General features: G+C 49.2%; 1 protein-coding gene across 9 annotated transcripts; it reads left to right on the forward strand.

The window, feature by feature from the left end:
* The first annotated feature begins 9,387 nt into the window (after positions 1 to 9,387).
* MBNL1 (muscleblind like splicing regulator 1) lies at positions 9,388 to 120,572 on the forward strand. Of its 9 annotated transcripts, none has more exons than XM_067301538.1 (11): positions 9,388 to 10,055; positions 36,822 to 37,760; positions 90,330 to 90,500; positions 95,454 to 95,654; positions 102,531 to 102,788; positions 104,028 to 104,081; positions 104,743 to 104,896; positions 111,029 to 111,064; positions 111,763 to 111,857; positions 115,286 to 115,360; positions 117,184 to 120,572. In XM_067301538.1, exons 2-10 carry the CDS (start codon positions 37,587 to 37,589, stop codon positions 115,340 to 115,342), a joined length of 1,200 nt encoding a protein of 399 aa, XP_067157639.1. In that variant the 5' UTR covers positions 9,388 to 10,055; positions 36,822 to 37,586; the 3' UTR covers positions 115,343 to 115,360; positions 117,184 to 120,572. The 9 variants fall into 9 exon arrangements, with proteins under 9 accessions (XP_067157639.1, XP_067157643.1, XP_067157644.1 ...); XM_067301541.1 differs by lacking the exon at positions 9,388 to 10,055 and adding an exon at positions 12,297 to 12,314; XM_067301539.1 differs by lacking the exon at positions 9,388 to 10,055 and adding an exon at positions 16,094 to 16,123.
* Positions 120,573 to 141,582: the final 21,010 nt, after the last annotated feature.

Genomic DNA, 141,582 nt, shown 5'->3' on the forward strand with positions numbered 1-141,582 from the left:
GTTCCAGACTCACAAGCCCATTTATTTAGAGGGTGAAATAAAGATATTCTCCAGCGTTAAGAATGAAACACTGCCATGCGGCTGGCTTGCCCGTTTTAAATGCCATGCTTACATTGGCGTTTGTTCAAGGAGTAAAGTAGTCTCGAGTATAAATAGACTGGAAGCATTAGCTGCTTGGAGGGCTTCTTAGTCTGTTCTCCAAAGCACTGTCTGGCCCAAATTTCGTGTGCACAGAAGATACTATAGTCACTATTTAAACTGTATATTATTTTATCTCTGGATACATTGATTAAATTAAAAAAAAGAAAAGAAAAAAGAAATCAAGCCTGAAGTCCTTCAAAAGCTAGCAGCATAGTTTAATACCACAAACTGCAGCGTAGTTTGGGTTTAACTTCTAAAAGGCAAAAGGGCAAAGCATAGAAGTCAAATAAGTATCAGCCGTTTTGTCTGATGCATTTTGCATTTATGTTCTTCCCCTCTGAATAGGTAAGAATGTAGAGATTTTCAGGAATTGCATATTCTGCTTATTTGAGCAAACTTCCTCCCACGTGACACGGAGTTTGTGTGCAGGAAGGCGCCGCGGCCGCGGGCCGGCTGTCCCGGACCAGTCGTGCTGCGTGCGCAGCGCGGCGCCCCGTCCCCGCGGACAGGCACGCGCGGAGCCCCGCGCGGCCGATACCCCTCGCCAACGGCAGACGGAAAAGCGGCCTCAGCAAGACAAGCAGCTCTCAAACGGTCTGTCGCAGCCCCCGGTTATTATTATAAACTACACTGGGTTTAATATAAAAGCACCAGGCTCGTGCCGCCGGTTCCCCTGCCAGGAAGGAGCGCTGCGTTCCCGCGCCTGGCGCTGCTGGACATGACACGCAGCAGGAAGACAGGCCCTTATCTCCCAGCGCTGCCGTGAGAACCAACGGAGAGGATGCTTTATCTCTGGACTAGGGAGCAAAGAGGTTGTCCATGTGTTTCCCACGTTTCCTCCGATTCAGATAGCCACTTCCAAATTAATCAAAGCGTCCCTACTCTTTGTAACCAAAACAGAATGCTCCTATCCTGGAAACATTTTAAATCGTTATTTTTCTAAGTAGGGCTAAAGACCTAAGCAAAATCTGGATAAATAGTGAACAGAATCAGTGGTCTGGCCAAAAAAATGTCAGCTTTAATAAGAAAGTGTCGAAGTTATGGATGTATTCAGAACACAAAACTCTAACACAGAAAAATAAAATAATGCTATAGAACCAGTTTTGTTCTCATGAAAATGGCCTGTTTTCCTCCTTTTTCACTGGAGAAAGAGTAGAATTCAGGAAGTTCAAAAATAATTTTTTCTCAGTTTTATATTTTACTAGATCAGCATATGAGCATGTAGCTTCAACTTAATTTATTAACTTCCTTTTTTTTTCTGTTGTCAGTCATCATCATTCCTATCTCAGAGAAAAAAATCAGATTTAATTGTTGGCTTTGCTGCACAGTAGGGGCTTATATATCCTCTCTGTCCTTGCGCTCGGAGCTGCTGCGTGCTGTCAGGGTATGTTTTCCAGATGGGTTCAGCTGGCTTCTTATCGAAACAGATGAAGCATCGGTGTCTATCCTTTATCCTTCACGGGGACCAGCAATTCTTTTTGTGTTTGAAAAGGGTCTTTTTTTTCACTCTCCTGACAGTGCCTATAGACCCAGGGATTAACCGATGGCTTTGGACAACCAGCAGAGCTGTCTGTGCCTTATGCGGCGTTAAGCTCGCGTGCCCGCGCGGGGCTGCCCGCGGGGTCCGTCCTCGCTGGCTGCCTGCAGGCGTCGGGAGCAGAAAGCGGCTCTGGCCGCCGGTGCTGCCGGGGGGCCGCGGGGGCCACCATGGAGCACGGGACGCGCATGGGCAGCAGGAGATGGCACCAGCGAGGCTGCACTGCTGCGAGCGCCCTGTCCGCCTCCTGCCCCTGCTCCCCCGTTATTTTTATTTTTATTTTATTTTTTATTTTTATTTTTAATTTATTTTTATTTTTATTTTTATTTTATTTATTTTTATTTTTTAAGTTTAACCCAAATTCTGCTCATCGCTATCAAGAACCTCCTATGAAATGAGCCCCGCATGAGTTTCGTCTCATTTGGCTAACGAATTTGCGAGGTGCCTGATGTTTCCCAGGTGGTGGTGGGGAACCTCGGCTTTTGTTCTCACCTGAATTTGGAGAAAATGCTCAACACGTGTTAAATCAACATTAGGACTTCAAGCAACACCCAGGTCTGTTCCCGTCTTCTGCAAGGGAAAAATGTTACTGTGGCCTGCTTAAGTTTTAGTGATTGCTGTATGAAAATCATATTATAAATTTTTTTTTCCTTTACAATACAAAGTGTTTTTAATCATGAGTGTATCTCTTCTGTCTCTGTTTTTCTTTTAACTAGAAATACATTAATCTGGGCACTTTGTTTATATGTGCTTCCTAGGTGTACTCTGAAGTTCTTTTCCCTCTGGCAAAAGATCTATTCGGGCTTTACTGTGGCAATAAAACACAGACACAGGAGCGTCGTAAAATGGAAGGGGGCTCTAGGGTAACGGAAATGTTAGTTTAAAAATGTTTGTGGCATGTCATAACCCTTCTCTGCTAACGCTGTGAAATGATAAAGGAAGAAATGAAAATGCAAATTGTTCTACTGCAGTTAACAAATGTTAATGTGTATAAAACTGGAATGAAGTTTGTTTTTCAAAGGATGTTAGCAAGAACATTGCAAGTATCGTGTGGTTAGGATCATGGAAACATTATCATCATATAGATTTTTTTCACTGAGCAATCCAGATTTTTTTTTAACTTTGGATGATATTAGTGATGGAAATGTTGTTATTTGGCAATACGTGTGCTGGTGGAATTGTAAACTGGAATTTTGCTAAGAGCGAGCCTACGCTGTATTTTTTTGTTTCTGATCAGAATGGCCATGTAGGCCGTTAATGAAGTAAAACTAAGGCGTATGCGGAGTTTGTTTATCAAAGAACAAAACAGGTTTTGAAGATGCCGACCAGTTTTATCAGCTCCATCACAAGAGCGCGGTGATATCGTAGCGGGGTTATACGCAGTATAAAGGTCTGCTTTCCTCTCGAGTTCTCTTTGGCCAAGTAATGTGCAGCGATTACGCTGAATTTGGAAGGGGCGTGTTTGACTTGTGCGGACGAGGTTTGGGGCAGGAGCAGCCGGTGCTGCTTTGCAGAGCGCGGGAGCAAGCGGGATGTGGAGCGCGGCGGGGTGCCCCGTGCCCGTGCCCGTGGCCGCTCGCTGCGTCGAGGCAGGTCGCCGCCGCCGGCGCGCGCGGCAGCTTCGGATGCGGTTGGCGAAGGCCGTTGGCTGCTGCGGCTGGGCAGGTTCCCCTGACCTCAGCACACAGCTTGCCTGGAGGATTACTTAGTTCTAGCTCCTGTTACCTCTTGGGTGCGCCGCTCTCTGCCAGCTCTTATTTTGGTTAATATGGAACGTTTTAACTGGGAAATACTGTTTTTCCTGCTTTACGGAAGCGTATCAGCAAGTGACAGCCAGTTTCGTTGTGCATAACGTACCTATGCTACAAAGGACATAGGTGATGTTCCTTACATTTCTATAGCCAACTCAAACATTTTTTTTAATACTGGACAGGTATTAAGAAGAGAGATCCTCACAAAAACAGCAGAAATGCCATGTAGCAAAAGATGCTGATTATAAATTAGGATTCTTTCAAGTTTGTGGAGAGTATTTGGTTTCAGAAGAACTGTTTGCGTTATAAATTTTTCATCTAATGTGCAACCGCTATACACTGCATAACTATGAAATCTCACAATTATGTAATATAGGGCTGTTTACAAACTTTCAGCAATTGCATACCTTGTTTTTGTCAGCAGCTGCCACGACAGCTCTTTAACTGGGCGTTTGTTGGAATCTTTGCCCCCGCAACACGGAGGTGGATGATGATGTTTGGCCTGACCTGCCAGGAATTTGGAAACCAGGCTCTAACGTTATTGATTCAATTCTGATAAGAACGGTTGGTGTGCTGCTTATCTGCTGTTGGTTTACCACCAACCAGTCATTACGAAGAGGTTCTCAGGAGAGCTGCTTTTTTCGAATAAAGTGTATCGTTCAGGCTTTGACCTAAAACCTGCTAGTCCCCCAGCTTCTCAGGATTTAAATGTAAATCGTCAAGTCATATTTCTGCAACATTCAAACACCGACATGCTCTTTAGGAAATGACGTCCCAGATACAGTAATTTAGAATACAATAATGGTCTGTTGCCATAAACAGTACCAGAAACTCCCAAAATTATAATACATGTTCAGCCCCATGATGACAATGTCCAGTTTATTGATCTCCACAGCTTTCACGAAACAATCCTTACCACAGAAACATCAATATTAGACTGAAAGATCTGAAACTCCCAAATGTAGGAGTATTTGTTCACCTGATCTTTTCTCCAGTCTCGCAGAATCTGCATCACCATGTGCTGCGCTCATTCTGAGGCTTTACAAATGACTTTCATCTCCTGCACGTTGATCTTCAAAGCTTTATCAAGTGACTTCTGGATTGAACATCTTGACGTGTGCAGGTTTTCAGGCTGGACGATATCAACGGGCGCAGCAAAATCCTTGAGCGGATGACGGAGGACTCGGCGCAGCATCATGCAGAGCGTTACCGTGCTTTTGCTGTGTCCGACCGGCCAGACATCTGCCTTCCACGTGCCTGTGCTCGTGACTGCACGCACAGCCCTAGGCACGCAACGCGAAGAAAATAAAAAATGCAGGTTCTCTCTCAAGATTTCTTCTCCACAAGGTTATTAATTGCTACTGACATTTGCATGGAAAAGAAGTACTTTTTCTAAGTTCTGCCTTTGCATGTATTTTTGCTCTCTGGCATCATATTCCTGTGGTTGCAATGCAGTTATCTCCACAGCAACAAGTCACAAACAGAGAACGATGACTTCAACTGAGGAACATGTCAAAAGCACTGATGGGCGGCCAAGCAACAAAGATTTTGTTTCAGTATGAATGCAAAAGCCAGATAGTGACATTTTTGCTTGGTTTCAGTCTGTCCTCCTTCTGGAGAATTCCCTCTGAAGGTAATTTAGCCTCAAAGGAGAAGAAAGCCCTTCTGTAGGAACTCAGTATTTTAATAACTGCTGAGTAAGGCCTGAGAAGGACTCCAGGCTTTGGCCAACTCTTTAGAAGTAATAATAACAAAAATTTAAAAAAGCTAAACAGAAAGCATTGTCATCTGACCTATTACCATAAATCTCTCTAAACAGTCTGGTGTTGATGACACTTCAGCTTGATTTTAATAGAAAAAGAAACCCAGTAAAGCAAACAAAAATCTGAGTAAAAATGTGCCTACAAGTTCATCTTTAATTAGTAATTAACAAACTGTATCAGTCATTTGCAGAGCATAAACACTTCTACAGTTCTATATCTGACACTGCAGGAAGAGTGTATTGGCCCCGTTCTAAATATTTTATAAACTCGTATATTAATACCACATTAAAATGAATTACTTGAAGTGACGAGAATGGGTAATGTTTAGTAATATATTATACAAAGCAATGCTAGAACTGTAGGATAAATGAGAAACATCTCTGTCAATTTTTGGTTTTATTTTTCTGACTAGAACATGATTCCTTTCCCAGGGATGCCTTACTTCTGTTTGGGGTTTCCAGGCTGTGTTGGGCCTCCTGCACGGATGCCTGGCACACATGGAGTATGCCTGAAGACTGCACGTGTGCTGTGCCTCTTGTTTGCAACTTCTGGTATCTTGCAGCCTCATCACAGGTTTTACTGTGTCCAGGCTGCTGAACATCTGCAAACCCTGGACAAATGACCAGAGTTCCTGTGTTTTGCTTTTAAAAAAAAAAAAAAAAAAGCGTGGACAGCCTTCACGTATGGCATCCGTGCTGTTGCATAAGTTTACCAAATTCCGTGGTAAAAATAGATATTTCTTTGGAAGGCTGTTCCAAAAATCTTAGCTTCGTGATTTTTTGCAATATTGAAGTTCCCTTCCCACCACTCACCGCTAGAGCATCGTTGTTGCCCTCCGCTCTCCGTTCTGCTAGACCGAGAGGCATGGTCCCCCGCTCGGCTCTTGCGTGTTCCTCCCAGCCTGCAGCGTGATCATCCTGTCACACCTGCTCGGGTCCGAGCCCCTTCTGTCTGAACGTGGACGGGACTCCAGGCGGCGTGCAGAGCAGCGTGCGCGATTTGACGTCCAAAGAGGAGCTCCTTCAGCCGATGCATCCCGCGACCACAACTGCTTTTCTCGCAGCTGTGCCATGCTGACGCCTTGCAGTCCTCCCCGATCATCTCTAGCGGGATCCTTGGGTGTGCATCCGCCCACCGGAGGTCGGCCAGTCCTACGTGGTTTAGCTTCCTTTGAAAATCAGTCACCAAATAATTGCATCAAACCTTCATTAAATAGATCTGAACTTTATTTTATAGATCTTACAGGTCTTAAATTCTAGGATACCAATGACTTATGATAGTACTTCTAAATGAATACTTTTATCTTAGGAATTAAATTATATTGGAACTTTTCAGTGCTTGCGGTGCAATGCTGCAGCACCAGGGTGCTTGCCTAAAAACAGGCCCTGAAATAGACGATAAAGGGAACGTAAACCAAAATTAACACAGCCCTGTTATTAACCCAAATAACATTCAGTCATGTCAGCTTAGCGTTTACATTCTGTAGTTTATGTATATTTTGTTATCAGCAATTGAAATCAAGACTTGAGATTTGGACTCTTTGCACCATTTTGGATCTTGCTGTGTGTTTGAATTCTCCCTTTGGGAAAGGTCGCTTAGTGTGAATTACCAAAGGAAGAAAGGTGCTTTTTACTGGAGAAGGTAACTACCTTTTTCCTGATATATTAATTGCATAAATTAATTAAAATAATGATGCACAGCATATCCCTGTCGGCGCGCGCCCTGGACGCACGGGAAGGAGGAAGAGCCGCGCTCCACCCCAGGCCCGCGAGCACCGAGTCGGGAGAGGCTGAGGCTTCCCGGTGCCGGAGCTAAACCCAGACCGTTGGCGGAATCACGCGAAGTGGGTGATGCTAAAAGCAGCGCACGGCATCCAGCATGAGTTTAATGGCCTGTATTTTCTGCAGCTGGGTTTAATGGCCTGTATTTTTCGCACCGATACTTTTAAAAGATAAATTATGACCTATCTAGTGTAAATTTCTGTAATCTTTTTCAGCCTAAAACCTAAGCGCACATGTGAAATTTGTGGGTGTGGGCTACCTCCTCCCACGCGATGTACGAGTACATCATCATTCACTGCCTAGCGAAGTTAGTACGGTACCTGCGGTATGAATTCTCTTAAATAGTTAACGTATTTTAATGTAATACATTAAAGAGCAGTTAACCCTCAAGGATTAAATGTAGTCCCCGCTGCAGTTGGTGTGGATTAAGAGCGTGTGCATGAACAGTTAGGGCAGCAGTATCTTGTCTCTATTTGCGTATCTCAGTTTGAATATTGTTAATGCAATTTAATAGCACCTATGCCGGGGTTTTGACGACTTAGTTAAATCCCTCTTTAACGGCATTGGAGCTTGTTCCAAGTGGGGAGTATTTCTATCCTATTCTGCCGCGTCTGATGGTGGCTCGGTTTAGCGCGGTAGGACGGGGACGGTGCTTCACATTTCCCAGAACTGGGCATTAAATTACAGCGAACCCATGAAACAGCCCGCTATAAATTGCTAAAAAAAAAATTGCTACAGTCATCTGTATAAAGGTGTTGTTTTCATTTTGGGCTTTAACATGGTTTGTTTTGTGCATCACCTCCTCATTTCCGGGCATGAGTGTGAAACGCGCTGCTTGTGTGAGGTGCCAAAGCACGAAGCCTGGAACATCCCGCTCCCCGGAGTGTTTCGGTTTTGTGCTTCGTCCTGCAGGAACCTGTAGCTAAATCCCTCCACCCGGGAGCGAAGGCGGGCGCCGTGCAGCGACTGCGCTGTGTCTAGTCGTTGCTGCTTCGAAAACTGCGCGTTGCTTCCCGCTAGTCGGTCCCCGAGGCGAGATGCTGCAGAGCTCTGTTTTTCGGGTCAAACCGCTTGCGGTTCAGCCGGGCGGTTTCGGCAGGAAACCTTCCCCACGGCACCTGGCCTCCAGGCAGGCTGCGAGGCGGGAAGGGCTGGGAAGGAGACCCCGACGTTACCGCGGCTTCTCCCTTCCGCAGCGAGCGCAGCTCTTCGACGCCGCCTCCCGCCACGATCCCCGGCCGGGCTCTGCCTGCCCGTGGGCACCTCTGAACGCTGGCAGGGGGGCACGAGAGCCGGAGAAACTCCCCTTCCTCACTGGGCAGGTTTTGCGGCACCGCGGTGAAGAAAGCTCCGAGATGAAGAAAGCTCCCACCGTCTCGGTTCCTGAAATGCTCGGTGCAATGAACTTTGCAATCATCGCGAGCGTTAGGTGCGGTGGCTGAGCAGTTGGGCTGCCAGAGTTGGTGCAAAACTCTGCTGGGAAATGAGATGTTGGTGACTCGTGCGTGTGCCGCTGTGTTGGGAGCGATAGGAAATAGCCCGGTAATTCTATTGCAACTATTGCACCAACTAATGCAACGGCCTTTAAGATTAAATGGTGAACCTTCATGCCTTGAGACCAACTTCTTGATGGTCTGCAAACAGCAGAGGGAGACCCTTGCGGAGGAGCGGAAGGAGACAACAAGAAAGGCTGTTCACAGCTAGCGTTGCTGCTGATTGCAGCGTTTCTTCTCAGCGGTTTCTCGGCTGCCTGCGCAGGAACCGGCGGCTGCGTTTCCAGCATGTCTAGGGGCATGGCCGCTTAAGGAGCAAAACTCCTGCGAAACAGGCAGTTTTGAAAACTGAGGTCTTTTCCATGATATCCTCCAAGCGTGTAGACCTCTTGCATGCGCGTGGAAAACAGCTTAAAAACGAGCAAAGAGCCACACGGGTTCCCCCCGGAGCCATGCCCCCAGCCGCTCCGCCTTGGCTTGTCCCTTCGGCGCTGCCGGCGCCGCGAGGGCAATTCCCGCGCCGCACTCCCTGCGCACGTCGGCCCCTCTGGGACGGGATCCTGGTCCTCGGGGCTGGCTGAAGCCTTACAAATACTCTTGGAGATCAGGGCTTTGGATCTGCGGCTGGTAGTTTCTCTCTTTATGAATTAAATAACAGGCATTTCTGGTCTGTGATGGTTTGGAAAGTTCTTGTTGTGCAAGTGTTTTTGGTGGAAACACTGTCGTTTTTGCAGGAAGCCAGAAGACGACGGTGGCCGTAGCAGAAATAACAAAAACAGGTTTAAACATATCTCGCCTGCAAAGCGTGCCATGGCGAAGCCACTGCACCTGCCTGCGCGCTGGGGCTGGAGCCGGGGGAGACGCGCGCTGCAGATAGCGGCAGTTTCGGTTTTGCAGCCTTTATCGGCTGCTGGCAGACGGCGCTCGGGGAGGAAGGAAGTGCAAGACCGAGGCCAAGGAAGGCGAAACGCGGCGCCGGGGCCAGGGTGGGGGGCACCAGCTCAACCATTACCAATTTCTAGGGACTCGGGATGGTTTTCTTGTCGGTTAGTGCGCGTCTGTCCTGTAGCCCAGATGTCGATGGCCAGATTAAGCCGTCTCATTTGAAACATTTTTAATTGGTAGGTTTTAAAACACGCTTTGGGGACTGGCAGAAGAGAGCTTCACCCGGCAGCGCAAGCTGCAGCCTCTGCAGGCGGAGATGCGGCTTTGGTGCGCAAGCACTTCCCCTAGCATCGCCTTTTTTTTTTAATAGCTGAAAGTAATTTTTGGTTCTTTAAGAAAATATATATGCAAACCACAGCCCGTCGCCATGGTTACTACTGTATGCTACTGAGAATAGCTTATTTCATGTTCTTAGACCTATAGGGTTTGGAAAGCGTAATTCTGGCAGCCTTTCACTGCTTCCCCTCTAGCTAGGCCACCATCCTGCTGTTGCAAAAGTAAAAAAAAAAAAAAAAAAAAAGACGAGGCATGTGCAGCTAGGCCGGCGCGCGGCGGAGCAGAGCAGAGCAGAGCACGGCGGAGGTGGCGGCCGCGCCGGGGCAGCGCTCAGCGCTCAGACGTGACCCGCGCATGAGGCAAACCAGGTAAGAGCCGCGCTTTTTATCCCGCTTCGTAAGCCTCGTCCCGCAGCGCAGGTTTGCTGCAGAGCAGCGTAGCAGTTGTTCTGCAGCTCGCGGTAAGTCGTTCAGGGAGCTGAATTACTTTTTTGGGTCTACGCTGCATTGCACACACTTTGTCAGGTGCGTCTTGGTATCTGGAATTAAGTTAGGAAAACTTTAAATAATACGTTAAAGAAATTAGCACTAAATGTAGAAAGTTTGTTGTGCAAAGTTTAAGTTAAAAAAAAGAAAAGTAATTATTAAGAATATTAAAAGTAGTGGCTAGTCTCTTAGAATTGGGTTTCCAAACTCAGTTTGCAACTTTCTCGTGGCTGTAGTTTGAGGAGAAAGTGCTCCTTGCAGGGCGCAGAGTTGTTCTGGGGCTCTGAACGAGGAACGGGCCATTTCCGTGAGCTCAAGTGACAAACCCGGCGCTGGAGGAGACCGCCAGAGTGCATTTGGGTGGATCTTTGTGTTTTCTTGTGCTTTGCTTACTTGTGTTTTGTAAGCTAATCTTCCCTGGTGCTTTCTCTGCTGGAAGAGTTGAAACTTAGACTTTCGCATGTCTGAAGAGCTGCATCGATCGTTTTGTAGCAGCTTATTTTTGCAATTAGTTGCAATACAGTCCCAGGCTGAAAACGTCGTTGCCTTGCTTGTGCTGCAACAGCGCTGTTGTGTGTTTCCCTAATGGAGGCCAAACCCTGCTTATCCGGCCGCGGTTCCCGTTGATTCCAGGCAAAAGCAGGGACGTGGGTCCCGGTAAAACACCGAGCAGCTGCTTCGGGACCACCATCCTCTCGGCCGGCTCTTTGTTGCAGGGAATTATCTGTAAAGTCTACAGTAAATTAGAATGACATTAATGCCTTGATGCCGAACCCTCGACTTCCTGGTATGAAATATATTGCTGCCAGGGAATGTCCCACCGCTTTTCTATGATTAAATATTATGCTGGATTGAAGCCAGAGTCCACCTGGACTGAGCTTCTGCGCTTCTCGTGAGAGAGGTTAAGCTAAATGGAGGGAGACCCCTGCTCCCGACAGCTGAATCCCAGCACTAATTAAAGAGCAATAAAGAAGTCATCCTTGCAGAGAACTCAAAGGACATAGCATATATCATAATTATTCACTGGGAAATTAATAGTGTGGACTTTACTCCTTTATGTGCCGGTAGACTAGTAGAGATTTGCCTAAACATTTTATTACTTTTAATAAAAATATTAAAGAAATCACTTAACATTTGCACAAGGCTTTAAAATAAAAGCACAATGCAGTGCAAGTTGCCAAGTCCGAAATAGGTACATTAGCTTTGCTAAAATGCACATATGGATCATATCGTTAAAACAACAAGATCTCTCTTGATATCGCAGCGCAAGATAGCTCACCTCCATGTTGCCGCCAAGTAAAAGCGGAAGTTCTTTAGTAGAGAATTTACGCTGTATCACAAGATGTAAGGCTTGCTTTCTTTAAAGGCCACACTGAAATCTAACGTCAGACTTTTGGAGAGTTTTATGAGAGCTGAGCAGACGAGAGCGTAAGGAAGCGACGGCTTCTCCGGGGTCGTCGTAATGTGCTCGGGCCGCGTTTGCAGTGGCTGGTGCTCGCGCCGCTCACGAAATCCGGCACAGAAAAGCACAGAAAGGGAAAACTGGAGCACCGGGCTGGTTGGGTGGTTGTCGCTTTGCAGCCATTTGATACGGCCAAATGAGACCACAGGACGTGCTTCGAGCTGCGCTGATTTGCGCTGCGCTTTGTAGGGGGTCTCGCTGGTGGTGGTGGTGGTTGCAGCCTGGGTTCTCGGGACGAGAGCGAGCCGCCGTCCCGGCCGGTCGCCGGGTGTCAGCGTCCTCTCGGCCCTTGAGCCTGTTCATCCTTCGGGGGCAGGTGGCATAAACGCTGAAGGGGGAAAGTCCTGCTTTCGGGGCGCAGCTGGAGGCGCCAGACGCTGCACGAACCTTTCCTGCCCGTTTCTGCTCCTGCTGCGCTGCCCCGGGGCAGGGGCAGGGGCAGGGGCAGGGGCAGGGGCAGGCGAGCGCCCGGCGCTGCCCTCGCGCGCGGGGAGAATTACGTTTCACCCGCGTCGCGCCTCGAGTGCCCGACCCATCGCTCCGCAGCCCTGGGGCCCTGCCGCTCCTCCGATCTAAACTCGGCTGCGGTTCAGTACTGCTTTTTTCTTTATTTTTTTGCTTCTGCAGAGATAAGGAACCTGGCGGAATAACAGAGACATTCGTAGCTGCAAAGAGAAAACGTAAATGTATTTTCACCCCTAAAGGCAATTGCGTGTTACGGGACGACCCGCTGCTCAGGCTTCTCCCTTTGCCGGCTCGCGCGGTTTTTCGCCCTCCTCGCCTGCGCAGGGCAGCGGGGTTTCGGGGCTGTTTGGCAGGGTTTGGAGGTCAGGCCCTCGCTTCGCTTTCCTGCGGCCCGCGTTGACCCGCCGCTAACGAGTTCCTCTTTTCTGCGGCCTTGCCAGCGGCAATGACGCGCGGCGGCTCCCGAAACAGGACGCACCGCGTCTTTCAAAATACTCTCTGCGTGCTCGACAAGTTTCTTTCCTCCCTTCTCTCCTAATTTAAATCTTTTCGTCTGAACGACATATGAAGCTCGATGTAGCATGAGGTATTTTGTCATCTCTGCCGGGAAGACAATTAGCCCGTTGTTTTGCTCGGGATCCCGGCGGATGATCTGGGAGACCCCAAAATCCGTTGTCTGAGCTTTGCTTGGCCTAATGGTTTCTTTCCTCGTCACCGTGCCCTGCCTGGACATCTTGTTACCGGAGAGCTTGGGCCTGACGTCGGTGTTCCAGAGTTTAATGCGTCGTAACCTGCATAAACTTATATAAAACAGGGCACGCTCAATATAGAATATAGCAAGAAACTACATCCCACATGAATTAGGCGCAGAATCGATGATAAAGCAAACAAGATGTGTGTTCTGTGTAAGGAGGAATGTGTTTTGACCTTAGTTTTCAGTGCACGTCTGCCTCAGAAGGGAGGTCTAGCGGCTGGAAATCCCCGGCCGGAGAGGGGCCGGAGAGCGGTTCTGCAGAGCAGACGCAGCGAACCAGAAACAGCTTCTCGGTTCAGCGTGGGATCACGGGTCAAAACGGACGTGACCGGAGAGTCAGGCTAAATTAATAAATATATCAATGCAAAACTAAGCTAGTAAATGTATCAATGCAACCAGGCCCTGTAAAGCTGGGGCAAGGGGGCAGCAGCTGCCGTAGCCTCGCGGTGCATTTGGGTGTTCAACAGCACACGCTTTGTGTCGCTGCTGGGGCCCTATAAGGAGCCACGTTTGAGGCATCGGTTATCTTTTAAAGCTAAGTGTGTGCATGGAAAAAAGTCATTTGTGCAGACACTGCTCTATTGGAGCTATTTCAGAGAAATGTGGGCAATGAAGAGTTTGTGCAGAAAAATTTGTGACCGGAACAAAGTTTTGCTGTGAGAAAGCCCAGGGAGCTGGTGGAAGCATCGAGCAGGGAAACGGGCTCCCGCGTCTCTCTGCGATAGGACAGGAACAGGAAAAGCAACAGATGATCCGTTGTAATGTGCATTCCCAGGCCATTGAGCCACGTGCAACCAGTGTTGAAGGCATCCGAGCGGCTGCGTCTGTAGCCCCTGAAGGGTGTAATTCTGGGCAATCGCTTGAAATTTCAGAAGTCAACAGATGCTCCGTGTGTATAAATTAATAAAAGTAGCATTCGGCTGCAGTGGAGATGCCACTTGGTACTATTTTTTTTTTTCTGTTTAAGAGTAAAAATAAAGACATTCTGGAACAAGTGATTATGGATAAGAAACAGTGCTCAGAATTATAAACACAAATTAAAAGATTTGGGGGAAAAGGCAAGCGTGAGAGGGAGAAGGCAGAAAGAGGAAGTTCTAGCTGACCGACAACCTTGGTGGAAAAGCAAAGTAGAGACAAGGTGTCTGCATCGACAGAGCTGTTTAACACGAGCAGGTTCCACTCCTGGGGCTGAAATAAGCATTTTTCATCGCTTTCTCCGACGCCCCCGTAGTCTCGCGGGTGCGTCTGCTGCTCACCCGCACTGGTGACCAACACCAGCGTCGCTCGCGGTTTAAAAAAACGCACGGCCCAGGAATCCCAGTTTGGGGAGCCGGGAGAGGCCGAACTGACTGGTGGGAACTGGGAGAGGCTGAATCGGACGGTGGGAGCCGGGAGAGGCCGAACCGGACGGCATCCAGCCCGGCACGTTGCCACGGCTCCGGCGCAGCAGCGGCATCCAAACCAGTAACGATGAACCGGGTCCGAACCGGAGCAAAATCGCCCAGGCGCGCGCGGCAGAGGTGACGCCGCCTGTGTACCGTACTAGCCCCACGGTGACGGTTTTCTAAGTCGTTCCCTGTGGATGGAAGCGGAAATTGAGATTGGAAGCTTAAGGGAAAAAAGAATAGTTGAAAGCGAGTTTTTGAAGGTATATACGAATATCCATTGAAATGTACTCAGTCTTAAACAAGGAACAGTTGTTTCATACAGTGCAATATTTTCAAACAAACTGCTAAGCACAACGTCTCCCGGAATCAGTGCAAGCGTCCGCGGGTTACGGGCTCGAGTTGCCTTGACACCGAAAGAGCGAGTTAAAGGGTTCTGCCGCCGATTTTATTAAAACAGTAAAATACTGCGTAGGGAGCTGAAAAACAGTTACCAAAGGCACGGGCGTCTTCTGTGGGAAATGCCGGAAAAGGTAAGCATTAAAAACACAGGAGGAGGAATGCTGTAAGCCTTGGGCACGATGTGAGAGCGCAGCGCGGGCCAGAAAGAGTAAAACCCCCGGAAAAGAGAGGTGGGAGGGGGAGCGCCGCCCCGGCGGGACCGTCCCGCTGCCGGCCGCCTCCGCGGGCCAGGGCGCTGCACCGGCTCTCCCTCGGCCCTCTCCCCGGCAGCCTTCCCCCGCTTTTCCACCTTTTTGCTCTTCCTAGAAATTACCAGGTTCTGATACCAGCTTGGAAATTTCCTTCCCTGTGTTGAAGAAACCTGAGGGATTTTTAGAGATAAGCTGTGTTTAGCTGTGAGCCGGACCATTAGGTGGCCCTCAGGGATGACACGCTGCGAACGTTTTGGGGAATTTTGGAGATGTTTGGGAGACGCTCTGAGACGGGAGCGGGCGGGCAGCGAGAGCCGCAGGCGGTGCTTGTCCGCTTGTAGACGTCAACCTGTGTTTCTCTCTAGCTGCGGTTCAGTGTGCAAAAAGTAGAAGTTTGCAACGCACTTTTTTCTTTTTTTTTCTCCAAAGATGAAGAAACAGTGAAAAACTGAGCAAAAGGGCAGTCATTTCCCCTGGCTTAGAAACAAGGCAAGAACTCTTCTCTCATCAGAGCATCAGCAGTTCTGGGGGGAGTCTGGAAAAAAATAACATTTGAATCGATAAAAGCAGCTGAAGAATAATTGCCCCAAATTGCCTGAAAGCCCGGAGGCCGGACCGCAGCGAGTGGCAATTTCGGGAAGAGCTTTTTGCGGGCGATGTTCTCCGCTCCCTTCCCCCACCCCATTTTCTCTTTCTTTTGCTCATCTTTGCCTCCAGTGTCCGTCTTCCGCGGGGTTCGTTGGTTTTTGGGGTTTTCTTCTATCGCTTATCCGCAGGGTGCGGCGGGGGGCGTGGTTTGCCGCGGGGGCGTGGCTTGGGGCGGGGGGCGTGGCGCTGGGCGGAGGGGCGTGGCTTGGTGCCGGAGGTGTGGCGTTCGGGCGGAGGGGCGTGGTTTGGAGACGGGGGCGGGGCGCTGGGCGGAGGGGCGGGGCGCTGGGCGGAGGGGCGGGGCTTGTCGGCGGGGCGGGGCGGCAGCCGGGCGCTGGCGCTGCCGCCGCCTCCTCCTTCCCTCCCTCCTTCGCTCGCTCGCTCGCTCGCTGCCCGCCCGCCCGCCGCCGCCCCGCCCGCCCGCTCTCCCCCCCCTCCCTCCTTCGCCGCCGCCGCCCCGCGCCGGCGGCGCTGTCACCATGCTCCCGTGAGCCCCGGCGCGCCCCGCGGCGGCCAGCCCCAGCGTGCCCGGGCCCGGGCCGCAGCCGCCCGCCCGCCCGCCCGCCCCTGAGAACATGTGAGAGGTGAGCGGGGGCCGCGCCGCGCCGCGGGCGGGGGGGGGGGTGAGGGGGGGGCCGGGGCCGGCAGCGAGCGCGGGCGGCGGCGCCCCTCAGGGAAGCGCGCGGCCGCCTCGTCTCGTCTCGCCTCGCCTCGCCTCGCCTCGCCTCGGCGCGGAGGGGCGCGGCGCCGCCGCCGCCGCCACTGGCGCCCCGGTGCAGCGGCCGCGGGGCCCCGAGGGCCGCGGTTCCCGGCGCCGCCGCCGCCGCCGCCCCTCCGCGCCGCGGGGCATCAGCCGCCCGCTGGCAGCGCGGCCGCGGCGGGTGGGTGCGGGCGGGGGACGCGGAGCGCGGGTGTCACCGCCGCCTGCCCGCGTCGAGCCGGCGCCGGGGGTCTCTCGGCTCCGCCCGTGCGCTGCCGCTGGCGCCGCGGGTCGCGGGTGGGTCTCGGGCCCGGCGCGGCCTCTCCGGCGGCTCCTGGTCCGCTGTCCGCGAAGCAGCTTCGGGAAAGCAGCTGCTGTTTTCCATGCTCTTGCGACGGGGGGGGGGGGGAGCAAAAGCTGAGCCGCCCGCGGCGGCTCTTAAAGTAACGCTGAAAAAATCGGGCAGATGCAGGGTTAGAGGCGAAGCGATCGGCAAGAAGGCGCCCGAGGTGGAAACCACGCAAAAGCACGGCAGCTCTGCGGTGGCGAAGGAGCCCGTGCCTTTTCCGGGCTGCCCGCGCCTTTTCCGGGCTGCCCGCGCCTTTTCCGGGCTGCCCGCGCCTTTTCCGGGCTGCCCGCGCCTTGTGTGCGCCCCTGGTGCCGCGCGGGGAGCCAGGGGCCCGCGGAGGATGCGGGTGCTGCGGGCGGCAGCAGCGCTCGGACGGGCCTGGGTGCGCGAGCATCGCAACCCTGAGCGAAACTGCGCCTTGACAGATGCTGCTGCTGGCGTCGCTCACCCCTTCGTGGCGTTTCTGGATTGACCGTTACGGGGAAGGTAGTGGGGATAGAGCTTTTTCCGGAGAAAGCTCTCAGATTCAGCTCTCTGCTTTCACCTGGTTGCCACGAACAAAAACCGCTTCTGTGCAATGAGACAGAAGAACGTAGGAATGTCATATGTGTAAAATGTGAATGTTACTTTTAGAAAAATAAATGCTCTAAAACATATAGTAGTAGCAGAAGGACACAGATGGTAAAGAAATAACTAGAGATAGTGAAAGTCTGTGTGGGAATGGGTTTAATTAATAGAGATGTAATGGGCCTGGGAGAAGTATATAAAATAATGAATAATAAAATATAAAATAGTAAACACCTGGACTATATCCTCTTTAGTACTATGGGGAAAAAGGATCTAATGAAATTACAACACATTCCAAAGTGGCAACAAGGAAATAATTTGCATAATGAATAGTTAACGAACAATACTTATTACTTGAGGGAAAGTTTGAGGGTAAGAGCCGAAGCAACGGGGCATTTCTTGAGATGCACGTGATCAAAGGCTGCCGCAGTCGCCTGCCTTCTCTCTCCTGTCCCGTTCTGGAGGCGCCGGGAGCGGGGCGGTTCGGAGGACGTAGCAGCGCGTCCACGGAGGCGCCTTGCGCCGCTGGCTGGTGCCGACCGCGGCAGACGTGCTGCTGCGCTGCGACGTTGTGACGCTTTCCCCGCAGATAAGGGAGAAGGAAGCCGTGCGCTTGGAAGGTGTTCAGGGTTTCGTTGCGATCGGCTACCAAACTCCCGACTCCAGCGTTTGCAAGGCAGGGACGTAGCGGTGCTAAAAACAAAAACGTCCCGAGTGGCGCTGCTTTCGGGAAGGGCGCGGGTTGGCTCGGGGCGCTGCCGGAGCTCCCCATGACCCAGGCACCGGGCAGAGCTCCCCGCTCTGCGCAGCACGTGCTTTGGCCGTTTAAAGCCTCCGTTACCCTGCTTTTCTCAGCTCGTGACAGATCTAGTGTAAACAAGAACATTGCAAAACGTAGCTGGACTTTCCTGGGTTTAAAGGATAGGGGCTTGTGCAACCAAATTTCTTCTTTAGGCCTAGTTTTAACATAAAGCATATTTAATTTAAAAAGCGATGGTAATGACTGAACATTTCTAACTTTTATCTCTAGACTTGAGAAAATTTTAGAAAAGATGTAATCTCAAATGTGGCATGTACAGTGAATTAATTGTAATTGTGGAGTCTGCCTAGTTTACATGACACCTTAAAAAAAAATATCTATAATTATTATTTACTTTGGCTACTGTGGGAAGATCCCTGGGCAAGAGATTTCTTGGTCTAAGTGATGTATTTTATTTGTTGTCTCGTTTGCCTAACACTGTCACTAGATTAAATTTACTTTCAGTGGCAGGAAAGGAGGTGAGTCCAAGAATGCTTAGTTGTACTGTGAGGCAGATGAGTCAGTGGGCAAAACTGGGACATTATGTGAGTAATTTGCAATTCACTTGAGTCATAAAACAGTGTAAGAGCTGTCCTGTCAATGTCCATCAGCTGCAGCAGAGCCTACGGTCTCCATATATCCCCTTCGCTGTGCTGGTATTTCCCTGCAACAGCTTTGCTTCATAATTATTTTTTTGGCTTACCCCCACACTCCTCCTCTCTGCTCGTTTTCTCAGAAGTACTGTGAAGCACAGCTATATGCCATGAGCTGGGCAGGCGAGGGCTTTGTGCTTTCCGGGTTTGGAAGCTGCCTTGCAAACATGGAAAAACAGTAGCTCGCATGTGTCCAATCGCCTTCCACGGTTCATCTCCTCCTACAGGGATTTGTCCGCATTCCCCACCCTCGTGATAGACAACGTTCAATTTTTTTAATCTGGTAAATTAACAAGTTAGTGAATATCTCAAACAGCATCAACCAACCAATTTAATTAGTAGAAGCAGAGAATTTTAATATCAAATTTCTCAGAAGTCATCATAGTCATTATTCAGTAGTTTTATTCAAAGGTTCCCCTGTAGGTAAACAGGGCCAAAAAAAATACCCTTTTATTGAACCATTGCAATCAGTGCACAGCGTTGCGAGGGCTTTTCAGCGCGATTCATGCTGATGAGCCTTAGGAGATCTTGAAAACATAATTCAAAGAAAAATATTTGAATAGGAATTTGGTAGGCTATTGTGCAATTGCATGAAGCACCTCACCGTGATGCGCAGCCAGTCGCACAACAGGCGCTTTTGCAGTGCCGGTGCGTGGGTAACGTGCAGCGTTGGATTGCGCTGTCAGTTACAGGCATACAGCTCCGGTTGCTTTTTTGGGAGTTTCGCATGCCTAGCGGAGGCAATGGGGAGGTATTAGGTCTTAGATCAGCAGGAGGTACTTGTACTGTCAGATCTGGAAATTGTATGGGAAATTTTTAGTGTTTTTTGCTGATTTTTAGTTAGATTGTAAGTGCTGTCAGTTCACTGTGCTGTGGGAAGTTTAAACAATATAATTAAAAGCAAATGAATGTGAATCAAGCTGTTTCAAGCCTTAAAAAATTTAGGCATTTATTTTCAGTTTTAGACAGAAGTTAATTTTGTTTTGCGTTATTCCATCTCTTGAATTGTAGTACTCTGTTACTTCATTAAGTTTCAGATGTTATTCATCATTTAGTGGTACATACTTAGTAATAATTACTGAGTTTACCGTTTGTTCTGCTTGCTGTAGAGGGACCTCAGATTGAATAAGCCAATGTTTTAGATCCCTCCGTGACGAGCCTCACCTATTGACAAGTGTTTGCAAGGAGCAGGTACTTCTGTTGCTTTCTTTCAAACCCTTTTTTGCATGGAGGATTTGGGGCCTTTCCAGTTTGTGAACACTGAAAATGTTGCTTTCCCAGATTTCCTAAGCAGGGAGGATGCTGTTTGAAAGAGCCGCCAGCGTGGTTCGCTGCAGCCCGTCCTGCGGGGAGGTGCTGGAGGGTGACACGCGTGAGATCCTGCGGCCCGTTCTTGCTTCCTGGCTGCACCGCTTTGCTTCAGGTGCAAGCTTGACTTTCCTGAACTCAAAACCTTTGTAAACTGGGAACCTGGGGAATAAATTTGAACCCCAGGAGACAGGGATGCTCGTTAAATTGATGTTGCATCGAACACTTGAAGCAAACATCAAAGAATCAAAATGGTGTTACTGCACAGGGCATTATTTTGGCAGCCCAGAAGAAACAGACTGCTAGAGACAGATAATTTTTATCTTATTGTCCAGAATGGATTATGTGGCTGGAGTAAAGGTTCTTAAACATGTGGTGTAGGTGAGGGTCTCATAGCCAGTTCGGGTTAAAACATACACTCTCTATTTTTATTTTCTTTTGGTACTTGTTTTATTCTGCTTCTTCAGATTTAATGCAGAGGTGGTAACTACACAGGCATTCCTGTAATTAGGAGGATGAGCCTCAACAGCACTTGATAACCAGAATAGTGCATGATTGCTACTTAGAAAAATGATAGTTGTAGTTTACATACACAGTTCCTGACAGAGCTAGCACTGAGGAAGTAGCATTCATTGGATTATAAAAGACATGTTGCAGTAAATATTCATTACCTTCAAAGGCTTAGTGTCTGTTTTCCTTTGCCTTATGTACATTTTAAATGAAAATGCTATGAAAACGGCTAAAGGAATTTTGCTGTTAACAAAGATCAGTTCATTAAGATAAAATTGCCAAAAAAGTTCTGTTCTCTTTCGCTGTCATAATTTTGTGGGGTTTTTTTGTCCGTGCTGAAGATGACTTCTGTAACTATGAATATTTATCAGAAAATTCTTTCAACTACTCCTATCAAGGAAGAATTTTACTGTGGTTGTATTTTGTATATTTTTATGGCTGTTTGGCAGTATGAGCTAGGGAGGACACTAATGTCAAGGATCAGATCTTGTCTAAATGATCTGGTTTTATAACATCTTTCTCTTGTAAGCAGTGGAGCAATAACCCTACGTGCACAGGTACTGGAAATCTGTTAACAGGAAATCTGTTAAAGCGCCAGCAAAACTCAGATGTGTAAATCCAGTTTTTTTATTAATGTGTTTTATACGCACAACAATTGTAAGGTATGAAATCCGGTCCTAAAACCTGGCAGAGGTTCGGATCTTTTTTTCCCCCAGCCAGTGAGCTGTGTTCAGATCCATGATTTTGCGCCCGTCCTGCGCAGGGACGGGGGGGCAGGCGGAGGCCGGGTGGCTTTTCTGTGGCCGGCTGCACGGGCTTTTGGTCTTCGCTGTTTGTGCTTCTTAGGGACCGGAGCCGCTGCCCGTGGGTTTTATTAACAATTATATATTGTAAACTTAGTCTTCCCAAGTAATGCAGCAAAGTAAACAGCAGTTCCTTCCTACGAGGCCATAACTATTTACCAGAAGAATAAACATGTGCATGCTTTTTTTATCGCTATGCCCTGCGACGTTTGGAGTCTGTCCTGCCGTGAGTACGGTCCGAAATTTCTTCCGTAACTTCCATGGAAGCAAGAAGGCAGTGACAGCAGCAGCTCTGGGGTGGCCACCGCACGAGCTGCTGTCGATCAGCGCACACGGCTTATCTGTGTGTGTTTTGTGAGTCTTTGGGCTGTTTGTGTGACCGTGTAAGGGCTTGGTATATACTGACTTTGCAATGAAAGCCAGCTATGTATCAGGAGAGTTGCTTTTCCTCTGGGATCAATTATTTTTTAAAATGTCTGCATGCTGTCTGCTGCTACCTTGTGAAATATTCCATGTTGCAAATTAGGAGTATACGTTACATTGCAATAAAAGAATATTGTCCTCCAAAATAACTTGATTTTAGATAGCTGGGAAAACTCTTTTTAATGTTCTGTAAAGAAAAAAGTCATGGTTTGCAACAGATGTAATCTGCTAGTTTTCATTAAATCTAAAGCACAAAAAATAGCATTCAGTTTCTAAATGCAGTTTGAATTTTCAGTGGGATGATTGCTATTTGGTATTAATTAGGAATATCAGCAGCAATTTATGAGATAAAAAACATACTTAAGTCACTGAGATGCTAAATAGTTTAGTGTGCTCAGAGATAATGTAAGTTTGAATCTATGGAGTGCACAGAGAAACGAAGAAAGCTGGGACTGAGTGAGCCAAAATTGACTCTAAGTATTATGTACCCAAACACTGATTTTTAATAAGCCAAATAAGCAAGTGGCAGTTGTTGAGTGCGGTGCGTTGGGGATGGTGCTTTCCCTCTTCCCTGCTCCACCAGCAAGGGCTTCTCTGCTGCAAAGAAGTCTTGGCGTAAAGCAAGTTTGAGCCTTTGTGGGCACAGTATGAGGTTATTTCAGAAAGCGCAGAGTTGTGTGTGTTCCTGTTAGGACCTTACATTTTTGGCAAATTTGTCAAAAACTGTTTCCATAAAATAAATTTTGGGACATAAATATGCAAGCTGTATGTATTGGTAGCTGAATCGGAACCAATTGCAGCAGAACAAAAAGAAATAAGTACTTGGGAAGTTAAAATCAGTGTTTTATGGCATTTGACATTTTAGAAAGTGAAATTTGACATAGTACTTGATTGCTACCCCAGCTGCGTTTGACCCATTTTCTTAATTCTTCGTTTGAATTTACAGGTGGCAATTTAAATTTCTGAGTACATTCAAGATTTTTCTATTAGAACTATACCTTGCTGTCTACCACTGAGAGAGGCTTTTGTTGTAAAAGGAATTTTTTTTTCAATTATGTACTTGTCATTAGCATTACATTCAGAGTTGGTTCCTATGTAAAGTGTATCAGTTTTGCTTGCGGTTATATAGAAAAATATTGACAGAGCGCACACTGAATTTTTCCCTTATCTCACTATACCACATTTTATATATCTTGTAGTAAGATGTTTTGTTTCTACAGTTTCAGACTTCGTGTTTCAGAAGATTAATAGACTTAGCAGCCCTGTTTGTTAAGCTTAGTGGTGATAACAATGTAAGAAGTCATGAGACAGTCACAGATCATCTGGCAAAGCAAAATATGCATTTGGGTTGAGTTTAGATCAGGTATTTTTTTAGATGTTGAAAACATTTTAAATAATATTTCCTGACCTCTCTGGCTGTTTGTAAGTTCACATTTGCCTAAAAAGCCCCTATGGGAAGTTCAGTTGATGGCATGTTCACTTATTCTCAGCGAGTACGTACATATTGAGAGAAAGTGCAATACTTTCATATATGTGTGTGTGAGTGTATATATTATATATGTATATAAAAAGTACATGTATATTATTTAATGCAACAAGTATAAAGTATGGAATTATTCCTCTGCTTAAATATACATGAAAATCCCAGCGGTATAAATTGCAGCTCACACTAGCAGAGAACACAGCACTCGATTCGCTTTTTAAACTGAGCCACTTCGTGGGCTCAGGAAGTCGCTGCAGCTCGAGCCTGTAGCCCTGGTCCAGCTCGCGCTGGCTTAAGTAGCTCTGCCTGTTTGTGCTCTGTTACTGGCCTCAGTGCGAGTTCGTCTGACTTTAAAAAGTGAGCAAGAACCCAGTCCATTTTTGGGCTCTGGGCCCAATCCTGCTTCCAGTGAAGTTAATGAGGATTTTTCCTTCTAAAAAAGGGAAAGTAGTCAGATGCCGTAAGCTCAGCTCTGCAGAGCTCTACGCGCTTGTGTCCTGGTGCTCCTTTAACTCCAAATTTCTCCGGACGCGGGATGTCCTGTGGCTCTTCGCGGAGCGGAGCTGCTGCGGTTGCGGCGAAGGCCACTGCCGCCTTCCCCGCCTCCCGCTTCACCTCGGCACCGTCGCTTTGGGAGGTGGCTGCCCGTGCTGAGGGGTCTTGTCGATCGCTTAGCAGAATACGAGGGGAAAAAAGGCCCAAACGAATCTTCCTTGAGAAGGAGATTTTCTTTTATCCGTGAGTACCTTTTTGAAGCTCGTGTCTGAAATGGATTAGGTCTAGACCTAGAAAAGCATGTTTGGGAGTATAGTTTTAAAATCACTTTAGCTTTGAGCATTACAATAACATTATCTTTGTGATGGTGACACCTACACACGCTTTTCAAGGAGATATGCATTTCTTTTAAATGCAAGTAAATTGCTATAGAAGAAAATGAAGTTTGCTGTATTAATTGGGTTGAGATGTATCAGAGTTTTCTAAAGCCTTTAAATTCCATTTTTCCCATGGGTACTGTAGAGCTTTTAAAGCTTTGGAAGCTTGAGGAACCAAGCAGATTTGTCAGGTTTTCCAAGGAGACTGCCAAGCTGAAGGCAACAGTAATTAGGCTGGGATTCACCATAAAAAATACATATGCCTGTATTTGTGTGCGCATGAGAATTAGTATTCTACTGTTTGCTTAACTTTGCTTACACAAATTTGGGTATATTTGCCTACTGCTGTTGAGCTGACTGTGTGAGTATGCATCAAAAAATGCGTGCATACCCTGTTTTCATTGCTGATCTCTGATGATATATGTGCTTCCAGTCTGGACTTACACTTGCTATTTCAGTGCTGCTCGTGCCGTTCAGTTTCCATGGAAGAAAGGTCCTCTCGGCTGTAGCTACTGATAAACACAGCATGGTTTACGTATGAGAAGAAGTAAACTGTAGTATTTTTTCTGTAACCCTCTGAAGCTGAAAAAAAAATCCAAATGAAAAATGCTCCTTCCAGTGTGGTGGAAGACTTTATTAGTGCCTAAACAATATTCTTGACTGTGTGTAATTAGCTTTGTTTTTAAGTGGTCTTTTCTATACATTATTTTATATAGGAATCCTTCAGTGCTTGCTATGTAGGCAAAACTTAAAATGACTTTGGGCCTCTTTTCATAAGCAGTGAAAAATAAAAGGTAGTGAATCAGTGATAATATAATGCTGTGCTTTTCATTTTTTTGATGTGTAACCCTTAAAAATGTTCTTCTGTGTGTGCAGACACTTGCTTTTATGACTCAGCTTTGCAACCTGCTTAGAAGAAATTCCCTGGGAAAATGTAGTCCTTACTACTATCAGCATTTTATTGAGCCCCTATATTTATGTGCAAATATATTCTGCAAATGGATCTTTAATGCTGTGATTTTTTTCTGAAAAATAGTTGCAGTTCTATTCCTTTCTGCTAATTTAATACAGCTAATAGTGGCAACTAAAATACAAGAATTTGAACTTTTTTTACTCATTTTTCTACATGATATTGGCAAAATTGTTTCTTTGGGTTGTTTTTGTTTTTGTTTTTGTTTTCTGTTACTTTTAAGTATTCTGTCTCCCATCACAGTATGTATCAAACTTGCTTTATTTTCATTAAATCTTTTCCAAAGCTGTTCTCAAATATTCTGTGCTTTTTTTGTATAAGAGCTAAAATTTTTAACTTCAGTACTTCTAAGTGAGTTTTCAAAGGTAAGAGTGAGACTATAAGGAAGAAGGTAATCCTCTGAGCTTTTTCCAGGATTCCTTTACTGTGCGGTTCAGTCTTGGTCGCTGGCACGGGTACGTAAAGGAAAAGGCACCGTAGCTAGGAGAATTCCAGCAGAGGACAGGGGATAATCTTCAGGTGAGAAATGCTATGGGGAAGGTGATAAAAAACAGCGGAGGTAGACCGTGCTGACGAATGTTTTGGGTAATAGGCAGGCCTTTCTGAAAGCGTAGTGAGACGGTAAGAACACGACCTGGAACGTTACGGGAGGGCTGGCGAGGCTCGGCGAGAATCCCCGGGTGCCGTCGTCCTCGAAGACGGCGGGTCGCTCGGCTGCCGGCTCGGCCGAGGTCCCGGCGGCTGCTCGGCCCCTGCCTGCTCTGCCCTGGCTCCTCTTAGGAGGAAAATAAATCCGCAGGCACTGCAGCTTCGTGTCTAGCTCCAAGCACGTGAGTGGCGCTGCGGGTATAAACGCGTTTGAGTGCTTTTTTGTATTCGGTGTGTTCATACGGCATCATTCTTAAGGCTGTTCTTTCGGCTAGTTTAAAAATGGTGAAAATTTAAAGTAACTCTAACAACAGGGGAATAGTCTGAGTCTTTTGCCCATTTAAAAGAAGTTCTCTAAAAATTTTGGTCCACATCTGTGGTCCTCTGATCTGTTAAGGCTGGCATTTTCACTCTGTTGTAGCTGGTGTTTTGGGGGAAGTGACCAGTTTGTACCTTGCGTGCATTTACAGAGGGCAGTTCTTCTGCAGGAAGAATCGATGGGACATTGGAGGTTGCGCTTTTGTGATTTGGCACCTGCTGAGCCCAAAAAAGGCTGCCTAAAGAGCAAGCAAAAAGGAGACGGTTCACTTGCTCTTGCCCACCAAAGGGGCAGTGCTGCTGCTGTGGGCCAGCTTGATCCGAACAGGTGGAAGAAAGAACCAGGAAACGTGTTGTCTGAGGGGTAAGGAACCAAGAGGGAGGTACAGCGGTTATTACGGCATACCACCATTAGGGATACAAGGATGTAAGAGGGGAATCTCGTGGTTGCATTGGTTCAGCTTAAGAAAAATTCCTTGATTATTCCGTGAAAGATAGGTGCTCAAAAAATAGTTCGGCTCAGCCCTGCAGCAGCCATAAATAGAAACGTATCAAGATAGTGAGTTACAGCCTGATCCGTAACCTGAGAACAAAAATCGTTGCAGATCCGAATGGCCAAGCTGAAATCTTACTGTAGTTAACATTTACAGGGTTGCAGAAGAGGGTGGTGCTGCTGCCCTCCTCCTTCCCTCCTTCCCTCCTTCCCTCCTTCCCTCCTTCCCTCCTTCCCTCCTTCCCTCCTTCCCTCCTTCCCTCCTTCCCTCCTTCCCTCCTTCCCTCCTTCCCTCCTTCCCTCCTTCCCTCCTTCCCTCCTTCCCTCCTTCCCTCCTTCCCTCCCTGCTTTTCCTTCTGGCTAGTCATAAGCCTCTGTAGCTGCGGAAGAAAGATAGCCTTAAATCTTGTGCATGTTACACCGCTGCTGGAGGTTATTCGGGATTCACTGCAGCTCCGTGTTATCCTGAATGATGGGAATAGAGTCTTATTGAAGCTTAGAAGTCCCTTCACAATTCACTGCGTCAGTCTTGGGCATTTCTTTTGTCTGGCTTTCTGGGCAGGATAAGGTAACGGGAACCACGGCGGTTAGTGAGTTGTTTTTCATGGCTGTTGTTAGTTACGTGAGTCTCGTGCAATTCACCATGAACAAACAGAACAATAAATTATAGCAATTGCTGATTAAAAATGGTCTCAAAGACGTTGTCACTTCTTTCCTAAAATAAAGCGCAGTCTTACAGTTTTTATTATTCCTTTTATTACTGTTTACTAATGTGGAGCTTTTACTTGATGTCTGAATACACTTGTGTATATGTTTTCCCTAGAGGCTGATGAGATTGTTCACATATTCAAAGTTAATCACATCAATAAGCGTTTCTATAGTACTGAGTAGTACATTTGCAATAATCTCTGTTAAATCAAGGAAAACTTCTCCTAAGCTACTCCAGTAATTTACTCCTCCAACTAGTTTTACTGCTTACTCGGGAATGATTTTTGCTCTTGTATGAATGCATAGCAGCTATCTCGGATACCTCAGATGGTGACGGAGCATAGAGGTTAGAAAAAATCTCCAGGGTTTAAATCCTTACATAAATGAAGCAAAGAAAAGATTTCAGATTCATTATATTTTCTGATAACCTTCATATAAAAGTTTTAATGCACTCGAAGGATACGTTTGATAAATATAAATTAAATGCAAGGTCAGAATGTATTCTCAAGTAGAAAATATTCTATTTTGGAATTAAGATTCTTTGAGAAACAGAAAGCTTTGAACTAAAATGCAGGCAGCTTTGTATCTTATCTTACAACAGATGCTGGAGTAGTCTTCCAGCACTATCGCTGCCTTGTGATTCATGCTAATGTTAATAGGAGCCGTACAGCTATATCCTTGTGCTAAACTGCAAATGCTTCCCTACTTCTGGGCATTTCCAGCATGGTAACGTTGTGAATTTTAAAGACCGCAGTAGTTTCAAATAAGCATAGGAACAGCGTAAGTACCGCGGTATTAAGACTCGTTTTGATTATTATTTGGAGCTGCGGCCGGCGGTTGCGAAGGTGAAGTGCAGGAGCGGGCTGGGCGTTAGGCCGAGCACGGTGAGGAGGGGGGGTCGCGCTGCGCCTCGGCGAGGGCACGCCGCAGACGGGGAGCGCGTGCGCGTGCTTGCGCAGGACCCGCCACCGACCGACCGGCCGGCTCAGCCCGAACGCCTCCCTGTTTGCAAGCGTGCAGAGCTTTGCCGTGGATCTGCACAGTCCGGTCAGTTAAATGCGGCTCGCGTTGAGTCTGTGCCAGATTAATGACCAAATTTTTGCCTATTTCCGTGTAATTTTCTCATATTTTGACAGAAGCATGTGACTGTTACAGTATTGCTACAGCTCCTTATTACTGAATAAAAATGACCAGACTGCTGAAATTTGGGTGTAAGTTGCTGTTGAAAGCAGAACTATATATAATATGTTCCTCATTATTTGTATTCAGGTCCTTTTTTTGTTTGCCCTCAAGTCAGGTGCGAAATGAAGCAATCCACATAATTATAACTTCTGATTAGTCTTGCTAGGAGCATGAACAATTTATGCAGCAGACATTTACATGGTAAGATGCTATATGCTAATGTTTTTTTGAAGATACTCTATTCCTTACCTGGGAAGCCCTGCAGACTGAGCTAACGTCGTCTGCTCCCTCTCGAAGAGAAAGCGGTAGTCTGCGTTTGTTCAATGGGAAGTGTGAATGGAGGGTGTAAGCTGCAGTGGAAGTGAAATGACGTACTGGTTTTGAGTAGGTGTCGTGAGTGGCCTCTTCCCTCTCTGCTAATTAAGTTCGCATTTAATCTCACTAATTCATCTGAGGTGTACAAGAATTTGGTGGTTGCATCCAGACTCCCAATTCACAATTATTCACGTGGCAAAATCACCGTCGTGCAAACTGGCAAGGATTTTGAAAACCGGAGTGTGCCGAGAGGCACAAGCAGGGCGGACGTTGCCGGGACTGGGGCGTATTAGCAGAGCTAAGTGGAGAAGGTAGTTGGCTGAAGCACATGCTGTTAGTAATAAATTAATAATACTGTTAGTACTTACCGTTTATAAGCCGTAATACGTCAGGTGATCGTGAGAGTGACTACTCAAGAATCATTTCACCCACTGCTGGACTCCAGGCGTTTCTGGGGTAGAAAAAGCTACCATTTGCAACCAAGGACACACGGCAATTCTTTTAGGAAGGGGAGTGAAAAACAGTATATTTGATTGCAATAAGTGTGAACATTTGTAGAGGTAAAATGTAGATTTAAATTAGAAACTTACCCAGTAATAAGGTGCCAACATATGTTCCCTTGGAGGAAATTAGTAATTAAAGCATCTTGCCCGCAAGAAGCTGGTCTTGGTGTTTGTTGCATCCCATCCAAGTGAAAACACCTCCAGGTCACTTTCCTCCTTGAAACCAACTCTATCAGCTGAATTTGAAGTTAGAGGGAAGCAGTTGTGTCCCTTGCTGAGTCATGGGCATTGCTTTTTTTCCGTAGTTGCTGTTGTCATGGATAATGCTAATAACCACATAAAAACCACAATATATATATTCCTCTCTCTATATATTTATATACATATGTATATGTGTGTGTGCGCACACACACACATATAGAGTTACAAATCACCTGGCAGTATGAGAATATTTTCCAGTGACGTGTAATTATTTGCTGGACACTCTTTATTAAAATTTGGCTGCGTAATTAACAGGGGACTCGGTCCTGGTCCCATCTAAGCAAGCTGGGGAATTAATGATTATTATAGAGTTACTCAAATACTTGTAGGATCCAGGAGCAGCTGTGGCAGGAAACATCGCACACTTAACATGCACCTTTATGGTAGAAGAAGGAAGTGCACTGCAGGCAGTTTGGAGTGTGTAATCTGTGGGAAAAAGATGTATTTGTCCAACCATGGTCATGTACACCCATGTTGTTTGAGAATAGTTACTTGGATTTATAGGCAACTGACCTTTGTGTGATGCAGGCTTCTTGTTTGTCTCATAAATCATCTGGCTTGTGTAAATTTGCAGTTAATCAAACAAGATGTCTTTAATGTGTAAGACTGATTAATAAATAGCTTTTTACTTTTTGAAAGGTTGCATAGTTTTTTGTTATGGCCTCTTAAACATCTTTGTATAGAAACTCCAATTTTTTAATATTAATATTCATTAGAACAAGCACATAAGATTGATTTGTAATAAGAGAGCTTCTGGTTATTTCAGTTATGTTTGTTCTCTGAAAAAGAATTAGTTCTCAGAGTTTTAAGGCAGATCATTAAACTACTGTAGTTATTAAGTATAAACAGCTTCTTTTTAGACTTTTGGGGGAAATGTCACTTATAGTTTAAATTCCACTATGCCAAGATAATACTGAACTTCCTATTTGTAAAGTATATCATATAAATGTTATGGTAAAGGAATTATAACATGGATATGTCTGTAATACTAGAAAAAATATTTGCAACTTTAATATTGTAGATGGCTATGTGAATGCTTAGTAATACATGAATCAATAGCAAAATAGATTAAATGCAGAGTAGTCCTTCCTGCCATTTTGTGTCTCTCTCTTACAAGTCAAAAGAGCAGAATAATAGCTAATATGTACATTTCCCTGTCCTAGGGATACTGACCTTTTCCTATTCCAGTTTATAAATATGTGCCTGTCTAATGCTGTCAGATAAAGTGAACTCTGCATGTGTTTCTGAAGTCCCAAATATTGTAAAGTAGGTTATAAAAGAGCAGCTTTTTTAACAGGCCTGTTTTCTCTTTATTTTGAAGCTTCTTAATTACATTAATAGTGGTTAATTCATAACTATCTATTGTTTAAGGAAAAAAGTGTTTATGGAATTTGCGGTGTAACTTTCTGACTCGAAAATAGCAGTACTCTAAATTAAGAAAGAATTGGGCTACGGGATTTGTGTGTCGGTGCCAGAACGACCATTATGCCGCTGTTAAGAATCAGGTCACCGTCGGATCAGGAATCTAAACCTTAGAGAAGTGATTCCAGGCGAGTATCCCACTTCGGCTTGGTGCAGTAGCGCAAGCACGTCTGAGGTGCGTGCTCTATGGCATGTTGCCTCTTTTTCGGGATTTATCCAAAGTACGCTTGGGTGCTGGAAATTCAGCTGCAGTGTCATAGTTAGGTACTTCTGTTAATCTGTTTTCACCAACTGTGAAATATGCTCCGGAGGAAAACCTGTCTAATCGGGATCTGCCTGAGGAGCCCGCTGAAGGCAGTGGGAGGCTGAATTGCCTTCCCAGGCAACTCTGCCAGAGCTAAAGCGCCACAGAAATAACTTTTTAAATACTACTGCTAGCACTGCGACTGCTACTACTAAAAAAAATGTGTATTATGCAAAATATCTGGGTCATAGAAACAGTGTTGGAAGGTGTTTTTTTAACAAATCTGTTACGGGAATTGCTTAGCAGTTTCAGAATGCGGATATGTGATTGTGGTTTTGCTAAGCGCTGTTTAAGTCCCAAATTGCTGGGTCGTAGGGGGGCTATGAAATATATTTCAAATTGTACAATATCGGGCATTCACACTTCAGAGCTGGCAGTTGTGCTTTGTTGCCTTTGCACTCTACCTTTCCCTAATACATCCAAATGTACAGAATTGAGACAGGGGTCTGTTTGCTTTTTTGTGCTGTCATGTAGTTAGAGTGAGTACAGTCTCTGCAGACTGAGAGTACGAGACAAATTTTGTTTCTTCGGCAGTAGAGTTTACTGAAGAAAATTTCTCTCTTACCAATCCATCACTGTTACATGGCCAAGATGTTAATTAGCCCATTGTTTCTACTTAATTTTGTGACAGCGCTATAATTATATCCCTTGACTGAGCCATGAAGTAATTGCTGTATCTTTTCCAAATTTTCTGTGAGATGTGTTATTGGTAAACTTTACATTTGGCAGAGGTGTTTTGAAAATACTGTAATGCAGTTAGTGATTTCTATATTTCTTTATTTAAAAGACAGCCGTTTGGCAATTTCAAGCTTTGAGACTGTAATGTTAATGCAAAGAGAATATTGATTTTATTCTATTGCCTGTCTCATTAGCGTCACTGTCATGCGGGGAGGTTCACGCTGTGTAATTATCTGCTCTTGCTGACGGTTCTTGTGACATTGAGCCTGGCTTTTTCGGCTTCCACTTTCTCCGAGCATAAAAATAGCGCGCCTCGCTGCCGTGTTCTGCTTCGTGGCTGCGCTCCTTGCTCGTCCGGCTCGCGCACCCTCTTCCCCAGAGGCGCGTGTGCCCCGGGACGGGGAGAGCGGGAGCGTCCAGCCAGGCCGCTTGCAGGAAGAGCAGGGACGACGGCTCTCCGGGACGCGCGCTCGGCGCAGCGAGACGCTTGCGTTCAGATACCCTGCGTTTTTGCCAGCACTGTAATGAGAAGAATTTTTTTAAAAAAAGCATATCGTTAAGCTAGTTGCACAGCGTTTCTCTGCAGCGATAATAGGAAGTAATGAAAATCGGGCATGTTTGAGGAGATCGCACAAACGCGAAGCACGTGGCTCTTCCTGTGTTACTTTCGCTTTCTCGGGCCCCTTCGGACGACTCTTCAGTGGCCTGGGAAGCTGTTTCCTAATCGTTTTCATTGACCCGCTTCAGCAGGCAGCTCACTCGTACCCGTTCCCCTCTTAAGGAATGATTTTCCAGTGTCATTTCTCTCCGCATCTGCTTTTGTCTTTTCTCAGAAATCTTTTTTTATTTGCTTTTAATACTCTTCAGTTTGTATACCTTTAGCTCATCTTAGGTACTTGTATGTATTTTTGTATCCTTTTGCATTGCAAATAATCAGTGAGGAAAAGGTTACTATTTGGCAAAACTAACCTTGCAACAGTCCCAAGACAAGTAGCAATTACTTTCGAATTTCAAAGGGGAACTTCAAAAATGAGCTGGATTAAGTACAGTCTTTAGTACTGAGTGGCTTAATAGGTGGGCTGTGGAGACTGTCACCCCCCCCCCCAAATAAATTTTAATTAAATTAAAAAAAAAAAACCTATCCCTTTCCTGTCCTCTCACGTATGGTTCCTCCCTCTGAATTTACTGCAGTGTTTCCTAGCTAACCAGAGACATTCCAAAAAGAGATATTACATGCATCTGCTGGGATTTTTTTTTGTTTGTTTTGTTTTTTTGCAATCCATGGTATCCTTTAGTGGTTCAGGTTCATTTGCGATTCCTCTGACTTGGAATATCCCAAGAGAATTTCATAGTGATGGGAAAATAGTTTATGCAGATCAAAAATTTTAAGTTTGTGTAATGTTTTTCTTTTGTTTGTTTAGTGGAGATATCCAGCATATATCTCTGGACTTAAGTCGCTCTCTATTTTTGCTAGAAGACTATTTTAAAAGCTGACATTTTGGGCTATGTTTTCAGGTATATGACAAATTCTGACAGAACAAATTTTCTTCAAGTAATTGTGCGGGCAAAATACACATCTGTACTAGCATTTCTTGACATTCAGATTACCTGCCTGAAGCATTCCAGCCCCTTGGAGTAATACTTTGCTTTCTGTATCTGGCAGCCTGCAGAACAGCAGGTGAAATTCAGCCCAGTGACAGAGATGTCGCTGGCCTCAGCAGGATCGTGATTTCACTGCAAATAAGGGGTTAGTGCAACTTCACACAGAAAACTTACTGCAAAGCTAGGAGTAAAACGTATTAACTCCTGAATTTCAGCAGAAATATTACCCCTTTCCTTATTTGTGAGCACAAAAAAGATAGTTTTCTTCTCTTTTACATATAAGCTATTTTCTTATAAGCTGTTGCTTTTGCTTCTTGCGTATCTTGCTACCTCGTTGGGGATGACTACTCATGTTATGAAAGTAAGATTAAGTATCTTGTTTTGAAAATGTGCCTCTAAATTCCCTTTGGCTTTAGCATATAAAATATATTGGTTGCTGCTGTTACTCCTCTCTCAGCATTTGGAAAAATCAGTACTTGTATGGATTGTGCGCGAAACTGAGGAACAGGAGAAAACACACCCCGAGAGCCGTTTCAGGGCTTGGTTGAGATCGCGGCTCACCCGAACCGTCCTGCCACAAGCATCCTGTAGTTTGCTGCTTTGTGGGACGCAGGGATGCACGTTCCTGGCGAAACAGCACCTGCAGGCGTTCCGTGCTGTGCCAGAGGGCTGGCGGGGAGGAAGGGAGTAAACCTGTTGCCCCTACCTGCGGAAGATGGGCTGAGCTGTAACAGGCCTCGCCCGGGTGGTTCATTTTTGGTTTTAGAGGGCTTCCCGGTGCAGTGGGTGTCCGTGCGCAGGACTAGGCGGGGGCGAGGATGCCGCGGCCCGCGCCGCCCTGGAGCGCCCCGGGAAGAAGCCAGCGGGCAGGGCAATGTGGGCAGCCCGAGGGGGCGGCGACGGGCTAGACGGTCTCATGAGGTCCTGATTCATCTGAGGTCCGGATTTTCAAGTCTGTCGCTGCTAATACCGCACGACTGGATAACGTAGCGTAGCGTGAGGGCCAAGCTCGCGTACCGGAACGCTTACGGACCGAGTTCCCGAGAACGTTCACCGAGTGCCCCAAGGATGGGTCGGTTGTCCCTGCTGGTGTGGGCAACTCCTGACTCTGGGAATCCCAGCTGCGGGCAGCTGAAGCAAGCGAACAGCTGGTTGCGTTCGCCTGGAAGACACCCAGCTGCCTGGCTGGCGCTCGCAAGCCCCCGCGCCCCGTGTTGCTTGCTGCCCGGCTGGCGTGCAGAGCACGGCGTGGGCACGGGGGAGCCGGGGGCCGCTGCGATCTCATCGGCTGCATTAGGTGCGCTGGGTTTCCGTGCTGGTTTGCAGCTCTCGTCACCTGATATCCCGGGAAAATGACCTGTTGTCGATTTTCTTTGTGTATTGATTTGCATCCACGCTGCCAAGCATCGCTTCCCGCTGCTGAGGGCGTCAGCGACGCTGCTTTAGAGACAGGAAAATGCATAATAGTACGCAAATTACGGAGCGGTGTCTGCAGCAGCGGAGGAGCGGCGGCTGTGCCGTGCCGCGCCGTGCCGCGCCGCGCCGCGGGGCCTTGCCTGCGGACGCTGCCCCGGGGGGGGGGGGCTCGCCGGGGCGTTCCCCCGCAGCCGGCTCCCTGCCGCGGCCGGCTCTGGGGGCAGAGCTCGCCCCCCTTCGCTGCCGCGTTGCGTTCAGAGCACGGCACCAGACTGCCGCTTCAGAGCGGGGATTTAAACTTGTTGGAAGGAAATATCCTCTGCACCTTGGCCTTTTGAGGGGAAAATATTTACTCTCTTATTTCTAAACTTTAAACATTTAGTTGTTTTTTTTTTTAAACAAAAGCTGTTTATCATGCGGATTTTGGTTCACCTGCAATATATTAATGGAAGAAAACAAACAAACTGCTGACTAATGGCATTGTCCTCTGAAAACTGGCAGTTGCACATGGGCAGTCACATTATTTTCTGAGGTTTTAAATGAATGCAGATTAATATTAGTTTTTGGCACCCTGCGGATAAATTACTACATTAATGACTTTGTTTTTATCTGACTGAGCAGTTGTCTCCAGTAGACAGAGATTTCACCCAGGGGCCTCAGCTGGTCATTTGAGTAAATAGCATTTCGCAGTCAAGTTTATCCTCAAGAAAAAGAAATAATCATACCCAAGGAAACAGAGGCTTTGTTTAAACTGCGGAGATTGTGCCACACTGCTTAACATCAGGAGATAACAAATGAGTCTTAATGCAGCTTTTTAATTGAATTTAAACCAGTGTGTTCTCCCTGCCAAGCAGCAAGGCGTGCTGCAGTTGTTTTGATGGTATGAATAGTAATTATAAAGCCGTCGGGTTTGCTGGGAGAAAACGTCTTTGTGTTTCCCGTACAAACGTAGCCGTTTCCGTGAATAGCCGCCTCGGCGTGCGCCTGCGGGGCTGCGGAGGCAGAGACCTCTCTCCGCCGGGAGCTCGGGTCGGCCGCCGGTTTAACGGGGAGCCGCGTCGCTCCGCGGCGCCTCGTGCCGCCTAAGGCACGCCGCCCGCTCGGCGCTTCGCGTTTCTGGGCTGGGATCGCCCTCCGCCCCGGGGCTCCTGCGCGTCCCGCAGGTGTGCGCCGGCGAGGCGGCAGCCCCGACGCTCCCCGCGCGAGCCGGGCCGCCGCCGGAGGGAGGGAGGCAGGTGGGAATAAAGAGCGCTTTGTTCCCGCGCAGCGGCGGCGCTACCTTGACAGCGTGTCGGCTGCCTGTGAGTGGGAGAGTCCGGCTGTGCGCGGCGAGCTGATTTCTGTGCGGAGGCAGGACTTTCGGGTTCAGAAGGAAGTGAATTGGATAGGTCAGGAGAACGTACCATTTGCAAACACCCCTTTTCCCTTTCCGGCGGCGCGCCGGGCGCAGAGGCTGCAGGCGGCCGCGCTGGCGGCGGTGCGGGAGGCAGAGCCGCGGGAAAGCCAGCCGCAGCCGCGCAAGCTCGCTTTTTCCGCAGGGATTCGCCGGGGGAAGCGCTTTGGAAACTAACATGGTTTAATCCACTCGCTGCATGTTGGGTAAATTCAAAACCCACATGCTCGTCCTCTTGCAGTGGAATAAGTCACATCTGATGGACATTTTCTGTGCTTATAGCATAGTAATGAACGTCTGACAGGCGCGACCTTTCATAAGACAGCCCACACTATTGGCTTTCTGCCCAGAATATTGCTGCAACACTATCTGTGATTGGTTATCTCCCTATCATGCATTGCTTCACAAGGGAAAACGGCCCCTTTTTTAATAAATCTACGATGGCTGGCTGCAATATGCTACACTGTAAGTACGCCGTGCGAGGGAAGCAGGCAGGCTGTAATGCTGCGTAGTACTCTAGGATCACATGGCAAGGCGGTAATGCTGTGGGACACCGGTGAAATGCTGCTCGGTAAATTTTAACGTATCTGTTTTTTCTACAGGTTGGTACTAAGAAGTGCCTTTCCTGACGTCTCTGCTGCTTGGAACCGCTTCTAGAGCAGTCTCTGCTTTTTGCCTTGCTTGCTGCCAGCTAGACTGCGACGACAGCACATCCACCCTCCACCTCTAGCCCAGACACCCCCATTTCTACTTATAATCAAGAGAAAAGCTCTATCAGGCATTGCCGTAGGCTGCTTTAGTCTAAAAATAAAAGTTTGCTGGGAAAGTAAGATATCTTCTGCCAGAAAATCAAGGAGAGGAAAAAAAAATTTCTCGATTGTTGCTCTAAACTGCTGCATCTGTCTATGCCAAACTAATCAATACCGATTGCACCACAAAACCCAATTGCAAATTCAGCTGTGTGGAGATTACCTTTCAGACAACTTTACTGAAAGCAGCTTGGAAATTCTGTGTCAAAGGGTCTGCCACGTTTTCATGCTTGCATTTTGGGCTCCAATTGGCACTCAGAATGGGTTACTGAGAGCACAAGGCTAGTTCCAGGCCACACTTTTTAACGTTCATCTTACTTATAATCCTAGCGTTTCTTGAAATACAAAACCTCTGTCAATTAACAGTTTCATGCTGTGAACTTCTAGTGGCAAATCTTTTCCTTGATATTGTGACCACACGATTTTACATGTACTTTTAAAATAGGGAGTGGGGGAAAAAGCATTCTGGAGGTGACATTTTCATCATTTCCAGTTTCTCAGTTCAGCTCTTTGTCTGTTCGTTTTACTGAAAATTTTAACTACCTGTAAAATCTAAACATGGCTGTTAGTGTCACACCGATTCGGGACACAAAATGGCTCACACTGGAAGTGTGTAGAGAGTTCCAAAGAGGGACTTGCTCCCGGCCAGACACGGAATGTAAATTTGCACATCCATCGAAAAGCTGCCAAGTTGAAAATGGACGCGTAATCGCCTGCTTTGATTCATTGAAAGTGAGTAAATATTATATTATTTTCAAGGATATACAGTTAATGAAAGAAGGAATTATAGCTAGAGAAACCATGGAGTCCAAAACAGAGAAATTGCTATCTGTGCTAGCAGGGAGAGCTTTTATTATTATTATCTTTATTGATGATTGTTTTTTTGTTTTGTTATTTTCCTCAGGGGAAGGGGAAGGATAGAGGGAATAAGAGGAAAATAAGCCTAGCAGAGTTTGAATCATTTGGTACGGCTGCAATTACTGGTTCTTTGACTCCAAATTATTCTGTGTGTGTGGCTAGAATAAAGGGCATTTCACTTAGAAATAGCTAAGTCACTGTAAAGATTCTTTTGTTTTTAATAGCACAAAACACATGCTCTGTGATGATTTGTTTCCATCTTGTAACTACAAGTGGCTTGTTGATGTCTCTGGGCAGCAGACAGTGAATCTTGGAAAAGTGTTTTCCTTCGTAAATTATTTGGATGTTTGTGAAGAGTGTGTTTATGTGTCTGTGTTTGGAACTTCTGTGGTTACCCTCCTTCTGCGAACACGTCTGCGCGAGGAAGGAGAAGGCTCGGCAGAAAGCAAGGTGCTCCGGGCATGCAAGCCGAGCTGTGCAGCAGGGAGGCGACAGCCGCGCTGCGATTCTCGGGAAGTCTGGGCGAGTTAGGCAGGGTGAATGCCAGGCCGTTGTTTTAATACGTCTGTGGTTTCAGCGATCAGTTGTTAAACGCGTGGATTGCCAGCTCCTTCCCTTCACTTTTTTGAATTAAATCATCTCGAAAAGTAAAATACCCATCCCACAAACAATACCTTGATTCGGTAAAGAGTCATGAGGATCAGAAGTTGAGAAACAAGAATATGTCTGTCTGCTTTTCCTCCAGTATCGTTTTGCTCTTCTTGGGCCCAAATCCCGGGGGGGGGAGCACGAGCGTGGGGAGCTTGCCGTGCCCGGCAGGGAGGAAGTGCTGTGGCTGTACCCGGCTGCTGCAGGTTGCACCAGCAGCCGCCTCCGGAGCACGGTTAGAGCTAGGCAGGAAGTGGGTTTGTAGTGGTTTTATATAAATCCTGCAACATTTCTGAGTTTAAAAGTGTGTATTGTCTTGTCTTAGAGCAGGATGGAAGGTGAGCCTTTAAAATGTTTTCACGTCTGAAATACCCAGCCTCACCACCCCGAACTGTTGTAAATTAGGACAACTGAAATATTTTGTTTCAGTGTTGTTTCAGTATTTTATTTCAGAATTACTGTAATTACAATGCATAGGAAAAAAGCAAAAAAGAATTTTTTTTTCATCTTCAAATATGAAAACGAAATGTTTCTAACATTAAAGAAAGTGTTTTGAGCTAACCAAGAAGTCTGAAACCCAGCTGGATTTTGTGAAAAGTTCTGGCTTTGAGGCCTGCCCGTTTGCTGAGGAATTGGCTGGCAGTTCCCGAGGAGCTCGGCCGCGGCGGGCATGGAGGGTGCCGCTGCAGCGCCCGGGGCTGCCGGGGACGGGGAGCTGCCCGCGAGGGCGGCTGCTGCCGGGGCGCTGGAGACGGGGAGGCCTCCGGTGCCCGTCGGGTTGTAACGTCACTGCGTTGCGGCCGAGGCGTCTGAAACTGAGGTTTAGCTCTGGAGCCTTGAAAACGTCTTTCCGTGAACGGACGCAAGAACGATGATGCATCTGCTGGTAAAACAGCATCCAGCAGCATCCTCATGGTTTAATTTCCTGCTCAGTTGCTTTCCCTCATTTGATTGCACGGAGCATCGCGACCGTACCGCCTCACCCAAGCGTCTCTTATTTTTTTTAGAAAGATGATGCAACCAAAAAAGGCTGAAACGATACCAAACTTAATTGAATGTGAATCTTGTTCACCACGGGAAGCACCGTCTGAGAGCACTAGAAATCGGTGTCATCAGCAGAGGTTTCTGGCTTTCATGGTGATTTGAGCTGCTTTAAAAGCTCGGTGCAGAAGGGAGAGGGCAGCGGAGCGGGCTGGCGCCTGGGGTGGGAGACGCAGAAGAGGGGCTCGCGCGGCGTTCCTCTCGCCGGCGGTGCTGCTGCCTCTCGCCGTGTTGCCTCGAGCAAGGTTCTTCAGCTTCCTTCCTTTGGAACGAGGGAGGTAATTGCCACCTCTGCAAAGAGCTGCAACATCTCCGGGTGATATCCCGAGGCGACGTTACGGCGTTGGCCACCCACGGTGTGGTTGAGCGAGTTGCGAGCTGGGGCCGAACTGTGGCCAGCTACGCTGTTCAAAAGCATGCTGCTTAGCAGATACGTTTACTTGCGTTAACGTGAAACGGTTTGCTTTTGGCTCAGCTGCGTCGCCCGTGCGCTCTGTGCTGGAGGGTCCCGCGGGGGTCAGGTGGGATTCCGGCTCTCCGCAGGCTGGAGAGCACCAGGAACAGCCCGGGGCCTTATCGCCGCCCGCGAGACCCGCGGGAGCTCTTTCCTGGGCTGCCGGTAGGGGAGCAGGAACAGGGTAGCGGGACGTACGCTTTGCAAGCGCGTCTGTGAGCGGACTGTGGAGGTCTCTTGGCGGGGGGTTCTTAGGTTGTTTGTGTAACGTAAGAAAATTCCTGTGCTAAACAGAAAATGGCATATATCTCTTCACTGAATTCCCTGTCCGATCCAAGTAGCAGAAAAGCACTTATTCAGCTTTGTTTGTGTTTCAGATTTTTGCAAATTTTTGTGTGTGTGCTGAGCTAAATATGCAGTAGTTACTTTGTTCTGTTTTCTCCAATATCACATATATTATGCAAAAAAAAAAAAAAAAAAGAAAGAAAAAAAAAAGGAAAGTGTTATGCCACATTGCCTGGACTCTCTAAGGTCAGTTAATAGTTTACAAAAATTGAAAGATTTTTGAATAAGGCATTCAAAAACAATTGTTAATATTTCAGAAGTTCAGTGTAGATATAATATCCTTGCTCTTTACTAAAATAGCAGTGCACCTAAAAATTAATATTAAAATCTTGATTCCTTTTAAATGTTTATAATATTAGTATTAAACTAACTGGCTCTTCTTGTGTTGCCTGCTGCGCATAAGACAGATATTTAGTCCCTGTAATATGTATTTTTACAAACTATTAATAAATCTTTCACTCATAAAGCACCCAAAAATCAGTATTAGCGTGTCTTAGCAAAATGTTGCATATCAACTTACATCAGTAAGGTGTTTGTTAGTGCTGCAGGGAGCTGCAACTCCTAATATGAGTACTTGCTCATGAGATGGAAACGGCCTGTGCGCTCTGCTATATTTAGAACATAAACAGGCAAAGCAAATACTTTCTGAGGGGACCCCGTGAAATGGCAGTACCCTTCGGCTCTGCTGTTTCAGGCTTTGGCCCCGGGCCCAGGTGTCTTGCACAGAGCCGCGTGCGGGAGGCAGCGGAGAGGCAGTTCAGGACCAGTCATCTTGTTTGCCTGCAGAAGGGAAAACAGAGTTCAGAAATGGAACTTTTACCTTAGGTGAAAATACTGTATATATTTATATATATATATATATACACACACACACACACAAACACACATATATGTATATATATATACACACACACATATTTAAAGAAATAGAGGCAATAACTGTATATGTAAGTCTAGAGCAAAAAAAAGGAGGAGGCATCTAGTCCTGAGACTATCGCATTAATCTTGTGTTATCCCTCGCAGATAATCATTTTCACCATCTGTAAGGATTGTTTGTGGAAAAGTGGCACTGCCGTACTGATCTCTGGAAACATAGAATTTGTTAGGAAATACTTAGTGTATGTGCATACTGCAGCTCCTTTGTTAATTGTGAGCTGGTAACAAATAGCAATTGTTAGATGTTAATTAGAAAGGTAGAGGGGAATAAGGCTGACACATATATTTCTGTGACATCAGTGAGTTAATGCAAGGAGGAGGTCAGGGCCATGTCAATCAGAGAGAGATTTTATCATTCCTCTGTTGAATAGCCTGCTTCATAATTAGTCTTAATGAAATCTGCACGCCTGTCCTGAGGGTAGTACATTAATCAGGATAAATAAATGTGGGATCATCTTGCCCTTAGATATTAGGAGAATAATTTTAAAATAAAAATGATTAGGCAGTGTATTCAAATTCTGTACTTGACTGGTTCAATCAGCTTTAGCTCTGGCTCTTCATTGTTTAAACACCATCAGATATTTTTCCTAAATGTGGATGCCTAAAAGCCTATTAAACTGTCTAGAGCAAAAATGAGCTCCTGAGCTCCCAAATCAGGCAACTGGTTTGCAACAGAAATTTGATTTTAAACATATTTTTAAAACATTTTTCTTCATTTTTCTGCTTGGAAAAATATGCCTAAGTAGGATTCATTTTTTAAATTATGTTAACTTCATAAGATGTTCCGAAAGATGAGTCATTTGGTGTTGCCTGAAAACGGAGATAAAGATGTCTTCACAATGGGGAGATGGATATAAAATGCAAATCTTGTGGGAGGCTGCAGATGCACCGAGGACACCCAGGCAGCCTGCGAGCAGCGCGCGCGCCCCATCCTTCGCCTGCCGCGCTGGCTTTTCTGGCTGCACGTTTTTGAAATTATAACGCTGAGAGGAAGAGCGGGGAAGAGAGTAACCTGGCTGCAGCCCGAGTTTGCTGCAGCTGCTGCCGCCGACCCGCAGCGCTGCCGTCGGCGGGAGCGTCGCCGTTGTCGTCGGTGGAATTTGACTTTCCACCGGGTGCAGATCGTTAGGACCCCAAACCCACCAGGCTTCAGGTGATCTCGGGGGATTTGGTCTGAAGCACGGTTTGTCCCTCTGAGGGTAACGCTTGCTACGGCACTGTCACTCTCGGATGAGTTTTCGCTCTCTTGCTCATGCCTGCTGCTAAGGCTGCTGCTTCGTGTTCGAGTTGCGCGTCCTGATGAGGCGTAAAATGTTTTTCCTGACCTTGCCTTCAGCAGATGAAGTCTTGGACATTCACATGATCGTGACAGAGTTTGAAACTCTGGTGCCTTGTGTCTAAGATCCGCAGATACATAGTATGTTAATATTTTATCCTCTGTTGCAGAAGTACCTCTTTTTTTAATTGGAACTCCTGAACTCTTTAATGGTGACATTGCACTTGTTATTGAGAAGCCTTAAAAATATATAAATGCATTATTATTCTAGATTAACATGGGGAGAATCTCAGTTTTCCATCACCTCAGAAATTTGGTCTGTGCTCCTTGGTCTCTGCTTCAAAAATTAAAAATAATTTTTTGGCTGTTATTCTTCACTGTGTTATCGTTACACAGGGATGTAGAATAAGGCACTTATTTGTTTTGCTGCAAAGAAAATCACAGTAAATTTATTTCACCTAATAACGTGGGATTGGCAGGCCATTGGCTCTGTCTCTCGTTGGATTAAGGCAGAAGAAGAAATCCCAGAACACAGCTGCAGAACGCTTTCGCACATGCCTGTGCGGTAATTTTGCCCGTCGTGGTGCGCGGCCCCACCGCGGCGCGGGACAAGCGCTGCCCTGTCCGCGGAGGCGAGGTGCAGCTTGGGGCTCAGCCTGCCGAGCACAGGCGCGCGTGAGACGCCAGGGAAACTCGGAAAGCAATAACCCTGAGAAAAAAACGGAGAATATAAGCAACTTCCAAATTCCGAAGTCAGATCTGATTTGCCGCATCGGGTGTAGCTAGACAGTTTTTTCCCTTTTTCAGTCTGTGTGACTGCCAATAGGCTAAGCTCCAGAAAAGGAAGAAAAGGGAAGCGGCAAATACGTTGGGGAAAATGGTACAATTGTTTGACTGAGTGGCAAATAGTCCATTAAAAAAACAAGCAAACCGTACATGTTATTCTGTGGGAACATTAATGGCATTTTGAAATCTTACCAGATATTCTAAACAAGAGAGTTATGGCTCACTAAGGTGTTCAGAGTTTGTGTTACAGCTCAAGCTCTACATCTACAGGAAGAAATTAAAAAAGATTAAAACATTGCATTGAAACATTTGCACTGTCAATTTGTTAGAGCCTGTATGTAATAGAAGCCAGAAGGGGTACAGGATCAGGAGCAAAACTCTGAACTAACTTTATTTGCAGGAAAAACTTGAAGGTGCATAAAATAAGAAAACCTTGTAGCAAAAATATCCAGTCAATTGTGCTAAATCTTCAAATGAGAGATTGGAAGCAGTCTCTGAGGCCTCTGTCTTTTTGGGATGACCCCAAGTCTCTGTTTTTCTATTTTCCTAAATACAGATAACTTGTTGCCAAGCTTCACTCTTAAATCTGCTAGAAGCAACAAATTACATTCAAGACCAAAGGATCACATCTGTTATTTGACTTTGTAGAAGCATTAATGTTTCTTCGTTAGGACTATACAATGATATTAGCCCAACTGGATAACATTTAGGAAATACCGTCGTGTTGTGTTTCTTAGAAGTCTCGGCTTCGGGATTTAAGAGCGGTGGCTGAAGTCTGAGAACTAGATTGCTTCCCTAGAAGACTGGTCAAAACCAAGGCAATTAGTCTGCCATCCTCCTACCAATTTTCTCAGATTCCAAACATCCCGTTAAAAGAAAACATCAGTATTGTTTTGGGGATAATTAGTAATACACACGTTTTTAATCCTCTCTCTGTTTTCTTGCCTTCCTTTGTGTGTTGCATTGTTTTTTCCCTCTGAATCTCAAGTGCCAGAAGCAGTGGCAGGAAGCTTGGGGCTTCCCTTTTAATTTGTGTAAACAGAGGGAAAAGGGTTCTGCTTTTTCTTTTGTTGTAATAGAAATTCTCATATTAAGTAACAGATCTTTGCATAGTTATTCCCCTTCGTCAGGCAGTCCAGGCCCCCAGTCGGAGGGTGCAGACAGCAGTCCCAGCTCTTAAGTTGTCTTAGAGTGGAGAAGGCTTCAGTGAGGAGCAATTAAAATGTATTCCTGTGCATCCTAATTACATGTTTCTTCTGCTTTATGTCATTCAAAATGATCAAAAGGAGGAGAGAATAAAATCAGATGGTAAATGGAGCTTCTTAAGAGGCATGACTGCTCCCTGTTGCTTCAGGTCAGCTCTCTGCTTTTGAGGACTAGGGTCTGAGACCACATGTGATTTTCAGGACCGCTAATTGCTTCACTTGGGCTGAATGGCAGAGCTCAGAGGGTTGTGATCAGCGACGCAGAGTCTAGTTGGAGGCCTGCAGATAGCAGTGTCCCCCAGAGGTCAGTACTGGGTCCAGTCTTGTTCAACTTCTTCATCAATGACCTGGATGAAGGCGCAGAGGGCACCCTCAGCAAGTTTGCTGATGAGACAAAACTGGGAGGCTGGAGAGCTGGGCAGAGAGGAACCTCATGAAGTTCAACAAAGGCAAGTGCAGGGTCCTGCACCTGGGGAGGAATAACCCCATGCACCAGTCCAGGTTGGGGGTTGACCTGCTGGAGAGCAGCTCTGCGGAGAAGGACCTGGGAGTGCTGGTGGACACCAAGTTAAGCATGAGGCAGCAATGTGCCCTTGTGCTTCTCTCCTATGAGGAAAGGCTGAGAGAGCTGGGACCGTTCAGCCTGGAGAAGAGAAGGCTGAGAGGGGATCTTATCAATGTGTATAACTATCTGAAGGGAGGGTGTCAAGAGGATGGGGCCAGACTCTTTTCAGTGGTGCCCAGCGACAGGACGCGAGGCAACGGGCACAAACTGAAACACAGGCAGTTCCATCTGAACATGAGGAAAAACTTCTTTATTGTGAGGGTGACAGAGCACTGGACCAGGTTGCCCAGAGAGGTTGTGGAGTCTCCTTCTCTGGAGATATTCAAAACCCACCTGGACGCGATCCTGTGCAAGGTGCTCTAGGTGACCCTGCTTGAGCAGTGGGGTTGGACTAGATGATCTCCAGAGGTCCCTTCCAACCTCAACCCTTCTGCGATTGTGTGACTTTGCCTACGGATCGTCTCGCTGTGTGTTTCCTCCCACTGGGGCTTTGTCTTTGTCACGCGGCTTAGAGGAAACAAGATGGGGATCTTGCGAGTGGTGAGGATGCGCAGCCGCCGCTCTGATCGGCACGCTTCAATGCAGGCTTCGTAGGGACCCGGCGGCCCGGCTGCTGAAGCCGAATCTGCCCTGACGACGCACCGTGCAGGGCTGCGTTTGTCGGCCTGACCGTGCAGGTCCTCATCTTTGACTGAAGGACTTCCGTCTTTTGATTTCTTGATCCCGAACTTAACAGCAACACTTAAATTAGGCCACGCACAAATTAACAAAAGAGACATTTTTGCTCTGATCCAGAATTCTGTCTTCCTCCTTGATTTGCAAAACGCCATTAGAAAGATTTCTTCTAGTGATGCAACATTTAAGTAAAAATTGAATTGTAACTTACTGAAACACAGGCTTACGCAAATAAGGAAACTTTTGGGTGGCTCATGCTTGGGTTTATTGAAATGCTTATGGCATGCTCTGTTCATCAGGGAAGGTCTGGTTTCCTAACTGATGTTAAATAGCAGTTGATGTAGTTGAAAGCAGACCCAAGGTTTTGATTGCACAGAGGAAAGCGTTAACATCCTGATAAAGACAGGTTTTTAAAGAGGACTAATTGATCTGGACACGTCGTTTACACGGTGCAGCAGTACCGGGCTGCTTCACGGCGGCAGCGGCTCCGCTGAGCTCTTCTAGCTCCTAGCGAGGGGGGGTTTCTCCGCAGGCAGCGCTACGGCAGCCAGGGGGGAATTGCCCCGTGCGTGTCAGCGTGCTGAGCGGGGACCTGCCTGCGGAGAAACGGAGCCACGCGCTGTTAGTGTCGTCTCAAGACCTAGCGTCCTTCGTTAAAAAGTAATCGGAGACGTTCCGGGATGCACCAGGTGTAGTGACGTGATAAAAGGGATCTGCTTTCACCGCTTTTGGTTTTTGTAGCACGGTCCCTGGTGAACTTTCCGGCTGGTAGAAGTGTTGAGCGAAGCAGCCTTTTTTTACTCCTCATGCGTTTTGACTCCCTGCTCTTGGCTCTGGAGATACTGAAGGCCTCTCGCATTTCAGAAATAGTGCGCTGGCTCGCTAGAAGTGCGCGTTCTGCTCCGGTGGGAAAATACCGATAATTTTGGAGTTCACTCAAGGAGTGCTGGAGAGGGGTGGTGCTTTCACACAGGAGTGTGGGCGGCGGGGCAGGCTGGGGTAATGGCTGTGGATCAAGCCTTCTGCGTCTCTAGAGCACTTCAAGCCCTTTGAAGTTCCTGGAAGGACTCTTTTTGACTTCAGCTGCCTCTGGATCCTTCCTGACTCAGTGAAGTAATGCAGAGAGTAAGTAAAAAAGGGAAGAGGTTTCTATTTGAAGAAAGGAGCTTTTTTTTTTTTTTTTTTTTTTTTGAGGAAATCAAGCCATTTACTTTTTGTCAGGTGATTTCACTGAAGTCCTGATTTACAGGCTTAAATATAAACACGTACATAAATAACTGTGAGATCGAGACTTACCTTTGAAGAGGAATGGCAGCGTACTCGAACTGTGCTTTATTTACTTGGTGCGCGTGTGCCTGATGGGGGCGAACACGGTTTGTTCGGGCCGGCTGCACAGAGGTGTGTATGTCTGCGCGTGCCCGCGAGGCCGGGAAACAGCCGGCCTGGGAAGGGCGTTGCGGGGAGTCGCGCGGCGGCCGTGTCCCCTGTGGCCGCAGCTGCTGGCGGAAGCGTTTTGGGGGGCCGGCGGGAGGGTAGCAAACGCTCTGCTGAACCCGGGATGCGAGATGCGGCTTATGGCCGGAGCAGAAGGTCCTAGGCAAGAGTCAGTTCAGGTACGCGGGCTCTACAGCTCACGCGGGGAACGGGATCGTCCGACTGATCAAAACGACTTCAGGACACGCTGAAAAAATCCAGGACCAGCAGTGCAAACCCCGGGTGGGTGCAGGTGCAGCAGGTTGTTCCTGCAAAGTGGTGGTTAAGACAGCTGTTTTCGAGTCTCCCTAAATCTCCTCTGTCATCTCGTCGTTGACTGAGTTGTTGTCAAGGGGAAGCATCCTGGCTGCAGGACTTCAAGGGAATCAGCAGCTCTGTGGCATTTTAGCCCTTAGCAGTATTCCTATCTCTTCAATTTCCAGCTTTTCCAGTGTCATTTTTCCTTTCCCTGTCTTTTTCCCTAGAGGTACCTCCTTTTAAAAATATCCTCAATTTTGAAAGTGTAATTAAAAGCTAGTGATAAGCAATGACTAGGTTAAAACTGCAAAAAGAAACAGAGTGAATTTTACTGAATTTGACTTGTAAATGCCTCATACACGCTAAAGAAAAAGTCTAAGGAATAAGAGCGTGTGAAAGCGTTTAGGTGAGCACGCGCAGCAGCATTTACAGCCTAGACCTGGCAATGCGCTGCCGGAGCGAAGGTCTTTACCTGGGGGGGATTCGGAGGGAGCTCCGGAGCGCCGCCCGTGCCGTCGCCGCGCGGACGCTGCCGGCTCTCCCGGAGCGATGCTCCCGCCTTGGCTGGCCGCTGGAGGGTTTTCGCAGCGGCCTGACCGATTCTGAGCGGTGTGCACAAGCAGTTGCTGGCATAACGATGTCAAGAAAAATGCACGTTTTTCCTTTGGTTGTTAATGTAGGAACAGGAGTAAACACATTTAACTTGAGTCTTTTGAAAGCAACGTGTAGGAGAAAATAGTCATATATCAAATGTATTCTGGGATCTTGGGACTTGCTGTAAGCTGCTATTCTTGAGGCGAATACTTGGACAAAAAAACTGTGCACTTAGCTCTGCCCTTAGAGCGGAATTTAGCCATTACCGTATCAGCAGTTAAGTGTTCAGAGTAGATTATACAAATAGAAACAGGGCGAATTAAAGTTTGGGAAGCTTCTTGGCTTTTTTAATCGCTTTCAATTTTCTACCTAAGTACCAATATAATCAGCATTTAGAAACACCTTTTGATGGATGAATTGCATCTGTAATTCAGCTTTCTTGTGTTAGTGCACATTCAAAAGATCGTTTACATCAATATAGCCTTGCTTGTCCAATACTCTGTTAAAATTTTCCCTGCATTGAAATGAGTTAAGAGAAGGCTCAGTTATGCAGTAATTATAACTGCATAGAAATGTAAGCCAGTTTGGAAAAAAGCTTTGGTTTGGGCAGACTGAATGATTAAATATTTCACATATAAACGAGGCTTTCCTTGGAGGAAACGGGAGAATCATTTCTTTGTATTTATTCTTTGGTTTTTATTCATATTGTTCGCTGAATGCTGAGAGTGTCCCTGGTGTTAGGGGGAGCAGAGCAAGAGGCCTCCTTGGGGCAGGGCCCTTGGGCAATACGCGGGTGGATGCTTTATTTCCAAGTAATGCACCTCAAAATGCAAAGTTCCCCTGCTAGTGGAGCGCGAGGAGTTGTTTCATAGGGAAAAAAATAATCCGTGATGTAAAGATTGCCAGCTGGTGCTCCTGAGGAGTAAAGAGAGGATTGCAAATAAATAGGGAGGAAACGGCGCAGGTGAGAGCGGGAGGCGGAGGGTGCCGGCGGGAGCAGCGCCGTGCCCAGCCGCCCGCAGCGGCCCCGTCTCGACGTTTGCATCCTGTCGCTTGCGTCGGTGACGTTTCTCCCTTTGCTCAGGCCTTGCCGCACAAAAACGCGCGTGCAGGGGGCTGCCGCCTGCTAAAATATACGTGCAGCAGAAGTGTCGGCACGCTGTAACCAGCGCTAAAAGAATATTTTAATCTTTTTACGTGACTGGACTGAACGGGGGAAAAAAAGATCTTCGGACCAGTTGTTCCTGGCAGCTTTAGCTGAAACTCTGACTTTTTAAAAAATGATTTTAAACATAGGTAAATGGTCTCCAGATTGTAGGGAAAACTTTCAGCTTTTCATTGCGTTGAAAGTAAGATTATCTGCACTTTTTTCCTGGTATTGTCAAAATTATATTCATACAGGATTGGGTGATAGTTTAAAATATTGCTGAAAAATGTGAGTAGAAGTATTTAAACTTGTTTTTTTCCAGGAAGGCATTAGCAAGATGTATTTTGTGTTCAAATAAACATTGCCAGTAGTAATTTCATTAATGTGTAAATAGAGCGGTGAACACAGGTGTCATTTCTGCTCTCCCCACTTTGCAAATGCAGAATATATAGAGCAATATTTCTGCCGAGGGGAAATAAATTTCAAGGAAGTTTATTGAACTCTTTAGGAGGAGTAAACTTAAAGGCATGTAAAAATGCAATAATGTCATTGACAAATTTACTTTTCTGCCTGCGAGTATTAAATAATTCTCATGGCTATGAATCAACTGGAATATATGTTAAATATAAGAAAATTGATGCACTAAGCAAGGATCTCCTTCAAAGCCGAGGAAGGGGTGTTGTGAGAGGGCTGCGACGAAGGGGGAGCCCCGGAGCGAAGCGCGGCGCGTGCGGGGCAGCCGGCGGGGGCAGCGGCGGGCGCGGGGTGCGTCAGGTCGCGGATGCTGCTGCGGCTGCGCCTGGCTCCGGGCTGCTCGCGCAATAGCTTTTCAGAAATATCCAGATACGCGCAGGAGGGAGAAAGGCAGTGAGCGCACGTAGAGCAAAACCTAAACATACGCGCGGTGTGATGCAGCTGGCTTTTTCTTTTGCAGTACAGCTACTTGCGTCCCTACCATAAATTAACTGGCGAAGGTAAGGATGCCTCTGCCAGAGTACAGAAGTACCAGCTTTTTGGCAACTGGGTTCGCTTTATTAGACCTTGGATTCCCGTGTTTAAAGCTTTACCGGAACGTTGCTTTCCTCCGGCCTGGGAGTTGACTGCCATGAGCCGAAGTTGTGCCCACAGTCAGAATCTGGTTTATACGCGCCGCTTTCTGCGGGTATATATATATATATATGTATATATATATATATACGCGGCCGCGGCGAGTCCCAGATCAGGCACTGGAGGTGCCGCAGCGGCCGGGCTGGGGCTCGTCGGTTGTTCCCGCGGCCCCGCTTGCGGTTGGCACCGCAAAAGGCATCGGCTAAAGTAGCTGTAAGTAGTTAAGGTTTTTTAAGGGCCCTGGTGACTGTGAATTGTTGAGATGGATGTTCCCGAGCGTGAGTTGTATGTCGGGTTTCTCATTTTACTTTTAAAAGTTTAGAATCGTGCGGATAATTCATACAAATGGCGATTTAAAAAACGCAGAGAAAAACAGACTTGGAATTATTTCTCATTTGGTTTAAAAACTGAAATTGAAGTGCTGTTTAAAAAATCTTTCCACTGCAGATATAAATTGGCATGACTTCTTTATATCACCGTAAACAGTTAATCCTAAGGAGATGTGCCTGTTGCACCACCTAAGGTTCAGAATACCAGATATTCTATAGCTCCTTTTATATCCCCCTTTTTTTATATATATATCACATCTCTCATTTGAACTATGGATGGCTTGATTTTCTACTTAAAACAAAAGAGGGACAAAACAGAAACTTTATTGAGTACAAGCTCAAATAGCTCATAACAAGAAAGATCTGTAACAGACATATCCTAAAATGGTTAATTATAGTTAAAATTCATTTAGCTCTCATCATGTTATTTATCCACTTCAAGGACCTGATCAGAAGCGCTGGATGGCAGCTGTTTATTTTCTGTCCTTACATAGGTTTATCACTGTAACGCCAAGTCAAACTGGGGGTTTTATTGTGCAAATGAAGCAGGGCTGTTCCCAAATAGCCTCCAAACTAACATCCCCAGGTCCTGCCAATACTGAAGGCAGGATGTATGTACACGGCAGAACAGCCTGGAAGCCTGCGTTTAATTAACTCTCGGGGGTTACTTATGTAGAAGTGTTTTTCAAGCACACGAATGTTTACGGAATGGGAGCCACAAATATTTAGGTGAATAAAACGTGTTATGAGCAGTTTCTTTAAAAATACATACAACTCTGCATTGAAGGATGAATAGCATTTTGGTTGCTGCATGCAGGGTTTTGAGTTTACTTACTGCACTGACTCTTTCCTTTTCAAAGTATTGCTTAAGATCAGAATTTATTTTTATATCATTCAGTTAAGTACGTAAGAAATTCAGCTAATTATCTTAGGGTTTTTTTTATTGTTAATACGTTAAAAACATCTTTTTGCATCCTTTGCATAAGGAGTTATTTATTTATTTATTTATTTATTTATTTATTTCAAGACCGGAAGAAGAAAGCTGTTTGGGTGCTAATGTTTTTGTTTAGATGATCTTCTCGCAGCCGGCTAAAGGACATTGTTAATGCCACTTCCCCCATTTTTCAGTATGCTTTAATAGTCAGTCAAAGCGGAGCGCATATAAATAGAGCTGATTCTGGATGAGCGGGCAGAGCGACGGCAGGAGTCGCCGCCGGGGGAGCTGAGTGAGTCAGCCCGAAACCAGCGCAAGCTGCAGCGCCGACAGTTACCAGCTCTTTGCAAATGTATTTTCGCTTCGCGTCTTGAAGGGAAAAAAAATATTCAGACTGAAAGCTGCAACTATCTCAAACCATAAATGGTTTGTCTGGTAGAAACGAGCAGTTTCGGCGTTCTCCACTTTCCTTGGCACGGCACGGGAGAAACGCTCGTCGCTGTTCTCGGAGCTGCGGAGCCGCCGCGCAGGTGCCGCCACGAAACCGCTGCGGTCCGGGCGCAGGCGGCGTCCTGCGAGCTCCGGGACGCTCCTTCCTCCTCCTCCTCCTCTTCCTCCTCCTCCTCCTCCAACGCCGGCTCTGCCGCGCGGCCCGTGTCCGTGGCGGGGGCCGGAGCGCAGCCGCCTCGGGAGCGCGATGGGGCGAGGGGAGACCCGGGCAGGAGCTTGGCAGCGATAAGTCCCTAATTAGAAGAGAAGACAAAGCAAAAGAAATGGAGATTAAAGGGAGACACTGAAAGCAAAGAAAAGATTAAGGGATGAACTCGGAGGGAGATCAGGTGCTGTTACGCGGTTTGAAAGATACTGAAGGAAAAAATAACTTTAGCTTGAAAAAGTCGCCGGATAGAAGGGGAAGAGAAGGGAAAACCGAACCCGGGACTCGCGGCGGGACCTTCCCCGGCGGTTCCTCAGCCGGGTGTGACGTGCAGGCATCATCCTCTTAACCTCCTCGAGAACACGCGTTTCTCCTCGACGCCTGCTTGCTCTGTGCGAGGCGCGTTCTTGTACCTGGCGGCAAGCACAAGAAGTTACTGCTGTGCTGTCGGATATGTCTGGAGAGAAAGCTAATGTGTACTCATAGATTTCTGAACGCTGAGGTGGAGAAAAGCGAGCTTAATTTTGCCTTCTGGCAAACCTTTCACATTTGTCTTAAGAAAGAAACTGAAAGCCTGCGGGGGCGTAGAGATTGCCTCTTTATGTTTCGGACAATTAATTGAAGATTTGGTTATGGCTGTAACAATGCAAAATATTTTTATGTGATGTTTCTTACATATTTGTTGCTTAGATGTGTCTCATATTTTTAGATCTGCAAATACCTAAGCGATTAGTCGTTGAAAAAATGACCACAGTGGAAGTTTAAATTTATTTGATATAAAGCTTTCAGCTCAGCATTTTAATCCACATACACACACACATCCTCTCTCTCTCTCAAATATATATATATATATATATTTTTTAAAAAAAATCATTCTATTAATGATAAAAAAAAAAAGCACAAAGCAGGTGGGCTGGGGCGAGGGGAGCCGCCCGGCGGGACCCTCGCTCCCGGCTGCCCCAGGGCAGTGCCCTTCCTGCCTTTTGGCTTCCAGCCTCACCTAAAAACAAAACTGAAGCCTGAAACCATGGAAATTAAACCGTTAGGTTTCTCCTGGCCCTGCTTACAAAACATGACTGTCTTATGATTTGTGTGGCAGTTTAGGGTTTGCTTTAGATCCGGGCAAACGGTGGTTCAGATTTACTTGAAAGGATCAGGAAATTTAAATAGATCTGTTATCAAAATTGCTCTGAAATTCCATTAATGGGTTTGGCCTTAGATGAAAGCGTTTTGCGTACAAACACTGAGAGATGTTGTCGTTCATAAATTAGTTTTCAGTACACAGGCTTATGGCACTTGGGAGTGAGCGCATGTGTGTGCACAGACATACGGCAGAAATAGTTATTTGTAATATCTGTGTTCTTTATTTGCATAATGTAGATAGCAAGATGTATATCAGCTTGAAATTAATGAAATAGTGATCATTTTACTGCCTCCAGATCTGGATCTTAAAGCTGAATTTCTTACGGCTTTGTGGGTTGTTTTATGATTTACTAGTTGTAGTGTATTGCTTTCTCCCGGGCACATGTGTGTGTGTCACGTATCGCTTCCTAAGTCGCGCAGTTTTTAGAAATTCTTTTGCACTTGCTTTCTTTTTGGTATCAGGTTATTAATGTGCAAACAAAACAAACCAACAGACAGAACTGCCCGCCAGAAGACACGGATAAAAGGCCAGGCAAGTACCGCGGCTGTGTTGGGAAAGAATCAGGACTCTTGGGTAAGGACAGAGGCTTGTTCCCACGGAAGGCAAGAGGGAGACACCAAGTGACTCAAGTAGGACTGGACGCCGGCTCGCTCTATTTTCAGTGGTAAAACTTAGAGTTAGTAAAATACAAGAAAGGTAGTAGACGAACTATTTAACTATTTTCTAAAAATACCTATTTTAAAGCCTATATTGGCAAAATCTGTAAATAAAACTTTTTCAGTGAAGTGTTTGAAACATAACAAAACAGTTTATGAAAAGAAGAAGTACTCACAAATGTTAAGGCTTGGTCACTGTTTTCCTTTCCAAGGGGCGTAAAACCCTTCCAGTGCCGGGCCGGAGGGCAGGGAACGCCGGGACCAGCCCGGCATGGCGCGGGGGCCCTGGCGGAAAGCACAGCTGGGCGTTTCGCGCGGGAAGCTCCCGGCGGAGGCGGCTTCGCCCTCTCCGGGGACGGCGACCGGCAGATTGCAGAGCGCCGATGTGCTGCGAGAGTCGCCACGCGTCTCGGGCTTCTGTGTGCCGGGAGCGAGTCCCCTCCCGAGCTGCGAGCCGAAGCTGCGTCCCGGCTCGTGCTTTGCAGTGTTTTCCTGAGCAAGGATGGCTTTTGCGGAGCGGCTCCCAGGACGGCCACGGCATTACGGCGAGAGCGGTAACCTGCAGCGGCTGCGTGCGTGCTGCATCGCGAGCGGGGCCGGGGCCATCCGGAGCAGGTCGCCACTGGAGGAGAAGGACGTCTTCCGCTTGCCAGGGCCAGGTGATGGGAGCAGTCCTGACAGCCGCGGCTGCCGCTGAGTCCAGGGGCCGGGAGGCGAGCCGTGCCCCCGGTGGGAACCTCGGGGCAAGGCGAACCCGCAGGCAGGAGCATGGATGCAGTTACTGCCATCACATCTCGTTAGTCCTTCTCCTGCCCCCAGAGCGTTATCTCCAGCCAGATAGCTCTTATCAACCTCTCACGCTTCGTTTGGCGCTGGAGAAGTCTCCTCGTCCAGCCCCGGGGCGGGAAGAAATGGAGATAGATAGGCTGTTATCTCCATACCTACAGCTTTGCAGCCCGTCGTTGAAAGCCTCGTTATTGGCTTTTCTTCTCAACGGCACACCTGCGACGTCAGGAGTTAATTGCAATAGCCCGCGTCGCCTGCTCTCTGGCTCCTTTGCACGCTGCCCTGCGTTCGCATCGCGCATGCAAGGAAATGCTCGTGCCCGGGGACGGTCCGTAGTGCCGGGCCGTTTCCGAGGAGCAGCGTCGCTCGTAGAGGCCGACCTGGGGCGGAAGCACAAACAGCAAATCTGCTGCTCCGGGAGCACATCTTGTCCGAGCGTCCTTTCGCCAAAAGCTGCAGAACGGGGTTTGCAAAGCGCAGAGTCTCTGCGTGGGAAACAGCGCCCTGATGTAGGGAGAGAGGAACCGTCCGAGTAACCTCCCGCCTGTTTGCTCCGGGAGCTTGGAAAGGCTGGTGCCCATGTGTCGCGGGGGGTTGCTCTCCTCTTTCCAGGGGGAAAAGGCCCAGTCCTGCTCGCCGAACGCTGCCCGCCGAGGCTGGTGGGGGAGTTGAGTGGGAATGCTAAGGCAAAAGGTGTTTCGCCCTGGGAGCTGGCAAAATAAGCTCTCAGGGTTAAGTGATATAAACCAATATGTTGTTCTAAGCTAATTAAGCTCTCTCCTTGTGAGTCCTTGCGAGTTTTCAGTGGTGTCGGTCTCATCCTAGTTCCCTGAATGAGGAATTTTGTCCCGTAAGAGAGAAGCATTTGGGGAATGTTTTCAACCTGTGTGAGAGCTGAAAGCATGATAATGTTCACCCGGACCGGGTTCCCTCGTGATTTCCAGATCCAAATGTTTAGAGCAAGTTTCAGATGAGGTGCCACGTGTTTACATGCTTATCTGACCTGCACTAGGGGTTTGCAGTTCTTCTTCCAAATTTTGCATCTATGCCTGATATTTTCCTGTTTTGCATTCATTCTAACCTAGATTTAATGTGCGCTTACCCAGCTGTCAAGCATGCAGGCTGTTTCCCGTTTCACCCTGACGTTTAATGCTGTTTGCAATTAGTGGTAAAGCTTAACTTCTTGCGTTTGAAAGGCGAATTGCAGAATGTCGGTCTCGGACCGGAATGCGTTTGGGAAGGGGCAGGCTGTGCATGTGTTTTTGAAAGATCATGAGCGGAGAAAAAATTGTCTTCCTGCTTTCTGAGACACTGGGCGTTCGGGTCAGGCTGCAGGTCACTGTCACAGCAGCTTTCTGATCTCTTGGTGCGTAGCTATTTGGCGTATGGGATCTACTCGGCCACAGGATAATTGTGTTGAACTAGCACAAAGCTGACAATTGCGTTACGGATAGGAGACGCGTGCGTTGACCCCATTGCGCTTCACTGTATTTGGACACTCCAGATAAATCAGGGTAACATCCTGACTATCCGTTATTTTCCTGGTATGAGTGCGGTCAGTCTTACCTGGCAGTCTGTTTCATATACTTACTATTAGCAAATGAAAAAAAAAAAAAAAGACCCTGAAGGTCATTTATTTTAGATTTCTGTAAATGTTCTTTTCCCTTACTAACTGCACTGGTTTGAAAAATAACTGAGCTTGGCATTGATGTATTTTATTTCACATAATTTTTAAAAATTAAACTTTATGTTATAAAATACACTGTCAAAATGATTTTCTCAGTTTTATACTTTACCCACCACTGATTCCAGAAGGTCTCTGGCGCTGTAATGCTCCTTTCCTTTGGGATTTTTTTCTCCTTCTATGTATATGTGTTCTTGATATCGTGATAGAGCCATTGCAGTTTGTTGGTTTTTTTCCTCGATTTGCGCGTGTGGACTAACGTTACTGCTGCATGGATTTTTGCAGTACACTGGTGATTTCTGTTTTATATTAAGAAGATAAGTGCTGTTTTCATAATTTTGTTCCCGATATGCCTTGCTTTAAAATAGAGCAGATTGCCCTCGGTCTGCGAGCCAGGCGTGGCAGCGGCCCCTTCTCGCGCCTGGATGCTGTCCTCCGCGAGCGGCTGCAGTGCGAGCCGGGCCGGGAGATGAGCCGGCCCTGCACCGGGAGGTCTGCACGCCGCGGTAGCTGTGCCCCGGCTCTCTTCGGTTCTCGCCCTTGCTGCTGGTTACTGCAGCGATTGCAGCTGTTGAAGCCAGGTGGCTTCTCCGAGCTTTTTTCTCCGGGCACGTTTCATATAGTGCCTCTGGTTTCGTAGGTGCGAGGAGCCTTCAGAATCACTCCAGTAGCTGGAAGGGTCTTTTGTGAGTTAAGAAACTCTTCTTTATGCTCAGACAAATTGAGAAAATAGCAGTTGCTAAAAATACAACCGTATTTTATTTTTAAGCTTTGGAAAGCACAGCTGGATTTTACTGTTGTCTGCGGAGCAAAGCAAAAGGTCGCTTGTGCAGCACCAGCCGCATCGGCGAGGACTGTTTCAGTCTTTTATCCTCTTCCATTAAAATGACTGTTAATCAAATGCTATGAAGTGACTACTTAAGTTCCGTTCGGATCATCTGACAGAGGGTTCAGTTTAGCTTCTGCTGCTTAGGTTTGCATCAACGATTTCTTGGCACCCTCAGGAGTCGAGAGATGCAGGGATTTTCGGGGGATGAGGTGTTGCTTATTGCTTTAAACACTCTGGTGCTTGCGAGGTGCGTTACCTGCTGGAAGAGGGACCCTGTATCCGCGTGCAGAAATACTTCGTGATGAGCAGTCGGCGAATACTGAGGACCTGATGACGTTTGCTGGCTGCAGGAGCCAAAGTCAAGGGGCGCGTGAAGGCGAGCTGCGTCCCCACGCGCCGTGCCCAGCGCTGGCGCGGCGCCCGGTCCGGGTTGTTCTCCAGCCCTCTTCCCCCTCTCTTTCCCCCTTGGCGTCTGGCCCCGTCTCTCCTCCTCCCTGCTTTGCTCCCGCTGCTGCGGCAGGAGCACGGGAAGCTCCTGTTTGCTGTTCCGGTTCCTGTCTGTCTGGGTGCTTTTGGAGCCAGTCCAGTTGCATTTGAAAAAAAAGGGGAAAGAGGACATTAAATGGTGATTTTATTTGCCTGAGCTGTTGCCTTTCTCACAGACCTGCGTGAAATGTGTTAAAGGAGGTTTTAGGCTCTCGAGGAGCCAACGCTTGTGACGCTGCCCTCCGGCTCGGCCCCCGGCTGCTGGCGCTCTCGTCTCCCCGCTTGATTTTGCCTCCCCCGTGCTGCATGTGGGGAGAAATCGCTTCGAGGCTGAGATCACGATGCGCCGCTCTTTGTTCTGAACGTTACGCTGTGTTTTGGCAGCTCCGCCGGCTCCCGCGCGTGGGAAGCTGTTGATTTCCCGCCGGCGCCGTGGCCGAGCGTTTTCAGCGAGAGCAGCACAAGCCTTCGGGTTACGCTGGAACCGCTCTTCGCCGGCAAGCGGCCGCCTATTAGCTGTGCTTTCCTCCGTGTCGCGCTATGAAGAGATGGCGAAGTTACTAATAACGCAAAACAGTAAAAATGGCATCCAAATGCAGTGTCATTTTATCAGCATCAAAGAGGTTGATGCTTTTTTTGTCTAGTAGTTTTCTTGTTTACGGGGGGGTTTTGAGTCGCTGGTGAATATTTTCAACTGCTGTTTGAAAAACACTAAATAACATTGCTTGTAGATGTTTCAGACATCCTATTGCTCTGCGATATTAATCATGTTGGGAAAAAAAAAAAGCCCTCAGGAGGTTAATTATGGTTTATTAAGCTATATGCTTGTTCACTCGTTACCCAGCCCGGGATAGTCGTCCCCAAACGATGCCGGCTCCGGTCCGTGGAGCGAGCGTGCCGTGCAGCCGGGGCGGCGGGGCGGGAAGGGCCTCGTGGTCCCCACGCAGCCCCCTGGGACCAGGTGCCGGCGCAGCCGTGCCGGCAGCCCCCGGAAACGAGCAGGGAGCTGGAAACACTGGAGAACCGACCTTGAGTCTGAACCGGGCTTCCTCCGCTGCCTGCGCAGCTTGTTTTTGTGGCAGGACGTTGCAATTGTCAGCACCCCTGTTAAAATAAACAATTAAAGGGAGTTCTGACCACAGAGCGGTGCTTTGGCAAATTTCATGGTTGTTTAACTTGAGAAAAATAAATATTTGTGTTCCCCGTAATTCATATCCATTGATCTTTGTTGAGCAACTCAAGCAAAATAGCAGGGAGAGGTTAATTTCCACCTCCTAATTCATTCAAAGCCTGGATATTCCGTAAGTCCTTCCAGATACTGAAGAGTAGTGTCTGCTATTAATATGTACCTTCTACTCCACTTACATGATTGTCATATATTTCATAGCTTTATCGAGCGCTTATTGACTTTTTTCCCCCCCATCCTTAACTTCAACAGAGTTCAGCCGTTCAAGGCTTTGATGCCAGATATTCACAGGGGTCACTTTTCTGAACATACACTCTTTCTACCTAGGCCCTTTCTGAAGAGAACCACGTATGCATCACAAAATTACAGGGTTTTTTTCAATTTGAGCAACAAGTTCGTCCTTGACGCAAACAGGTTTTCCTGTAAGGATGTTTCTGGGGAGGAAGCTCCGCGCTACCTCTGCTGCGTGCTGCGGGGTTTGTTTGCTGCTGAGCCGCTGCAGAAAACGTAACCGAAGGAATCGCTGAAATAAGCAGCTCTTGGGGCAGCACCGCGATTCCTTGCTCCCGTGCGCGCAGCCGCTGTCCCGGCCCCGGCGCTCTGCGGCGTGTTCTTCCCTTCAGGCTGCCTCCCCTGCCGTTCCCCTCCGAAACGCGCGGCCCGTGCTGCTCCCGTCGGCCGGGCGGAGCGAGGAAGCGGAGCGGGGAGCTTCAGAGTTAACTGTTATTGGATCGCTCCATAGCGTGTTGGCGATGGGATCGGATATTGCTCCGAAGGCGCGATAACGGCACCCTTAAACCGCACGTTTACCTCGGGGGGGTGTTTTGCCACGGTATGGTGATGCCAAGCCCCGAATTGGGTGAAATTTCCCTTTATTCCGAAGTAGCTCGAGTACACCACTGGAAGGTCGGTATTTTTTGAAATACGCATGACAAGCGGTTCACGAAACGTCTGCGAAATGGGTCTTTGTGCGAGGCCCCTCCGCCTCCGTGGCCGACTGCCCGACGCCCAGCGATGCCCCCGCGGCCACGGTGGGCCTGGAGGATGTTGCTTGTTCGCTTAGGGAGCTTCTCCGGCGCCTCCGCGTCGGTACGGGCTCGCTGGTCGAAACCGTCCCGAGACGCCCGTCTCCCAGCGCTCGCGCTTCCCGCTCTGCCTTCGGCCTCTCGCCGCTGCGCTCTCCTCCTCCCGCTGCTCGCTCACGCTTTGTCTTTTTTCGTCCAGAAATGACTAAGCTTCCTGTTATTCCACTCCGTCAGTTTTTCCCGATATTCTTTTCATGCTGAGCAACGCTTACTTTCCAGCGGCTTCCCTTGCCCTTTTCCTCCTCTGTCCCCCTGCATTCCCGCGCGCCCTTCGCTGGTGGCTCTCTGTTGCGAGCAGACGTAGGGGACCTCCTTGTTCGCCCTGCGGCGCTAGGAGCCAACGCAAACAGGGTTTATAAAGACAAGTCAACCCAAAAGAGCTCTAATTAGCTGTTGCATGAACGTGCCGCGAATTGTGAGACAACGTCTAGGAAAAAACAACTTTCGGTCTCCTGAAGGGGAAGTTGAACTTTGGTTCTTCACTTAAACTCTTACTGCTTTGTATATGCAGACTGCATTATTGAAGTTGTCGTCGGTGGAACCATTCTGTGTGTAAAATTATTTAGGTTTATAACTGTTTTCTGGATTTTTCTTGTATAGACAAGTCTCCTGTAAGAAAGCAGCTTTTACTGCGTGGTCAGAACTTCAGTTGTCCTTGTCGAGTCCTTAGGAGAAGCCTCTGCCCTGCGTTTGCGCTCCTGTCTTTGCAGTACTGACTTTTCTATGGTTTTTAAATGACACTAAATGTCTGCTTTTTAGGAGAATCCTGTTTACAGTTGTTATAAAATTCAGAAGCAGCTTTCTGAATCAGAGATTCGTTCATCTCATCGTTAGCTAACTCGGTCGCTACAAGCGCGTTTGGAATGGATTTCTCTGAGGTGGACGTAAGATTTGAGTCTGAAATTTCTGAAAACTCACCCAAGGTTCATCCATACTAGACAAGCAGCTGCAGCTGTAGTTTACTTTTGGTACCGATCTGTTGAAGCTGTGTTTGACGCTAAGACTCCCTCACTGCTGAACGTGAAAGGGGCCGTGAAAGACGCACCGGACAAACCAGTAGTCAGGTGGTTTGTCGGACTGGGTCGCCTAATCGGGCAATCTCTGGTGAGCGTCAGCACGCAGGAAAACGGTGAGGAACCGTCACTGCTTAAACCGTGCGCTGCACACCGGGGCTTTCCTTGAGCTGAGTAAGAAGAAAGCTTCACGGAAGTGCATCTGGGTCTCTCTCTTGGTTCGTTTTCGTTCTGTTTGGGTCCTTATAACGGTCGCTCTGAGTTTGCTCCAACTCTTTTCCCAACACAGCTTGGCCATCCGGAGCAAAGGCCATGGTTAGGACGTTTCTGTGCCGGCATGACTGGACCTGGAGAGGCGTGCGTTGGCCTCCCGTGGGACGTGGGCAGGTGCTGGTGCCGTCCCTTAGCCCACGATAAGAGCGCTTCATTTGGTGGTCGGTCAGCTCCTTGCAGCTTGGGTTTGGGGGTGCTGAAGCAAGAAGCAGGAGCTGCCCCGAAGTCCCTAGCCTGCAGGTGTTACGCAGAAAGGGTGAAGGAAATAGGCCAGCCCCTGAGCCTGGAGTTACGGGTAGAAGACCAGCTGTCAGAAGTGGGCTAATGAAACCTAGAGATGAAAAGAACAAAGTGCCCTGGGAAAATAAAGATAAAAAATGTAATTTGGAAAGTACGTAATAGGTGACCAAAGCAAAGAACTATCAGAAAGCTGATAAATAATGTTTTTATGTATGAAAGAATTGTTTCTGCCTCATAGGAAACCTTGGGCTCATTTTGATTTAGGAATGTTTTCCTCCAGAGCATCTGAGAACAAATACTCCTTTCCCATTTTTGGCAGCAGCAGCGCACTTGAAGGCGTTCGCAGGGAAGCTGTCAGATGTGTTTCAAGAGCTAGAATGGAGGAGGGACTGGCTGATGACGGGGTGGAGAACCGTTCGCTTGTAGGTCACCGGCACAGATCTGGCCGAGGCTGGTGGTTAATGAAGGTCGTTGCTCTGTCTCACAGTTCAGTTCATGAGTGAAGAACGCTTCCAGCCCCAGATAATAAAATTATTTATTTTATCCTTAATGCAGCTCTCGGCAAAAGGCAGCAAGTGCTGACCTGGCCGTGGAAATTAGACCTGCGGTGGGATGACTGCCTGACGTGTTTTAGAGGTCACTTATGTTTTGGCATCTTTAATAGGTGCTGAATTCTCCTGTATTTCCTTTCCCTTGCTCCTGCACCCGGCAGCGGTGCCTCGGGGTCGCCCCAAGCGCGGCAGGCCGCAGACGTCCCCGGATCCGGTCTGAATTACTTGATTTTTGCAAGACGTGCTTCTGCTCCATCGTGTCCGCTTTCACTAACAGCAGCGGCAGCAAGCAACCCAAGTTATCCAGAGCCGCCCGGGGTGTAAAAATAACGCACGAGGAGGAATAAACAAGTTATTTTTGTGTATTAGGGGTGACCATGCGTAGATGACTCATGGCCTTGCTTTGCTCCACCGCTTACAACTTATCCAGTCATCCTGAGTGTTTCAAAAATAACTTGAGTTTTTACCCTGATTTTCTGCAAGCCTCGGTGTGCTCTCGGGTGCCTGCCCGAGCAGGGCTAGTGGCTGGCAAGGGGGTGGCGTGGGCAGGGCCGTGCCGTGCCGTGCCGTGCCAGTGTCCCCGGAGCAGCACCAGCCCCGCTCCGGCCCGGCCATCCCGCTTCCCGGCGCAGCAGGAGGTGCTGCCGGCCGGGGTTTGCAGCAAGCTGTTGGAGCAGCCGGTTGTCAGCACGTCGGATAGGGACGCCTCCGTTAGGTGAAATAGAGGTTGTTGGAAAGGAGCAGGAGTGCGAGTCTTTGTATATATAATTATCTATCTATCTAATTATATATCTATATCTATCTATCTATCTCTATATATAAAATTATATAATCTGTTGTTATTTCAGCAAACTACGAGGAATTCTAAGCACTCAACGTTTCTGAGTATTGGCCAGTTTTTGTAGGAAACGAATCTAAAATTTATACCTAAATTCTTTGGCTGATACAGTTTAAAATACCGCTGACCCAGTTAAACGCAAGGAAGAATTCTATTGTGAAAAATTGCTGCAATTTGATGTCAAAATTCCCTCCTTTGTTATTTTAACTAAGCTACAGGACTGTGGAAGGTGTGTATTCTGTGGGCAAGTTTAAAATTTTGCTTTCTTTTACAGAAACGTTTTCTAAAATTTAATAGGGATAAAGCTGGTAGAAATTGAATAGCACTCAGAAAGTCCACGTGACTACAAATGATGTAAAATGTGAGACAGTTTCTTTCACATAGAGTTAAAAACTTTTAACCTACAGAATATAAGAGGTCTGACTGAGCATGGGAGAGAATCTCTTTTTTTTTTTTAAACTACACTGTACCACTTAAAAGTGTTAATTGTCTGTTTTAATTTGTATCTGCTAAACTCTGTGAATTAGTAAGTTATATGGAAAAGAAACTATTCCCAATTAAGTTCTATAGGTTTTATGGTGATAAACAATGACTATATATATATATATACACACACACACACACACACACACACAAAGCACTCTTCATTTTCTATTGACTTTATCCCTATTCAATTCTAGACATTTTCTTCTATAAGAGAAGGCAAGATTTTGTGTCATAACTGCTTACCCCAGAGACCATGTTTAGGTTTAGTTTGCATCCGCGTTTTGCTTGCACAGATGTATGGTTTTTCTCTCCGGTGTTTTCTCCGCGCTGGAGAAGAGCGCTTTGCCGGGCAGCGTGGGACGTGTGCGGGTGCAGGCGGCTCCCGGCTGGGCGTCGGAGCAGCTTCCCATCCGTCTGGGAGCGAACGCCTCCCTTCGCCTCGAGGAGGTCTCCGCCGTTATTTATGCGCGAGCAGGTAACGAGGCGCCGCCGTGCACCCGGGCAGCAGGAGCGCTTTGGCCGGCGCGCGGAGCCAGGGGGATCTAAGGATCGCCGGTGCAGGGAAAACTTAAAACAAAATCGGGCAGCACCGCGCAGACGTTCCTCGAGCGCCTTGAGCGCGAGAAATCCCGGCGGGGTCGCTGGCGCGGGCGTCCGGGGGACGCCGGCCGTAGGAACGACGAGTCCTTCCAGCGGCGGCCAGCGCTGCCCTCCCGCGTGAGCTCCCGGCGCGGGGCTGCCGCGGCCGAGCCTCTCCCCGCGCGGCCGCCTCGGGGTCCCCGGGAATTTCCTGGAGCGCGGCGCCGTGATTTTAGGCAGGACATGTGGAACGGCGTGCAGGATAGCCCATAGTTATCTTTATTTCTTTGCCATGCAAAACCCTTAGTTTCCCCCCGTTTCTGTCCTCCTCCTCCTCCTCCACCCATCTCCTTTGCGCTCGTGCTTTTATATGGCTGTGCTTTTATATGGCAGCTGGGTCGCAGTCGTGTTTTTGCTTTAGATCAGGGAGCATAATAAAATGTTGGTGAGTCTTTGTGGTCTTCCGAGTTACTCCGCGTTTCCTCTGCGTGCCAGAATTGGGGAATGCTTTCCGCAGGGGTGTGCTATTATCGTTACTGTTGTTGTTGTTGTTGTTCTCTGCATTGCGGTGCGGACCCGGGGGCCCCAGGGTGAGCGGGTGCCCTGCGCGTGCGTGTGAAAAAGTCCTTTCCCAGAGGGTTTATGATATCGAAGTGGCTTAGCCTTACAGACTTGGTCAAAAATATTTAAATATATGCTCTGTGAAGAACAGAAAAGTATCAACTGCTTGTGATAGATGGGTAGTGTTTTTCTTTTCCTTCCTTTCTTTTAATCTGAGAAGCTTCCTTGGCTCTTCTATGTCATATATAGGTAGCCCTTCTTCAGTTTGCTTTGAAGTGCATTTATTGTTGCTTTACATAAAACTTAAACATGATTTCTAGTAATTGGGCTAACTCTAGGAGAAAGATTTCACTGTTTTGTGGAATATAAAATTCAGATAGCATATTCACATGCATCTACACATGCAAAAATAAAGAAAAGAGGCCAAAGCTAACAATTTTACTTATGTTATAATTAACATGCAGTAGAGAGGAAAAAGAGAAGAGCACTGTTTGCTCTGTCTTGCACATCTAAGGAAAAATGCAAGTCTAATTTTCTGCCTGCCTCATCTTTATCTTTTAATGATTGTTCTTTGATTTTTGAGTTCACTAAAAGACAGAATTAAGCTTTAAAAGAAACATTTCAAAGAAATTGGGGGAGTGTTAATTACCAAGCGACATAAGAAGAAAGGTCTGGGGACCTGCTGGGTTTTCCCCTCGATGGAGGAGCAATGCCATACCGGTTTTCACTGCTTTTTTCCCCGTGAATAGTCCCTGCTCGTAGCTGCATGCCGCAGAGCCCGTGCATTTTGGTAGAACCATGTGCGATCAAGTCTTGCAAGGCTTCGTTACCGCCGACAGCTCGGAGAGGTCAGTAACTGCAGGAAGCTGCAGCTTCCACGTGTTTAGCAGCGTTAGGAAACCCGGCGGTGCTGGCGGGGTCGCGCGGCTGCAGCAAGGTGCCGCGTTCGCCTGCCGAGCCCGGGCAGCTGCCCCGCTCCGTTCCCGGTGCCTGGCTTCCAGCGATCCGGCGGCCCCGGCGCCTGGGCGTTTCCGCTTTCAGCCTGAGCCAGGCTACGGTGATCGCAGAGGAGCCGCTCTTTTAAAAGATGTGTTTTATTGGAAGTCACTGCTGTGCTAAAAGCAGAATGCATTGGCTTCACCGAGCTCCCTGTTTTGGAAAACAGCGGAGTTTTTTCTTGAAAATTGTTAAAATTTCCTCTTTTTTTTTTTTTTCCAAAACAATTCTTCTGTTTTTATTTTACAGTTTCTGAAGTTCTTCTTGGGCGGTGTTTTTGGGGAAGTGCCTTGCTGGGGGAGTATTTTCAGCTTTACTCGAGTACGTTGGGGGTTTTGTGCCTTACGGCACCTGCTGCGGACAGTTTGAGGTTTGCAACGGAGGCAGCAGGGCTGCCCAAAGCGGGGATGTCTTCGGCCTCGGCGCGGCATCCCCAAAGCGGGGATGTCTTCGGCCTCGGCGCGGCATCCCCAAAGCGGGGATGTCTTCGGCCTCGGCGCGGCATCCCCAAAGCGGGGATGTCTTCGGCCTCGGCACGGCTCGTTACGGGAGCTGCCGGCACGCAGAAATTTTTGCTTCCTTTTGCACGCACCACGAAGCTTTTCCTTCTCATCGTCTTTATTTTAACAGCTGCGTCGGTTCAGTCTCCGTTCGGGCATTCGCTAGTCTCGTCCTGGCCGGCTGACCTCCGCCGGGTGCCCGGTGGAGACCCTGGACACGGCAGAGAGACCTTGGGCTCCGAGCCGGGCGCTGCTTCTCCTTGCCTCTCCCGTCAACGGTGTCCTGCCGGCGACCGTCAGAAAGCCGATTGCGAACCCCGCGCGGGCGCTGAGAACCGGGAGCATCTCTCCGGTGCCCGCTCGATCTGCTCGGGTTGTCTGCGCGTGGGGTCTCCGTGCATCTGCCTGAAGTGACTTTGCAGCGCTCGGTTTTTGCCCCTTGCGACAGCCGTTAGCTTCGCACCCGCGTGAGCCCGGGCGCTGCCCAACGCCGTGGCGCGGGGGAAATCGCGGCCGGCTCGCTGCGCGGGCTTGACGCTGCCTGGCGCGCTGGCCTGGCCTCGGGAATCCAGCGCAGTCGCCTTAGGGGTAGGTCTGAACCCTGCCTCGTGCACGGACCCTTCTTGTGTGGCTGCACGTGTTATTTCAGCCTCCCCGCTTTTTACCGAGTAGACCCAGCGGCCTTAATTTAATTGCTGTATAAGCAAACTGTGCGAAAAGGGCTACGAGCGTTAGGTTTTTCAAGTCGCCAGGCGCAGAATTCGTGGGTTGGGCTACGGAAGCGTTGAGCAGCGCCGTCTCCTTCGAGCGTGTGCTTGTCCCGCATCTGTCTGGGTGACGGCTAGTTGTCCCGATCGACTTAAAAATACTGGGTTTTGCCTTAATGCCTGAGAGAGCATCTTTGTCGCAGTCTCCTGACATTTCTCCCCCTTTTCCGTCATAGCTACTGGTTTCAGTTTATTTTGGCAGTACTGTACATGTGCAGTAATTAAGTGGCAAGGTTTGGATGTTATTGAAGCAATATGTTTTCATCGAAGAGAGTTTACTTTATTGTAAAACGTCTTACGCATACGGGGGTTAGGAACCCGAGAGCTGTTTGCATTCCTGCAAATCGGGTCACTTCTTATTTCATTTCAGCGATTTACAATATACAGCTATACCCTGCCGTTAGTGGGCTTTTCATAACAAGGAAAATGTGTTGGATTTATTTTGTCTGGTTTGACTAAAAATGCTAGCCAGCTCTTACGCAGCTGCAAGGAGAAGCAGAGCTTGCTGTTCAGTGGCGCTTGCAGCATGGGATAGCTGAAAGAGGTTTAACATCTTTTTCACACTTGTAATTCAAAGTTACTGCTCTTTGCAAACTTCTGGAAACAAGTCCTTAATGGTGAGCCTGATTATGCAAGTCTTGGAGTGCGTACAGCGCCTGCTAAATTTAGTAGGGTTCCTGCAAATCGGGGATCTTGCCCATTGTCTAACTACTATAAATATTTTTGGAATAGAGTTCAGCTACCTTGTACTGCACAGACAGTGGGTTTTTTGGTTTTTTTTTCCTTTCAGGCATTTTATGAGGATTTTAGCATGGGGGTGATTCAGCAGCCAAACCAGTGCGAGTGAGGGTAACTACTCACTTTTCCAGGCAAAATAGCAGTCGCTTCCCCTGCTGGCGCTGCCGCGCTGCCGGCTGTTTGCGTAAAGGCTCCCGGGACGCTGCGCTGTGCTCGCTCGGTGCAGCCTCGCTCTTGCTGCACGTCACCTTCCAGCGAAAGCAGCTTCAGAGCAAAGGTGAGCGGGGTGTGTTCGGAGCGACTTCCCTGCGCTTGGTGTTGAGCCGCAGAATGGTTCAGACCTGGGTTGATTTGACTGACCTCGGCTTCAGGAAATATTTCATTTACGAGAAAATACATTTCATGTTTGTAACAAGTATCTCAGAACGCGACAAATTTCACACCCCGCCTTTTCCGCTTTCCCGGTGATCCGTCCCCTCACCCCGAACAGGTCACGGTCAGGAGGAGTTGGCGTGCCGGGAGCTGTCTGGAAAGACCTTGCCCAGCGGATAGCTCCAGTGATAACTGTTAGCTCTGCATTTTTCATGAGCGATAAACTTGCATGAATTGCATTTTTTCCTTAATAGAGAACTTCATAAAAATTGAGACGTGCTAGTGATGGAATAGTTAAACGCCGCTGACCTCGGCGCGTTAACGCAGACGCCTGCCAGAGCTGGTGGTGGAGATGCGAGTGCCGCTCGGTGCGGCGCGGCTCACGGCTCTTCCCTGCCGGCCGGCGACCTTCCTGCATCGCCTCGGGCCGGCTTCCGCGGCACCTTCGGAGACGAACGCTAGGGAGGTTCCCGCCGGAGCGCCGGCCTCGCGGGGACAGCGGTGAGCCTGCCCGCGGGACGAGGGGACGCCGCGAGCGTCGGCGCCCTGCGGGGGTAACGGCGGTAAAGCCTCTGCGCGCCGCTCTACGCGAAAAGCTAGCGTACGGATTATCCGGATCGCCGCCGCGGCGTTAGGACGGTGCAACCGGGGCCGGCTCCGCCGTCGTGCAGCGGAGAGAAGCGATCGCTCCGCTAGTCCCTTTGGCGCGCGCTAAATCGCCCCCTGATCCTCTGCAAGCGCCGCCGCTCGCCAGCGGAGCCGTCGAGTCTCCTGGCCCAGCGGCGCTGTCCGCCCTGTCGGGTTTTCTTTAGATTTAACGGTTTTGAGGATAAGTTTCCGTTATTTGACTGGAATACGACGGGCACAAAGGCTCCTGCCCCTTTGCGTTTGAATTTGCCGAGGAAAAGAACCTGCTGGGAGACGAAATGAAGAAAGAGGGAAGGCCAGCGCAGCGAGGAAGCCGGAGCGGGGCGGCGGGGCGCATTCCCAATGGGAATGGGGCGCTCCCACACAGAGCAGGAAGTTTTACCATTAGAAAAAGGCAAATAATTGGGTTCTTTATTTTGCATCAGTGGCCAAACTAAATGCAGAAAAAGCTGTGTTTCGCTTGTGCTTAGATCAAATTCAAAATTTTTCGAAATTAAGTTTAGTAACTTTCCATTTTTCAGTCAAATTGCGTCATTTAATTTCATATGGATAAACTAACATTTTAACAATTATTTTTCCCGCTAATGTTGTTATATGATTTAAAATATAATTTATGAATAGTTTCAGTCGATTCAAGTCTAGGTTCTTCAATTAATAAACTATTTACATGACAAATTTAGTCCAATTGTATTTAAAATAATCTATCAAGATACTGTATTGTTAGGAACAAAGGAAAACACTGCAAAAGGGATAGTGAGGTTTAAGAGCTCAGTCTGCAAGGCAAGAAAATGGAGAAATTATAGTTTTTATGTAGACCACGTCAATATATTGAGTTAGCATTTTCAGATGATGGCTGTAGAAGTGATTTCAAGGGCTAGTGTTATGCATGATGTATGGCTGCAGTTTTCACCGATGCTTTTAAATCAACCTCTCTTCAATAAAAATCCAAACAAAAATAATGTTGGTAATTGACCTTCAGATTTATAAAGAAGGGCTTCTGCTGTACTCTTTGAAAGTGCAGAACAATTTATTGATATGATGTTAACTTTTTGTTATTCAGCAATGACCTTTACTATAAATGACAAAACACGCCGTACAGTACTGGCAGGCCGCTTCGCAGTGGACATCTTGCCAGGTAAAGCATAAAATCGCAGTGTGTGCCCTCATTTCACCTGGGGCTTGATCCCTCAACAGGCAAATTATTAATTAGGATGGGAGCAGGCTAGAGACTTCCCACGTGTAGATGCCTATGTAATACAATATGCCAAACACTTGAAGCCTACGCCTGCAAGGGCCCCGGTGCCTGTAGATTGCAGGAGAAATTAAGCTGTCACTGCGAAAATATACTAGCAAAGTAGCGCTTATTGTAACCGGTAATACTGCGTAAATGTTTATAGAGATCACTTTTCTTAATGGTAAGCGGATACAGAACGAGCCTTCAAAATACGTCTGAACGTTGTGGGATGTTGCAGAAGAGATTTGGCAAAGTGCGTTTTGAGGCATCCGAACAGTAACGCTGAAATCGCTTTAGTACGCGGGAGCAAGGATGGGGCAGCCCTTGGCTGCGCTGCCGTTAGCAGGAGTCTCCTATCACCTGGCGGGGCAAGAGCCTTCCCTCGTGGCTCCCCTTCCGCTGCCTCTTTAGGGCAGGTCTCTGTCCCTGCAGGATTCCCAGCCCGGCTGGACGGGGCGTGGGGCAGCCGGCTGGAGCGGGGCTTGGACACGGCGCGGGGCAGCCGGCCAGAGCGGGGCTTGGACGGGACGGTCTGCAGAGGCGCCCCCGACCCGCCTGGCCGTGAGCCTCTGCAGACACGTTCACGCTTTCCTTTCCGCGTGTGCCTACGCGCCGTGTCTCATTTGCATGTCGCAACAGCACGGTTATCACCCGCTGGTTTTTATCTTTCTGTTTTAAATTAGCCCCGTAGGTATACGGCGCTCTGCAGTTCCCGTGTCTTGAAAAATGAGCCTGCGTTTCGGCAGCTGCGATGAGGCATAATGCAGTTCCCATCCAAATAGCGTTTTATTGCTGCAAATCTGATGTCTTCTGCTCGGTTTCCTGCGTTAATTCTGCACATATTAAATAGCAGCTTTTACCTGTTCGACCCTTCCAGTGCTTTAAAGTTTAGCATTTAGCAGTTTGGCTTGTAACAGTTGCCTTTTCAGCACCCCTGCCCCAGTTCTGGAAAGCAGCAGCAAAGATGAGAAGTCGCAGAAAAGAGGAATGCAGTTGTCAGGCGGGATTGAAACGCGCCGGGATGCTGCAGGGCGGAGAGGTGGGAACGGCTGCCGGGAGCCGGTGGGAGCGGCGGAGGAGACGGCCCCGCCGTCAGCAGCCGGAGGGGAACGAGCCTGTTCTGGGGGAAGCGGGCGGGGAAAAGATCCGTAACGCCGGCAGCGCAGCAGGAAGGACGGCCGGCAACCGAGGCTCCGGGAGGCGTCTTTTTTTTACGGGTTTCTTCGCCTCCTCCGCTAGACACGACTAGCGCAATTCCTGCGGAGGCAGCGGAAGCGGCGGGTGCCTTCGGGAGGCCGCTTCCGAGCCGGAGTGGGGGGCCGCGAAGCGGATGTGCCGAGGGCCCTGCGCCCCCCGGGGAGACCTGCGCCGAGGGCGCAAGCGCCTTCCTTGGTCACGTTTGACTTCACAGCGAGTGGGGTAGTACGGAGGTAAGGGGAAAACAGTAATCGCCATCGGTGTTTAAATGCCGACCTTTGGAGAAGAGCTTCGGGCTCAGCGTATTAGTTAGCGATAAATAGCTGGTGAAATACGAATGTGCATTACGGCTCGTAATGTATCCTGCCTGAAAGGATAAATACCGGAGAAGTATTCCACCTTCCCGATACAAAATGGTGTGGGAAACTTAGCTTTTTAATGATTTCAGTTTTATTAACAGCCGCCTCTGGTATCTAACAGTTGGCAGCCGGTCTGTCCTTCCTGCAGCGGCCGGTCCTTCCTTCCCGCGGCGGCCGGTCCTTCCTTCCCGCGCTGGTTTTGTAGGAGCCGGACGGGACCTGCAGATGCTCAGACTGGCCCAAGGTGAATCTCAGGTGAATCTCTACTATCATGAGAAACCAGTCTAAACATCTGCAAACACCGGGATATTAAAACATGGACAGTTGCGTAGAATTATCTGAAGGACTGCCATCAAATTACTGTTCTTATAATAGGAAGAAAAAGGAAAAGTGGCTTCCTAGAAGTCATGGAAATACAGGCAAGCACAGCTGCGAGCATAGTTACAGCGGCATAGAGAATTGCTGGAGTAACATGCAGATAATGAGATGCAGAGCTTAAACAGGGAAATTAATTGTATGTATAATTAAGAAGTCACATCGCAAAACTATTTTATGTATTTTTAAAGGATATTTTTGTTTCTGCGGCGGATATATTGCAAACTGGTTATCAAACGGCTTGCGTGCGCAAAGCAGCATGGCAGTCTGCAGCCGTAGTCACGCTGATGTTCTTCGCGTCGCTGATGCCGCTGTCGGCAGCGCAGCGGCACGTCACGGACTAGCCGGAGCTTTAGGGAGGGACGGTGCTCTCTCTGTGTCGCGGAGAGCAGGGCGACCCGCCGGAGGAGCGATCCGCGCTGCGGGAGCCGAGGGGAGCGACGGAAGCCAGGAGGCGGCTAGGCCCTGCCGACCCGGCTCCGCTCCCGTGCCGGGTCTCCGCTCCGGCTGCGGGTCGCGGCGCTTTTCCTCTTTCCCGCAGCCGTTCTGCACGACGCCGGTCCCAAGCGGATGGACGGACGGACGGCAGCAGTGACCCAGGGGCCACGGGACGTGGCGGGATTCGCGGCCCTCGCTCCCGCGGCCAGGGCTGGGATGGGCGGCGCGGCTTCGCGTTCAAGAGCGCAGCGTTTCGGCGGCTTCGGCACGCGTCGCCCGGCCTTTTCGGGAACGGGCGCCCTAATTCCTCGGGGCTCGGTGTGGGAAGCCTGCAGTGCCTGCCTGCGATACCTGCGCTCTCCGGAGGACGAGTCGGGACCCCCGGATGGACAGCAGCCCTGGAAGGCAGCGAGGCCGGAGCGGGCGCGTCCGTGCCGAGCGCGCTGGCAACCTCGAGCTGTCAACTTTTCCCGCGTGTGAGCAGCAGCGTGACTGGGGGTTTTTTTTTCCTCTCTGAAAATCATAAAGGCAAGATTTTTATTTTTAAACTCCAGCAGTTCGGTTTTAAATATAGCTGCTGTAGCGGAGAGCGGTGCTGTGTGTTTACACCCGGGTGAGGATGCTAATTATCCAATTGGGATTTCCATGACAACCATCCTGCTTCTTGCACCAGGTAGGAGAGACTTTTACAGTGCCGCTCTGGGCACGGCAAAAACAAAGGGAAGGTGTTAATCTTTTTCTACTTAGCATGTGCCTATTTACCTTTAAAATTATTTTTGACCTCTAGAAGGAAAACTAAAGGCAAAGGGGAATTTATGGATGCGCGGTACGGCCGCACGGTAACCCCGTGGCTCGGCAGCGCTGCCACGGGAGAAGAGTCCCGCAGGCACGCACGGCAGCAAGCTGGAATAAACACTTGCCTGTTATCTACCCGATGGTTTAGTTGCCTGTCTCCCAAGGCAGAAGGCGATTTTTAATTATATCAGCTGTTTTGAAAGTACCTGATGAAACGCCTTGCGCCATCCCCGCGCTGGCGCTGCCTTGCAAAACTCGCTTTAAAGCCCCCGCACGCTCCCAGCCGCCCTGCGGAGCCGGTCCCGTCCCCTGGCGCCGCCGGGCGAAGCGTCTCCCCCAGCTCGCGCGCGGCGCTGGGCAGCTGTCTGTTTTCTGGCGCGCGCCGCCAAAACAAGTTAGAAGCCTTAAAATATTATTAAATATTAATTACACTGCAATGCATCCATTAAACAGTTGCAGTTGAACTTGAAAGGTCTTCAGCCTGCTACTAGCTTTAATCGTTTACTTGGAACTACTGAAATCTTAAAACAGGGGCTAGATAGCTACATGACTTTTTTTTTATTATTATTTATTTATTTATTACACAATTGAGTCATTTACAGGGAAACGCTACAGCGTGGCCGGGACGGCTGATAAAAGCAGTCGCGGTACCTGCAGCCGCTGGGGCTTTCGCCGTGCCGCTTTGTTCCCAGCCTCTCGCCGGCTGGCGCGATGGGAAGCTCTAGCGATAAGCAGATTAAATCTTGCACGTGTTTTACTTGATCTTGAAATAAAGTCATTCCTTCTACTTTTAAAAAGGTTAGTTATTACATGCTTGAGTAAGGATCATGCGGATTACTGGAGATTGCTATAAAAGGATTTTATGGATTTAGGCGTTTAGAGAGAGCAGCTGCTGAAGCCCTTAGTGGAAGTGTTTGGTAGTTTCTAATACCGTCGTTTTCCACGTGCAACTGCTGGGGAGAAACCCAACCCTTAAAAAGGGGGGGGGGGTAGGCCTGGAAAATCGCAGTTGCCCCCGTCCCGTTAGCCTGCGCTGGCTGGAGGCGGCAGGGCCTGTGAAAAACCCAGGGTTGCCCGGTCTCCGAATGTGCGTGACTTGGGAACGGCAGGGTATCTGTCAGAGCTGGTGCAAACATTGATGTGCATAATATGCACGTACATGCACGTGGGGGGTTATAGAAATGCCTGTAATAATATAAACATTGATCCAAAGTTACGCTAAAGGATTAGAAAGATATGTCCACTTGGATAGCTCTCTGGGTGCATTTACAGATGGCGATCGGGAAGGCAGCCTTGGCGGCTCGGCAGCGTCCCCGGCTGCCCCTGGGGAGCCTCGAGGCGCAGCCCGGTTGCAGGGGTCGGAAACGGCCCTGCTGCCGCGGGGTGCGGAGCAAAAGGCACCCAGGCATGCATTTCCTCGTGTCCCTGGTCCTCTTCCCCGCTGCCGGACCTCCCCTCGGAGCTCCTTAAACCCTGCGGAAGTCTTTATTTTCTCTTGTTTTCCAGTATCTGCTCGGGTTTGTTCCTGTTGAAGCTCCCGTGATGACGGGGCGAGTTGCCGTCCAGAGACGGCCCGGGAGATTGATCTTGGTATTTCGTAAGAGAAGCGCGAGTTAGATCTGGCGTACAGTCTGCTAAGCTGTTCTGCGTAAATGAACGGGAAAGGAAATAATGGCTCCCTAAAGCAGGGAGCGCGGGCACGACCCGGCCTCCCGCCGGTCTCGGAAACAGCGGGACTGGTCTCTCGCTCACGCTGCTTGCTATCTTTTCACTTTCCTACTGGGAGTTTGCTTAGTCTGTTTCCTTTTTTTTTTTTTTTTTTAAGCCTATTAAATTTTCTAATAATAAGACTGACTTTCTGCGTTTCTTCCTGTACAAATGCCTTTAGCAGTGCAAACCCAAGTGATAAATACGACGGATTTGGGATTTTTATCTACGAGATGCGAACACGAAGACGTCGCCGAGTGGTCACTTCAGTGTGCTTTATGGCTCCGCTGCGTAGGAGAGGATGCACGAAGATAGTTAAAGAGTATAAAACTTGTAGCCACATCTATTTAATTATTTTAACCAAGATAACATCATGCCAAAAAGTGAGAGGTGAGAGGTTTGCAGGTGGTTTCACGGTGCGTTTGTGCTGGGCACGTGCCGGAGGGCCTCGAATTTCGGGAGCCCCCGTGGTGCTGCGGCGCCTGGCGCCCGAAACCGTGGGGCGGCTGGTGTCGAGATGGGGAGTCGCTTAAACCCTTGTCGACTGCCAGCACCCTGCCGCGAGGCGGGCGAGGAAGAGGAGAAGCGCTTCTGCGCGCTCAGGCTTCGCGCGGGGGTGCCCAGCGGGAACCTCGGCCCTGGCTTTCAGCCCGCTGAGCCGTTCCGTCGCAAGGGATGCACGTCCTGGTGAGAGCCACCGCCGCAGGCTGGGAATGGTGTCCCGAATGTGTCCCAAACGGTTTTCTGTTTTCAGTGGGCCGGAGCGGACCTAGCATGAGAAACGAGCTGATAAAACCCCAAGTTTTGCATCATTAGTAGGTGCAGGCTGATAGCCGGCAGCGGAGAGGAGCTGGGCTTCACGGAGGCAGGGATCTATGGGGAAAGGATGGTGCGCTAAACAGAAGTCATGTATGCGTACCAAACTGCCGCTTTTACCTTTTACATAGGTTATAAATACTGTGAGAAAAGATCGGTGTAACAGCCGGGCCTGAGCCTGGAGCACACGAGAGTTTCCCACGTGCGCTGGAGCAGAGGATTCAGCCCGCCGGTGGGCTGGCTCTAAAGGACGATGTTGGCGTTAGGTGATGTTTATTCCTGATGCAGTCCTGTTAAAGTCATGCCGGCAAAAGAGTACTTCCACTTTTGCCGAGTGCCACACGAAGGAAAACAAAGGACAAAAAGTACGTGTCAAAATGCAGTGATATTCGGGTATCTTAGATCCTTTAGTGCTCGGCAGAGTTTGCCGTAAGTTGCGGTTCCGTCTGAGCTCACCCAGAGGCAAGGACTGAATTTACCAACACGGATAGCGTTTCCGTGAAACGAGTCGGACAGAGATGGATGGATTTCAGCTTTGCTTCTGTTAATGTTCTATAGAGGCTCTAAAATGTTTCCTTGGGCCCAATTTGGAAATACTTGTTTTATACCAATTCCGGCAGCGTAGATTTCGGCAACAAACTCCCAAGGCGACCCGCCGTAGCAGAAAAAGGCCTCTGGTTTCCTTTCAGCAGTAACAGCCGTAAAACCTGAGGAAGAGACGCATGATACAGAAATAAATCAGTGAAAGATCCGTGGAAACAATTCTCCTTAGCCACTGGCGACTTGATTTCTCTGAATAAATCGGAACGGGTTTATCGGGGTGTTTATCGGCTGCAACGCCGCGCGTGTATTGCGGCGGGCTCCCGCTCCCTGGGCGCTGCTGGCGTGAAACCCGCCATTGAGCGGAGGAGGGGGGAGAGCACCGAAAGCAAGGTCAGGTGGGGTTTTTAAGTTTTCGTTACCGCGACCGTAAATTTGCCGGTTCGGGACTTCAGGCTGGAGATTAGTTGAAGCGCAGGCCAGCGAAACCGCGCCGCCCTCGTCTCACCGCGTGCCTGTCGTTAGCGTGCTGCTGCCGTTGCAGGCACTAAAACACATTTCGCTTGTAAAACGCTCGGGCTCGTCGTTGTAAATCAGCTGCCCCGAGTTCAGTATTTAAGGGCAGAATAAATGCGTATTTCAGCTGTGTAATAAACCCCAGAGGTTTCTTTTCATGTTAAAAATACTTTCTGCTTTTCTTTGCTAGTATACGGAGCTATTGGGGTCTTGCAGGAACCCTTGAGGGGGACAAATCCAGACTGACCTGGAGGCCCTGGAGAGTTAGCCTGATGAGCTGCCGCGCGTTTTATCCTTCTGTTGCGTTGTTTCTGTTCATTTAAAAAAGCGTGTTTTCCGTGAGAGCTTAGCGAACATCCATGCTTGCCAAGACGAGGAGACGCTACGCTCCTCTAAGCTCGGTAAAATGAAGCGAAGTTATTGTCCGCGTGTGGTTTTGAAGCGGGAGGAAAGTCCCTGTTTGCACCCTGGAGCACGTCAGAAGGAACATCTGGCGTCTTGGCTTGCGCGTGCCCCGGCGAGGCTGTGTTAGCGGGAGGGCAGACGCACCTCTAGCGTTCCCATCGCGGGCCCACCGTGGTTTCGTTGCTTTTTTTCTTAAGCTGGTAGGAAGCAGCCTGGTTTTTCTGAGGCGAGCAGAGGCTGGGGGCGAATGTCGGAGCCGTGCGCCTCGGGGCCCGTCATCCCCACCGCCTGCCCCGTGCTGCTGGAGCAGCGGGGGACAGACCCAGAAAGAGCTCGGGGGGGGGGGGGTGTTTTGATTTCGGAGAGCTTTTAAATGCCTGGAGGTGGTTTTGGATCCGGGCCGCATCGTACCCTGCAGGAGCTGTGCAGCGGTCTGACGCTGGCGGCTGGGCAACCTGGCCGGACTCGCCAGAAGGTCTCACCCCGGGGCAGCAGGTTTGGTGCAACCCACGGGATCTCAGCAGCCTTCCTCCAAAGAGTCTTGATCTGGTCAGACTGAGAAGGAAGGAGGAGAAGTCCAGCACAGGACTAGCGAAAGCGCCGTTGTCCCATTGCTCAGACCCCGCCGGTCGCCTCCTGCAGCGTGTTGCAGTCTTTCGTCCCTGGGAATGTTGCTCAGGAAAGCAGCAGGTTGGTCTCCATTCCCGCTTGCTGCTTGATCCGCCAGGAAGCCCGTAACGCACCCAGCCAGCGCTAGCGGTGACGTCTGGGGTTTGCTTGGTGGGAATGTGGTTTTGTCTCGTGCCCCGTGGCCGTTCTGCAGCCGTCGCAAGACGAGGGTTTCAAGTCTCCGTCACGTGTCCGTGCCACAAATCCCAAATGGAGCTTAAGTATTTTTAGAAGAAACGCCCAGCTCGGTCCAGATCCCTTCCCACCCCGAAGCAGAAGGACAAGTCTGAAGGATTTTGTGGCTTTCCAGTAGTTAAGCGCGAGTGAACCAGGACGCTGATTTCTGGCAGGGAAAAGATTTTTTCAGAATGGGAGGAGAGACAGGAAGTTACTTGCTATTAGATGTTTTTGTTAGTGCCCCAGTTTCAACACCCTTCAGTAGTAATATCTGCCGCACTCCCACCCGTGCCTGTAAATATACCGCAGTCCTTCGCACGCATGGTTTTGTAACGCTGCGTTATTGCGAAGCGGTGACCCAGGCAGAGGTTACGGCAGTCGTTATCCTGGAGCTTATTATTACTGGTAAACGGTTAAGCGTAACCTAATTGGACGCGTAACCCTAGGTGCAAAAGCAAATTAAAGTTTGTGGGAATATTAATGAACCAAAAACGTTGCCGTTAATTAGGAAGGCGAATGAGCACGTGAACGTCATCTTCCAGTGCTCCTTGTTTGTGATTAACGTAAGTAATACAAAACTCATTAGTAAATAACGTCCGTTATTTTGGTTGATGAGTTGTTAGGCTAGATTAGCGGCAGGTAGGACGTCCTCTCTTCGCCCTTAACGAACAGCAGCGACTTTCCGCGTCGCGGTTTGGGGGCCGTTACCGCGTCCCGGCGCGGGGCAGGGAGAGGGGCCCCCGAGGTCCCGCGGGTGCGTTTCACCTTCCGCGCCGAGGCGCAGAGCACGGAGTGTCCTCTCCGGGGATTCGTCACCCTGCCGAAGGCGTCCGGTTCATCCCGGGCGTGCCGGGTTGGAATAACCTCCCTGGTTTCGCTCTCGCCATGAAGTCACCCCCCGTGCAGCGGTGCAAACCAGCTGCGCTGCAGGGAGACCCCGTTTGAGACGCCAAATCCGGCTTCGGGCCGACCCTCCGTGTTCCCCTCGCTCCTCCTCCTCCTCCAGCACCTGTGTTCCGGTCACGCATGGACATTGTTCGGGAATATCCGAACGGGTGCCGGGGCGTGACGCGGGGCCAGGTGCGCGGAGGTGCGTGAGCGGGTCTGCCTCCCCGGGAGCTGGGGATCCCCGCGAGGAAGGAGCCTCCACGACCTTCGGACGTGCCCGCTCGCTGCCTCGGGCCGCGCGGATCCGTCGGGCTGGCACCGGAGCAGCGGGACAGGACAGGACAGGACGTCGGAGCGCGGAGCCCGGTTCCGAGCGGCTCCCGGGGCCGTGCTCAGCGAGCCTTCTCCGGAGGTGCTCACAGTCCGTCCGCTCCGCTGACCGCGAACAGCCCGGAGCAGGGCGCCCGTCCGATGGGGGCATCCGCGCGGCCGGAGAGCCCCGGCCCGGCCCAACCGGCCCTGCCTCGCCGTACGGAAAGCACAGCAGAACGGGCTGTTGCGGCGGTTCGTGAGACACTGATGCCGTTTTAAAACGCTTCTAAAAACGTTAAGAAAGAGCCTCTGCGTTTGTTTGCTCTGGAAAGCGAGTTCTTCTCGACGGCCTAATCTTAGGATATTTTTGGAATGATTTTATTTGGCTTTTTTTAGGAAGGGTGGTAACGGCACAGCAGAAAGTTTCTATTGACCCTCCCTGCCTGCAGCCGGGATCCGCCAGGAAGCTGCCGAGAATGTGGCGGTGAGTCACGGCCGTGCTGTGCCGTGCCGTGCTGTGCCGCCGGGAAGCGGGAGCACACCGTGGGCCGGCCCGGGCCGGGATGCCGCCAGCAACCCTGTGCGGCTGTCTGGCTCCTTAAAAGACAAACCCGCATCCCCCAAAGACGTACGGTTGAGAATAAACCGGGGGAAAAAATGCCGCTGGGCCCTGCAGCACGGCCCTGGCCGGTGCCTCCCCCCGTGATCCGGGTGGGCATAGCCAAGGAGGAACGCTGCGGCAAAAGAGGATTTCATTAATGATGAGTGGGATTACAACAGACAGAATAATAGAATAGAATAGAATAGAATAGAATAGAATAGAATAGAATAGAATAGAATAGAAAGCAATGTGAAATTATCCCTTGGGCAGAAAGAAGGAAGCCTCATTGTAGGATGCTCCAGGAGGAAGCCTGTCCCCTTCGGAGAGACGGGCCGGGACCTCCTCCGTCCCAGCGAGGGGCAGGGAAGGCTGCAGAGTTCTCTTTTTTTGTTTTTTAACCTTTTAACCTCGTTCGCGCTGGAGCAGAAGGGCTGCAGGTCACCCAGCGTTTGCTCTGAACCCTTCTCGGCTGAGACTGATCAGCGCAGCTTACGCTTCCAGCTTATCCGCCCACGCCATGAGCACTAGCGTACGGGGGCCGCTGGGGTACGGGCTGCTTGCGCTCAAATTGTTTATTTAGGTAACATACCAGTGGGGCAAAAAGCCAGTTTGCCCCCATTTTCTGTGCGCTCTCCTAGGGAATTCAATCCACCCGGCCGGAGGCTGCTGTTCGCTCCCCAGTGGCAGAGCTGCAGCACAGGGACGTGGAGAAGAGGGAGATTTAGGTGAATTTCTCAGAAACAGGGGAGTTTGAGTAGTTAGCGCTGTGCCTCACAGATAAAACAGATACAAAATAAAATAAATAGGGGTCATGATTTTATCGAGGACAGTTGTGCGGAGAGACGGAGAAGAGAGGCGAGGGAAGATGCGGCAGAGGAGCAGAGGCTGCTCCTGGACGAGCACGGCTCGGCCCCTGCGGTTCAGCCGGAAACCGCTTCCTTCGGGAGCGACCAGACCAAACCCCGGCCCGAGAAAGGTGCTTTAGCCAGAACGGTCTGGGCTGTGGATGATTTTCCAGCTTCAGAGCCGTAAGCCCATGGCAATACCCATTGACCCTCCGGGGACGGACCAGGTCAGGTTACTTCAGATCGGGTCAGGGAAGCGCGTCCGGATAACTCCTGTTGTTCAGTACTAAAAAGCAGATCTCTGAATGTATGCTTACTGTACCACAGTAAAGCAAGTGAAAGCAGCTGATTTTTAAAAAGAAAGTGGTAGCTTATGTATAGTTAAATGTTTTCCTGTAAAACACGTGCATCAGTATAAAGTTTTACCATTTACAGGAAAGCTTCAGATTTTATGTGCCAGCCTCCTCCCTGCTTTGGTTTAAATGCGCGGAGCTCTGTTGTCTAAAGGTATCTCTACTTCCGAAGAGAGAGGTGGGTTTGCTTTGCATCAGAAGTTCTTAATCTTCTACAGCTAGGGTACGGTGAGGTTACGGCTTTCCATTAGATTAGCTGACAAAAAAAGGCATATATCGCAGCCAATTTCTCTGCCTCCTTCTGCCTCTCCAGCTATTGCTGCCAAGCTTTTCCCTTCATTTGTGGTTATGGATCCCTCCGGGCGCGCAGAGGCGGGTGCCGATGTGTGGTGGTTTGCAGAGGACGGCGCAGAGCGGCCGTGCGCCCGCGGCGCGTGGGGCAGCACGCTAATGCAGCGCGATGCAATTTTCGCTCACTCGCCCAGGTCCTCGTACGTCGTATAGTTACAGCACGGACTCGAGTCGGGATTCGCTCGGAAACGCTGACCTGCAGCATCGGCGCGGGAGGAGTGCGGGGCGCGCAGAGCAGAGCGGTCGCGCTTGCAGGAGCAGCCCGTGGAGACCAGGAACTCGGTTTTCAACTAAAACTGTAATGCAGGGAAACAGTAGGGGAACGCCCTCATTTTTTGTTGTTGTCATTCTGTATCGCGGTGCGTTCTGAATGTATTGCAGCGATTAGTTTAATAATGTCCGTAATCAACAACAGTTGAATAGTGTCAGTAAATGCTACTGCATTCGGTATAACTGAAACGTATGAACCTCTGCTAGCCACAAGAAACTTTGTGTTCTTATTTTTAGAAGGCAGCCTTTTAAATATCGGAGGACTGTCTTCCCCTTTCGAAAACCAGGACTTGGTAACTTTAATGTATGGAAATCCTTTGTTGAATCCATCATAACATTAAAGGTGCTTAAATGCTGTAGTAACTCTTGAAGACCATCAGAAAAGATTAAAGCCTGTTTCTGGCAGATGCTTTTATGTTTAAAAGCCTGTTTTTTTACGTCTCGAGGAATACAGAGCCTGTCTCATTGATTTAACGGTAGCAACGATGACAGTGCTGTTGCATGCAGGATAGTGTATTTAACCGTAGTATCGCAAAGCCGTCTGAGGAAAAGCGTTTGGTTAAAACGGGAGGAACTCCGGGGGCTCGTGTGACTTCTGCTGCAGTTTTACCCCGGAGTGAGGGCGAGCCGGGGCTGCCCTGGGCGCGGGAGGGCTGGCGCCCGTCGGCGACGTCCCAGCGAGCAGCGTCGCCCGCCGCTGTTTGCCGTGGCACGGATTAAACCTTGTTGCTAAGCGACAATTTTTAATCGGAGAATTAATTTGGCTCCGGGCCATTTCCTTCGAGCACCAAAATATGCAAAAAACCAGCAACTGACGCAGCGGGGTAGATCGTTATGTCATTTCTTTACTTGCGCTCTGTTTACAGGAAAAAGCCCGTGGTACGAGCATGGGGCGAGCGGTGCAGCCGGCGTCGTGCAGCTTGGGGGACGCTGCTGCGGTGCTGTAAAAATAGCAGAAACAAACAGCCCCAGCAGGCTGGCGCAGGTTAGTTGCAAGACTTTCCCAGACCAGCTGCATTTATGAAACGTGTCCGTATAGATGCATTTATTCGGATATATGCAGGGCTATCTGTGTTATCTAGTTGTAGCAGAACGGAGAAAAGCCCCTTGTGGAGTCCTTAAGCTCGGCGTGCTCAAAGCAGGCGGGCACGTCCGTCGCAGACACACGCTTGCTGGGTCTATCTATTTTTTCTGGGTTTGTCCCGCTGCAGAGGGATGGGATGGGATGGGATGGGATGGGATGGGATGGGATGGGATGGGATGGGATGGCCTGGCCCGGCACGGCGCAGCGCTGGCAGCAGCGCGGCGCTCAGCGTGCCCTCTCCGTGCTGACCGGCAGCACCGGTAACGCTGATCTGCCGAACAGCATTGCTGCTTGGAGCCGGCTCTGGGGGCTGCGGTCTGCAGCTGCGCGCCGAAAGCGCCCAGCGAAAGCCGCTACTCAGGCTTCTGTCATAAAAAAAAAAAAATCTCCTAACTTGGTTTTTCTGCTGCTCTGCTTTGAAGCATTAGTTCAGGGCTCAGCAAGTTCAGACGGGATTTCACTCTTTTCCCATTTATTACGGTCTGGTCTAAGAGACCGAGTATTGGACTTCCACTCCTCCTACGTGCCGATGGCACTAACGTATCCGCGGAAGGATCTTTTTGCTGCTCATTACCCGTTTTCGCTTCTCATTTGGTTTTCCCTGGAGGTGGCCCGAGACAGCGTTTACGGAGAGCAATGCGCATGCTCGGGTTTCTCGGTCTTTAAAAGCGGTTGCGTTTTGGTTTCGGAGCAAGATCTCTCTTTCTCTCCCCTTTCAGCTCGTACGTCCCGCCTGTCCTCCCTTTCCCGAACTCCTGAATTTTGCAAAGCCCTTGAGCTGAACGGGGCTTTGCAGGTGCGGCCGCCCCGCGAGGCGCGGGGAGAAGGTCCCTGCCGCCGCCCTCGGCGGGACCCCGGTGCCCGCGGGATCCTCGCCCCGGCGCGGCAGTCGCTTGGCCGCAGCTGCCCTCTTCCTCCCTGCGCCGCTTCCGCATCAGGCGACCTCCGCGCTCCTGCAGCGCTGGCGTCCCCCGATTTCGCCCCTGCTGCTCGGCCCTCTCCCGCTCCGGTTTGCGAAGGAGAGGAGGAGACAGCAGAGGAGCTACCTGCGGTCTCCTGGCTGCATCCGTTTGTGCGATCCTTAGCAATACAGAATTCTGTCCTATTTGTATTTTGGCAGCGTCCAGTCTGATGTTTGCTGACCCTCCCGAATCAACCTCTCCTGCAAATGCCGCCTTCAACACCCCCCCCCACCCCGTACGAGCATCCAAACACTGTGAATCTGCCTAATACCTGCTAAAATTACAAATACAAATACGAAACCGCCTCTCTGCCCCCCGGCTGTGCTGCTTGCCTTTGGCTGCAAGTTGCCCGGCTCGGAGCCGCGTCCCCGCAGCCTAGGCGGGTGCGTTTGAACGGCTCCGAAAGCAGCTGCAGTGCTTGCACCAGCTGAACCATTCGCACAGGGAGGAAACTTGCTCGTTTGTTTTAAGACAAGATGCAATAATCTGATCTTAGGAAGAATACCTGTTTTTCTAATCCTGTCAGCATAACTTTGACCAGAATGAGATTTCGTGCTATAAAGAGCTTATTCAGTACCTTTGCAGGCTGTAAAACCGTAATTCACTTGCCGAGAGAGGCCTGAGCGCGATGTGCTGCCCATACAGGCAAAGTGCGTTTCGCAGGCGCTAAGCTCTGCACCGGCGGCAGCGCGGCGTCTGCATGGGGCGGCCGCAGGCGCCGGTAGCGCTCGACTGGTGTGGGGCGCATCCCAGGGGATGCCGCATGCCGGTGCCTGCGGCACGGCGCAGGCCGGAGGATTTATATGAGGTTTGGGGTTTGCACGTGCATTAAAGGACGCACATAGGGAACCAGAACCACGGTGCCACAGACACAGGGCTCTGCTGTGCGCGGAGGAGCTAGAGCTGGTTTCCATCCGAGGCAATTTATGGAAATGGTGTAGCTGGATTAGAGCAGTTTGGGTGTTGTTGATTTGTAAACCCGTGCAGGCCAGAGGCCGGAGTCGTTGCAAGGCTGTGGGGTGAACGCGAGGAGGAGGAGGAGGAGGAGGAGGATGGAGCTGCCCTTTGGCCGCTGCTCCGCGGGGCTCGGGGGCCGCGCTGGGGCCGCCCGTGGGGTCCCGGCGCCGTCAGGAGAAGGTACAGCGCGTTTCACAGCGGTCGGCGAGATGCCCGCTCGGCGCCGAACGGTAGCACAGAGGTCTCTGCAAAGCCCCGCGCTCAAATTATCTTCTTGCTAATTAGCTATTGACTTCTGCCGGCATTTCCATTAAACAGTCCCTCAAGGCAAAAGCAAAAGTTTTCGGTGCCCGTATTACATAAGCCACAAGCGTGGCGGGTAAATGAGCTGGCAAACTCGGAAGCGAATCCCAGGAAACTTTTTTGTTGTCCAAAACGCACTCGGCGTGTCGTCGGAAAGAAGAAGGAATCGCTGTTACGTATCCGCCGCGGAGGGTGGGCTCTGGCAGGCAGGACGCGGGCTGCACGTCGCGGAAAGCGGTGTCGTGGAGAAGAACACAACGGCGACCTCGCAAAAATCGACTTACTCTTGCTTATCCGCATGAAAATCTTAAACGTCTCGGGGCAGCATCAAAGCCCAGCACGTTTGCCGGATGCTCCAGGTCTCGCAGAAATCTTGATGCCGTGTTTTTCAGGATGCGAAACGAGTTGGGGTGGTTTTTCCAAGGCGGGTTTGACTGTGGTTTCCTCTTGTCCGAGGTTTGCAGGCTTCCTCTTCCACGCTCCTGGTGTTAAACCTTTTAAGAGCCTTCCCTGGCCTCGACCCTGCTCTTTAGGCAGCTGCGGGCTGCGAGGGCAGCTGGGTTAGCGCCCCGCGGGGCGAGCTGGCGTCGTGCCGGGCGCCGCGGTGCGCGGGGGAAGCTGCGCGCGGCGAGGAGCGCGGGTCTGGCTCCGGATCGCGGATTTGTTCCTCCCATCCCGGAGCGCTGCCCTCCGCTCGGTCCTCCGTCACCCCGTGGGAGAGGCCTCCAAAGCCGTTCTTCCCGCGCCGCAGCCGGAGGAACGGTGATTACCTGGCCTCCGCGGGCTGTGCCTAATTCTGCTCTCCCCGCCGAAATAATGACGTCTTGCACGTTTCGAATAATCGGGTATTCGCTTTAAACAAAAAGAGCCGGGTCCTGCCCCCCAGCCGCAACAGGCTTTTCCTTCTGAGAGAGCCTGTGAGCCGTGAGAGTAAAACATGAAGAACAGGAAATTAATCACATGCTTTTAAAGAAATATTTATATTGAAAACTGAAACAAAATCGGGAGCCTGCATGAGTTTACTTCTGTAACAACAGCAGCAGCAAGCGTTTGCTTGCCCTCTTCTTTCAAATAGGGCTTAACATGTGTCTTGTGTAGTACCCGCTGGTAGCCAGGAGACGGTACTTCTTCCCTCGGATAACTTAAACGGAGAGGTGCACATCTGGAAGGACCCCCAATAAATAATGATGACATCTGCCCTAATAAATAATGGTTTTTCTGTAGGGGAATTTGAAAAACAAAGTGAGAAAAATATTTTTTCCCCTCTAGTTGTGGCACAGTAACATAACGTGGGAAGTGTTTTTCCCTGCCTTTACCCCCCGTTTTGATTTATAATGGTTTCCCGGCGATGGTGCCTGCCGCTGGGAGAAGGCAAGTTCAGCGTTGAGAGGTCGTGCTGCTGCTGCTTCCCCCATCCTGGGAAATATATGGGAAACTCTGGGAAAACAGGCATTTTCTTTCAGCAAATGGATAAGCAAAGTAAGTATTTATTTTTCTATAGATACATTTTTGTTAATGCCTATTTGCAAGCAAAAACACAGCAACGATGCCTATTTCCAAGCGCAGCAATTTGACCAGCTCTTTTTACAGAAGCCCAGCAACCTCCTGTAAAGATGCCTAGATTTTAGGGCTTTGCGCGTCATTCGTGGCAAACCAGCGAGAGGAGCGGTAGCCGCCTCGTGTGGACACCGCGCTCGTTGGGGGTTTTGGTTCTGGTTTTGCATTTCCCCAGCTGCCGCTCGCCCGCGGCCCCCGCGCCGCCGGTGCCCCTCTCCGGCGCGGCTGCGCCAGCAGCCCCTTCCCTTCGGCGGGTCGCCGGCGGGTTCCTGCATCCTGGTCGTGGGCGTCGGGGTCTCCCGCGCGGAGAGCGGCTGACCCGCAGCGTTTAACGGGAGAGCGGGGCAAGAGGCGTCATCGGGCAGGAGCCGATGGGCCGGCACCGCCAGCCTCGCCGGGGCCGGGCAGTTTAAAATGCTGCAGGCATCATTGTGCTGCCTTAATTCAACGGCAGCCCGGCTGGTCGCTTGGTTCGGCCGGGCTTGCCGCCTGCGCGCTGTTGATACGATAGCTGCAGGAAGGCATCGTGCGACAGTGGCCTGCGCGCGCCCGTCTCGCTTTCGCCTTCCTGCTGAGCGAGACGCGGCCGGCGGAATCGCCCCGTTCGCTGTGCTCCTCCGCTCGCTTTAATGCGCCTTTATGCGTAGTTTGTGCACGAAGCCTAATCCCGGCGTCAAACGCGGCGTTATCTTTGCGGCTCTGCTGTCGGGAGTCGAGCGCTCCGAGGGTTGTAAAGCGCTGTTATAGCAGCGGTGATTATCGTCCCGTCTAAGGGAGCCAAGCTTCCTCGTGCGACGCGGTCGCCTCGCAGCTTCGTGCAAAAACAGGCGGCTCCGGCGTAGCGCGGCGGGTGCAGAGCGCGCCGGGGAGGCAGCGCGGGCGCCGTGCCCGCCCGAGCGGCGAGACCGCGGCGGGGCTTCCTCCCCCCCCCGCCACGCGTCTTCCGAATAAAACGAGTTTTAGTCGGCCGGGACACTGTTAAAGTCCCGCCGGGGGCTGGTGCGGCGTTTCAGGCACCGGGCCGGTGCGTTTGGATTTTTGTTTCTCAGAATTTGTGCGCTCACGGTATTGATCTTCTTTCACGATTGCGAAAATAGAAAGGGATTCAGAAAAGGTCCGCTGAACACGTCCAGAGAAACGAAAATCTGCCTGAAGCTTTGGAGACTTGAGCTATTTGAGTTTACTGAAGAGATGATTAAGAAATTGCCTGCTTACAGCACAAAAGAGATTCACGCAGTCTGTGTTCCAGATCTAGGTTTTCAACGGTGGTTTTCAGCCTGTAGTTTCCGATTCCTGGGGCTTCTGTGGTCCATTTTGGATGGATCTGTGGAATATAAGCATAAATAGAAAAGAAAGACTGTTTCCAAAGAAGTAGGTCTGCACCTCTTTTGGAAAATTCATTAGGATCTGAAAATTCAAAAAGGTCAAAAGTGAAAAGCTGCACCAGACTCCAAAGGGACATAAAAACAAGAAAAGAGATGCATGCTTTTTGATAATAACTAATGATAACTAGCCGTAAGCGGAATTTGCCCAGGAGCGTGGCATATTTTTGTAGTCTTTAAGTTAAAATAAGTTGTTTTCCTAAGAGATCAGCTGCTGATCAGAGAGAAGTGATGGGCTCGGTGAAGGATCAGCCGTGGGAGGTTCCTCGGTTCCCGAGAGGGAACCGCAAAGGACGTCGGTCGGGTCGTTGCAGTGGTTTCTTCTGGCCTTAAAACGTTTGAGTCCATGAAATGCATTAAATAAAGCTGCTGTACGAAGCGATGCTGGAGTTTAGGTTCAATCCGACAAGGTGCGGAGCAGCCTAAACCCCCGTTTTCATGGGGATATTTAGCGCCCTAAAGAGCTGAGCTCCGTTTTGGTGCGAGGGTCCTGGTTTATCGTTCATCTTTTGACGATCTACATGTATGAAATGGAAAGGAGGGAAAAGTATGAAAATCCTGTGGGCAGATAAGAAAACTGTCTTTGATCCGCGTTTCTGAATCGGGTTTGTTAGCCGCTGCTCTCCGGTTCGAGGAGCGCGTCGCAGTTCCGCTTTAGCACTCGTTTAGCAGTAATCAAGACTGAACTTTGCGCTGCGCCGATGTCGCATCGCGTCCTCCAGGCACCCGGTAGCTGCGTAACGTCGCCCCGCGTTCGCTGGCGGCAGCAGTAGTTCCCGGAGGTTTTCGCACCGAAAGACGAGCTGCCGGGGATGAAGGCAGGCGGAGGGAGGGGGCAGCCGTGGGCGCCGCATCGCGCTGCGGCGTTTGGTGCCAGCACCGGTCGGGATGAGCCTGCGGCTCCCGGCGCCATGCCGGCCGGGCGGCCATAGCGTGCAGGGCTCCGGGAACGCCGTGCCAGCCCCGTGGGAATGCCGGGCCGGGCCTGCGGGAACGCCGTGCTGGGTCCTGCAGGAATGCTGTGCCAGCCTTGCGGGAATGCTGTGCTGGGCCTGTGGGAATGCCGTGCCGGTCCCATGGGAATGCTGTGCCGGCCCCATGGGAATGCCGTGCCGGCCCCATGGGAACGCCATGCCAGCCCTGCGGGAACGCTGTGCCAGCCCCGTGGGAACGCTGTGCTGGGCCTGTGGGAATGCCATGCCGGCACCATGGGAATGCTGGGTTGGCCCCACGGGAATGCCGTGCTGGGTCTGCAGGAATACCGTGCTGGACCTGCAGGAACACCATGCTGGGCCTGCGGGAATGCTGTGCCGGGCCCCGCGGGAACACCATGCTGGCCCCATGGGAACGCCGTGCCAGTTCCCGCGGGAACTCTGGGTCAGGCCTCTGGGAACATCGTGCTAGGCCCTGCGGGAATGCCGTGCCAGGCTCGCGGGAACGCTGTGCCATGCCCCATGGGAACGCTGTGCCAGGCTCACAGGAATGCCATGCCGGGCCCTGCTGGAATGCCATGCCAGGCCCCGCAGGAATGCCATGCCGGCCCCGCGGGAACAGCGAAGGTCCCTGTGGAAGGCGCCTGCGCACGGCTCGGAGCCTGCCCACCGCGGGGAAATGTTTTTTCCGTTGCATCAGGTGCGTCGTCCTGCGTCAGCTGGCCAGCTAGGAAAAGGGGCTTTGGGAAATCGGGGCTGCCACCAGGAGAGACGGATGGGAGGGGGGGGAAGCAAACCATTTATCCTAACCGAAGGAGAGACAAAAATGATCGTACAGATTAGGTTTCTGGCAGATCCTGTAACAAGAATATGCTTTTGCTTTCTGAGGAGAATTGCAGTATAAGGTCAAACTATATTGAATTAATGTTTCCTGATAAAAATGGCTTCTTACTTAAATTAAGGCTGTGTTTTTGCCTTGTCATTGCTCCTGTTTGGATTTATTTCAAAGATGAATGAATAAAGCAAAAAAGTTCTAATTTAAGGAACCTGTTCTTCCCAGCTTTTTCCTTTTTTAATTTTTTTTATTTTCATCATCCTTTTTGTGGAAGAACAGGCTCCGGTGTTACGATTTTAAAGAACAGTTAGTGTGTAAAGCTTCCCTATTAACGAATGTGCGTTTTCGAAAGCCGTACGACGTGTTGGATCGCTCTCGTACCTGAAGCGTTTCAGTTGTGATGCCTCCGGAGAGGTACGACAATTGCAACGATGATGATTGTAATTAGTCGTTTCAGTTAGGAAGGGAGAGGTTTTCCTTCTGCCCTTACCGTGCGCGTTCGCCACCGCTGGTGCCGGCCGGCGCTGTGCAGCCGGTGCCGCCTTTGCGCCTGGGGTCTCGGGCGCTTCCGCTTCGGGGCCGCTGCGCCGAGCTGCGCGTGACAACCCGGAGCGTTAGCTGGAGGCTTCCCCCCCCCCAGATCTCCAATATCTTTGCGTTTGCTTTAGGCAGTGACGTCCTGCAGGACGATTTGCCCTATGAGTGTCTAATCCAGTTGTGTTAATTCTCTTCTCCAGGGCCGATGTTCAAGGGAAAACTGCAAATATCTTCACCCGCCGCCACACTTAAAAACGCAGCTGGAGATAAATGGACGGAATAACCTGATTCAGCAGAAGAACATGGCCATGCTGGCCCAGCAGATGCAGCTCGCCAACGCCATGATGCCCGGCGCCCCGCTGCAGCCCGTGGTACGTGCGCCTTTTGCCTCGTGTCCCCGAGGCCGCAGTGAGCTGGCGATGTCGGGTGCCCGCGAAAGCCACGGAAGCTGCTCTCGGCCTGTGGCTGACGGAGCGATCAGACCCAGTAAAACGCTAGTCCGTAGGTCTTCGTACCGCTTAATTCTCCCTTGCTTGAAACAGCATTGTTTGCCTTTCGTTAATTTAGTAGTTTTAAGTAAGGCATTTCTTAATTTTAATGAAGCGACTGATCTACATGGAATTCTAGCAGATAGACTTTTCCTTTGCAATTTCGTACGCTTTAGGACATTCCTGTTTCCGAGAAGATTCCCGCTGGGTGTTTTCCACTCATTGAAGGGAACCTTCTCGTAGTGTTTCTTGCTGGAATTGGACTTTGCTTTGTACAGCACGTTGTCAGGCAAAATTGAAGGCTTGTCCCGAGCGAGACATGCTGAGTGCCAACAGATCAGGCAGGGCAGGAAGAAGGGTAGGTGCAGAAAACGGCACTTTCCACAGAGAAAACGGGGAGGAGGAGAAGCATCTGTCAGAAATCTCTCGCCTGGTCAGAGCGCAAGGCGATCAGACCTCGGGTCGTGTGCTTCCCCGGTACTTCTAAGCCCGGCCAGCAGGGCGTTTCATGTCGCTGAACTCCTTGGGCTGGTTAGTTTACCATCCGCAGAAATCCGTGGTTTCGGCGTGCTCGAACGTGTTCGTCATCAGCCACGCACGCGCGCACGCGCTTGGGAGCCGAGCGCCCTGTGCCAGAGCTCTGCAGCGCAATCCGGAGAGGTCGTTGGAGCGAAACCGTGGATAGATTTGGCCCAGAATCCTCCTCGTATAGACTGCTAGCGCAGACGTTAGAGGTCGCTCGTTAACGCACGAGCGAGGCTGCCGTATCCCGCATCGGAGAGCAGGCGGACCGCTCCCCTGGCTGGCGCCGTCTCCTCTGGCAGGTTAGGTGGCAGCACAGGAAAAATAAGCGGGTAAAAATCTGCTTCTGCATTAGCTGCTGCTCAGACAGCTGCTCGGTTCCTGTCGTTTAGGGCGGCAAAGATGGAGTTGGGGAGGTTGGATTTACCTCTGGATATCTTCCGCTAGGATCTCGTCAGACAGCCTATATTTAAGCTGTTAGTTGAGCTCTTCAGCTTCGCTCTTATTTCAGAGGTATAGCAGCAATTAATATTCCTCAAAACACAGCTGAATGCTTAGGAAAAATCAGCTCAGCAGAAAGGACTCTCGTGCTTGTGCCAGATGGTCGCCTGGCCCCACATCTTGTGGGTCTAGGAAGCACCGGTAGGTATTATTGAGCTCGTCTGAGTTAGTAGCAGAGCTGTTACTTTCTCACGGAACTTTATGCCTCGGCCACTTCCGAAAAAAGCGGGTCGGGGCAGGGGGAAGCAGGAGAAGTTTTGGAGGATCCTCGCGTTCACTTCGATGCCGCTTATCGCAGAGTGAGAAGATACAACATTTTATTTTCCCTCTTTTGGTAGGCTTCTCTTTGAGCAAAACCGTATGCATTGCGTAAGGAGGAAAACGAGCCGAAGCGGTGCGAGCGCAGGGGCCCCCGAGCAGCCTCAGAATGGCTTTTCTGATTCGGCATCTCAGAGCCAAAGTATATACGTGCCACAATTTTATTTTTATTTCCTGATTTGGGTACGGTGATGTGCCATGAGAGTCAGCAAATTTGTATCTGGGGCTACAAAAAAGTTTGCCTGTCAAAATGCAGAAGACACCGTGAAAAACATTGCTTAAAATATGGTTCTCTGCAACCTTTGTGTTTATTTCATGAATTATAACCAAATACAGCTCTCCGGTTTATACATATCAGTGTGTAAATAGACACCAACGTTTGGGTAAACATGAAAAATAAATATTTTAATGTAGTGCTTTAGATTAACATTCCTTTTTAATATAAACAGAAGCTAGCGTGAAGATAATGTGTAAAACAGTAGATGAAATTCTGCTTTATGTTACTCTCCCACAGCCCCTAAGAGGAGCAAAATCAGAGCCAGCGTATTTGAAAACGTAGCCTAAAACTTCTGCATGTGACCGGATGATTTTTGCATACAGTCACTCGAGTTCAAAGATTGCAGACTTTGTATTTCGGGACCGAGCCTCGTTCACGACGCGGGCTTGTAGCAAGGCCGGTCGGGTGTGCTGCCGCGGCGCTGTTTGGAAATGGGCGCCCTCCTGGCAGTTTGGCCCCAGAATTGCTTTATTTTTTCAGCACAGCTGAAGCAGATGTTGTTTCGGCGTGTTCTAGGAAGCCGTATATGTATATCATCCTGTCTAACGGGGCTTCAGTCAGTTTGGGTTTTGTTTTATAAAAATCAACACCATATGCGTTAATAAAAGCAAAGCGAACTAACTTAATGAGAAGCTCTAATTTAGTAGGAAAAGCAGTAGGATGCATTCATTTGTGCTTCTGTTTGACAAATGCTTTAATTTTCTTAGCTGCAAGTAACGAGGCATCGCGTTTCCCAGCCCCTGCGTGCTTGGGCTCCCACCGCCGCTTCCCTTCCCCTCTGCGGCCTCGGGGCCCCGGATCCTCAGGGCTCTGACCCACGGCGCGGAGCCCCCACGTGCGGGACGAGCCCCCGTTGCGGCACCCACGGGGCCTCCCTTCTCTCCATGGAGCGTCGGAAACGTCGTGCCTCTGCGTCTCCTCCCAGTCCCCGGGCGGTTTCCCCATGAGATGCGAATGATGCATTTCCATTTGCTTTAGTAACGGCCGTGAAATTTCATTCTTTGCTTTCCAATTTCAGTTTTTGGGGGTCCTTTCCACTGTGCTGCCGCGGTCCCGTTGGGCGGTGCGTGTGTTGCACGGTTTTCCCCTAATTCGCGTGGCTGCCGTGATGGGACGGCGTCACCGCGACCTGGAGGTGCCCTGACATCTCTGCGCGCCTTTAGCTGCCTGCCGAGAATAAGAAAGCTCGGCAGAAAGGATGGATAAACTGAAATGAATATTTTTTTCAGAGTAAGATAAAATTACAGGCTTTAGATTTAGAATAGGAGAAAACAGAGAGGTCGGCGTACCTTCTGGCTTGCGTGCGGCACACGTGACGTGCTTGCTGCCGTGTCGCGCGGGTGGCGCAGGGTCTTTCTGCCCCCCTGGCGCGGCTGCGCAGCCCCCGGGGCACCCTGACGCACGGCCCCTTTTCTCCAGGGCCGCTGCACGGTCGGAAATGTTCTCCAGGTGCCAGAGTGTGCAGCTGGCTTCGTGCCGTTGCAAAGTGCCTCTGCTACCCGGAGCAAGCTGTGCTGCCCGCTCCTGACTGCGTCGCGTTCACTGTCTGCCAGTGAAGCGGCTCAAAGACTGGGCTAATGCGACCGCAGGATAATTTTTTATCTTCTATTTTACATGTTTACAGCACATGGCAAATTACGTGGGAGTTTCAGAAAAAATCTGAAGTTGCTCTCATAAAATATGCTATTATTTTGCAGTGGTCTAAAGGCTGCAGGGCAGGATATTTATAGCAATGTACGATGATCTTGGTAGAAAATAAATAGGACGGTCTTTTATTTACTATACCATGGGGATATTGGGCTGAAATCAAACATTGATATCTCTAAAGTTGCACACTAACGGGCCTGTTCATAGTTCAATTTTTAATGTACATTATTACATAGGTGATAACACAGTAATGAAAAATGCAGTTGATATTACATTAATATGATTAATATTATTTCCTGTAAAATGTGCATGTTTCTTTTTCATTTACATCGATGAAGAACCAGAGACCTCAAAGCTGTTACTCCCATTTATGCAACTGCCGGTCTTTCTTCTTCAACAATCTCCGCATATGCTTTTGTGCAGTGTTTAGAAGGGACTTGCTCCTCGCTTCCAAACAATTCAGTCATTTCCTCAGGAGTACAAAAACATGTGGTTTTATATGCTGTCTGGCTTCAATAGATATGAAACAGAGAGCGAAAAAGAGATGCATTAAACTCGTAGTTGTTTTTTCCCTCTAAAAATTACTTTGGAAGAAAAATGTAAATGCCTTAAGTAACCGCTCTATTTAGACAGCAAAGAAAGCCGTCCAGCCTAATTTCTTCTGACAGTGACACTGGTAGAACAGTGCCTTTGTATTCACTGGGGCTGTTTGGTTATTTAATCTTTACTCCAGTGTAACAGCACTCGTTTGGTCTTGCAGAATTATTTGGTCTTCTGCATCCAGTTATCTTCCCAGCACACGATAGCCTGCAAGGGCAGCGGAGTGCTTTGGTTACTGCCTGTTTCTTTTTTTCAAACAAACAAACAAAAACCCTGGCATTTGCATAGTCTCTTGTCTCTCCCTTTGGCTTAATGTTTTAGTCTAAATAAAGCTTATCACTCCGCTGTGTGTTTCTTTCTGAATATCAGCACGCACAGCCTGTTTAATTTTATAAAAATAAGTGATTGCCATTATCATAATCTGGACTTGTTCCTGTATTAAACTTCTGCAGTTTCTGAGCCAGTGCTGGTTTACATCATGGTTAAAAATGCGTTTGTCGGTGCGGGTAAAGTTTGAGTAGGGTTTGATGGAGAGGGTGCGCTGGAGCTCTCGTGCAGCTTCTGTCGGGACGTTTGTGCATGTTTGCGCACGCTCCTCCGCGATGCTCGGCCTTTGCTCTGCGGCCGTGGGCAGCGCTGGCTGTCGGCGGCGTTGCTCCGGCGGGGAGCGAACGGGGGTCCAGGGGAAGCTCTGCCGCATGTCGAACCACGCGGGAGCGGGACGGGAGCGTGCGCGGCAGAGCCCGGCGGAGGCCCGCGGCCCGGGCTGGCCTCACCGAACGCTCCCCTGTTAGCGGGTTACGGTTTTGGGGCGTTCTTCACGTTCCGCTGCAAGAACAAATGCTGCTTTTGCATCAGTAATGGAAATAAACTGCCATCATGCTTAAGATGACGGCCGCAATGTTGTTATGTTGACAGCATGAATAGCATAAATATTAAAGTCTCTTTCTTCTTCTTTTTTTTAATTGCAGCCAATGTTTTCAGTTGCACCAAGCTTAGCCACCAATGCATCAGCCGCCTTTAATCCCTACCTGGGGCCTGTCTCCCCAGGCTTGGTCCCAGCAGAGATCCTGCCGACTGCGCCCATGCTGGTTGCAGGAAACCCTGGCGTCCCGGTTCCTGCAGCCGCCGCTGCCGCTGCCCAAAAGCTAATGAGGACAGACAGATTGGAGGTAGGAAGTCGTATACGTAATTTACTGTCACAAGCAATGTCATTTATCATGTCTCCTAATCATAAAACTTTTCTCTTGTAAAAGAAAATCACCTAAGTTTTGATTGAACTGCTAACGTCACATCTTGGTAGTGGTTAAGGACAGAGCATGACTGAATGATCGTACCGTAAATGAATGCTTGCAGTTAGTCTTCTGACCTTCCGCTACCGAAAGAAATAGAAATATTGAGCACTTTTAGGGCTGTTTTAGGAACAGCTATGGCAGCAGCAAGAGCACCCAGAAATTCTGTTAACGTGTGGAACGAAAGGGCACGGACAGCAAGTTTCCAGGGTTTGATGTAATGGCAGCACTTCAGCTACCTGGATTAAAGATCGTCTTCGGTTTCCGTCTTCTTTCATTCTGGACGCGTGGTGTTAACACTCCCTCAGAGACCTCCTCTTCATCGTTTATCATCCTTCGCTACAGCCCTTGCAAACGCTGGTCCTCTCTAGCTGTCGTTCTCCCTTGCCCTCAATCTTTCTTATCTGCGACGCCCGACAGTGTTTTCAGCGCCTCATCGCGCCGGCGGCTGCGTGGGCTGGGCGCCAGCGGCGTGCCGGGGCCGGAGCACGGGCTGCCCGCCGGCCGCTCGCAGCCCGGCTGCTGCTGGTGGTTCAGAGGCAGCGTTTAGGGAGGCTCCGCGGTGGTGGCCGTCCCTTTTCCATCGCCGGCCCGTGCTCTCCCACCTGCGTACCCAGCAGAAGCATCGCGGCTGTCCCCGTAGCTGCGGTGGCTGATGTTTGCTGCCGCCTGCGCTGTGCGGTGCCCTGGGGCTGCTCGACCCCAGGTTGAAACGCCGTCGTGTTTCGGTCACCTGGGCGGGAGCGCTCCCCGCGTCAGTCGGAGCTGGCGCCCTCCAGCTAGCCCGCCGGTCCGCGCCTCGGTCCACGGCACGGTACATTTCTTAGCGACCGGCATCGTTGTAATCGCAGATCTCTCGAAGATCCTGTGCTGCGTGGTGACAAGGTAGAAGTTGGAGGGTTTGTGATGTAAATTGGTTGTTCTACTTTTGGATCTGGTTCCTGAGTACTTAGGGAACAAGATGGGAGGAGGAAAAATGATCTCTGTTTCGAAATGCAGTCAGTCATAATTGCAATGCTTTTCTCTCTGCCTGTGCATCTGCATGATTAGGAGATCTGTCTCCTTACAAGGAAAGTTAATTCCTTTTTCTTAGTTATTTCATCTCTGGCTGACAAGTTGCAGCCTGGAAAGTTGCGCGCGAGAAGTAGCCCAGAGTGTCACCTGGCGCCGAACACTTCCCAGGGCGGCTGCGACTATTCTGAGAGCTGACATCATCCTGGTTTCCCCTTTCGCAAGATCACATCACTTCCCTTTTAGAGCTGTTTTCTCTGCGGAAAGAGTTCCCTGAAACACGTCGAGGCTGCTGGAGAGGCAGCTCCACTTGGGCCCGGCATCTTGGGGCATGGGCGTCTGCTAGGAATCACCACGGGATGTTTTCCCTTTGATGACTCTTTATCTCACAGTGGGTACTTGCCAGAGATGGCTTAAAAACAAAATGCAATTAGATAAGTCCATAAATAAATCATGCTGCGTTCTGCAACGAGCACCAGAAAGGAGAACGCTGCTCAGAAGCGATCGCGGGGAGCTCTGCAGATTGCGGGGCCGAGATCGGCCAGCGCCTTCGATCGCGCTCTCGTCCGTTAGCGGCAGCAGGTTGGAGCAGTGACGTTTGGGCAGGCGAGCTCAGGCGCTTTCTGCTCCCCGGCAGGAGCCAGAGGTGCCGGTAGTCCCTGCGCGCCGGGCAGATTGGGCATCGCGGCAGGCGAGCCTTCGACGGGCCGCCTTTAGTCCCCCAGACCTTCAGTTCTCTCAATGTCGCTGTTTAAAGAAGTGATCGACTAGTGGACCAAATTCCCTGCACCACAGGGGGTTACTCTCCCGAAACATCCAGAGGCACAAACCACAGCCTGCCGGAAAAGCTGTTTTTTAAAGTTAGAACAAGCATCTGAAATCAGTAAAACTTAAAAAAGACCAAGTGGTTTTGCTTTGAACTTGAATGGAAAAAAAAAAAAAAAGATTATGGCCGAGTTACAAAGCCCTGAAAACAAGCTCCGAGACTTAAAGGAGTTCCTCATTTGTCGTGTTTCCTGACGGATGTAGTCACTACGTAAGGATTCCTCCGTGAGCAGACTTCGCTTCACCCCAGGAAAACACTGGCATTAGCAGAGCGGGCAGAGTAACGCGTATGCGTGTTAGAGCGAAGCCCTTCGGAGGTGCCCGGCAGGACAGCCCGCGCTCCGGGATGCAGGGCTGGCGTTCCCAGTGTGGTCAAGTAGGGCACGTCCTCCTCAGCCGGACTCCAGTTTAGTGACATCCCGGTGGATCCGTATCCAGCAGCTGCCTTGGCTGTAGCTGCGCTTCTCTCGGTGGGCTGAGCTCTTCAGGGCGCCTCGTCCTTGAAGGAGGGCTCTCCCAACGCTCAGTATTTTCATCCCCTGCCTTCCCGGTCAGGGCTTCCCTGGGCTCTGCTGCCTGCTGTAGCAGTAGCACCGTTAAGATCGCTTAAAAGGAAAATCCAGTTTCTTCCAACCTCTGAGCTGTTTAGTTTTGCTTTTTATTTTGACTGTGATGGAGAGCACATCCAGGTTTACCCACGGGCTCTCTGCAATTCCACACTGAGCTGCTATCTTACAAAAATAGTAACTCTTGGGGGGGGCGGAGGGTTGTCTTATTTTTCCCTTTAAAAGTGCATTTTAAATAGTGAAATATGTAGATGAGAACATAACTTGCCAGCACTTTCGGAGTGTGTTGGCCATCTGATGTGGAATATCTAGATTTAGTATATGAATATTGAATGAGCAAATCATTTTTATAATACAGGGTATTGATTATAAAAATGCAGAACCGAGTCGAAAGATTTTACGTGATCTGGCTCTTGCTTGTCAAAGAAGCTGGCAGGTTCAGCGGAGTCTGTATTTACCTGCTCTTCCAGGGAGGTTGCTACTGTTCTTCTTGTCATTTGTTTCTACATGATTACAGAGCTTTATATGGCTTAGCTCTCTCCCTTGGAATGAACTGTCCCTTGAAAAAAATAACTGCTATGATGTTAGTATCTAATCTTGGAATATGATTTGTTCTGTTTAGAATTTTAAATACATATTTTCAAGAACGATGTACTTTACCATTAATTAAGTTAGCACACATGCTCGAGATACTTTACTGGGCGCTTCCACAGTTGAAAGCTCTTAATAAATATATCTAGAATTTTAAGGGAAGCAGCCAGACAACACAGACCTGTCAGATAACGTGTATGGTCTCCTGAATAAATATGAATATCTTAGGATAAAGTCAGTGACTGCTGCTAGTAGCAGGATTGGTTTCACAGGTATTTGGACCTTGGCGTTTTTTTCGGATAGCACGCAGACATTTGGGTGCTCGGTGCAATCCGCCCCTCCTGTAAGGAATCTGGCTGGCAGGGTGGAAATTTCATGGCTGCGACGGCTTTCCTCCCATTCCGCTTCTGCCGGAAGTATCTTGAACAAAAGTATGGCTCTTTTAGCGAAGTAGAAAAGAACCAGATAAAAACAAGGAAATGAGACAGAAAGGGGTTACCTAACCGTTTCATTTTTTTTAAAAAGCATGTACTTTGATTTGAATGCTATCGTTTTCTTTTAGAAATACTCGAGAACGGCCACCATCAGTTCTTCGAGCTGCTCTTTCCTGCTTGTTTCATTGTACCATCTTTTGCCCCAAAGAGGCAGCTTAGAAGTTCTTGGAGATTTTCCGACCTTGGGTAACAAGAAAGGCTGATCTAGCAGTGCCAGTATGTTGGTTTAAACGTTCAAAACATACCGGATAGCAGCGTGCCCTGTGTCCCCGATCTTGCCATATTCCGTTCAACGCAGAGAAGGAGCCAAGAGGTACGACGTGTTCACGGCAGGGCAGGGACCCGAGCTGCACTGTCGGTGTCCCTCCAGCCAAATTTCCGTGCAGCGTTTGGGTGAGCAGCGTAGGACCTCTGGCGCAGCAGAGGTTGTGATGCAGGTGTCTGCCCACCGAAGGGGGGCAGCGTGAATGCCAGGAGGGCAATGCAAAATAAACCCAGCCCACAGAGCAAGCGAGCAAAGCCTGTCGGCCTGGGGTCTGCCTCAGATATTCTAAAGGAGGAATCAGTAATAGTCCGGCCCTGGTGCCTGAGTCGGATTTCTTTGCAGACGAGCTAGACTCCTGCTCTAGAACATGTGCCTTCCAGTACAACGTCTGTCTTTAGTTTATGCTTCTTAAGTTACTGAGCTGAAAATTATGATATTAATTACAGGGTTACGTAAAAATAAATAAATAAATAAAAGCTCTCCAGATTGGAAAGACTAGACCGAATATCATGCTTCCATGCCTCTCTCTACGTAAGCAGATGGACGATATATTACTGTGTGCCTGTGGCAAAAAACAACATCCTTTTCAATGCTTGTTTGTAAATAAACACGAATTGGAAACTGCTGGACATTCTTGGATAGCATCGTGGTGGTGGAAAGCCATTCCTCGTCACACAGATTAAAATGACTGGCAGTATTATGGTTTGTGTCTGATTACTGTTACCCATAATTCAGATATCTGTTAAAGAGGGCTGTGAGAGAATCATTCATTGCATTATCTTAGCTACCGCATCACAGCTGTGTGAAAGTTTGCTGTGTACATGTCAAAGATTGTCTTTATCTGCCTAACTATTTCAGTTTTCTGGTCATTTTTCTTTGGCTTTTAACCATGATAAAATTAGCTTATCTAGTGGGATGCATCCTCTTTCTCTTGCTCTCTGTATTTATATAAATATGTAAGTATACGAGGTCAGGTATTAACTGAGTAGCTCCAGGTTGCACGAGGAGCGGGTCTGAGATGCAGTTCAGGGTGATGACCGAAGGCAGCGAACTCGCAGCAGCTGCAGGCTTTCCTCCATTTTCGGAGCAAGAGTCTTCAGTTTAGACCATAAGCAACTAATCGAATGAGATCATCCATTTTTGTCTACTCAGGAGGCCTATGTTTGGGGAAAAGGCGTTGTTTCGTGGCCCGGACGGTACCCCTAGACCGTGAGGGAGACTGGCGTAAGGCGGGCAGGGGGTGAGAAGCAGGTGGATGCCCGCTCCGCTTGGCGCACACGTGGGAGCGAGAGGGACCGGAGTCTCGTCCGAGCACGGCCTGTGCTAGCACGCAGCGCACACGAGAAGCAAACCCGCATCCGTCTGGTGGCTGGGGCCCCCGTCACTGCCTGCGCCGTGCTGGCTGGCATGGCAGCGCGTGCCGCTACAGGGCGGGCTAGACCAGGGAGCGGATCCGGCTGAAAAGTCACCTAGCGCACAAACGACGATTTTCCAGCAGAGGAATTTGCCCAATCCACTCCGCTTGCGCTACCAAACCTGCGTCCTGCAGGCACCGAGCTGTGAGCCCTACGGCCACGGGAACGGGCAGGAGGAACAGAGGTGCCTTAACTGGCCTGTTTGGCCCCGCTGCTGAGCACAGAGCCACAGCCTTTGTCGCCACACGGAAAAATGCTATAAACAGGGTCATATGCATAATGCATATGCATAAACAGGGAGAGGCCGAGGCGAAACGGATGTTTCCGGAGAGAGGGTTCGCAGGAGGCACTGCTGCTGTCCCTCGGCGGCGTCCCTTCGCCGGGCAGCCGCTGCCTCGAGCAGCGCAGGGGTTAAAAAGCAGCTAAAGCCCTCGCATGGACGGAAACCAAAAAACAGCCAAATTTGGTTTGTTACAGGGATCGGAGCCAAGGTTCTTGAGGAAATACTGATGATCCAAGCTCATGGGCACCCACCTTTAAAAGGAAATTCCATCTACTAGATGGGCTTTATTTTTATACAAAGTTACTTGCTTTTGTCCCTCTCTGTTTCCTAAAGCCTCTTGGAAACCGAGAAGCTCGCTTTTGTTTGCAATCTGAAAATAGCCAACAATAAAAAAAAGAAAACATCATATTTTAAATTTAGGATTTTCAAGGCTAATGAGAAAGGAGGCAACAGTTGTTGCACCGGTAACGAGGACGTGAAAGTTTGCGTGTGACTGGGGGACGCAGGGGGGGGATTTGTGCCGGCGCGGCAGCCCCACAGTGGGGCCGGGGCAGGGCGATGCGCCGGTGCCGGACGGCTTCCTCCGCCCGCTTTCGGCTGCCGTCGGCTGCGCCGGGCGGCTGCGACGCAGCATCAGCACCGCGGCGAGGCGGCTGCCTGCTCGGCCGGGCCCTGAGCTCTTTCCCACCGGCGACCCCCCTCCCACGGGTGCCGCGGAGCTAAAACCGGGCAGAGGGAGAGGCGCCCGGCCGCCGTTGCGAGTTTTGGGTTGCCCTCTCGTGGCAAAAGCGTGGAAGGCGTGGGTGTGCTGCGGCGCCGCGCGCCCGGCCGCTGCTCCGGGGCCATCGGTACAGCCGTCCTCACGGTGACTGCGGACCGTTGCCCTAATGACACCACGCTCGCTGCTCTGAACGCTAGGAGCGCGGCTGGATCGTGGTGAGGGGCGGCTGCTCTGGGCTGCTGCTGTGTTCAGGAGGGTCCCTCCGATTTAAGTCGCGAGCGTGCTTCTTCAAAAACAAACAAAACCGCGAAACGCTGCCACGCTGGAGCCAAAATAAAAACGTCTGTATGCTTGGTTCATTACACCAGCGCTCCTGTACATGTTTTGACATCAGAGGTGGCTTGCTGACCAAAGCCTGTTATATCGTCGCAGTTGCGTGTCCTTTGCGTAGCTGAAAACTGTGTTTTATTCTGAAAGATTTTCCGAAAATGCCGGCTGCGTCCTGCGCTGTCTGTCTTGAGCGCCGTGCTGCGCCCGCGACGCCCGTAACCCGAGCTAAGTGACTTTCTTCTGATGCTGTCGCAGGTGTGTCGAGAGTATCAGCGTGGCAATTGCAACAGGGGCGAGAACGACTGCCGGTTCGCCCATCCCGCGGACAGCGCGATGATCGACACCAACGACAACACCGTTACCGTCTGCATGGATTACATCAAAGGGAGATGCTCCCGGGAAAAGTGCAAATATTTCCACCCTCCCGCACATCTGCAAGCCAAGATCAAGGCTGCCCAGTACCAGGTTAACCAAGCTGCAGCTGCCCAGGCAGCAGCCACTGCAGCTGCCATGGTGAGTGCAGAAAACGCGTTTAAAACGTACGCTTGTTGACGAGAGAAAATAATTTGCCCATTTTAGCTATACTTGCTGAAGATATGTTTGTTCAGGTATCCCGGTCACTGCCCAGTGCAATGAGCTCTCACAGCATGCGATGCCAGATCTGCTCTTAAGTAGTTTCAGACCGTTGAATATTTCACCAATTTTGGCTGCTGATGTATACAGTATCTATACGTACATATATGTGTACATACGTGTGTGTGTGTGCGTACGTATATGTATCTATAGTTTATCATACGTTTGTGTGTGGGTAGATCTGTATCTATCTAGTCGCATAGATAGATAGATACAAATCCATATTTACGAGTTACTGTAAGTCCGTGTTTGTAGAGCTCCAGTTTGAAATCGATCTTACTGTATTAATAATATTCTGCGCTAAATTTATCCCCCCTCCCCCAGCTTTTGCTTGAGTGCTGTTTTGCACCACCCGCACTTACGCTTTAAAATATTTCTCAGTTTCGACACTCAGATCTGGAACTACTTAGGAACTGGTTTTCTAGTGAGCAGACTCGAATATTATTTAGGGAAGTTTTAACTATATATTGTTTTGTTTGTCTTAAATATCCTTATGGCGTAATGAATAATTGCACAACTGGGAATGGTTGAATATGGCAATTCCATGGAGTAGGCACACCGCAGCATACTCGAAAGCACTAAAAACGAGTAGGTGCAGGCTTCCAAAAAAAAATGTATCCTGTAGGCAAATTCTCGGTGCGGTCGCCTAGATCAGCGCCAAGGAGCCCGTTTTTATCATTTGCTGTAACGCGTCCTGCGTTCTACGTAATCCGGCCGTTGGGACGCTGCTTCACGTGAAAGAGCGTCGCGCGGCGCCTGGTCGCCCGCCCGCGCGAGAGGCCTTTTTCTGCGCTGGTTTACGGATACTTGAGCAAAAATGCGGGCTCTCGCGCTCCGCGCCGCCGCGCCCCCCCCCACCCCCCTCCCGCCAGCGGGCCTGCTCGTAATTAACGCCACGGAGGGGCTCCCCGTAACGCCTCGGTAGTGCCTTTACTGTGCATGCTTAGTCTTGTTATCCGTTGTATATGGCATTCCGATGATTTGTTTTTTATTTGTTTTTTCTCACCCCCCCAAAAATGCACTGCTGCCCCCATGACGCACCTCTGCTTGCTGTTTATGTTAATGCGCTTGAACCCCACTGGCCCATTGCCATCATGTGCTCGCTGCCTGCTAATTAAGACTCAGTCGGCTGTCAAATCACTGAAGCGACCCCTCGAGGCAACCTTTGACCTGGTACTATGACCTTTCACCTTTTAGCTTGGCATGTAGCTGTAGGCAGCGCGGGCCGGCGGGCGGGGCGGGGCCGGCTCGGGCCGCCCGGAACCGCCCGCGACCGGCTGGGACCGGCTGGCGGCGGCCCGGCCCGGCCCCGCCCGGGGGCTGGCATGGCTTGTGGCGCGGAGCGCGGCGCGGCGGCGGCGGCAGTGCGGCGATGGCGGCGGCGCGGCGCGGCGTTTGCATGCCTCGGGGGGCGCCGGGGGGGGCCCCGACGCGGCCCCGGCGCCCCTGCCCCGCTCTGCGAGGCGGCGATTAACCCGGCGCGCGGGGCCGCGTGGGGGCCGCTCGCCTCCCCGCCCCGGGAGCCCCACGGCGCGGCGCGGCGCGTTCACCCGCGCGGCGCTCCAGTGGTAGGCTGAAGTGGTGCTCCCCCGAAAAGCTTCACCTTGCCTTTTATTTGGTAGTTCAGTCCGCTACGCCGCTTGCTTGCTCATGGATAAACATGGTGCTGCCTGGGGGGTTTTTTGCCTCTACTGATTTTTCTTTTTCCCTTTTTCTTCTCCCTCCCTCCCATCCTCCTCCACACCTGCCCTACCCCCCACCACCACCACTCTTCTTTTTTTTCTTTTTTTTTTTTTTTTACTGGACTTCATTTTTATACTCATCCACCATTCAGGGAATTCCTCAAGCCGTACTCCCCCCGTTACCAAAGAGGCCTGCGCTTGAAAAAACCAATGGTGCCACCGCAGTCTTTAACACTGGTATTTTCCAATACCAGCAAGCTCTCGCCAACATGCAGTTGCAGCAGCATACGGCCTTTCTCCCACCAGGTAAGTGCTCCTCGCCCGGCTTTCCCTGGGGAGGGAGAGGGGGAAATTCCGGAAAAGAACACGTGAGGAAAATAACCGTTTGCTTTCAGCGGTAAATGGCTAAAGGCGCCGGTGCAGCTGGCGCGGCTATCGTCAGGTGCCGTCCCAGGCTGCGATAAGGCGCCACGGCAGCGCTGCCCGCCCGGGGCCCGGGCTCGTGCGCCTGTCCTGGACGCGGGGCGGGCCTTTTCCCACCTGATAGGAAAATCAGCATCGTGCTCTGTCCCTCCAGATCAGAATACAAAGTCTTTTGTCTCGTTCCTCTTTCCCCTGATTAACTTTACTTTATTACACATCTCCGCAGCTGTCGTATTTGTTTCTGTTTGCTGTAAGACCCCTTTGCCTTAATGTGCTTAGCAACAGTTGTTCTGAGTCAGACCTGAAAGTTTGGGTTTTAATTATTGTGCAGTGATCATAAAACGCACAGACAGGCAGTCTCGCAGATAAGCTACTCGTGAAGCTACAAAAAATCAAGGTTCAGGCCTCTACCACTGAAGCCTCAGTGTTGATTTCGGACTAAGCAAAACTTGAGGTGCACTTGTTTTTACTCAAGAACGGCCCAAATTATTCTAGTGGCATTGCTGACGGATTGATGCCTGTGCTACTCACATGCGCAGAGTCCCTCTGAAGCAGATGGAACTCTTGAGCAACAGAGACTTAAAGTCTGAGTATACATTTCGGTTCTGCAAGCAACACTTCATAAAAAAGCACATTTCTAGTACATTACATGAATTTATGCCTATATTGACACATCAGAGTTAGTTTTTTACACATGAACCTTGCATTAAAATACCACTGTCATTCCAGGAGGTATGTAATAAAAAGAAGACATTTGGTACATCTGTACTCAAAAAATGTGCAGATGTCCACAAGGATGGCCCTTTGTAATGCAGAGTAGCTAGGGGGGAAGAAAAGAAAACTAAACAATTGAATTTTTACCCCAGCAAATGTAAAGATTTTATCCTAAACATTTTTGAGAAGTATGTTCCCAGGCATTTGGTACAGTACCTTTTACTATTCTTTCTTAATGGCACAGTCTGTCATATAATCAACATAAATAATTTAAATGGCACAGAAAGAATAGTTGCTTCATGTAGTACATCATAATAACTTATTTAAATTCCAAAAATTCATTGCAATCACTAAAATGTATTAGTAAACACAGCTTGTTGTGAAGCTTGCTGGAGTCGATAGAAAGTCTCTGATTAAGTGAGGTCAGGTCTCTAGCCCACATGTTAAAATATATATAAAAATGCCTATATGATCACAGTCCACCCTGTAGATACTAAACAATTTCTCAGATTTGTTTTGGCAAAGCATAACTGAAGTAGTCAGTAAACTATGCAAATTTCCCACTTCCATGAAATCAATGGGGGCTGGATGATTTCCAGAAGTACTCAACACTATTACACTACACGACAGCCCTTTGAGCTTAGAAGCTTTGATTAGGTGTAATGTACTATTATATATATAACTTACTATTATACCTTTGTATGCCTCAGACCTCGTTTGCCTTACATAATTCACCAGGATCTTTCTTGTCAGTAACTGTACACAACATACCTCAGTTCGTATTCAGGCAAATCTCGAAACTTACGGGAGTTTGCATAGTGATTCTTGATGCTTCTTTTGAATTTTCTTGACTACTGAAGTGGTCAACTAAAGAATAGTCAGAGTTTTCTTAGCCTGAGCTACTCTACTAATTCTGTTTTTACATTTTTCAAACAGCATCAGTTTTAGCTTTCCCAGAGTCTAATACCTTTCCTAAAGTTTGAATTTTTTTTCCACCTGGTCTTTTTTAGTTTTTTCCAGTTATGTTATGACTGAGTTAAAGTTAGCTAGCATCAGTTCTGTTTGTGCATTATCATCTCCTTGGCACAGCTTTGGAAATAGGGTTTCTCTGTCAGTCCCCAAGAGCCAACAAGGCAGCACAAAGCTTGTGGGTGTCCTCAGTTCCGCTGCCTCGGAACGGAGACAGGTTAGTTCACTGGAGTCTGGATTAAAGTAACATTTTTTCAAGTTCAGGCACCCAGCGTGTGATTATTAGTATTTGTTCTCAGTTGCTTCATCTGCTGTGTATCAAAATACAGCAGGTCTAGAGGGCAAGGATGCTCCCAGATGTTATGTGTTACAGGTGTGTACCGCGGTGGAGGGCCTTAGCTGGACCCTCTTGTCTGTAGGGCATTTCACTCCTGATGTTTCACCCTAGAGAGTTTTCTGTTTATTTTCCAAAACCTGGATACCTCTTTCAAACTGCAGGCTTGATTTTGGCTGCCTGTACGCAGGGGTGTGTGAAGGCAACTAATGGGAGCATCCATGGCAGGGAATGTGTTGCATCCCTTGAGAGAACCTGTTCTCTGGGTGCCGTGGAAGTGTTGTCCTCTGTGGTAAGGAGAGCTTGGGGACCTGCATGGGACAGGCCAGCTGCAGGTGTGGAGAAGAGCTGGCGGCTGCAACAATGCTGCGGATGCTCCTTCACTCAGATTCGTATTTAGGGAGAAATTTGAATACCATAGCTGATACGCAATTCCCAGTGGGTGAATCTGAACCCTGCAGGGCTCTTGAGCCTCGTCTACAAAGGGAGGTTTAATTTTAAGAATTATGTGAATCCTTGGCTAAAGGAGGACTAAGTATTTTAGCTGCAGATGCTTTTGATGAAAAAAATACAGTTTCCGGTTGTCTAGATCACTGAAGTAAGTTAAGTTAGTCTGCCTAATGAAGAGGCTCTGCACAACTTAATATACGTTCACAGCGTAGTACTTCAGTCCTGGCTGCCAACTTTTGATGCTTAGGCAGACATGCAGGGGACCGTTTCACTGTGGGGCTGTGAACTTGCAGAGCACCGGTCGCTTTGCATTCACTACTTCTGTACCTGCTCTTTGTCCTGCAGTAATGGTGAGCTGGCTGAGGGCATGGTGGTATGTGCAGAGAGAGATCTCCCACGTGCAACGGGATGAAGTTCCTGCCCCAGTGTCTGTTCCCGCCCTGTGCCTCAGTCACTGCCTCCTCAGTTGTGCTGATACCTCTGTTCCTGGCCTGTCCATGTGAGCCAGGTGACTGAACAGTCTTTGGGAAGAGTAATCCTCCAGAAGAAAGTGATCTGGTTTACAGGATCCTCCCAGAAGCTGTTGCACTGATGCAACTGCAAGGGGGAGAACTGCAGCAGGGGAGTTGCTCCCAGTAGCCAGTAATGGAAAGGCATATGCCAGCTTTGCCATTAAGTCAGTACATTGCGCATCTAGGTACTTGCTGCTGCTTCAGCACAAGAGAACTTGTTTTCTCATTGTCGTGACTCAATCAAGCCACAGATGCTTTCCTAAAGAGATACCTGTATAAACACTTCCCTCCATGGGTCTTCTGGATCTGTGTAAAACCACTGTTCTCCTCCAAAGCGTTAGGGAGGGAAAGATCAGGCTTAGTCTCTAACTGTTCGCCTAAGTGGTAGTACTGATGCTGTCCACAGTGATATTTTTAAGTAGGATTTTGTAGACTGCTCTGATATAAGTAGACTGAGAGAAACAATGTGAGAGGGGGAAGAGAAGAAATTGCTTAAAATCCCAGTGAAAGTAGAATCCTCATCAAAATAGCTTTATTACACTGCAGAAATAATCTGGTTGTGAAGTTATGATCACTTAACTGAGCACATGCTTGAATTAAAATTCTGCTTTGTGCTGAAAATCTAGGGAACATTTGAAACTGCACATTTACTATTCATACATTCTCATTAGTGATTCAAAGCTTTTGAAGTCAAGATGAATATTAAGGTCATAGCAAAAATTATTTTTATTATTGGTAAGAGGGTCATACAGCATTATGTCTTCATATTTGCAAGTTATTGCACCCTAGCTAGTATTTTCATTGCTGCCTTATGTTCATTTGCTGCAATTCCCTTTCAAAACTGTGTGCACTGGTTATAAGGTTAATGATGATAACTCAGACTAAAATTTTGAGCTGAAAAGCTTTACAGTGACATTTCAAAGAGTCATTATGAAAATCTAACTTGTTTTTAGCATGTAGACTTAATAATGCATGGAGTGATGTAATATTCTAGATATAATTAAGTATGCACAACCTTATAAATAGGGCACTTCTTTAGAGACACAGAATTCAAATGTTCTTCTGTGCAACTTCATTGACACCATAGAGGAGTCATAAATATGACTGAGAAAGTAGTCTTATTAGCACTTTAAGCAAAAGTTTTCTCCATTTCTTTATCTTATAAGCAGTTCCATTGACTTTAGCAATGATTCACATATGGAGAAGTCAGGAAAGCTATCCTACTTTTAACCTTTCTTCATGAATATTTTCACTCTTTTCCGTGACACAGAAATAGAAGAATAATTAGAAAACATAATTATGCCATTTTCTTCATAGCCTTAAAGTACAGTGATGACAGAGAGTAACCTTGTCTCCAGCAGTAATAATATTGACATTTTTGCTGCTTAGTTAAATGCTCTTGAGATTTTGCAAGCCACTATTTGGCACCAGCTAAAGCAATTTCCTGTTCCCCTTGTTACTGTCACATAATGTCAAGGAAACAGTATTGCAGTAGCTCCCACTGACAGTCTTCTAGAATATATTTCTATTTCCATTGCGATCTCTGTTCCTAGATTTCAGAATTTATTTTAATTTCTGCTGTGTCAGAATAATTAGCAGTATTAATAAATCAAATGTGTGTTAAATAAAAATGGATATTCTGAAACATAACTGTTTGAATCCTTTATCTATAATATTGAAATAAAAAACTGAAAGTTCTGAATTCAGTGTGAAGGAGGGCATTTTGCTATGTAGAATAAACAGAATTACCAACTTAGTGCATTTAAAAATTGACACCTTAATGTTCCTAAAAACACCATACTCCTATTGGCTATGTAGTTGCAATGAAGAATCCACAAGATGCAGCCTAAAGAGAACTGTAGGTTGTGAGACCATCATTATTGCTGGGCAATTAGTAAATTGGTGCCATTCTGCTATAGTCCAGTGGCCCAGACACCAGAAGATTTAAATATGTCCCATGGTGGAAAAAAAAATGCCAAACAAGTATTCTTAGATATTGCTGTGTGCTGCATGGGAGGCTTACCTGTTTCATAATTCCTTTGACATGCATACTAAGCAAACAGACATGAGCACAGCCAGAGTAAATTAGTCACTTCACTGGCAGCTCACAGGGGGATAGCAAATACTACAGAAAACACTGTATGCCAGATTCACCCTTTTTTTTCTTTTTGGCATATATATTACCTAAACATATCGGAACAGTAAGATTTGAGGTAGTGAAATCATATAGATCAGATCATTGCTGTCGATGAGGAAAGTCATGTCAGAGTGACTCGGAGGTAACTGCAACCCATGCTAGGAAGACTTTTGCTCCCGGTGGCTCAGTCAGCCTTCTGCAAACCTGGAGCAAGGAGCCCGGGGAGGGCCAGATGCCTCTTGGCCGCAGCTGCCCTTGGGGGACCTGGGGAAAAGAGAGCTAAGCTGCCCCCAGCAAAAATCAGTCTGCAGCAGAATAGGAAAGCCTCACTTAAGCCCTGTCGTCTTCCTTCCTCCACTGGCAAAGCACAGCCTTGCGCTACATTTCCCAAGCAGTTTTGGGGAAAGAGGGCCAAAGCAATGCTAGTGCCTCACTCCAGTTATTCTGTGTATCCCAGTGTAGTGTCAGGTGTGGCCCTCAGTTACCTTAGGCAGTTGCAACTTTTAAGTATTTCTTTTCAGCTGAGGAAACCAGGTTAAAGACCATTACAAAGCTTGTGTCAAAAGGCAAAACGATTTAAGACAAAAAGAATTATAAAACTAACCTAAAGAAAGTTTTCTTAGTCATATTAATATTTAATAGTGTTAGACTGAAATAAAGGCAAACAAAATATACCAGCACACAGTTCAATAACTTTTTTCCCTTCACTGAAGACTAGTTCTAATGGATCACTGTGCTATTGTATGATTTGATTGTGCTGACAGTTACATGCCACTGTTCCCATAATAACAATTTTTCTTCTTTGTTCAAATGAAATTTTCTAATTACACGTGTGATGGGTTGTTTTAATTCTTTTCCCTTTCCAAATCCACCTTCCTGTTGCAATGCATGATGGGCAGGCTCAATATTGTGCATGACACCCGCTACAAGTGTTGGTAGGTGCCAGCTTTGTTTCTTGATTATCTTAAACCTGTGGTGCAGCTCACGGACCCTCAAAATCCACTGCTAGATTTTAACTTATAGCTTTTGTGCCAATCCATTTCCCTTAGCCTCCTGCACTAACACCTGTCAATTAAATGCAATTGTTTTATTTAATTGACATGGATACATAGACGTCGTTAATTTTGTATAGTAGTTGTTTGAATTGCACATCGTTCCTTGGTGGATTTTGATTGGACTATGAGTTCCAGTGTTTAGAACTATCTTGTGTTAAATAAAAGACTGTATCTTACTATAGCAACATAGAAATATACTGTCCTTCAACAAGATTAATTTTTGTGTGCAGTAAATATTTGGGTTGAATTTTTTTATAGAAAAAAATTGTAATTATAAGGGCATTTTTAAATTCTTCTGTTGATTTTTGTATTGAAATGATTAAGCTTGTTTGTGTCAGTTTTCTTGATTTGATGGTAACAAGCATTTTCCCCTTTTTTTCTCTTTCATTTTCCTTCCCTCTTTCTCCCTGGAATGTTGTCCTGCTTTGCACTGTGGTTGCATGTCACGCGCTGGCAATGATGTCCCGGGCTTTTTGCTGTGATAAATACCATGCTCAATTATCCTACCACATGTCGCTCTGGTTCCCATACTGCTACACTCTTCTGTATGTTTGCTTATATGATTTTCCTTCCGAAAGTTCCCATGGTGCACGGTGCTACGCCAGCCACTGTGTCTGCAGCAACAACATCTGCCACAAGTGTTCCCTTCGCTGCAACAGCCACAGCCAACCAGGTTTGCTAATTTACAGCTTTGTTCCTTACAGACAACTTGAAATTGGTGCTTTTAATGAGCATGGGGGTTTTGATTTTACCTCTTGTTGGCCTACACATTCTCTCTCAGATCTGCAGCATAGCTTAATAAGCCTTTATCCATGCTCAAAAGGTGCTGCAGTTCCATTTCTGATGCTAAAAATAATTGATAATAGAGTTTCTGACTCAGTCTTAACATTTATGGGCCGTGCTGCTTATTTCTGCTCTCACAGATGTAAAGAGAAAGGGATAATACGCGGAACCCATTAGTCATTTCTATTTACGTGAAGCCCACAGTTCCTTTTAATGCAGAACACCAATCAAAACCAGTAAAAATTTTGTGCAGAGGGATTGCAGGATCAGAATTTTAACAGTCTGAGCATGTTCTGACTCTCTTCAGCTCTTCCAAAAGCAAAACAAAACATTTGAGCATGGGCCACACAGAAACTTAGATTAAGCCTTTGGTTTCAACTTGTGATTCTGCTAGGGAAGGGCTGATTACTTTTTACAATATACAAATTTCAGTTAATAAAATGTGCATTAAAATCTGGTTTTATTTCTAAATAGCTATCGTGATTGTTGCCATGTTTGGATATATTTTATGAAAAAAAGAGTAATGCTTTACTAAATAAGTAAGTATAGATCCCCCCAGAAAAGCCACAAGCTATATTCTAAAGATAAGCGTTAGGGGCCAGATTAGGTGTAATTCCCACACATACCAACTGAAGCTTCACCTGAGAATAGAATTGGCCTATTGTTTTTATTTCACTAGCTTCTCAAAAATGCAGATTTTTGTAGTACATCTAGCTGAAAATGTAACAACAAAAACTTTCAAAAGACCATCTGATTTCTCTTAAGAAAACAAATGATTTTTGTAAGATTTACTAGAAAGTCAGAATTGCCTTATGTCATTAAACCATCAAATTCCGGTCTAAGGTGCAAGTATTACTCTCAACTCAGTGAAAATGACACGTATGCCTTTTAGAAAAGGGAGGAAAACATTTTCTTTACTTTAGTATTTTGTAGGTGTGATTCTGTATTTGCAATTAATTCTGGGAATAAATGTCAATATTTAAGGCAGACTCAGCTCCAACTGAGGTCATTAGGGCTAACTCCATAAATGGTTTTAAATCACATCATAAAGTTCAGTCAGGTTTGCAGCTGCAGTCAGACATTAAATGGTAGTAGCTGCACCTGCAACCTATTAGACTTGCACCTCTGAACTTACGGTTTAAGTGCACCTGTAAAGCGGGTGCTACCTGTAGAAGAAAGGAGCCTGCTCCTGCAGAGGCGGGTGTCCCCAGCCTCTCTGCCAGTGTGCTGGTGCGCAGCATTTCCACCCAAGGTAACAAGTGCTGGAGGCTCTCACAGGATTAGGCCCAGAGTGTTTGGCCTTGAGCCTTCCCACCTTTGCCCGTTGAGCACTACCATTTTGTGCTAAGGCTAGCTGTATGTTCTTTGGTGACCCTCCAAACCGATCTCTCAAAAATATTATTCCAAAAATTTTACCACTGCAGTGGTATGTAGGTGTGCACATCCCAAGTCTCAGAAGTGAACTGGATATTTTAAAATTCCAGACAATATTCAGATTAATTTGCTTAGGAAGCAGCACTTTGTGCTCGTGAGAAATGTTTTACTGAGTAAGTGTCTCTCACATATTTAAACCAGCATAAGACTTACTTCATACCTTGGAAAACTAGTTGATAGGAATGATTACCTCTGTGTAACAAAGCAACCAACCACCTGTATGCCAAAGGATCTTAATATTGTAATTCATTGCACAGCGCAGTTCATTAAAGTATTTGTCTTTACATCTTCCGTAAGTCCAGAGAGTCGCAAGAACAAGCCAAACCACAGAAAAAATCTTTATTTTTTTAAATCCCCTCTGTCTAAATTATAATGCACTTTCCCAAATAGATTACAGGGAAACTTTCTGTTGTAGAATCTGACCATTTCATGCATATCCTCCCTGGAACTTCATAACACACTTAGTAAAGTACTGCAGCCAAACCTCAATATATACATATATAACAAATATATGTATATACTATGTGAGCAATGCTGAAATTATTTAATGCCACACAATGCAATGTGCATGCATGCCGAAAGTCTTAAGATCTGGCCCTTCATCTTCATTGACTGGTGTTGAAGGTCCTTGGTATGTTTCGACAGCACTATCCCTGATGCTTCTACACAGTTGGGTGCAACAGCCTCTCCTGCAGCAGTAGGAAAAAATGGTATGAGAAGCTTCATTTTGCTTGAAGCACATTTCTGTACAAGTTGGCAATGTTGTAGAATTGTGTGAAGTTGCTAGGGGAGGAGAGGGCACAAGGGGTGGAAAAAACACCTTGACCTGTAAGGTATTTAATTAAGAATATACCTCCGCCTTCCCTTTCTCATATGGGTTAACAGATCAGCCTTAATATCCATTAGGAAAAAGAATCTTTTCAAGTTCGACAGCTGTTTGTAATCATACAAATCAATTTTATGTCATACGCCCAAGCATGTTTTCCTGTACTCGTCTATTTGCTTCCTCAGCTGGACTTCCTGGTCCTGTTTGTAATGCAAGATTATTCGCAGTTCTTCTAATATTTGTATGTACTGTTGTTTTGCCGTGTTAAGGGCCTGGTCTGCAAGGTCTGTTTAGACTCACTCCCATTGACTTTAGTCTGTGTACCACACATCAGAGCGTTGCAAGACCAGGATCCAAAAATGAGATGTAGAATATACACTCGCTTATTTGTAATGCTTGTAATATACTGTGATTTTAATTTTTTTTTAATGTTGATGGGACATTTCAGGAGAGCCATGTAGTGAATTCTGTTTACACATATTAACATTTTGAGAATTGTTTCACTGATTTGGGGGGTCTCAGCTTTTCAGTTGATCAACCATGATGCCTTGTGGCTGTGGAAAGAGCACACAGCTCTTCTCGACTGTTGGATTTTCACCAGCTGTGAAAATCAAGCTCAGGGCATCTTAGGTTTGGCATTCAAGAACCCAGACAATGAAAGCAGGGAACACTTCTCAAAATCAGGCTGAAACAATGTCATTATAGAATTTATCATTTTAAATGACACACTGATATCACAGAACTTTGTGTAGGCCAACAAAAAGGGCTGTTTTCAATTACTGCACTGCATGAACTTTTGTAGATTTTAACTTCTCTTATTTCCTAAACAACCAATAATACTTATTTATATTTGTCAAATAGTGCTTAACACAATGTTTTCCAGTTTTAAGTTGCTACTGTAGCACTTAAGTTGACTTTAACTTATAGTTACAATATAAAATCCACCAACTCACAGCTGATCCTCACTTTTCTGAACTGTTATGTTCTATAGCAAAATGCTCTGTCTCTGGGTTGGCTCATTGCACATGTTATTCATTGTTTAAATTTTTTACCTGTAGATACCCATAATATCTGCCGAACATCTGACTAGCCACAAGTATGTTACACAGATGTAGACATTTTGTCATCAAACAGTAAGTTTCCAATGTGTTGTTGCTTGCAGTTTTCATACTCTGTATATGTGCATAATTTGTCTTTTTCAGAGACACAATGTTTTTATTTTCTTTTAAAGAAAACATACAAAATATGGGGGAAAGACTGAAATCCCATTGACATGCATATTCTTGACATTAACCAGCCACTGAGATTTCTGAACTGAAGCTTTATCCTACAAAAATGTTGTCCAAAAAGATTTTTTTACAAAAGTGGAGAAGTGATTGTGTTGTGAGTTTCTGTCTAGAATTTAGCAGTCTGCAATGCAGAGCTGTTAGGCTTGGCATTAATTGGGATTCTTACATAATTCTTCACTGAATGGAGATCCCATAATTAACAGTGACCCCATTAACTAGTGTGTTAGACCAGATGTAGGTAGTACTTTGTACATATAGAAGGAATGCATCATATGTATAGCTGCACTTTGGAATAGTGAAATCAGAGACTCTAAAATTAGCATTTCATATAGAGGGTGATGGCTCCAACCACTGACATGAGCCAAGGGCCAGGTCTAGGAGGTAGGTGGTTATGTTAAGCTGTCTTCAGAAAGAACTAATTTTAAATCTCCGAAAAGTCAGCATCTGTGAAATTATGGGCTTAGTCATCTAACTCAGGCCTGATTTCTCTTGAGCACAGACTGTCAAATTATGATACGTTACATGCAGTATTTTTGAGGCCTAGGTTACGTGGCAAAGAGAGGTCACACAGAATACAGGCTGAGGTTACACTTGCATTGTTTTGGTATGAACTGTGGTTTCAGGTGGTGTATGTCAACTTTGTATACTGCAGGCTTTCTTCCCACAAAGCTTGAAATCTAGGTTTGTGTGCCTAAGCTTGAAAGATTTTTTTCTCCTGTATCTTTCTATGAGTAAACTGTAGTTTCCCATCTGTCACTAAATTGCATCTTGTAATCAAGGTCATCAGCTGCACCATCACCTCCCCTAGGATAGCTTGTGATTTGTATTGATGTTCTCTCTTCTATACTCCATTTCTGCTGTGTTATTATGGGATGGTTTAACCAGAATGGAATTATTATTTAGGATAAGGCTTAACTGATTTGCCGTAATAGGTTTAGAATAATAGTTATTCCTTTCAGCCAAGCATAAACATTTTTGAACAGCTTAAGTGACTCAGGCAGGATGCTTCTCATCGGTAGCCTAAACTTGTTATCGAGCTTCCCTCTACAGTCAGCTGGGGGATAGGAGTGTTCCTGTTTTAGACACCCTCCTGAGGCGGAGGAGGAATCACTCCTGAGAGGTCTCTCTTGTATGACAGACAACAGAGACCAGAGAAATAGCTGTACTAGATGGGTAGTTAAGTATGAAAAATTATCTTGGGGATATAGGGCCCAGATCCTTAAAGATGTTAGGTGCCTCTCAAATATTGGTTGGGTTCCCAGATTTTACATGGGCGGTGGCAACAGGACCTGGGAAGAGAGAGAAGCACATGGCTTTTCCAGCAGTGCTCACACAGCAGTTTTTATGGGAATCTCTGCCTTACAGGTTCTGAGCTTTGGAAGTGGGGAAACTGTTCCCCAAAATTGTGATACCACGGTAGTAGGCTCAGGAAGACTGGGAAGCCATTTTATTCTGTGCTTTTATCACTGCACAATTTGTCTGTAAAGTCCACCTCTGCTATGAGGACATTATTTGAAGGGAAATCCTGCAGGTTTTTGGATACAAAATTGCCCGATATTCAGTGACAAATTTCCCTTGTGTTGCAACTGCAAAGTTTGGGCCCGTGTGGTGCTAAATGAAATCTGTAAATAAAATGCTGAAAATGATTTCTCTTTTTTCCTTTCCAGATCATAACTAAAGAGAAAAGGACAGTGTGTTTGGGTTGAGAAAAGGACAAGCTCATTAGCCATAATGTATATACCGTCAAGCAACACTCGGAAACTCCCTCAGCAGTAAGACATCCACACATTGCATGTTAACAAGATGAAACAAGAACTTGGAAATCCACTGCACACTGTTGCCTATATACTTTGTACATTTAATTGATATTTGTGCTGAGGTGATCTTATTGTCTAAAAACTACAACATTGTCTATCTTTTCTAGCACAGAAAGTATGCATATGTATTTGAATATGCATATGTAGTCTATTTCCTACATAATCGTGTATGTCACCTTGAAAAGACAGACTATGATGTAACCATAAATCTATTATGTATTGGTACGTCTGTAGACCAAGATATAATTTTTTAAAGTAAGTTTATTTCTTTCAAGGTTTACAAATAACAAAGGTGCACCTTGTATTTAAAATTGCCATTATAGATGAGAGCGTGCATGCACAGTAATTTTTGTTTAAGAGTAATATTTTTAATGTAATAGATTGTAAGAAGTGGTAAGAGAGGTATCTGACAGAGATGAATGTGCCAAGCAAAACCACAACTGTGTATATTTTAAAGCACATCAATGGCTTTAAGTACCATGTTGTTAAGGATTCTCATGAAGTGCCATAGACTGTACATCAAATTAGAGTATTATTTCTGCAGTGTTATTTTCAGAGCCACATTTTCACTTACTTTATTATTACTAATCAGTCAAAGGGCACCATTCTGTTTCAAAACCAAAGCTGTCTCAGAAATGGCCAATTATTCCTTACAGTAACAGTAGACAGCACAAGAAAGATACTCTATCCGTACAAATTAACACATACTGGACATATATATAAACTATTCTAAGGCATTGTAGTGTAATATTTATGCATATTTTACTGTATAACATGATATACGAAAGGGAGAAGCCATTTCTGAGACACAGTAACAAATGTTTGAGGAACTTATTTTGCTTCTATTTATAGCCTCTGTCAAAAGTCAAAAGGACTATAAATGCTTTGCAGAGATGGGTTTCACTTTTACTTCATCAAAGTCACGCTTTAAATAGTGACTCTAAACAAAGACAAAAGAAGCACTGACATCAGATGCATGACAAACCAAAATATGAAAAAAATGGAGATGTTAATTAGCATAGAAAGTGGGTGGGTTAACTACTTGGGTGAGTTTTATATGTGATTTTTTTTTGTTCAGATTAACTGCTTATAGCCTTAGAAAGCCTTTACAAAATAAAAAAAAAAAATAGATGTGCATTCAAGTTTTAAGAATGGATTCATCCAAAGGAATTCCTTTTTGTGGTTTGGATGTTGCAGCTAGTAAAGGATATTTTTTGCTCTGTTCAGCAAAGTGCTGAAGTGGGGGCCAGGTCACTGGTAGTATAGCGTGGAGTGGAAGAAGCGCGAGTTCAGTTGTAGAACTCTCCATACTTCCAAGTTTACTGCAAGTTTTTATGCTTGAGAGAGATGCTTTATAGTATAAGAATGATGTGTTGATTTTACTGATTGTACTGTACATCTATTAAAGCCTTAGATTATTACATTACGGGTTAAAACCCATACCAATGTAATTTCAATCGTGTTAAGAAAGTATAGGTGACTTCACATGTTATTGTAGTTACTTAACATTATAGAATATTACTTATTTTTTTCTTGTTAAAAGTGTAGTTTTTATTTCTTACATTTATTAGATTGTTTTCATTTTCTATTACCAGTTGAATACCATTTCAGTTTATAGAATTTTGTTTTATTAGAGTTTACTGATGACTTTTTCAAAATACAAAAAAAAAGTAGTTTTCTTCATAACATACTCAGTTTTGAATTTACATGTAGTGTCATATGAGTATTCGTATTATTGTTAACTAAATGATTTATATTTTACTGATTTAATATTACAATGTAAGAATGTCAGTCATTGTTAGTTCTTGTCTAGTTTTCATTAAAAGAACAAAGATCTTTTATATGGATATCTTATAATTATATAATCATTGCTAAGTAAGAAGTTAAGTTGTTGCTATCGCAACAATCCTGGCAGACAATTGAGTAATATTTTGATGATTTATTTTGTTTGTAATTAGTTATTATGAGAAAATCTAGTTCCTAGATATTAGAATAAAATTTATTTTCTACTGTATCCATTTCAAATGTTAAAATATTGTTTAAATATTTTTTGAAATCCCTGAATATCAGGCCTTGTTATAAATAAGCTGCATAATCAATAGATCAAGGGACTTTTTGTTGATAATCCAAATACTCAAAGTTTACGTAACAAGAATTATAGTGTGTGTGTGCAAACTCTTGAGGGTTGATTATGCTGCAGTTTAGCATGTGGGAACGTATAGAGAGAAGGTTGACTTTTTGCACTTCTGTATATAGTCAAAAAAGAGAGAAACCTGTATAATAGTAAGATCTTATTTTGAATAAAAATGTCTATAATTACAAGGAGTTTTGTTAAGGCTAATAAAATGACAGGCTGAACAAAATTGCTTGCAAAAGTGGCACAGAGTTAGCACTCCATACCCCTTCAAAAAAGTTGCTTTGCTTTATGTGGACAGCTTGTAGTTTGCCAGGATTTTTTCAGCTGGAAAGATATGCCATCCTTCCAAGATCTCATGACTGACAAAAGCTCCACTGGTTCAAATCTGCCTGAAAATCATTAATAAAAAAAAAAGAAAAAAAAGAAAAAAAAAGCAGGTACTTCAAACCATCAAGGTGAAATCATGGATCAAATATTCCGTACATTATTCAAAAACTACTGCATGTTTAAAGTATCAAAAAAACTATATTAAAGATATATACTATTCAAACCAGTTTCTGACAATTTCAGTGGTTTATTGTTCACAAAAAAAGATTCTTCAAAACAAATACTGACTTTCACAAAAGAGTTAAATCATGAACAGGCAAACCAAACAGCACACCGTAGCTGTAGTTGTTATGTGATTATTTTTTATTGCTGTAGTGGTCCTGTTCTTTTAGCAGGTGAAAAAAAAACCCTATGGAATTTTACTGTTTTAATGAAAAGCATTCAAGAAACCTTGTCATTATATATGCCAAAGCTGGAAAGAAAAAGTGATTTGGCCATTATTTTATCTGGTATCTCCAGTACTCACACTGAATAATTAATAAAGTTGCACTTACTTGCAACCCTGCAACTTTCATCTGCTGAAAGGACAGATGTGCTTGGTTTTACTATTATGTAATCACAGACTTACTTTTTGCTTGTAGTTGCTCCAAATTATGTACTCTGTCCTGGGCTGCAATTTGTTTTTATGCTTATTTTATTATTACTGCTATAGTTGACCTTGCTGTATGGAAAAATAAAGTGAAATTGCCCTAATAAAAGTTCTCTTTCTTAATTACATTTTTCTATACCAGGTTAAAAGTTCCACCACTTTCTTTTGCATGCATTTTTAATTTATTCACATATTTGCATAACTGAAGGGACATAATTTATTTCAAGAAAAAAAAAGCTCTATACCAGTCTTCAGTTTTTTCTTCTGCAATGCATATCATGTTAAATATACAGTGCAGGTAACACAGTTCTAGTCTGTAATGTCCAGATTAGTTGCAGACTTGATTACAAAGTTGGATCTTAAAATGGGAATATATTGTGATAATTTCCTGAAGAGCATGAAATAGCAGATCTTAGCCAATAATTTCTGCATCAACCCCATAACTTCTGCTTGAACTGTAATGTATCATTTACATGGATATGCAATCTGTCAGGTACAAAGATACCCTGATCTGGCAGCTACAAGGTTTGTAAGAAGAGAAAATATATTCTGTGACCTGACCCATGTATATTGGTACAGTTTGCAAAAGCTGACAAACTTCTAGAGATGTTTATCAGGTCCAGCAAAGAAGCTAGAAACTTCAAGCTAAGTTCAGTTTGTTAGCAGTTTTCCTGAGTTGGGCTAATAAGTTAACCTCATTAAATGATGTGAGTGCAAATGACTGTTAGTGCAATTGGACTGAAAAGGGGGGTGTAAGTGAAGGAAGCAGCAATGAGTTTGCTCGTCCGTATGAGGTAGGAGGTTAGCTACAAAACCCACAGTTTTCCATGTCCTAGTAAAGATCTATGTTCGTTGGTTCAGAAAAGCTACTCTATCTGTATCTCAGTATCTGAAATCACAGATAGAAAGAAAATCAAAAATGCATGCAGTAATTATGGCTGAATTTATATACTTGTGATTGAAGTTTTCTACTCGTCTACTAGCTTTTTCAATTTAATTGTGAATCCTGTGTTACCAAGCCTTATGAAATTTTAGACACAGTCTTGAAAGCCTAGGATTTCTCCTTAATGCCAAGGTTTAGGGCAGAGGCCAGGAAAGGTTAAGCATTTTTCTTACAGAAAAATCGTATTAGCTACCCAAATTATCTGTATAAAACGCTATGTAAGGGAGAGCTTACAAAGCGTCACATCCAGGAAATAGAGAGTCCCCCAGAGAAAGTACTCGGAGAGCTACCTCATCCTCCGGGCACGCCGCTTAGCTTTATTCTCTCTGACAGGCTTCCAAAAAGCTTGCCAAACCTTGCAAAGTTACAAAACAGTGAATTATTTTGCTTAAAATGGTATTTCTGTTTCTGAAGGGTATTTTTTATTCTGTGTGCTTTTTTCTCAGAGCTAGGTTTACTTTGGGGTGCCAAACACAAATTTGTTCTCTTTGCTACAACCTACATAAGCAGAGACAGGGTGCCGCGACGCCCCTTTCGCTCTTGGAAGCATCTCGTCCGCTGCCGGTTCTGCGCGAAGGCCGATGCGGTTGAGCACCTCGCTGCTGCTTCTCGGCGGCTGGGACAGGCCTTCACCTAATCCACCAGCGTCTCTCCACCTGAGGCCCCTCTGTAAAAGTCACGAGTTCGTTTCTTTAAAGGTGCGAACGTTTGACACCTGTGGGCCTTGGGAGCCGGGTGGCGCGTGGGAAATCCCCCGGTGATATCCCCAGCCTCACGTTCACTGGTGGGGCTCAGCAGCCCCAGCCATGAGAGGCAATGCTCCCCATCTGTGAAGCGGCAGCTGCCGACCAGTAAAACTAAGGTCTTCAGGCCTTCGTCTTGCGGATAGCATCACACGCGTTTTTCCGTAGGGTTCCCCTTCGTTGTTTATATTCCGGAGGTGAGGGAAGCTATGTAAAACCTTGCCTCCTCCCCTCCAGGAGGGAGCCCAGGGCCTCTGTTCCTAGGCTGGTGGCTGAGCTCATCCAGCAGAGGTGCCCGTCACCGCCGTATCGCCCAGCACGTAAGAACAGCAGAGGCCCAAGTAGGTCCTGCCCATGATGAAGCCTGGATGTCAAGACGCTACCTTAGCGGGAGCGTAGGGAGCAAAAGAGGTGAGATGGGCCAGGTGTCTCCCCGCCCTTGGCAGCGGGAGGCCTTGCTGCCTCCTCGAGGAGGTGCGTGCGTGTTGGCGGCTGGTCAACAGGCGCCGAGGAAGAGGCGTCGTTCCAAGGGCACAAGGTGAGGAGTTCAAAAAGCGCTGTTTGTGCCTACTGATCCGCGTTGCCAGAATCCCGTTGCCTTGTTGCATACCGGTTTTATATTCATTCACAAATTTGTTACCAAGCCTTATGAAATTTTAGACACAATCTTGAAAGCCTAGGATTTCTCCTTAATACAAAGGTTTAGGGCAGAGGCCAGGAAGGGTTAAGCATTTTTCTTACAGAAAAATCGTATTAGCTACCCAAATTATCTGTATAAAACGCTATGTAAGGGAGAGCTTACATTTTTTTGTAAGAGCGTTTACAAACCCTGGAGGAAAGACAAACGCAGGGCAGGAGAGGCGGCCAGCGCCGCCGGACGGATGCGTGTAGGTGAGAGCACGCCTGGCCGGAATGAACGCGGGTCCTCGCCGTGCTGCTGGCGTGTGCGTCTCTCCTTAAACACTCCCCGTTTTCTGGGGGGAGCCAGCCGCGCCGGGAAGGTTCGAGAGGCGCCGGCAGAAGGTGCGAACCCCCCTGCTGCATGCTCGCGAGGGGAGGAAGGAGGAAGGAGGAGGATGCTCCAGGTTTCGGCCACGCGCATCCACCAGCCGTGCAGCTACAGCTCCGAGATAGGGGGGAAAGAACAGGACCCTCGGCATCAGCCTGCTGCTGGTTTTTAACGCACGCGGCAGGCAGAAAAACCTCCCAGCGACGGGAGATGCACTGAAGCAGTGATTGACGTTAGAGGGAGCCCAGTTTACACTCGGTGCTTTTGCCTGATCGGTCTCTGATAAATCGTTACGATTATTACCAAAACATCCCAGGTTTAAGCCAGAAAACTAAGGACAGGTGAACGCTGCAATTGCTGCCAGATCAGAACGGTTGTTTTTCATGGCGATTTCAGATGACTCCTCTGTCTATTTTTAACGCAGCCTGGGACAAGCTCACACACAAGCGCGTGTTTAAAAATGTTTTATATCTCCTTCATTCATTACTCAAGCATTTAGTTAGCATATTAGGACATCTCATCCTTACCGGCTGAACAAGCAGCTGTTTGCACTGATGGTTGTGATTACATCACCATTTTAATTTCAAATTGCAGTTAGTTGCTAAGTAAAAATTTGTCAAGCAACCTCAATGTGCAAAATTAACGAAAATAACATGGCCTTATTTTCCTCTCTAATGCATAAGCGCGGTCGCTGAGGTTCCTGGGCTTGATGAGGTGGTTTCTCTCGACGAGCCTGCTCAGAGCTGAGATCAGTGCAAAGAGGCTGCTCGGCACCGCCGGCGTTGCTGGGGATTTAAGGCCGTTTGTGGGGATATAAGCCATTTAAGCACGCAAACACAAAGGCGGCGGCGGCGGCAGCAGCAGGGCCCTGCGGCGCGGGGCGAGTGGAGGCCCCGGCCCGGCAGCGCCTGCCGCCGCCGAGCGCTGCCGGGGCCACAAGAAGGAGCTCGCTGCAAAGCTGCCGCTCGCTGCAAAGCCGCCGCCGCGGTGGCTGCACGGAGCCGGCGGCGCCTGCCCGGCCACGAGGCCTCGCGCGGGGCGGCTGCTGCAGCGTGGGGTCGTGCAGCCTGGCAAATGTAGCAGGGTTTTTATTTAGGGGAAAAAAAAAAATACTGTTCAGAGGGATCCACATATCCCTGCAGTTCAGCTGCTTTCTGAAATCAGGGAAAGGTTTCTCATTCAGGGGCAGGATGGGTTTGGGGGGCAGGATGGGGTTCGGCGCTGCAGCCCCGGGTGCCGGCGGTGGCGGAGCCGGTGGTTTCGTGCTGGCCAGCGGGACATGCAGGCGCCGCACGGCATCGCGGAACCGCGGGAATTCGGGATACCAGCCGTGGCGTGGGCTGGCAACCGCCAGGCTCTGCAAGGGAAACACGTGCGATCCCTCAAACAGTGGCAAGAGCGGCGAGACGGCGCCGGGGCAGGAAGAGCCGGGTTCAGCTCCCTGAGAGCAGGCGAAGCGCGGTGGAGCCCTGCCTCGGCCAGGCGGCACCCGGGGCCCGTTCGAGGCAGCAGCTGGGAAGCGGTGCCGAGGCGCCATCCGACTCTGGAAGCCCTGCGAGCACCCAGCGGTGCTCCAGGCACACCGGGGCTCGGGCACCAAGAGCCCTGGACGGGGACGGTCCGTGGCCAGGGGACGGTCCGTGGCCAGGGGACGGTCCGTGGCCAGGGGACGGTCCATGGCCAGGGGATGGTCCATGGCAAGGTCCAAACCTGCAGGATTCCCATGGTGAGACAAGGCACCCAGCACAAAGCCCTAAGGATCAAAGCCATTAGCTCCGGAACGAGGACAGCAAGCCGTCAGGCTTTCCTTCGGGAGGAAGACTTGGCTGCTGCCCTCGCTCGACAGGCACCAAGACGCTACGAGCGTGGCTGGAGCAGGTCTGCTTTGGGGCTGGAGAGACCAAACCACCCGGACCGTCTTCGCATTCGTTCGCCTATGGGTTTTTCCAGCGTCTGAGACTGGTTGCAGCACTTCCCAAAGATGAGGAAAGCAGCTGCCCGCTCGGGCGAGCGAGCCGACCCCGTCTCTTCTGAGATGTGGAGACGGGGATGGGAACCACGCAGCCGACAGGGCGTTTGAAAGGCGTTGGGCTTCGCTAAGCGGCAGCAACCGACCAACGTCCTTGACCGGGAAGGAGACAGGGTGGCCGCGCCGAAGAGCAGCGTCCGCGCGGAGGAAACGCCTAGTTATAAGGGGACCAGCTTGCTCTGCTCTGGCTCGGGTGCTGTTATCACTCCTAAACTGTATGCGGGTGGATGTGTTGGTCATCTAGACCCACTTGGGTTCGTACTCAGTGCCCAGTGGGTCGAGCGACCGCAAAACTCGGACTAAGACAAGCAAACCGACCCTCTGCAAAGCAAAGCGGGGCTGCGAGCTGCCCTTTCCAGCCACGTTTCCTTCTTCTTTTCTAAACGCCTTCCCGTGGTCCAGGAGAAGGTCAAGAGTGGAAGTTAATGTTTCTGTTTTCCTTTCAAGCGCTGTGTGTTTTCAAGAGCTCTAAAACATGCTTTATGAGCAAAACGACCCATATTTTTTTTATTTTTAGCATTAATGTTGTGCAGCGTCATGGGGGAAACTCCCGCTCCGACAACCCGACCTACACGGAGCGGTAGCTTGTGGCCAGGCTGGGGCGTCCGGGTGAGGTCGAACCAGGCCCCTGCGTCCTGCAGATAGTGTGGGGGACGTCGCCACGGGCCGGGACCGGCCGCTTCCCTCGGCGCGCGGTCGCGTTTCCCGACTGCTTTGGTGGAGGGTGCCCCCAGCGTTAGGCGACCTTGGGAGGCAGAAGACGGGGTCTCCGCGTGCCGACCCTCCCCGGGTCGCAGAGGCGCTGCGAGCCGAGCCAAGCTGAGCCCCGGCGGGCTGGCGCGGCACCTGCCTCCTCGTCCTGCAAGTTTTTATTTAGCCGCTGCTTTTCGCAGGCGCTAAGCTCGCTGCAGCGAATGTGTGAGGTGCGTGGAGGTCGTTACAACGGAGCCCGCAGCGGAGCCTGGCGCGGCACGACACGGCGCTGCTTCGGTTGCTGTGCTCGCGCTAGCAACGGCTGCAAACCGGAGCCGCGGGCGCTCCTGGCCCGGAGGACGCGCTGCTTCCCAGCACCTTATTTAAGGGGGCATTTCCGCCTCGGGTCGGAGGAGCCCGGAGTGCGGCACTCGCCCAGGGAGCCGCGTTACAAACGCAGCCTTAACCTTGTTCCGCCAATTTGCATTTTTTTCCTTCGCCACACGCTCGCTTGTAGGAAGTGAGTACATGACGGTTTAGCAGATCCCGCTATCCACCCATGCAACACGGGAAGGGGTCCAGGGAGAAAAGCTCGCACCGCGACTATCTGACAGGAGCAGGCAGCCGGTTTATTCTTAGCGGGCAGAAACTGGGGCTGAGCGCATCAGTCTTAAATACTTCCCGCAGCGTTTTGGGCCATGCGAACGTGCAACGGCCACCAGGCTGGTGGTGCGGCAGCCGAGCAGAGAGAGGGCTGGCTCGGCTCCGCAGTGGGAGCATGCACCCGTAACCCACCGTTCAGCTGCTCTCTCGCCAGATCAAAGCTCCTGCCACGGGCGTCCATGAAATGTGGCGCTCGTGCGGCGTGGCGTCTGTGCAGCATTGCGTCCATGCAATGCTGCATCCTTGCAGCATGGTGTCCGTGCGGTGCAGAATCCTCCTTGCAGCATAGTGACATCCTTGCGATGCTGCGTCCTTGCAGCGTGGTGGCATCCGTGCAACACTGCATCCGTGCAATGCTGCATCCATGCAACGTGATGGCATCCTTGCAACGCTGCATCCTTGCAGCGTGGTGACATCTGTGCAATGCTGCATCCTTGCAATATGGTGTCCTCACAATGCTGCATCCTTGCAACACGACATCCTTGCGATGCCATGTCCTTGTGCCGGAGAGGGGCCGGGGCCGCAGGACGCTCGGCAGGTGTGTCTGGGTTGGGGCTCCAACCCCTGTGGGGCCATCAGGGCACAGGGAAGGTGCAGGGAAGGGGGCTTGGCACAAGAGAAAAGCAGATTTTAAGGATTTTTGTACTGAGTTGGTTTTTTTTTTTTTTTGATTTTGTACTAGCTGATCTTTCTGGGATCACTTTTCTCCGAGTTCCATCTGCCTCATCTTTTTTTAGTTCAAAATAGAGGAAAGAAGAATTCAAGCACAGCAGACTCATGAAGGACGTGATCTGTAGATTTTTGCTGAACAAAAGTGGAGAAACTTTGCATTAAATATGTTCTGCCTACAAAAAAAAAAAACACTCTTATACAAGGAGTATCTTAGAACTTGCTCTATGAACTGACTTTGAGGAGCTTTAGAGAAATTTGGGGAAGATTCTTAGCTGTTGCTAGAGCATCGCCATCATTTCATGTTGTTCTTTACCAGCTCTCGCTAGTTACCATCTATCTACCTTCTCTGTAGGCGTTATGACTGCGTTTTTTATTATAAATTTTACTCAGACTGTTCTTTCTCTCATTAAATATGCCAGGCAAAAGCAGTGACTTACACCCAACAAGCTGCAGTAAAAGCTGAATATTGTGAGAAATCTCTCATATGCCTGGAAAATAAATGCCAGGGATAAAACCTTGGGTACAGAGAGGGAAAGACGGGCAGGAGAGGACGGAGCCGGGGTGGCAAAGCCCTGCGGCAGAGCTGGGGCCCAGGCTTCAGTTTGGGGGGGGTTTGGTGCAATTCCGTCACCTATGGACTTCGGATTTGACCTTTTCCTCTGGGGCATCGTAACCTGAAGCGATTGCACTTTCTGATTTTGTTCAATAGGCAGAAACCATACCTGCACAGCGACAGTTTTTTAACCCTTAAAAGCATGGACGTTTGCACCGTGGCTTTCGTCCGTGTGCATCGCGCTCGCTCGCAGCTCGGCTCCCCGGGCTGCTGCGGGGCCACCGCGTGCGGGCGCTGCAGCGGCCTCTGCTCCCAGGCCTTGCGGGGACTTATTGGCCCCGGCGGCGGGGAGATCAGCGGTGCCCTAAAAACAAAATAACTTGGAAACCAGAGGAAAATGTCCTGCACCGTGCAGCCGCCGTGCAGACCGCCCGCCTGAGGCCCCCGAGAACTCGTAACAGGGATGAACCAAAAGGTTAAGTCTGTCCAGCTACCGGACTAGTGAACAGCTGGAGGTAATTAATTAAAAAATTAAAAAAAAAAAAAAAGGAAAAGAAGGAAATGACAAGCAAAGGGAGAAAACACATGAATGTGATATTTTAACCAGGCTCTGACAACTAGTTCTGGCTACAGCTCCTTTCTGTCTTCATAATTTCTAGTGCAAAAAACCCAGTTCTGAACATCTGTGCTGAAGCAAAAATTTCATCCTAAAATAGATGCACAGACACCAAATGCAAAGGAGCGACTTACATGGAAGGGAGTCTGAGGGAATTAACACAAATATGATTTGTCCTGTAAAATTTGCTATAGGAGCATCTTAATTAGTCACCATCAGCATTCCTCCCTAATTTCTCTCAGGGCTGTATTGCTGTACTAATTTCTCCTAATGCATTCACAGACTTCTCAGTTGCTTTGACTACAGCCGTTTCCCGAACGGCCGCGCGCTGTTCGGAGCACGCGTGCCGCCGAGGTGCAGCGCGAGCGCAGCGGAGGCCCGGCTTCGCTTTTCTTCTCTGCGCCCGCAGTGCAAAGCCAGTTGCAAGGAGCTGCCAGGGCGCCCCGGAGCCCCGAACCTGGAGCACGAACCGCCCGGCAGCGGCAGCTGGGTGGAGAACACAGCGTTGTGCAGATTTCCGTTGCTGCAACACTGCAGACCCTGGTAGACTGCGATTTGTTTGCAAAATCTGCTTCAGTTCAGAAAAACTTTGCATCCAGTTTGCTGGACTCAGAAGGAACCTGGTAGGTTGTGGCCAAACGGAAACCGAAAAGCCTTGCGCGTGCTGGCTGCCCGGCTTACTGCTTGCACTGAAATCACTATGCGCAGCAGGGGAAAACAAGGCGGTTACATCCTAAACATAGCTTGCGTCTTCAGTTAATGTTTGTTTTCTATTAGCTGCTGAAAGGGAATTTCAGCTCAGCGTTCAATTAAATTATTTCTCTTCGTGTTTTCATTGCACCTCTAAGCAGCCTGCCTGAAGGGCTCTGTGCAAGCTCTCCAGGCCAGCCACGGCTCGGTGACGTTTTACAGAGGTGAAGCAGATGTGCTCTGTTAAATCTGTCCTGAACCTGGGCAGCGGGGGACAATGCTGCTGAACTTTTACACACAAGGAAACGAGGCGGCACGTGGTGCTGCTCTGTTTCCACAGCGGCCACGGCGCTGCGCTCCGTCGTCCCCGCGTCGGTCGGGAGCCGCCGGATGCAACGTGCAGAATCGGAAACGCAGCGTTCGCGCAGCAGCCACGTGCAGCAGCTGCCGGGCTCCGCGGCGGCGCTGGGGCCGGGGCTTCGCGCTGGGCTGCGGTTTGCCGACGCCGGCAGCGCCGTGCAGAGCCGCACGGGCGCCCCGGGCACGGCAGTGTATTTCCTGCTTCTGCAGGTTTTTTGTGGCAGGAGAGGCACAAAGCGCTTTGTTTTGTAAGCAGAGTCACCGATCGCAGCCTCGAGGGTCGCAGCGCGCGGCCCCACCGCCCCTTTGCTCCGCGCTCGGCGGTGCAGGGCAACCCGGCAGCACCGCGCGCTGCCGACGGGCACGGGAAGAAGCGTGCCAGCAGCGTCGTGCCTCCTCATGCCTGCAATGCTGCCCGCCCTGCCCTGCAGGCGCGGCGACGTGTTCCTGCAAGGCGCTGAGCACCTCCTTGCGCTGCGAGCACGAACCCGCCGCGCCGGCGCTGCTCCACGCGCCCGGGGCCGGCGACCCTTCGGCGCCGCGGCAGTTCCCGCGGCCCCCGAGCACGTGCGAAGCCCCAAACCTCCGTAACCGCGACCGCGTCCCGCTTCGGAGCTGCTTCCGTGTGCGAGGAGCGTCCCGCAGCATCCTGCCGGCCGTTCATTGCCGGTGCGTATGCTGCGATGGGTTTAGCTAGCTGTGAAACACGGTCGCGTTCACACCTCCTCTCTAGCCCAAATAAGGACATCATCATTAAAACCGTGCTGGAGCTCCTACGTTGTCCTACGTATTTGTCACAGTAGCAGCATGGCGCCTTCACGTACTTATTCGTTTCCCGCAGGGGCTCAGCCGATGGGGTCGAGGTGATTTTTTTCCTTTTAACCAGCACGATTTCTGCCGCACCGTCGCACCAAACCCATCTCCCTCCTCCTGCCTGCTCCACTTTGTAAAAGCTCAGACGATCTTTCTCCGAGGCTGCTAGTGAGGGGAAAAGCCGGCAGAAAACAGCTCTAACGCCTAATGTGCCGTGTTGGGGATGTGCCGGGGCGCCAAGGGAAGAGCGGGGACTCGCGGGGCGCCGGATTTCGGCAGCGCCGTGCAGCCCCAACGGCAGCGACTCGTTACGGCGCCAATTTGTCATGGCCCCAAGCAGGCTTCGGTCTCGGAAAGTTGGTTCGGGGCAAAAAAAGGGGTATGTGAAACCTAATGTGGGTTCATGAGCGTGGCTCGCTGCCGGGAGCCCGCCACGGTACAGGCGACCCGGCAGGAACGCGGGATTTACTCCAAGCGGTGCCGCCTCGTCGGACGCGCTGGGCAGCGGCGGCCCTCGGAGCCCGTTCAGTTGTGATCGGCTGGGGGAAAATCCTGGTCGCCCACCCCGCAGAACTGCAGAGCTTTGAAAAAATTAAAAAAAAAAAAAAAGTTTTTCTGAACATTTCGAAAAAGCTTTTAAAGCAGCGTTAAATAGGGAAACCTTTGAAAATCAGAATTCTAAGGTAGAATTAAGCTTTCAATAGAGAAGTTTTCATGTGCTGTCAAGTTTGTTCGTGACTTTATGGCTCTTCACAACATGGCCTACTTTATCTAGGCTTTTCTCCTCGCTGGAACATTTTAGTGTAAAACGTTGTTAACATCTTGAAACCCTGCCATGCTCCAGCATTTTTTTTTTTTTTGCTTTAACACTATTCAATATGAGAATTTTAATATTTCAACTCAAAATACTGAATGGCAAGTATCAACGTTAAAAATTCAGAGCTCATCTCAAAATATGTCAGAATTTCCCATGCAGCGGAAATAGCGAGTTTTTGACCAGCTCTAATTTTAATAATAAAGTAGAGTGGGTTTTTGAAGCCAGACTGCTCATATCTGGGAGAGGCTGCAGGGATTTTGCAGCCAAGAGCCCTGTGATGAGCTATACACATTTCGAAGCTCTTTCTTTATATACACGTGTGTGTCTGAGCACTTCCCCAGCAGTGCCGGGAGACCGGAGCGCTGACGGGGAGCGGTGCATGACACTGCGCGGTGGTGCGCGGCGGTGCATGATGGTGTGCGGCGGTGCATGGGGGTGTGCGATGGTGCACGGTGGTGCACGGTGGTGCATGGTGGTGTGCGGTGGTGCATGGGAGCGTGCGATGGTGCACGGTGGTGCACGGTGGTGTGCGGCGGTGTGAGGCGCTGCATGGGGGTGTGCGATGGTGCACGGTGGTGCACGGTGGTGCATGGTGGTGTGAGGCGCTGCATGGGGGTGTGCAATGGTGCACGGTGGTGTGCGGCGGTGCATGGGGGTGTGCGGCGGTGCACGGTGGTGCACGGTGGTGTGAGGCACTGCATGGGGGTGTGCGATGGTGCACGGCGGTGTGCGGTGGTGCATGGGGGTGTGTGTGCGATGGTGCACGGCAGTGCACTGTGGTGCATGGTGGTGTGCGGCGGTGCATGGGGGGGTGCGCGATGGTGCACAGCAGCGCACAGCGGTGCACGCAGCCCAACGGCACCATGGAGCACCCAGCCCTTCAGCTGTTAAGCAGCCGCGTCTCGGGGGTTAGGGCGGTAATTCATCCTCCGAGATACAGCGCTGTTTGAAGAAGCGCCGTGCAACACATCTGTTTCCCCGGGCGCCTAACTGCGGCGGGCAAAGGCTGGCTTTGTAAATAGAAAGCGTTATGAAATGTAAACGACGGCTCTGGCCCGGCTGGCCGAAAGCCGCAGCAAAGGGGGTGGCTGCGGGGCGCTCGTCGAGCCGGGGCTGCCTCGCCAGGGCCTGGTGCCCGGCACCCGGCTCAGCGCCAGCGGGGCCCAGCGAGGCTGCAGGGCGGCACCAGGGCGAGGGAAAACAGCCCACAAGGGCTGCGGTGGCACCTCGACCCGCGAGCGGGGCGGCCGCCGGCGCGAGGGGCGGCCGGGCAGGCGCTGGCGAGAGGGAGACGGCTCGGGAAAGCGTCTCCGGACCGTGGGAACCAGAGGCGAGGCGCCCCGGGGAAGTGTCCCACGGCACCGCGGCGAGCGCCGGCAGGCGCGGGCGCCGCTCGCGTGAAGCGTGCACGCAGCCCTTTTAAGTAGCAAAGCCTGCCTTTTTCAAAGAGTGGAGCACACGGGTGCAATGGCAGCGCTTCGCCTGAGCTCGCGGGCAGATCGACAAGCGGAGGGAGGCAGAGGTCTGGTGCAGCCGGGGAAGGGCTCGTTCACCGGGCGCAGGGCGATGCGGCTCGTTTGCTGGGTGCAGTGCAATGCAGCTCGTTTGCTGGGTGCAGGGCGATGCGGCTTCTGCTTTAATTACGCATTGCCAGAATGGGCTTTTTTTTTTTTTTTTTTTTTTTTTAGGAGAGGAACGGCCCGGTCCTGGATGTGCCGAGCAGGCGAAGCCCTTTACCAGCGCCAGGGAAGCCGGCCTGACCCCTGGGTTAATGAGCAGTTGTTAAACGTTCGCGGTCGGTATTGCTCCAAAACAAACAGCGCCGCCGCAGCCCTTTCCGTCCCCAGGTTTCCGGGTGCGCTGCGAGGGCGGCTAACGCATGTTATCCGCCCGCTGGCCATGCCGCCCCGTGCCCCGGCTCCGCGGACGAGCCTTCCGCCTCAAACCCGGCTCCAAGCGCCATAGCACAGGTAAGCGCAGGAGGGCCTGAACCGCACGAGTTTATTGGTTGGGTGGGGTTTTTTTGTTTTTTTTTTTGTTTTTTTTTGACTTACTGTTTCTCCAGATTGGGCGAGTTAAGCAAAGCGACACGCTTTGCAACGCTCCTCAGCCGCTTCGGCGAGGAGACGTTGGCGGGGGCTTGGCGGAGCCGCAGCGACAGGCTTCTCAGCCCCAATCAATAGATGACTCATAGCTGTAATGCGCGCGTGAAAGTCTATCGGGTTCCTTCCTCCGTGTAATGCTCAGCATTTTCTCCACGCCTTGGTATCTAGAAAAACTATTAGCTACCTAATGCACCTCGCTGCAACAAGTATAAATACACGGGGGACTCGGCAATGGAGTTCTAACATTGTTAGCTTGATAATCACGGCGCTGCGTTGCTTTGGTGCTTTGCAAAACTCAGGGCAGATAAAAATGCAGCCTTTATAATTTTTGGCTGGCTTTTCTGCCGTTGTAGCCCACAGCACCCTGCCAACTGAGCTGCTGGCTTGTAAAACACGGGCTGTTTTATTTAAATGCAAGTTTTTTCCAGATTTACCCTAGCAAAGAACAGGCTCCTAATCTGTTTTTCATTTGATTCAATTCTTAAAATGGTTTGTCTGATGAAGGATGGTGTCTTAAAAAGAAAAAAACAAAAAAAAAACCCTCCAGATATCATCTTGCCTAAGGGGTGAAGGAAAACATTTAGTGACTTGTTTTCATAGGAAGATCAGCCTTTGTTCAGGGAACAAGTCAAACATGCAGGAACTTTGACTTGGCTGAGTTCATCAAGCGTTTAGCAATAGGGTTGTATAACACGTGCGTGGTTTCTAATGAGCCGCATTACAAAAAGTGCCCAGAACTGCTGTTTGTGAAAGTAGGACAGCGCTTTTGGTGAGAAGGCTCTGCTTCGCTCTGCGGCCTGGCGCTGCCTGCGAGCAGAGAGGGCTCGCTCGCTCCCGGGGCTCGCGCGCAAGCTCATGATGCTTTGGGAGGTTTGGGCATTAAACACCATCGCCTGCTCTGACATAAAGGTCTGTGTTCGTTTCGGGAAACGTTCCTGCTCGGTATGTCAGAGGAAACGGCTCTATTGAGGTGTACGGACCGGGTTATGCCGTGCCCAACTCGGACGCTCCTACGAAGGGCCTTTTTTTTTTTTTTCGGCTGGCTGGTTTCTGCAGCACCCGTTCGAACGGCGTTTAAGTGCCATTACCTGCCGCTGCAGCACGTGATAGCGGCCTGCGCCGCTGAGCGAGCGGGAAGACGGGGCGGTCTATGGTCGCGGGCCGGCTGCTGTCCGAGCGAGCCCACGGAGGACCTCAGCCAGGCCGCGCTCTGCGCGTGGTGCGGGAGCAGGAGCTGCGCTGCTGAAATACCCGCTGCACCGCCAGCACGTGGGAGCTGCCACCGACGCGGGCTCCGGGCGGCCTCTCAGGTTTTCTTGGGTCTCGCGTTGATGTGGGTCCCTCCGCCTGCAAGAGGCCTGTCCTTCCCACCCATCTCCATCGCCTCCCTGCAGGAGCTACACCGGCATCCCCAAGCTGTGACGTAGCACGACTTGGGGGCTGGGACACTACTGCCAAAGCGTGTGGCTATATCACTTGCACACTTAAAATAAGTTTTATATATGTATATGCACATATATATATATATATATATATATATATATAAAAGAGGTATGCAAACACAGATACAGGAAATTAAGAAGCAGCAAAGCCAAGGGCAGAAAGACACAAGGGGCTTCTGCTGGAAACCTCCACGTCTCCCTTCGCCTGCAGCTGGTACAGCAGCCGGGAGAAGGCAAAAAGACGTGATGGGCAGCAAAGTTTCTGCAAAGCTAGTCCACCTGTCTCTTGGCTTTTTTCTTTGCATTGGGAAGTATTTTCCAAGTGAGACTATCGCTACTTTTGAAGTCTCTTTTCTGTTCATCCGAACCCTGGGGACTTGCTTTTCTCACTTACTGAGCATGGTCACGCTCTGGCTCTCTCCTCTCCCTCCACAGCGATGCCACGTCTCTTCCTCTTCACCCCTGCTGCCCTGTGAAAAACCCGCGTGGGAGGCTGTGCATTGCACTCGGATTCGGATGTTTACCTCCAGGGATATCGGGAAAAAATTAGCCTTTTCTTGGCGATAATACTGCAGGGAAGGAGGTCAGATGTGTTCCCATCTAGAAGATGCCTTTTCTGCTCTCCTGTGTTGAAAACGCTCCTACTGTGAATGTAATGGTCTTTCCACAGCTCTAGTAAATGCAATAATAGGTTGCACATTCAAATGAGCTGCTCATTAATTTTTTCAACTGTCTCTGAAAAATGCTTGTAATTAGGAAAAATCTATAACAAGTACAAACAAATCAAAGTCTGTCATTAGCCAGAAAGAGTCTGCTCTCTGCCTTAGCTATGGTTTTATTGAATTAGAATAATGAAGCAGAAGCTATGCAAAGAAAAACAAGTGCTTTGGAAAGGTCTTAAAATATATAGCCATCAGTTTAGAAAAAAAGATTTTCAAGCTCAAACTCGAAATTGTGAACATTTTACCTTATGCTGTTCTAATTCTGCCTTCAGTAAGGGCTCATGAACCTTGAAGCCCGTATGAAGAGATACCACATAAAAGGAAAATGGCACCGTAAGTAAATCCTCTGTAATGGTTTAAATTTAAACTGAGGATGTAGGACGTTGCAGATGAAGAAGGTAAGGAGGAGCTTCTGACAAGTCACCCCTAGAAAAGAGGAGAGGAGATGAGAAGAACCAGACAGGACAAGAATGGTCCTTCACTAAAAGAAGTCCGCGGTGCTGCTGTCCAACTCAAGGAGATCTATAGCTTCACCGAGCTCTTTACTAGCGCCTGGGGAAGCACCTTCAGCGGAGCGCGCTGGATTTGGGGGAGCTGTGACTAGAGCTATGACAAAAACCTCCCGCCTTGGCCAATCAGCCCAGATGTTGAAACCATCAGGTGGCCTGGTGGGTTGAGGGACACGACCTGGAGGAGCTGCCCCAGGAGGTTCTCGTGGGCCCTGGGCGGTCTCGGAGGCGCAGAACAGCCTTGCAGCTGCCCAGGAAAATTTGCCTCTTCCTCTGTCGTCGAGGCTTTTGTGGCTCTGCCTTGTTGTAGCTGAGGGTTTCTGCCGCAAAACCACCACCAGCAGCACGTCCTCTGCAAGACCTGCGGGTCGCTCTGGCGCATCTCTGTTGGACGCGGCTCTGGCAGAGCGTTGGCAGCGCAGGGCCAACGGGTCGGGAAGCCGCACGAGGAGGCGGGTCGCTGGCCGTCGGGCGGACGCGGAGCAACGGCAGCAGCGTGCTGGGGAGACCGGGTGCGCGCCGAGCGCGGGACACCGCGTCCGGGCCCGGACCCGTTTCTTCCTCCCTTTCCCTGCTCAAGAGTGAAGCCAAAAATTCAGCTTGGACCGGGTTTGCCAGCAGATAACATGCAGCCTTCTGCCCCGGAAAAGCTGCTTTAAGAAGTGTGTGTTTGTTGCTTCAGCACAAGCCACAGACTAACCCAAAGCAGGATAATTGAATATTCATCTTCTGTGACTTCTATTAATTCTCTGCTTCGTGTGCTGAAGAGCAAAATAATTGCCATAATTTCGTTCCGAAATCTAGAGTAAATAACCATGAGCCTATCATTTTTCTGCGTTTTTCTCACTGAAAGGAAGTCCGTCCGCCCGCCTGGTTTCGTTAGAGGACGTCGCCTTCGTTTGCACGTTTCTGACAGCAGCCCCTTTGCTCCGAGCGGCACGGTCAGCGCTGATCCGTGTCCTGGTTTTAAAGCAGCCTTTTAAAACCCGGCGTTGGCTTAAGCAACCTCGTATGAGTCAAACGGCGTGGCTTGGCGCAGGTCCGTGCTGTCCCCCGTCTCGGGGACCGCGCGTGGCTTGACGGCCGGGTCCGTCTCCGAGGTGAACTTCCCGAACCGCGGAGGGCTCGGGCACCGGAAAGCCGCCGGCCAGACCGCCGTGCCGCGGGTTGTGCGCTTGCCGCGGCTCCGCGGAGGCTGGCAGGAAGTCTCGCTCTCTGCCTTCCCCTATCTGCTCATCAAGGCTCTCTGCCGCTCCTATTTTGAGAGAGCTCAGCAGAGAAAAACACTTTTTTTTTCCCCCCCCCAAAATCAGGGCCCTCTTGCATCTGTGCTACTCGCACCAGAACAGTTCCTTTGGTTCAGGGCCCGAAAAACGATGAAAATGCCGTTGTACAGCATGCAAGAGGGTGAAGGGCACGGGAGCCGCTCGTCCCCTGCTCGTGCCGGCCGGCTCCGAGGCCGTGCCGTAAAGGGAATGGAGCCCAGAGCCCCGCGGAGCCCCGCAGCCACGGGGGGGGAGGAGGACGTCGCCTCCGGGAGCCGCAGCACCCCGGCGCTCCGCTGCGGCGCTCCCGGGTCTCCGCAGGGTCCGCGCATTGCTGCGGCACGCAGCAAACCCCCCCGTTCCCGGCCCCCCACTCGGCAGCGGGAGAAGGAGCCGCTCGGCGCCGGCTCCTTAAAATAGGCGACCCACATAGCCGCAGCAGCGAGCCGGCACCCCGGGCGGCCGCGTTTCTGCCGCCGGGAAAGGGGCATCGCCGCCCCCCCCCCCCCCCCCCCCCCCGTGACCGCGGCGGAGGACTGGCAAACTCGGTGCAGCGAGTGCCCAAGCTGCTGCACGGCGTCCGAGCTGTCGCCGCTATCGGTGCGCGTCTCTGCCTCCGACTGGCGTTTTGCCTGGGGTTTCGGCGAACCGGGATGAGGGAGCTTCTCCCGCCTGGGGTGCCCTGGCTCCTTCCGCGCGGCGGCACCCAAGCGGCCTTGTGAGGAGCGCGATGGCCCCGCGCGCTTCGCCCTCGGTACGCCCTGAAACGGGGTCACGCTTAATTAGCCGCAGAGCTGGAGGGACGACGCGCAGCGCTGCCCCGAGCGCGGCTCTGCAGTGGCCACCCTGGGTCCTGCTCTTCCTCCTCCTCCTCCTCCTCCTCCTCCTCCAAAGCCATCGTGGCTTCTCCCGGTGCTGCTTATATTAGGAAGCAAAGCAACAGACAGGAACGCCTAACAGGGCCTTTACCCCTGTGCCCACCGGGTCTGTCCTGTTTCCACATGCCGACCTCGCCTCCCCCCGTTAAATAAAGCCATCGAGGTCCGTCGTTAGCAGCGGGAAGCGCGTTGGGCTGCAGCGAGCGCGTTGCTGCCTGGCAGCCTCGCTCCGCAACCTCGCAAAATAACGTTTTGCTTACAACTTCTATGTGTTGGGTTTTTTTTTTTTTTCCCTACAGTCAACGTTCGCATCATTAAATATTTATTTTATAATGACTCAGATGTAAACCGGGCGAGTCTATTCACATTCGGAATTTAAATAAGGGGAGCTGGAGGCTCGGCAGAAGAAAATCCCGGCAGCCGTGCTGCCTCCCGCCGCAGCGCCAGGGCTCGGGGCTTGCAGCTGACACCGAAGCTGCTGCTGCTGCTGCGGAAACGGCACGCGGAATTGGGAACGGCCTTGGCAAGGATTGCCGGGGCGTCCGTTTCCAGTAAGGGTTGAGCCGGCCTTTCTGGTTACGACGTGAGTAGCTTTCCATCAGGCTTTTTCGCTTCAAGGAGTGACACACACACACCTTCATTTCCTCCTCGGCGCCACCTCCTTCCTAACCGCGCAGGGGAGCTGGCGTCCCTCGTCTGAGCCCACCTTGCCGAGCACGCATTTAAGTTTTACAGGCTTGCCAGCGGCAGCGGGACGCCCGGCTGCTCTGGGAGGCGGCGAGGAAGACATCCAGCGCCTTCCTGCCGTCCCGGTGTCACGCCGGCGCAGGGCAGGAGCCAGCTGGGAGCGTCGCGGGTCGCCCTGGCCACGCGCGGGTCCGCAAGGTAGAAGCAAAGGTGAAATACATGTAACACGTGCCATTAAGCGGCAGCAAAAAAAGGTTCTTCTTTTACCCCCTTTTCTATCAGAAATTTCCCCCATTTGTTGCAGAATATAGCCGAGCTGTTATAAAAGGCTGGGATAACTGTGGGATTTGATGGAGATGCAGACGCACGTGCCGCCGGCCCGGCAGCCGTGGGGCACGTCGTGGAGCTCGGGCGCGTGGGGGCACCGCGCGGGGCGGCTTCCTTTCACCCAGACCAGCTCAGAGTGATCGGGGAAGGAAACGTGGATACGGGACAAGGAAAAGCTGATGGAGAATAACGGCATCATTACGAGGTTTTTTTTTTTTTGCTAACAGCAGTAAGAGGTCACCCGGGCAGCTGTCACATTCCTGCTGGTGCTACTGCCAGCCCCGGGACAGGCAATATGCCAGATTTCCACCTCTGGGTAACCGCTCCGCTCCGATCTGGTGAGCCTGGTTTCTGCAAATCTGTTCCAGGTCAGTTTTAAAGCCTTCTTTCCAGGGTTTCATGCGTGGTAGGAAAGTTTAGCGTTAATTCCGAAAACCTCTGCTGATTTTAGTCCTGCTGTATTTCCTAGGGGCAGCAGAATTTATTTTAACCGAACGGGTGACCTGATCCAAATATTGTATTAAAACGGCGTGCAACAACTTTGCCTACATCTAAACGTGTTTATAAAGAAATGCTGAAAGGGAGATTTAATTGGAATCCCAATGTTATCGTATTTTCTAACATTTCAGCTAAATGGCAGCGGATGACGTTTGCCACCGACAAGACTTGCCAGCGATGCGGTTGCAGGTATTTCTAACCACCTCCGTTCCAGAGCGGTCGGAGCAGCGTCCCGGATGCTCCCTGGAGCCAGCGGCCGCGGGCTCGGCCGCCGCCGGCAGGGCAGGACCCACGCGTTTCGGGGGCCACCATGCTTCGTGGTGCCTCGGGGGCACTGACGAGGCATCTCCTTACACAAACCGCAGGCCACCGGCCTCGATCCTGGTGCTCAGCCCTGCACGTGGATGCTTCCAGGCAGAACTGTCTCTCTTGGCTGGTAGCTGAACAAAAGACCTTTTCTACTGAGAACAGTAATTTCAATTTAAAATGCCAGTATAGGAAGGAGGCAAGATGCTCCCCGCTGTAATTAGAACAAGTTTTCCAGTATCTGACGTTATCTTTAGACCCGGGAAGCGCGGTTGCCCGGCTCGGATCGGTGCGGCACTTCCGTCAGCTCCCTTCATTGCCGTGCCGGCATCGCACAGGCATCGCCGCAGCGGGGCGCGACGGTCACCGCTTGCGTGCTCTGCAACGGAGAGGCCGCCCCAAAACAGCAGTCGATGGCTTAGGTGGTCTGTACTGCTAATAAGGGGGAAGGGGGAGAAGAGAGAGTGAGGGTCGCATTGCTTATGTACCAGCGCCCTAAGGATAAAGCGCTGGGAACGCTCTCCGCGTCCCTGCGACGCATCAGCCTAATGTTAGGGATGGCGAAAGGGAGGTCTTTGGCGCGCGGGAGCGCTCCGCAGCGCCTCTCCTCGAAACGCCCAGCGAGCACAGCCCAAGGGCTGCTCCCCGCGCGCACAAGGGCTTTGAACGAAGCACGTCTGCGCCTTCCGACTCGCCGTGCAGACACGCACCTCGCGCTCCATCCGCTGGAAATCCGAGGGGCTGCCCCAGCGTGGGAACTCACGACCCAGGAGTCGGGGCGCTTTGCCCCCCCCCAGCTCTGTGCCAAGGCCCCTGCGCAGCCGACGCACGCGTCGCCGGCCCCCCCAACCCGCGCTCTGCTCAGCCCTGCTCCCCCATCACCGGAGCATGGGGAGGTTTCTGCATCCGAAGCCAAAATTATCCGTCGCAGCCTCCGTCCTGCGGCAGGCAGTCAGGAAGAGCTCACCCAGCGGTGTTCGGTCTTGCCCCGTCCCTTCTCAGCAGACCTCCCGAGTGAGACGTGTAGGATCTCATATGCACATGGATATATATATGTATATATATGTGTGTGTGTATATACATGTATGTATGGTGTTCTCCCCCGATAGGAGCAGGCATCGCAGCGATCGTTTGCCAAGGCCCTTTGTACCAGCCTCGCCGTCTCTGGAACAGGTTCTGGCCCATTTTTCACGCTGGCGCACTTTCAAATATCGAGAACTGCACTTAAGTCTCCTTGACAACTAAAAACAAAAGGTAGGAACAGCTGGATTTATGTTCAGACCATTCCCTCAGCACACCCACGCGCTGCTCCGGCTCGGCGTTAATGGGCCTGGCCGGGTATTTCCGCGGGATCGCTAGCGCGCTGCCTTTTCTTGTCGGGGAGATGTCGTCCATTTGGGTTGAGTCAAACAAAACATTCAGTTTCATGGAAACCGGTGGCACAAAATCCTTGATTTTGCCGGAGGGGCACTAAGAGGCAGAGGTGCAGGGAACTCGGCGGCAGCCGGCAGGATGGCGCTGAGCCGGGCGCACGCGGGAAGGTGCTCGCGCAGCCTGCTTTACGGCTGGCTCCAGGGCAAGGATGGGTCGGCAGCACGAGGGGCGGGAGGGCACTGATGTGCTGACTGTGCAGGAAGCCGTGCGACGGCACGGCTGTGAAAAAACACGCCGTTCCCTCCGCTCGTTTTAGCACGAGGCCCTTCGCCAGCGGGTGCGCTGCTCCGGGCAAGCGGCCGCGCGAGGTGCCCGGAGGAGAGGCACGCCGCGGCAGGGGAGCGCCACCGGCAGGGATGGCG

The sequence above is a fragment of the Apteryx mantelli genome, chromosome 9 (assembly GCF_036417845.1).
Source record: "Apteryx mantelli isolate bAptMan1 chromosome 9, bAptMan1.hap1, whole genome shotgun sequence".
NCBI lineage: Eukaryota > Metazoa > Chordata > Aves > Apterygiformes > Apterygidae > Apteryx > Apteryx mantelli.

Excerpts from the sequence above, each read along its gene's own strand:
- MBNL1 (XM_067301538.1), top strand. The coding sequence starts at position 37,587 with ATGGCTGTTAGTGTCACACCGATTCGGGACACAAAATGGCTCACACTG. Across the intron at positions 95,655-102,530 it reads TGAGGACAGACAGATTGGAG|GTGTGTCGAGAGTATCAGCG; the intron begins GTAGGAAGTCGT and ends ATGCTGTCGCAG. Across the intron at positions 102,789-104,027 it reads CAGCCACTGCAGCTGCCATG|ACTCAGTCGGCTGTCAAATC; the intron begins GTGAGTGCAGAA and ends CTGCTAATTAAG.